The sequence below is a fragment of the Idiotropiscis lumnitzeri genome, chromosome 11, assembly GCF_059441095.1.
Source record: "Idiotropiscis lumnitzeri isolate Australia: NSW breed Sydney's pygmy pipehorse chromosome 11, RoL_Ilum_1.0, whole genome shotgun sequence".
Classification (NCBI taxonomy): Eukaryota; Metazoa; Chordata; class Actinopteri; order Syngnathiformes; family Syngnathidae; genus Idiotropiscis; species Idiotropiscis lumnitzeri.
In genome coordinates this window covers 2,839,237-2,956,132 of record NC_142401.1, presented here as the reverse complement: position 1 = coordinate 2,956,132, position 116,896 = coordinate 2,839,237, and the positions used below count along the sequence as shown (strand labels likewise).

The following is a 116,896-nucleotide window of genomic DNA, read 5'->3' as shown; positions in this document are numbered from 1 at the left end:
CACCGTGGCGGGTTGGCAACCACTGAAGCATTACGACAAGATTTGTGAGAGACTAATTTCCTTTCTTAAAAGTCAAAGGAACATTTTCAGAGTAAAACAAATCCAAAGGGGTCAAAGCGAAAATAGCGAGCGGCTCCGTTTGCGTGTGGCACCACTAATTGTACACTTTCCAAGTCCATTTCATGAGCTGAACTAGATGAACAGACATTCAATTAGCTAATTTAACGGATTTATCTTTAATCCTGCATTCCTCCTCCATTTGACCAAATTGGATTTATTTTTGCGAATCCCCGTGACCCATCAACCAAACGATGAATTCAAACAAAATCTGATTTGTTTTATTCAAACAAGTGAAATCATACAAAATCCTAAGAACCAGCTTAACAAAATCTTTTGCTATATATTACATGCTTTTCAAATTCGCAAAATGCTCTACAAACAACCAGTGTATTAACAATTAAAAAACCTGTAACATTCTCTTCAGAGAAATCAGGAGCACCAGTCCATGAGTTCCAGCATGGATGTAAAAAAGAATTTTTTTCTTTGTCCAATGTTTTTGTAGTAGTGTGGCAGTAACCTTTGTTAAGATTCTCGGGAGTAATACTGGTGTAAGACAAAAAAAAAACAAAAGATACGTGACAGACTGAATACAAATGCACATATAAAGCAGTATGGTAGTTAAAAAAAAGCATTCAGAAATTAAAGTAAATGATGCGGTGGTTGCAAAATGTTCCTTTGTCCGGTTCACTCCGAATGCGCTCCTTCATTTTTGATCGCGTTTCATCACTCCTTATCTGGTCCTTCATGGTTATGTTCACACGTGTAGGCAAGTGTCAGGAGACGACGCGGTAAAGTTGTTCAATGCGGCTCAGAATGGCCTTCGGAGAGACAAGTCTGCAAAAGTTTCTCCTCCGAGCACAACTGCGTACTTAAAAGTCTCCAAGCACAGTTACAGTGCACAAGTGCCGTCCCTGCAAGCTTCTGCGTGTGAATTCCTTCATTCTTTGGATCTCCTCGCTCGGAAAAACAGGTAAGTGCAGTCCAAGGCACAGGGACAAAGTCGTCATGCGAAAAAAAAAAAAAAAAATCACTCAATGACGGGCAGCTAAACGATTGTTCCTGGTTCTGAGTCTTCGTGCCAGTGTATCCGATCCTGCGGGTCCATGCTTGTTTGCGTTTGGTTGCTGATGTCCATTTGGTTGACGTCGATGTAGGATCTGAAATCAAAAAAATAATAAATACGAAAAAGAATCAATCTGGAGCAGCTATTTGTGCGACTGGGGAGTCTCTTCCACGTGTGCACAACAAACCGGAACATTTCTTGACATCTCATTATCATCCTCAAATGTCCCTCCCGCTCAAATGTTCCGGTCGTCGTACACTTGAGATGACTCAACTCGCGGTCAAACACTCCCAACGTAGCAAAAGAGCAAATAGCACACAGACACACACAAACATAGGAATGAAATCCAACAATGCTCAGGAGCCACATTTTCCCTTTGCCACTTGAGCGCTCCCTCGCCTCTAAAACACTCAGAAGCCTAAATGAGAAATCAGCAAAGATTAAACAAAAGGTCACCTGACCCTGAGAATCATTCGGACTAAGATCACATTATTGTCTCTCATCCTCTGTGGAGTGACTTTTATATCCGGGCATTTTTCCTGGTCAGTAGTTCTAAAGCAGGGGTGTCAAAGGTACGGCCCGCGGGCCAGATCAGGCCCACAAGATGGCTTAATCCGGCCCGCGAGAAGATTTGGTAAAGTATAAACATGAGTATGGTCCAACTGAATAAACAGCCGAGCCGCCCCAAAATTCACCAAATGACTGATGTTAGTTGGACGCAAGTGCGATACATCGGTAAATTTTATTCAATGGACTTTTACCATAAACTCAGATCATTTTGATCATCACGTAGAGTAAAATTCAATGTGGCTGTCAATCTGCATGGCTTTCGTTCAAAGTGTTATTCTTGATATTTACAAGCAATGCTCAGATGAGAAAAGCAAGTTGAACAATTAGCTTGGATGTCACTATTTAAAGCACAACATTAAGTCGTGGTTTTATTGGGGGGAAAAAAATAAATAAACCTAGCTTGACATAAATGTGTTAAATATGACACATTCAACTACTGGAAACACCAGGACAGCATTCAAATAGCGATAATCTGCGTAATATTTATTTATAGATCATGATTTTACTGGTCCGGCCCACTTGGTAATACATTTTCCTCCCTGTGGCCCCTGAGCTAAAATGAGTTTGACACCCTTCCTCTAAAGGCCTCGGAGGGCCTCCAACTCGGCCACTGAAACTGGTTGAAAATCTGCACATTTGGGCAAAAGGGTGAATGGTAGCACGTGAGCATGGGGGCGGCCTCTGCAAAAAAAAAATAAAAAAGCGCACTGCAGAGGAATGTGACCGCCGGATGACAGCACATCAATTGCATGAGGAAGCAGGGCATGTTGTGCGACAAAGCCATGCAATTGCCTCAACGCGCATGACACCGAGCAGTCAAGTTTGCCATCTCAGGTGCAAAGTTCACGTCAAAACACGGACCACAAGCTAACGATAGTCTAGAAAGCAGCAAAGGCGCAGGCTCCGGCCGTAGCTCTCGACTCTACCTTTGGCAAGGAGCGCCTTACTGAGCCTGTGCCCTGTAGAGGCCTGAACCTCGTCGGTGCTGGAGATCTGGCCGGCCGGGGGCGAAGGAAGAGGTGGGAAGGCAGGAGGGGGAATGTGAAGAGGAAGAGTTTGCCGTAGAAAAGACGACGCAGCGTCCCCGGCCGTCAGGGCTGTGCCAAGAAATAGCAAAATGCTGTCAAAGGCCACGTCGAGGTGAAAGCCAGCCCGGTGGTCTTGTAGGGGAGACGCATTTCTAAGATGTGAGCCACCATTGATGTGTGTGCGTTTTAAATAAATGGTGGAGTAAAGAAATAGCTGTTCAGTGTCACTGAAAGTATTAGGGCTGGGTTTACAAGGGGGAAAAAAAAAATCGATATTTCGATTTTCCTTTTCATAGTCGGATAAAGGGAACTCATATTTAAAATGTTGCTTTTAGGTCTTGTGTAAGGAGAATCAGAGAGCGTCTTGTGGGCCCACCAGATGCATTTTGCTTCTTACCTGCTGTGGGTGGAGCGGTTGATGGGAGCTGTGCTGTAGGTGTAAGTCTGCGGCATCTGCTTGGGCGTGTCACAAGCCACTCCACCATGACCACTGATACGGCCCTGCCAGTTTCCGTTGGAGGAGGCTGAGAACATTGGAGAATGTGGCAAGTTAATACCGCGCTGCCTGCACGTCAACGTAGGATTAGCAGATTGTCGTCTAACCTGATGAGTAGGAGAGGTTCCTGTTGTTGTGGCTGAAGGGCGCAGGCATTATTCGGTAGCTCACACTCTGCGGGGAGCCTTGGTCGTAGTCGTAACTGTATGCGGCCTGCTTGTAGGCGGCGTTGCGATGGTACCAGCCTCTCAAGTGCTCGGCCACCACGGCCTTCTGGAAGTTCCTCGAAACCTGCTCCGTACTTCGGTGAGCCGTGCGGTTTCTGGGTGGCCGGAGCGTCGCGTACACGTGCTGCGACGTGCCGTCGAGCTCGTCGTTGCCGTAGCGACTATGCATATCATGGGCGCGATAGGCCGCGTGGGTGGGATGGAACGGCGGATTGACGCTGTAGTGTCCCTCCATCTCGTTGTCGTACATGTAGACGCCGTTAGAGTAAGGCTCCGGCTCCACGTGGTTGGGATATCCCGTGATGTAGAAGGCAGTCGTGGTGGGTCGAGAGCGGGGCTGGTAAGCGTAACAGTGGGTCTCTGGCTGAGCCAAGTTGGGCATGCTGCCCGTGTTGGCGTAAATATCTTTCCTGTGGCGGCCGCGCACTCTGCGTCGGTGGTTGTGGTGACCAGGAACGGCGTACTCCACGCTGGATTGGCTGGTGTAGGAGGAGCCGTCATCGAGCACCTCGGTGCTGTTGCTGCGTCGGCTTGGGGACAAGTTGAACGCGGGCACGCGCGGTTCGGCCTCGGGTGCCACCTTCGACTGGGACTCCAGACTCCCGCTACGTTGGCGGAAAAGCTGCGGTGCGTCCTCTGATCTGGAAGTGGCAAACGCGGAAATGGGAGTCAAATCAGATTTGATCAGTGGTGGACCGTCAAGGCCTTCCTGCTGGCCTAACATAATCAAGAAATCATGATCGTGTTCTTCACATTGACGTCGTATTATAGCCTAGTGTTGAATTTTTAGTGAATGTTTTTATCCAATCAGAATTCAGCTAGCTCCTGTTGCCAGGCAGATTTCATGATACTAGTAGCACACACTAGTTGTCCGAGGCCTTCAGATACATTCATGCGGGGGCGTGTGTTCTGTGTCTCAAGGGAGGCTTCACATTTGATAGACACTTGCAATAGCCAATCAGATCATGAATTGGTTACAGTGAGCCTTCTCGCTGGCCTTACGCTGAAGGTGATGAACACGTCCCGTGATTGGATGCTCACTCGGGAGGGGGCAGCGCTATGCGGAATCGACACACCCGAAAGTCGTAACTGGTGACCGTTGGAAAATCTCAAATATATTCTTGATTTTTTCTAAACCACTATGGCCGAAGGAGGGAATTAATTGCAGATACACTTGCCCGGCCATTTTCAAGACGGACCTTTCAAGAGAAGCTAGCTCGACCAACACTGAGTACTGTGTAAGTACGTTTCTGTATATTATTTCTCCAGCCGTGGTGTCATAAATGACGGCAATATGAGGGGAATTTATTCAAGTCGGACTAAGTACGATTTCACCGAAGGCCTACGTGTGAAGTGCACAGGCCGCCGGATTTGATGAACCCCAAAAGCATCCGAAGTTGCCAGAACGTCAACTGGACAGGTTAATAATTTGAAGAAATAGAAAAAGGACATACTTGAGCTGGTTGCTGCTGTAAGCGTTGCGTGTGAGCAGCGGAGTGGGAGGCATACTGCGGGCATCACGAGGCTGTCTGGAAGCTGATTTATACGGACTGTTGTGGCTTAATAAGGCATCGTGGTGACTGTGGCGGGCTGCTTCCTGGATGTGACTGTAATTTAATCTGCAACACAGATAAGAATCATGCATCAGATCTTGATCCAAGAACAACAAAAACACGGCAGCGTCGTTCCGAATGCAGCATTCGGGTCGTCTTCCGTCGCGACCGCTTCGAATTAGTTCAGCAACTCCGAGCTCAAATTGAGACGCGACAGCGCTTTCATGTTTCGCCTCTCCTCTCTGCTACCATGTGGTGATTGTCGGTCGCTCGCTCGCTCGCAGGCGTCGACATGTTCTTTTTATTCTATTTTTAAAAAATCGTCATTTGGGCTGATAAAGGACGGGGGGGTCCTTTTCAAAAGAGGGGAGGTGCCAATTGGCAAGAATGCCGATCTGGAGCGGCTTTGCAGGTCTGGACAAGCTCTCCACACACACACGCATATCAGTCGACGTGCAAATATTAATATTCGCGTCACACGGAGGTGACGAGGCAGATCGTATCTACCTGCTGTCCGCGTGCTGGTCGTTGGCCGACGCTCGCCTCTCATTGCTGGAGTGGATGCTGAGCGTGTCGGCATGGTGCGGTCTTGGGGAGTACTGGACTGAACTCGAGCGCCTCCTCTGGGAACTGAGCTCGTCATCTGGGAGGCAAAAGAGGCTTGCTTGAACGGGATGGAGACGCCAGAAACTGGCGTACTATCGATTCAAATGGCTCGTACCTTCATCCAGTGTGAAGCTGTCCGACAGAGAGCTGAGGTCTGACGGATTGACGTCGTCTAAAAATGACGAGAGGGAAAATGAGTTTTCTGAAACGGGCAAAATGGTTTCAACGGCGTCTGTGGGTTATTTTTGCGACCTAAGACAAGTGAAGCTCTTTGGGTGGGTTTCTGTCCTTTCCTGATCCTATAGGCGTTGATCTCCCCCTCGATCTGCTCCAGCTTTCTCATGGCGTCCAGACAGTTGTTTTTTCTCTTCTTTTTCACCGTCTTGCTGAGATCCATCTCGTTGGTCAACTTGATGGCCGCTTCCACAATCTTCCGCTGCAAGGCGAATCTGCTTTCCAGATTCCTCAAATGAGGGTCCTGATGGGAAAATGTGAGTCGGTTGGAAATCTCCCTAAAACAACATTGCTTATTCACATCATCGCTGTCAGGCGGAAGGAATCGTCACACCTCCAAAACGACAACTTTTCAAAAAAAAAATAATAATAATTCAAGTTGGTACCATATTGCTATCCTATAGCATTGCACACCAACAGCAACACCCCACAAACTCTTCAAGTTGCATTTATTGGTTCCCATAGAGGAGAACAAATACATTTTGCCGCCCAGATTGCCCGGACTTAAAACTGCTTCGCCAACTACCTGTGAGGTGCCATCAAGTCGGGAAGACGCGCAGCTATGCTGGCCACTGTTTTAGCACAGCGATGCAATGTCCTGACAGCACAAATGTTACCGTGGTAAAGATCCAAGTGTGATTTTGCTCACTGCTGCTGATGCAAAGTCACCAAACACACAATCAACAAAGAAACGAACCTCGTTATATGGGAAGAGGTCGTCAAGCTTGAACTCGGTGCCAACACGTCTTCGGACTTGAGGGGTCTTCTCGCCAGTGATCAAGGGATACTCTTTAGGTAACCTGCCGGTGAGTTCCTGGAAATGAGAACAAACAAGTTTTACCTTCCGATTTGGGTGCTGTACAGCAGCGGTTTCCAACTGTTTGTTTTTTTCAAACTAAGACCTACTACTTGAGCACCGAGCAACTAACTAAAGGATGCCAAAAAATGTCTAAATGCAAACAATATTAGGACAAATTAAATTGATTTTATCTTGAAATTAAAAAAAAAAAAAATTCTAGTATGGTTTCCTTGGATAAAGAAACAGTGCATGGGAATTCAGAATTGCCATAGAATTCCTGTAACATTTAAATAAAAGATTTCAATTGAACTCAAGTGTACTCACTATCATATTCAACATTGTAAAATGAGCACTACGATATTTCAACAGTGTTTTATGTATAATAACATATAATGTGTATAATAATCATTTTTTATGATTATGCCAATTTTGTAATCACTGAGGGTAATCATCATAATCGTAATTGTACCTAAAAAAAGAAAACAAAAAGCTCAAATGATGCTTTTCGTGGCGACTCCGGTTTTAGAAAAAAATTTTTCCGACGGACTAACCGCTTCCCGCATGCAGATCTTCTTCAGTTCCTCAAGTTTCTGTTTCAGCGAGTCTTGAAGTTTTTTCTCTTTTGTTTTCAACTCGGTAATCTTCTCTTTCTTCTGCTCGTCAGCAACGTCAGAGTCAGCAGAACCTGTTGGAACACGTATAATTGACTTACAATTAAAGTGGATGAGCAGCCCGAGAGCAGTGCAGTCCAAGCTGCGACGTACCGGCAGAGATGAGGCTTCCGCTGCTCGCCATGATAAGCTGATCTTTGCTTTCGGGGCCTGGAAATTTACTGATCCGCTGGGCACTGATCTCCGTAAGATCCATGGCAATGTCTCCTGAACTTCTTGTTGTGGTCATATTTGACTAGGCGGAGAAAATAAGTATCATTAAATAGGATGCCAGGGCAACATGAAAAGAGAAATGAGAGCGTTTCATTTTAAGATAGGGCTGTCCTATTGACATGCTGGATAAATCCACAGCTCTCTCATCAATCAGGTTGGGCAATCTATTCCTGTCTCAACACGTGCACCATTCTGCCCTTTAAACGCAATACACGGTTCCAACAGTTTGGAAATTTGAAATATTTTTCCAGACCCTACATTCCAGACTCCACTTAAAAAAAAAAAAAAAAATCTCAGATTTTTAAAAAAAAAATTCTCAGCAGTTACTCAGTCATCAAAGTTGTTGAACCAACTAATATAAGATAAATAAAGTAATACGACAATTAAATAATGTAATACTCATGATTGTTTTAAATGAGCTAACTTCTGTCCTCCGAGTACCTCCTGTTTATTTACTGTCAGGTTGCTATGTTTGTTGGTATTACCTAATTACCAAGAGTGGTGTAATGATTCCCCCCCCACAAGAACTCTCTGATGTTTCTCCACTGCAAAAGGAATCAGCCCTCCTAGTGTGTGTGTTCAGCAAATGTGCTCCATGAAGCACAACCACAAAAATTACAGTGTAATTTGCATCTTGGGGTAATTGGACAGCAACTAAAACAAAAAAAAAAAAATGCAAAGCCCCTCTCTTGCATTGTCATTATCTTTGCTTCAAAGCACCAAGGTCCATCCATTCCAAGATTAACTTTTTATGTAGGGTACGCATTTTCCCTTCAAGCCTCATAACAACCAGATAATAAAAAAAAAAAAGACAATTCTACTGATTCACTGCTCAGCCAACTTAGTAGACTGAGAAATAAAATGTTCGCTCGGCACAGTAAACGGGTCTTGCGCCTCAACACTTCTAACTACCTGCACCTCCTGTTATCTAAAAAGCCTTTCTATTCCCATTAAGCGTAAGTGCAACATAAAAATAACAACATAAAAATATACAGCATGGGAGCCATTTACTTTTAGAGTACACGCTCATGTGGACAACACAGAATCCCTCGGGTAAAGAAACAGCATTAATAAAAAAAAAAAAAAAAAATTGTAATGAAAATGAACCAATAAAAATCCGACATTGCTTTTAAATTGTGGTTCAACAGAATTATTTAAAAAATAATTATTTATAAAAATTAAAAATAGGCTTGGACAAAAATGAAGATCAAACAAGAGGAAAAAATGAAGTTTGCTCATGGAGAGTGAGAGGTGCAAGTCTCACTGACAGTAAAGAAAGAAAAAAAAAAATCAGAAGATGGTTGTAAGGGCCTCAAACGGTTGTGCAACACATTATTTAATTAAGGGTGCCATAATTATTGTCCGAACCTGTTTCATGAGGTTTTTTTTTTCTGTTGAACCAAAATTCAAAGGCAATGAAGGATTTTCATTGGTTCATTTTTATTTCTGACTATTATTTTTTTCCTAACTTTTATTATTCCTTTTTTCCCCTTTCAATAACAATCTCGTCCATGTCCAAAATGAAGTTACACAAGACACACACAAATTACTAGCAGCCTTGTAAAATGAATAAAAAATAAGCAGCTGCTGAAATAATCGGATACTCACTCTACTTTGCTTTCTGTCCAGGTAGAACTGATGCTGACTGATGGCCATCACCCAGATAGTTTTAATTAGCGAATGACTGGCATACCAGGAGTGAATGACAAGGCCGGTCTGTCCAAACGTCCGCTTGCTCACTGTTCGACTGTTGAGAATGAAAAAAAACTTTTTCTCTTTTGCAGGCCAAACCACAAATGATAAATTACCCACAATGAGAACAAAGCGAACAATGACTGATTATTGCATTGGTTACTTTACACAAAAGCAATCCTAATTTTAAACGTTTGCATACGTGCAATACGTTCTGAAGAATTTGAAGGCAGCTCAGATGTTAGAAAGCAACACAAACGAAGATGAAATCAAGCGGCCCACTAAGAGCAGGAAAGCACTTGGTCAAGAGGCACCTTCGTCATTAACAACAAGCTCTAAATTGAGCACTGTCGACGGTGCAAGGCGAGGGATAAGAACATCCATGACAATAGACAGAGATGCCGCTATAAAAAAAAAAAAAAAAAGACGTGACAGCAGAGAGAATAGATCAAAGATCTGTTACGATAGGTTAACTGACCTGTGGGGGTCGTTAACTTCCACCGCAAATTTCTTCTCGCGGAAATACAAATTCTCCAACTGCTTCCACAGGAACAACTGCAGAAAAAGAGAGATTGCTCGCGATGAGATTTGTTCATGTTAAAGCAATGAGGACACACACAAACACACAATCGAAGCCAACAAAATGAAAAAAAAAAAAAAAAAAGTTGAAGAATTCAACCACAGGTGATTCAAGCGGGCGTTTCAGTTTCTGTTGAGCACCGAAGACATGTTCTCTGCTACACACACACACCCAGATTTAATTTGTTCGGTGAAGCAAGACTCGAGCTTAATGAAACAAAAAAGAAACAATATAGACAAGTGGCTTGTTTTGTTCATAGTCCACACACGTAATAGAACGGCAGATTTCTTTCAATTTGACAGGAAACCGAGGTGGCGATAACCCCTGCGAAAAAAATCATGATACTGCACAACTCTACTATTACACGGCTGCAGCATTTTGATTTTGGATTTTAGCATTTTTTTTTTTTTTTACAATCCATCAGAAGAAATTCACTTGACACTCCGATGTCTAATTCCGATGTGCACAAAGAACCATAATGAATTGCTGAAAGGTGTAAGCATTCATGTCTGCAGGCGAGAGTATGTCTCGGGTAGAAAAAAAAAAAACCACAAGCACCTCTGCACTATCAGGCGACAAACTCTTTCAAACCAAGACATTCTCAAAAACTCAACGCAAACTTTAGGACGATGATAAAAGCTTACCGGAAAGGTCAACGTTGGATTTATCCGTGCTTTTATTCCCGTTTCTTGAATTTGGAGTTTCCCACCGTGCTTGAGCTTCCTTGAACAATGCCCTTTCTTGTGTGTTCTCCGGGAACCAGATAGGTGTTGCAAGAGTTTCAGCTGAGCCACACCCCTTTAACCACCCCCGTCCTCTTGACATCACAGACACCTCACCCTCGGCTTTGCGCCGCTCTGAGCTGCTTCTCTCTCTCGCTCTCTCGCCTACATAGCTTTTCCATTTTAGTCAGACCAGACAAACGGGTTGCCGTCACAAAAATAAAAAGACGCATCAAATAAATCGATCCACAGACAGACTAAACCACAGATTAAAAAAGACACGGGACAAGGTGTGCCACAAATATTCCAGGACTGGTGTCACAAAACACTTTTGGAATACAAGCGACTCGTTTTCCCCTTCCATGTAATTGGACGGGCGACAATCTCAGCACTCTGCAGCCACTGAGCGTTCCCCCCCCCCTCGTGCTTCTTTTTATAATTCACATCCTTTTTGTTAGGTCATCACGTAACGAGCATACCAATGAGACAGGACTTGCAAAGAAGACGCATCACCGTGGATGAGTCATGCATCTACGAGTAAGAACCCAAAGATCGAACGCCAGAGCCTTCAAGTGAAAAAAGACATTGCGAAGGCCCTGCAAAGATGAAGTCAGCAGACAAAGTTCCAAGTGATTGCAAATTTTTTTTGATGTGTGTGTGTGTGTGGGGGTCGGGGGGCATTGTTCAATTTGAGTTCTTGCCAGATAGTCCACAAAGTCATCCCTGAGCATCTGGCCAAGAAGATCGCTTTGATGCAGCGGCTTCCCTACTCATCCGACCTGGTTATGTGTTACTGCATGTCCGATCAATTGCATTGCAGATGTGAAAGAAAAAAAAATAAAAGACGGGCAGAGGGACACCAACACTAAATAAGGAAAACAACTGGCATGCAGCAAATAACGTCAAAGCTATCTGCATTAAAACTTAGGAGGAGAAAGTTCACACGTGTGCGAGCACATACATAATAAAAAAAAAAAAAAAAAAAAAAAAAAAAAACACACACTCCACAGACAGCTTCTGAGGACAGTGCCAAAATATGTTTGGGATGTGACACACCTCAATCTGCGCAAAAGGCAACCAGCATGACACTACAAGTCATTTGCTTGCAGATCCCTCAACAGAACCGCCAGGAGAATACTGAATTCTTTCATGCTTATCCAGCAGGTTGGAATGATAATATTTACGTCAACATTGTTGTCATATCTCTCATGACTGTCGAGGATGCCTGTGGTTTTAGTTTGAGTCGTCTTTTCAGTCAGGATCGGTGCGGTCACGATCAATAATCGCCACAATCGGAGCACCCGGAACCACAAACAAGGCCCGCATACCTCAACGGCGTATTCAAAAAAGCTCGGTCCACTCCTCTCTTTGTCAATAGCGTTCTACTTGGATTGCTTTGCTGGCAACTTCACTTTTCCAATTAATAAACTGAGCGGCGTCATAAAAATAGAACCGCATCCTGTAAAAGTGATCGGTTCAGTTTCTTCTATTTCGGGGGCTTACTTTGTACGGAACATGATTTGGAATTCTTGCATCATTCATGAGTTGGAACCCAAAATAGACACTCTTAGAAAATGTTGCTGCTTAGTTTTTGACACAACATGATTCAGAAATATGAAGCAACGTGCATTAGTTTCCATCAAGAATCACGAAAGAAATTCAACAAATAATTTCCAAAGTAGGCAAGCACCAAGCGGCAGCCTCGAAATGATTAAGATTTGACTGCACATGCGAACGGAGCACATTTCTATATGGTGGCGTGTTGGCCAACAACAGGAAACGACTGAGTGCATGTTTTCCAACCCTTAACGCCCACAAACACAGCTGGCCGAATGCCAATCCAAGTCCCCGAGGCCTGCGGCTTCCTACAGAACACAAATGCCACACACGTCACAGACAGCTCGCTGATGTTTTGGGAACCGGTGGAACAACAGAACCTGCAGCGTCAACTTTTTCGACTTCACAATGGATAGAAAAGGACAACACGTTCAGGTTAAAATGCCCGCCTGGGTTTTTGAATGGGCTTCCCGAAAATGAATGGAGTGATCCATTTTTTTTTTTTTGTGTAACTCAGTAATACGTCTCTCAACTAACACTGTAATAAAATAATATAATTTAAAAAATTGCAATACGTCTTCCACTAACACTTCCACGTAACTTGCTGGCGCCTATCTCAGCCGTCTACAGGCAGTAGGCGGGGAACACCCTGAACTGGTTGCCAGCCAATCGCAGGGAACACAAAGACGAACAACAACTCATGCTCACAATCACACCTACGGGCAATTTCGGGTGTTCCATCAACCTACCATGCATGTTTTTATTTATTTATTTTTTTTGGGGGAGAACCTGGAGCACCCGGAGAAAACCCACGCAGGCACGGGGAGAACATGCAAACGCCACAAAGGAAGGCCGGCGCCGGAATCGAACCCTGCACCTCTGTACTGTGCTAACCGGTCGTCCACCGTGCCATTAGTCCCATCTTCCAAAGGGACAATATTATACATCCAAACACACAAACGTCACCAGAGAATCAATTCACAACAAATGACATCCATTGCAGAATTCCCATTTGTCCCACTCTCATCGTACAGCAATCCCATTTTTTTTCTTTCACCGTTTCCGTATTGATTTAACCTTGACTCTTCCCACCTACTCTCTGCTTTCTTTTGACTGACATGGGAATGGAGATGTTAATGATGCTAGTTTACACATTGAAATGATCATTAACCGTGTCGGGGCGAACAAAATACTCGTAGCAAAGGTTCATAAGGAAGAACTGTGCATGTTTTTTAATGATTAAATGCGTACGCAAAAGGGGGCGTTACCTTTCTTGGTTTGAGCTTGTCTTGTAAGTCGTACTGGCCAACGCCTTTGTAGCTGACACCGAGCCACCAGGGTATTCCTTGCTTGTCCTGCAGGAAAACAAAAAAGCAGAACCACCTGCCATCAGTTGCCCCATTAGTGACAGTGTGAGAAAAACAATTTAGCTCACTGCAGCAGAGATCATATCGAAAGGTGCGTTATTGACACCGGTTCCAAGATGATCCACGTGAGCAAGTGTAGCGCAGACACATGTACGTTCAGTTGTTTATTGAGTTGCTTTGTCCTGAGTTGACCTTTTTACTAGAGCTGTCAAAATTGAAGCGTTATAAAAGCTTCACCAAAAAAAAATCCTAGTTAAAAAAATAAATAAATGCAATTAATCGCAATTAATTACGGGATTTTTTTCGCGATTAATTACTTTAATAATGTAATTTAATTGCTTGACTTGACACAACCAGCGTATACAAATGGATTTGAATACTTTCTGTTTTCAAATGTTAATCATTAGTCAAACATCGCTGGACGTTAACGAGGGTTTGAAGTTTCCACATGTGGAGCCCGTTGCGTTTTACTGAAGCCACTGATCTTACCTTTACTGGGTAATAATGGACTCCATATGTTGGCAAGGACTCCACCAGGGTCAGATACCTTTCGAGCGAGACAGAGAGATAGAGAGGGGCAGGTTAAAAGGAATGCACTCACTTGCACTCCATCACTGCCAACCTGCGGCCTTTGTACAGCCAGCAGAGTTGAGCCTCAGTCGTGGAGAAGTCGCAGTCATTTACGGAGGGAAGCGAAATCGATGCGCTTCCCACTGAAAAAACAGCGGAAGGCCGAGCCCATTGATCAATTCAAGGGTGCAAACATCGCTATGTAAATGAGCGAGGGTTGTTCTGAGTAACAACCGTTGTGAAATACGACAACGACTGCATTCACATTCTGGCCTGGCGGCAACCGCCGCTTGTGCAGAACACACATCAAAATTCCCCGATCAAAAAGTGCATTAGAAAAGAAATCACAAGCTTACTTCACAATGGCCTGTCCTCTGGTCAGCCCCTTCAGTTTCTTGTAATGGTCAATCACTTTGTCCTCACTATGGAGACATAAAAAAGCAATCTGTAAGGACGGTGAGCTTCTTTTTGCACACTAAAGAAAAATATCAAAAATGTGCACGGATGTGATTGTGTCGAACTGTGAACATGCTGCGGCTTGAGGTGGTCAATAACTTACCAATAACTGAGAGAAGGGTGTTTCCTGAGAACTTGGGTGGGCAGAACTGGGAGATGCTTAAAGTTTGATATGGCCGTTTTAGTGCTGTAAATATAAAAAAAAAAAAAAAAAGAAGAATTACCTCATTTGCTGCCATTGATGGCTAAAGACGTCAAAGATCCATTTTTTTTTTTTAACTCGGCTGGTAGTGAATAAGCGTCCATTTCTTGTTTTGAGCTATTCTGAACGAGACATCGCGTTTCTCATCTACAATTTATATTAGCAAAGACAGACCATTAAAAAGACCCCAAAAAATTACACTTATGGTAATGAGTGTGTAATAGATGATTCAAAAATCACATTTGTGCCTCCAAGTGAATTCTTGTTCATGTTTCGATATTGATAGCAAAAATAATAACTGAGGTGATAAACCCTTACCAAAAAAAAAGTGCAGTGTCAGCAAAGTGTGTCATCTCGCTTATCTTCCGTGCAAAGATAATGAAGTACTGTGCGTTCCAAGAGTAAACTTGCGTGTAACTGATGTCTTGCCAAACTTAATACGCAGTCTATAGCACACGGGGGGGCCTTTAATCCATCGAGAGCATTTAAAGACCTTCAGAAGACATATTCAATCCAATTACCCAAGCGATTTCAAAACGCACATGCCGTTTCAGAAATATTGTTGGTTAACGACTGCCAATTGATTTGCAGCACCTTCGCTTGGTCGTCAAATCAACCATGAACGATTTTTAACAGCTAGAGTCTCATGATCGCTGCCAAAAATGTCAAGGGGCCTCCAGTCTTGTGAGGAAAAACACAGACTGGCTATGTTATCTGTTCTGCGGAGTCGATGTGTATCTTGCTACGTCATGTCCGAGATAGAAAACACTTAAGATGAAAAAGAAAAAAAAAAGCGAGCTTGGCTTGGCAGGCCAGTCCACTGAGCAGCTCAACAAAAGCTACAGAATTAAAAAATGCCTGGCATACTATATTGCATCGTTTGAAAAAAAAAAAAAAATTATATTTATATTTTAGAGCAAGACGTTTGTAGTAATTGGTTTGGAAGGCATTCTCAGAAGAAGCTGCAAAGGAAAATTGGCACTGCGTGAAATCTTTGAATCGAAAATCAATCACAGTGAATCGGGAATCGAATCGAATCGATCCCTTGAGTATCGAATCAAATCAAATTTGGAAATTTCAACCGATACCCAGCCCCGAGTTGAAAGGCGGACTGTCCAAAAGCAGCATATGGCATCTTACTCAGCACAATACTTCAAAAGGAAACTAACTAATCCAATAAGAACCTCAATAGAAAACTAAAAGGATTGTTGTTTTTTTTGCAGCTCAGCGTCCAGTTGGCCTTGAATTGACATTTCTAAATGTCCATTTAAGTTTATTTTTCTAAGAATAATTCAATTGAACAGCCGCTGACAGCGTAGGAGAGACATAATGATCCCGTTATGTGAACGAGCTTACGAATGAAAAACACGAGTGTGCTTTGAGCAAGGGTAGAGACGCTCGCCACTCCCTGTGGCTCCCTCCCCCAGGTTGACTGGGTTTTGCTGCCACGGCACTTTGCGGCGCGCTTCACGGCGTACGTTTTATGAGGAGCTGGTGCCTGATGTTGTCGGGGGTGATCTACTCCACCGCCACATTGCCCTGTCAGCAATCTGGAATTCATTACTACGTCTGTTATCTCCCCGCAGCCTGCAGCGCGAGGCTGATTCCTGCAGCCCAATCCGACACAGCCTAACCGGCGTGCTGGACATAGCACTTTGTGTATCAGCTATTCCGCACAGCTGCGACGGCGCGTCTTTGGCAGAGAGACACAAATACAATTAGGGAGGATGAGTTTGAGATTCTCTCATGTTTTTATTAGAATTATTTTCATAACAGGTATTGTTTTCACTTTTCTTAATTTTTTAATGAATTTAATTTGTAATATGAAATCTGCCTGGCAACACGAGCCATCTGAATTGTGATTGGATAAAAACTCTCAGCTAAAAATACAACACTAGGATATAATAAAACATCAATGTGAAGAATCTGATCATGATTTCTTGATTATGTTAGGCCAGCAGAGAAGGCCTTGAAGGCCTTGACCGCCCACCACTGCTAAATTGTCCCGAGGTGTGAGCGTGAGAGCAAATGGTTGTTCATCTTTGTGTGCCCTGCGATTGGCTGGCAACCAATTTGGGGTGTGAGCCGCCGACTGGCCAAAGACGGCTGGGATCGACACCAGCACGCCCGCGAGCCTCGTGAGAAGCAGCTTAGATATTGGATGGATTCCATCAGGGGAATTTAATCAAATGCCCATCCCGAGTGCAATTATATTTGAGCTGGCACTAATTTCCCTGTAGGTAAATGTTTACTTATTGCTATTGAAGCTATTTACAGAAGATAAACAACAACAAGAATGAAGTCGTACTGCAAAATGAAAGCTGACAATGAAAATGTTTTGCATTCAATTGGAGCGAAACCTAAATAGCAATGGATGTTTTCACCGGAGTACTAAAAATAATTGATGGCGTATGAATTCAACTCTCAGCAGGAGGTTGGCCCACAACTTGACTTAAATTGTCTCCCATTGGACAGTGGACGTGGCTCATCCCTCTTAAGACAGCAAACTGTTGGAGGAGGTTTCCAGCTAATCTCGCCGCTACAGGGCCCTTTGCTGATACAGCGCACAGGAGGCCCGTTTAGACTTTAGGGATTTACTGAGCCTCTTCATGAAAAGAAGCAGGAACAAAGGGCTTCATTGACGGCAAAAGAGAAATACTGTCACGTGACTGAAACAAAAAGAAAATTATAGAGATCTGATAAATATTGTTAAATATATTCAAAAACAAAACAAACGCTTTTACAACATAGCCATAAGGGGATGATTATTGAGACTTCATATAATAATAATAATTTTGAGAAACAGTTTGTGTAGCAAAAAAACAAAAACAAAACACCTCCAAGTTCAGAGTAAAACTCTCCTTGACCCCTTTCATTTGGTTCACTACCCATGCAAGCCCTTCTCTGATTGGCTAACAAGTTTCAGATAAAAATATCCACCAGCAGCCAAGTCGGCGCATCAAAATAATCGATGTTTCAAATGGTGACAATTAAAGCATCACTTAAATACTCCAAATGACAGAAGAGGACAAGAATTTGTACCACGGAAAAAAAAAGGAAGGAAAAAAAAAAAGATCAGGGCTGTGATGCAATGCGCAATCCCCCACGCCTCATTTTTTACAAAGCACAATTATTTGTGTTACCAACGACGACAGAGGCCATTTCAGAGGCAAATGATTTGGACAATACACCAGTTCTGCAGACGCTGCTGAGCACTATTTACTGGTCGCAGCCAATGAATGGCTTCCATTCCTATGCCTGGCAAAATAAAACAACATACCTTATCAGCAGGTCAAGCCTATGAGGCACACTAAGCTTATCTCCACTGGTGGACAGATTATAGAGGCAATCTCTAAACAGTCTCTCTCTCTCTCTCTCTCTCGCTGTACCTCTCGACAAAGCCAGAGTACAAATATTGTGCAATTACAACACGTACTAATTCTTTTAGATTAAAGTGGATGTTAAGTCAATTCAAGGGAATCATTAACAGAGAGAAGTCGCTAGAAATGAACCAAGCTGGTTGAACATTATCTACTGTAAAGCAGGCATTACACTTAGACCAAAAAAAACTAATAAACGCTTCCTGGTTCTGGACTTTGGACACAATGGGTGTACACTTGCCACCAGACTATTATGTGCTGTACTATCTGATGTCACTTTGCTGATATACTGTAACTCAATGGAACTTTCCCCCGAAACTTGAACTAATATATGCATAGATTACATTACATATTAAATATACATCAATGAAGTATTCATAGGGTGCATTTAGACATACACTGGAAACTCTATTAAGTTAACATATACAATCAAATGAGATCCAATACATTTTGCATTGAAGAAAATGATTTTGTATTTCATTAACAGTGACAGAGACATGATAATTTATAAATCTCGCTCTTGTGGTTCAAATTTAACAAATCAGACAGAGTAATACTTATTTTGCAACATGTTCCATAAATGCATGAGCACCTTTAAAATGATCGAAACTTTTTATTTGCTCTGCTTGAATGTAATGTGTCCCGTCAGAGCAGATTGATGTGCAAAAAAAAAATAACAGGTTACAAAATCGCGGCATTTGTGCAATTCGCATGCGTTTACAATTTCTTCCACACATGCCTTTTCTGAAGTAAAACTATCATCTTAAGTACAAAATGGTCTTACCATGTGTAATCACCGTTGACCTCCTACAAAAAGGACAAATAATCCGAGTAAGCAACAGCATGACTAGAACACGAATGGCTGCGCAAAGTCACAACAGATGGCTACTACGTTTCATACACTAGTTAGCTAAATTGCAATTGAACACATATTAGAAATGTTGTTTTTTCCAGTGTAGTGTGCATGCACTATTTCACACCAACAACACAAACAGAGTTGGGTTTTCTTGCACCATAAATAAGCGACATCTTTCAAATGTTGCTCGAGCCGCCTTGCACACTGTTAGTCAAATTAAAGGTTCACAAAAAGCAGCGGTTCCTCCTTACCTGTAATGCGAATGCAGCTAACTTGAAAACGTGCTCGCTCTCCACTTCGATGCCCTCCTGTTTTATTGTTGCAGAAAAGATGGTTAATGGTAAACGATTTCGTTTCCACGCGCGACCACAAAGTGCAGTTGAGCCAAACACTATTTTTAACGGTACCTCGGTCCTCTCGCTACCGACTGAACCACTAATCACACGGATACAACGACGTACTTAAAACTCTTTATGGACACGTATTACATGTAGCTTTATATCACACTTCATCTGGTGGTTTTATTGATAAAGTTAACACATTTGGGTTCATGGTAATTCTAGTTGAGCCGCAAGCTTGAAGACTAAACTCCCCCCTCTGAAGTGGTACAGTCCGAGCAGGTTCAACAGTCTCCGTTTCCCATGGTTACCAGTATGCTACCCCCGCCCCCGCCCCCTGGAAAACGCACCCCACCCCAATGGATTACAAAGTTTGACCGTTTGTCGCATTCATTAACTCCTTGGATTTCTCTCAACTACCCCTCCCTGGTTAAATTATGCTCACAACGTGGGAGAAATTCAGCAAAATATACTTGATGTGTACGCAGGCATGTGCAAGTGCACTGTTGCTATTTTGTAAAATAAATTGCAACCATTAAATATAGTAAGTACGGAAGTATTTCACATACTTTTAAACGTCGGTTGGCTTTAATCTTTGATAACTTAAACCCATCGTCTTGAATTTATTTAGAGTTGAGATGCAGTAGAACATTATGTTCTAATAAAACTTACATTAAACACAAGCGATTTTGCATTCAGGAAGAACAGCTCCACAGTCGTGTTTTCTTTTAAAAAGGTGATCTTCTCGATGTAAAACCTGCGAAGAGTTTACTTTGTATTATATCAAGTGAAGTTATCATTTCCACGCATTCCACACAGTTGTTGAGTTGTTGACACAGTTACATGACTGCCACCTGCTGGTCAACATCCGTCTTAAATTAGGGGGTGCTCTCACCATACCATCAAAAGTTTGAGGGGAAAAAAAGAGCTTTCTACACAAGTCTGCTCACCTCACAAGGAATTTAATTTCCAGAGGATCTGAAGTCTTGGGGAAGTCATGATCAAGGACTTTTCGATCAAGCTGAAGCCAGTTATTCTGTCCACTAAAAAGGGATTCAGAGAATAAATATTGCATCAGACACTTTTAAACAAGTACTTACAAATCTGGATTGTATTAAAAACATGATTTTGTTACTCATTATTATGCTTTGCGTTGAACAAAGTACTTACGTGTCATCTATGAAGCAGAGGCCGAAGTATTCCTTTTCCTTCAGGTTGAAATGGGATGCCACCAAATCTAGCAGGTCTCGTGATAAAAGCTTTGGCTTGCAAAAAAAGAAGTTATAAATATTTTTCATCTTATTATAAATTATAACTCATGATTCAAGATACTTCATTGTCATTTTTTGGGCTCTGAGTATCATCATCATCCTCATCATGCCTCCTCTCCCTTACTACACCTCCGTTTCTAATCTTCACAGGAATGCAGGATCATATGTCAAAAATAGAAAAAGACCCAATTCTGTACCTGGACCAGGAGCTCAAGCCTCCGACCGTCCAGTAGGTGTACCTGGCACTGTCGTCCCTCAGTCATCTGAAGGAAGAAAGAAAAGATTGGACATGGCAGCTTTTGCAACTTGACGCCTTCATTGCAAAAAAAAGGTTTCCAGCACCACCCGTGGCCACGTACAAGCCGCCACGCTTCCAATTACAGCCGGAAGTGTACTAGACTTGTTTGACTTTTGTGAGGATGAACAGAGATTCACTTGAGTGTCATGTTTGCCTTTGTTGTGAATGAATAGGTAAGTTGAACCGCTAGACACTTTCCCACATGGGAAACCTCACACCAGCAAACAAGATACAATTCCATACGAATCATATTAATTTGAGCACTGTTTCCTATACATTTACCTGTATATGGCTTTTGTGAAAGTGTCATTTAAACGAAGAGGATCTTCTACCCAGATGGTTGCGCACATTCTATTGTCATACCTACGTATCCTTCCTCTGTATCTGCACTGGTCCGATGAAATATAATTTCATGTGCTTCTTGTAAAGAAAGAAAATCAGAGGAAGATTTCTTCCTCTACCAAAGTGTAATGGAAGTCCCTGTGTAATGTTCAGGATGAATTGTTCCAAGATTAAATCTGTTGAAGTCAGCAAGACAGATGTGTGATTCTGGACAAGGTGAATCAAATTGTACTGTGAGGAAAAATCCCACTCTTAGCTCACTATAAAGTTTCTGTACAGTATTTCACATTTGTGTGCTCCGTGTAAGTTAGAGAGTACAATCTATAGTGTGCTTACATTATATAAGATGATTATTGGCCAGTGTTAAACATTTTAAGAAATGAGAGATACCGGAATAAAAACAACTCAACATTTGGAACAAGAAAATAAAGTGAATTGTAAAAATTGTGATTTTGGTACCACCTGGTGGCCGGACACATTATTGCAACAGTGCACATTTTTACACAGCATTGCAATTCATTCTGTCTGCTGTCAGTAGCTTAAATATAATCAAAATTTATGCCAAGCATTTCAGGCACTTTTAATTAAATTAGTCTATACGAGACATATTTAAGAATTTTGAATTTATGGGAAGAACTAAAAGAGAAAACGTATATCCAGTCTAAATGCATTTTTTTCAAATGTGCTTGAACCTTTACATAAATCTCCCCAATGCCTTATTTGTATTTTTTGTATTTACTCTAGATGCTTAATTTTGAAACAAGATAGTAAATAATACATAGAATAAATAATCAAGACAAGAAGTTATTGCATGTTTTAAAGTTCAAATATTCCATTTAATTCTTAAGGTTTATTGTCTTGCTGTGGCGCTTGGAAGCTGCTGGAGGGGACCTGACCTGAACAAAAGCGGTTTCTAGTGAACAGCAGCAACAAACGTTTGCATCATACTTGACAATCTTCAAAGTCTCATCATCAATGCGGTCATGAACCTCTTTTAAAGCGCTTTTCTCAGAATCCCCTAACACAGAGGTCACCTGGGGCCACCCTGCAGCCCTGACATTTTATTCAACGAAGGCAAAGTTGAAGAGGAAAATCGAGGAAACTACTGTTAAGCACATGTACACTTATTCACCGCAAAAAGAGACAGACAAGGGCACACATAAGTTGACGAACGGCAAAAAAAACCAATTCACACTAAGGCACTGAAATATCCTACCATGGCAAAATATCCACAGAACAAGTCCATCATGAACTCAAAATGCAATACCCCAACAGAAATAGGACTCCTAAAATAACTAGCAAACCAAGCAAAACATGCAGGCCACTTCTATTTTTAGCCAAAGTGCTTGATTGCACAACGTGGACACCACACAGGCAAGTGTTACGGCAATATATTTCAAAGTTCCTTTATAGCTCATTCTGCTTTGTGATGAGTGCCATGGATGTTCTGAGGAGCAGGCAGTGCCTTCACTAAAATAAACACACTTAGATAATGACTCAATAAAGCATTATTTTCCATTCGCAAAATGATGCTAAAAAGAAGCGACCAGCCCAGGTAAAATGATTTGACTTTTTGTCGTCAATATCCGTCAATGGCAGCGAATGAGTTAAAAACGATGAAGCCATAAGCCAAGAAGCCGCCATACCTGGTAGCCATGTCCAATCCTAAACCAGGCCACAATAAAGTGTTGGCATGGCAACAGCGCGCGGTCGTACCACCTCCTCAAGGTCTCATGTGCCACGCTCCAAATGAGCTGGCTGCTGGATGCCACCAGGTCCTCCATTCCTCGAATCATGCGCAGAGCCATGAGCCGCCGTGCGTCTCCGACCAATTTCTACTACCGACGGTCACGCCTGCGGATCGCTTGAGTTAGCGCAACTCCCAAGAGCTGTAATGTGATGAAAGCTACTATTCTGTGAGACAAACACACATTGTGTCCTGTGTCGGCCCAGTTGACGTCATAGCGAGCGGTCCGTATCAGGCAAAGAATGATCGTCTGAAGCACGGCTACGTTATTTTACATAAACACTTCGGGCCATCATGCAAAGTAGATCCATTTATGTGGCTTAATTAAAAACAAAAAAAATAATAAACTCCAATACTAACCCTAATTTTCAACCATTGAATTGAAATTGTTTGGCTGCGTAAGTATTTTTTTTTTCTTGAGCCACTGATGAATTTTTGCCTTCAAAATGTCTTGAGTTGCTTGTAACAAAAGGAAAAAGAAATCCATCACCACATCATGTAGAAGGTTGACCAATGCTTATCAAACTCTTTCTGGATGTGCACCGCTCAACAAAAATTTGGATGTCACCAAAAAAACGGGAACTGGCTTTGAGTCTGTCTCGGATGTGGGCGCAATTTCCTGAGGAGTCCAGACATCTCCACCCATTTCATTCTGCAGGAGCGTTAAAAAATAATTGCCTGAGGGTGCTACGACTGACACGGCACATTTGAAAGTGGAATGGTGGCGTTAAACATTTGCAAAGCTTTTTGATGGTAAACTTTTTGATATGAACGTGCTGGCGAGTCATGACCAGATGTTTTCGTGTGCACAGCTGAGCTTCATAAACAAATGTGCAAACACTGCACACCTGACTCAAATAAATAAGGCGGAAAACAAAAAAGGCTGAAGAAAAATAAAGTGAACATCTGCGAACAACGACACGGAAACAATATGATGTTGTTTGTTTCATGTGCCCAAATTTCCCAAAACCAAAAGTGTTTATACAGACGATTCGGTTTCTTCAAATGTCTGAAAACCAAAACTGTGACCTTAACAGTCATCCATTTGTATATTTTCACTCTTTTTTTCCGCCCCATTACCGTAAATGCGAGATGAACTCATTTCTTTTGTAGTCAGTTCCCAGTTGCATGTTTCGCTGCCACATTATGCAAAAAAAATATATATACACACAAAGCGAGTGCAAATTACCTCCAAATGTACTTTGTGAATAATATAACATATCAAGCATTAAATTGGCTGCAATTAGCACAAGTGAAAGGGAGAAAAAAAATGTTTTTATGGCTATTTGCCATCTTCAACCATCGTGAGATCAAGACTAGTTAAGACAAAAGCAGTCATACACAATCACAATCGGGTAAATCTCCGTATATGATGACTTGCTGGAACAAATGTTTTAACTTATAATAATATAATTTTTACTTAAATAAAACGGAGCTTTAAAATGCTATGCCGCCTGTTCCCATCGAATCTTTTTTTTAATATCCATCATCCATCCATTATCCGAGCTGCTTATCCTCACGGGGGCCGCGGGCGTGCTGGAGCCTATCCAAGCCGTCAAAAAAAAAAAGTGGGTCTTTTAATATCGGAACGCATGCTGTTCGGCCAGTCCGTGGGATTCTGTCATCGGGGAGCCGTAATCACGTGATCGGATCACTGTGACTAACCATGGGAGGAACAGGCAGGCATGAAAGGCCACAGCTGCCTCGGGTGACAGCCCACACGTAGGCTGAATACTAGCCACTGTTGATCACACACGAGTCAGTCACGTGTCAAAAATAAACGCATGTATGTACAGCTGATGATCAGATCACTCGGCAAGATCAAATCGGAAGAAATATATAGCATCGGTGTGACTGTTGTATCGCGATAGACCGATATGCTTTTATTCAGGGCCGATAGCGATACGATTATAAGTAGTCATGGAGGCCGATAACCAATATTTGAAGCCGATATTCATTGTTTGGAAAAAAAAGGGGGGAATTGTGTCAGAATTTTTAAACATTAAAACTCCAAAACTTGACTTCGTTCAAATGCCTTTAAGCGCATGTTTATTAAACAACTTTAGTGATTTACAACATGTTAAAGCTTTTTTAGATCTTAGAAAATAGAAAACTTTAAGTCTGTTGTAGGGCGTGTGACTCGAGGTGAAAAAGCAAACAGGCATCTTGCCGCTGATTGGCCGTTACCCACTGCACAAGGAACCAAGGAATAGGAATTAACCTCTTATTTTTCTTAAATGGTTTATTTTTTATTTTTTTTAAACAATGTTTTTCATGCCTTACATGTTTCATATACAAAAACGAATTTATTGCAACAATCGAAACAGCTGCTAACCAAACCTCAATGCCCCCCCCCCCACCCTCCGATCTGTAGCCTGGCACTACCATGACAAATGCAATGATGACCTAATGCCATCTGATGGCCCTCTTGGAAGCAGTCCTCGACGCAGCTCATACAAGAACAAGACCATTAAAAAGGTCGATTGTTTTCTTGCTGTTGCTTTCAGTGTACTCGGATACACCGGGATCAAGGAACTGTGGTCAAGCCCACTTAGGTACACCAGACAGAGAAATGTAGCTCCCTATTTTACAGTTTGAAAAAGAAAAGGCCAAAAAAAATGCACTCATTCACTGCCATTGACGGATATAGACGACAAATAAAAAAACACATTTATTTTACCTGGGCTGGCAGTCAATGAGTTAAGGGGCAGATAATGATTTTTTTTTAAAGGGTGTTTTCAATTTACTGTACATCTGGCTCTTCATTGTTCATTCAGTTGTGCCCTTATTTTCACTTGAGAGAGCTAGACATGAGACCTGCGCTCCTTTGTCTCGCACTCTCTTGAACTCGTTTAATAAAGGAGATCTTGGTCTGCTGAGAATACAAGCTAGGTCATGCAAGGGAGCGTTACTGTCAAGATCATCACACTTGCAGTTCCCCAAGCTCATCTCCGCATAGGACGGCAATTAGCACGTGGCGTAAGTGGCAGATTCATTGTTTTATAAGAGGGGGTTGGGAGGTGAGGGGGGCCGCCGAGTGAGTGAGGCGCAGCATGAAACAGCTGTCATCCACAGCAGCCTGCAGCTGACAAGCTGGAGCCCATAACAGCTGACAGGCTGAGTGCAAAACGTGCGCTGTATGCACGTAAACACACACGTGCAAGACGGGTAACGTGCCTCACAGGACCTCGTTTGCACCTTTTCACCAAGAACTGCTGAAAGGCTGGAGAAGCCAGCTGTCAAATATTAGGATCCTGCATAGGTGGACCATTTGTAGTCATACATAAATAAAGAAGGGATAATGAAATATGAAAGTGGGCCGGCTGTGTTCGTGCACACAGTCCACCGTTTTGTGAGTTTACGTCCCGAGTGCCTCGATCAACACAAACTATGGGCTGTATTCATGATAGCCGGGACAAGTCATGTATATCGTGAGCAGGGCAGCGATGTCAGACAAACTTTGAGCCTGGGGATTCATTGAGACCGTAAATTTAATTTTTTTTTCAAGCCAGCAAAATAATAATCTGTTGTGTCACTCGTGCTATATATCATATCCGAAAGAAAGGGGAAATGCAATGGATGCCACATTCATTCCAAATCAGTCCACAGAATTTTGTCGGGCTTATCGTTTAGCGTACTTTCACTCAACCTGAAACGCATCACAACCCGCACTAAAAATAACAAATTGTTTCCATTCAGTCATCCTGCCGTGGGCTTTCCTTGCTCCTGAAATACGTACAAATGTTAATCCTTTTCATGGTAATAGAAATGAAGAAAGAACATCTGCTTATTTATTTTTTTTTTGCCATGAGCGAAAATAAAGTCCAAGAGCCGAGCGTTTGGCTAGTCTGGAATTCCGTTCCTGATAAGCCTCCTTATACGGGAGTTTAAAAAAAATTATATCCAGTTATGATGCCGGTTTTTGGGCTCTTAACTAATTTATCACCCCAGCCTCCAGCATCAAAAAATGCTTAAACGCAGACTTTCAAATTCAGTTTATTCTTGTCGTATTTGAGCTGGGAATCTGGGCTTTTTCCACAAGTCAAAAATGAATCAAGACCAAACTTCAGCATCTTAATCAAGACTAACCTAATTTCTCTATATTGGTCAAATGTGTAAAAATAACATAAAATACGAAAATTGGACTTTTGGCTTCTGGTCTGGTACCAGCGAAATGTAGTTAATTTGGGGCAGCCCCTTTTCAAATAATGGTGCAGGCCCTCCTGGAGGGGGCAAGTGCGATGCCAGGCGGGGAACGTGTGAACCCAGGGGTCGACTCGAATAAAGTGTACTTGCACATCCACTACAGTAGGGGGCAGTGGCGCTCTCATTGTCAGCGCCAATTAGCTCTAAGGTGTTGGGTTCTTTTTGCATCGCGCTTGCACCCCCTAAAGAAGATATTCATATTTGACATGTAGAAAGGAAAGGCAGAGAGAAACTAAAAAAAACAAAACAAATTGCGATAAAGTTATTTTATGTTGTCAATTGATCTATATTTCTTTTTAGTTTTCTAGAAAGTAAATAAGGATATGGATTTGAACCCACAACCTCAAAACAGTGAGGCGGATGTGCTAAGCAGTCGGCCTCGGTGGCGCCCAATGAGTAATCAGCAAAATGATTAGCGAAGAGACCACATGTCCCTCGTTGCAGTTTGCCACCTACATAATTTGAATCAAACATCTGCGGAGGCTCATTAGGCCCGAGCGACCACACAAGATCCAGACATTTGCAGTGTGGGAAAACTGCCTGGAAAAAATAGTTGGGGTGAGGTGGCTTTAGGGACTGTGGAAAAATGTCAAATTGTCTTTACCAGTAATTTATGGGGGGGCTTGTTTGTGATATTCTATTTGCCAATTATGCGAACAAAAGCCTATAAGGACCCTGGAGCAATTCAAAACAGAACCACTGTTGGCTCACTGCGCACCTAACTCGATGTTTCAAGGTCATTACGACCACAAATAAATACAACAATAATAGAGCGATGCAGAAAGCGATAAATGTTCTTAATAGTTCAATAATAGATAGGGTTGTGTCCAGCAAATTTCTCAGTTGTGTTTATTAATCTTCCTCCACCCTGAAGCGCGACATTTCTTACGTCTTCATTTCAGCACCTGCATGAGAAGCTTTACGGTCAATTTGAACACAATTTGTGAACTTTGACCCTGGCAATGTGTCTCACTGATTATTTGCCTTATTGCTATAAAGCATTTGAGAATGTAACAAAGAATGACAAGAGCTCAAAATGTATCCCGCTATTGCTAATTTCGAAATCAAATGCTTAATTCTGTGTGTGTGTGTGTCTTTTTGTTGTTGCAGGAAACTGTCAATTCAAATCACTCTTACACATATGAACTATGAAGCTGTGTCTTTGTTAAGCAGTATTATCAGAAGGGTTCCACTAATTTCATTTTAGCCGCGCGGATCATCAGTCATCCGAAGAGTTAAACTAATTACGCTGTGATAATCACGGACGCATATGCTCAACTGGTACCCACAATGCAACCAAACATGAAGCCATAAACTAATCAAGCCACAGATTTCTCCACTGTTACATTTTCCCCAACGTCACATATTATATGCGGGGACAAAATGCAAAGTGGTGTGCGGTTTACTTTCCTGTCCTCGTCACTTGTTTAAAAAGGGAAGATGCTGCACATGATTTAGCCGTCAATGGTAGTCAATGAGTTCAAGACAAAAAATAAGCAATTTCTGTAAAAATGAAAAGAGCACTAGAAAGGTTTTGTGAGAAGTTTTTAAAAACTACTTGCCATCAAATATAATTTTATGAATTTGTGTTTGAACTCCCTCAGTCCATCTTTTCTCAATGTTGGACCCGCAAGGTGATCGGTTTCGGTTCACATATAATAATGACTTCTTCGCCCTCGCCGTTGAAGCGGTGAAGGTGACTGCGGCTAAATGATTCTTTCACGTTAAGCCGTATGGAATGTACTGTACTGTGAGCAGGTACTCATTTGTCGTGACGTTATAATTACATATTCTCAGAAAACATTGAGAATTTATTGAGTATTTAGTGTGATTTCCTCATCGTGCATTTGTGTAACAATTGAACAATAAAGTGCTCAACAACGCTGTCTCTTTTTTACAATTAATTTTGCGAAGGGGCCACATGAGAAACTGGAAGGCTTGCAAAGGGCCAAGCTAACATGGCAAGCACATTGAATGCATTTAAAAAAAGCATATTGCCTTGTTTCAATAAATTGCTAAAAAATTATTTCAAAAAAATTATTTTAAAAAAATCATTAAAATGACATCTTTATACTTTTGTGAATTTTGTGCACTAACCATTATAAGGACACAGTGACAACTAATACCGTAAATTTGTGTCCAACGTTATCAGGCCCAAACTTATTGGCCCACTTCTCTCCACCGTGCAGGAAATAAAAATGTTACTAGCCTTAGGAACACTTGTATTATTTTTTGCCCATCTCTTGATTTAAATAATAGTTGCGAGGCGGGTTGGAAAAGTTGCTAAATATCGCAAAAAGTGTACTTATCATTTTGACTTCATGGTCACGGTAAGGGCCGGTCAGAAACGGTGTCTGGGCCAGATGTGGCCCCCGTGCCATACTTTGTTCACATCTGTTTTATCGTATTAAAATGCATTACAATGACTAAAACAACAAAGCCAGTGATTTGCGTTCGTTGTGATGTGTGTGGGTGTTCGTATTCGCCATTGCAGGTGGCAACCGCTAAAGGGAGAGACTCACATGAGACTCCATGCATGAAGAATCCTTAGTACTCAGACAAACAAGCTCCACTCGCAGAGCCACCAAACGACGCCCACGCACAAACATGAAACACTGATGTAATCCAGACAAAAGCAAAAAAAATAAAAAATTCAAGTCAAGGTTGAGGGCGAAAAAAAAACAGTAGACAGGAAATAACTGGACTACACAGGCTGGAGGGCATCGGGAGTGAGAACATCCTGCTCGTCTCCAGGGTGTCTCTCCACCTTGCCTGCATCTCTTCTGGCACATAACGTGAGAAACACTCACAAGAGGCTCGAAGCTTTGAGCTGTATTGATTGCTGTTAGATCTGAGGCACTGGAATACTTCGTCGTGTTTTTTTTTTTTTTTTGTCCATTCAGAAGTAAGAACGGGAACCATAATAAAGCAGCTCCAGCCATTTTATTCCCTTTGTACCTGCGGGATGGGCTGACACAGACATGTGAGTGGGTGGATAGAGCTAAACATCAGAAGACATGCCCACCTCTTCTGTAGCGCACAACCCTCCGAGGCACGTAAGATTTTCTGTGCTGGTGTTTTCATTTCAAAGTCAATATAAAATTAAAGGCTTTTTTTTTCTGAAATGTTTTGTCACATATCAATGAGAGGTGCAACTATTAATGTATTCATTTATTTAAATCATGTGCCAATCCATTGAAAAGTATTCTTGCTAATCGTTTAGAGTAGCGGTGAACAAACTACGGCCCGGGGGCCTCATGTGGGCCCGTTAAATGTTTTAATCCGGCCCGCCGAACTTGAAAAAAATTAAATGAATAAACCGTGTTAATTTTTTTTTCCCCCAGTAATTCTTGTGTCCCCACTAGGAGGCGCACTCGTTCGTTCATTTTCATTGAGAATTGTCAAATTTTAGAACCCATTGTGGCTCACAAATCAAAAAGTTTGCCCACCCCTGGTTTAGAGCCATTGTTTCACTTAAAATTGTCCAAATCCTCGGAATTCCATTTTCTAAACAATCAATATTCTCCATGTTTTAAGTACTCCGTGAAAACAAACTGATAATCTGTGTTGAATCAAAATAAAACTTTTTCTTTTATTTTCTCTATTTTATGACATGTTACGGACCAAACCCGTAACTTCATTTGTTTGTGAAGTCATTACTCTGTCAAATGTCATGTTTTTAACAAAGAGATGTTGGGAAAAACACATTTTTTTTATCTGATTCATTGATTGACAAAAAAGATAATCTAATCCCAAAAATGTACAAAAATCAGTAGTTCCAGCCCTACAAATGCACTTTAAAGCTATTCAACCATTTAAGATGCGGCAGTAAATCACAAGTGAGCTGGAGCTCTGTAATTTGAGAGGAGCGCATCCACAAGGAGATTATTTTGATGATATTGCAAATGGCTCCCTCGAGTATAACAAATCTGTTGGAGCTAACCTCGGCCTGTTACAACGGGAACACAAACACAGAACATTATATAAGTCATTATTTACAGCAGACCAGAGCCTCTCCGAAATAAAACAAAACCACCATTAGAAAATTCGGATAATTGATATTTATCGCATCCAAGTCAATGTTGCTTATTGAGTCATCAAACGTGTGTTTGCTTGACTCTTTGTTTGACTCAGGATGTCCTGTCCTGTCTGAGAGGACAAAGCAGACACGAAACAAGGAAGAGCTGCAGGTTTGCGTCTGCACACGACTGAAGGCGCAGCAAATGGGAAAGAGTTTCCTGTTGACACAACTTTTGGTGTGAACCACATTACATATGGACAAGCACTAAGAACATTCCCGTTCACTAAACGGAGCCATGGTTTGGCTTCGACAACAGATAACTAATCTCTAAACTCATGTCTGCTTGGGAAGGTCTGAATTGATTTCTACTGCCGGGCCGATTGATAATCACTGACCCAGAAACACATGCGCCGGGAAATAAGAGCGCTCCTGCATGTGAAGTGAGCGTCCAGCAACAAAATACTGAAAGAAGAATCTTATTTTGGTAGACGTGAGTGCATTTGTGAGCCGCGCTGAGTCGACATTATTATGTGTGTTTACAGGACAATAAAGAGTGGACAGGAAAAAAGTCCCAAACGTGAATAGAGAATAACTAACACTCCCCTACTCTAGGGCTGAGTATCGATTCAAGTTTCCAAAATCAATTCAATTCGATACACCAGGGTCCGATTCGATTCGATTTCCGATTCACTTTGAATAGATGTTCGATTCAATCAAGGATTTCACGCAGTCCAAATTTTATTTTGGTTTAATTAAAAATATGAGTATTTACATTACGAATTGAAGTCATTGCACTTCCATTAAACATTCGTTTTATTTAACATGACCTGATCAGAACCATAACTTTGTCCGCTTTCATGCTTGTTGGCTGACTTTGCTAAATAAATATAAAAAACAAAAACTGTTTCATGGACAGTGAAGCTGATTTGGCTTCTTCCTCTTTTCCTGATTTCAATTACAAAGTGAAAGACATCTGTCCGAACCAGTAAGGCAAGAGTTGTACTCTTGCGGATGCATTGAATTGTACGGACAAGTTTGACAACAATATCAGATAAGTCAACTGACAAAGTCCCTCATCTCATTTAAGCGTGCATTGAGGTGATTGTGCTAAAAAAAAAAAGTGTGGGAAAGAAAAGAAAATGCTGACTTCTTGCATATAATAGGTGTATGACGAATAAGTGGGAACCTTTCCTCACTCTGTTTAGAGTGCATTGACGATAACTATAACCTCATTTACATACTGTGCATGTGTGTGTTAGACTCACAATATTAATATTTCTTTTTTTATATAGTTCTATTTTATTTGATTTCTTCTAATCGTTTTCGGGTGACAAAATATTGACATCTCATAAATAAAGACATTGTAGAAAGAAACATGATTATCCAAACATTTTAGAATTAATGGCTCAATTACAAAATATTCTAAATGTGTTTTCTTTTAGAGGCTCCACGCACTGACTGCACAATCTGGACACGCTAGTTAATGGGCCCTGATTGGCAAATACTGTATCTGCGTCTGGCCTCGCAGCCGTGCTGGAATATTCCAGGGGTTAATAGCTTTATTGAATTGGAAGCGCTGACCGCATTAAACTCAGCTGAACATCCCAGACTAAAGTTGACACAAAGCTGTGCTGCATTTGTAGTCCGTGTGCAAGAATCGCAGAGAGAAAGCACATGTTGCTTTCATGAGGAACAAACTGCACGTACAGTAAACACAAACAAACCTGAGCTTTTTTTCCTTCCTCACACCTCCTGCTTACTGGATGTCCTCCAGATAAACCACCTTTGTCACAACAAATGAAAGTTGGGAGCACCATGCCCACCATGATGAGTTCTGATCTTATCTCTCCACTTTGTAAACATCTCTGCAGCACACTATTTGTATGATTTAAAGTGACACATGACCCATACAGGATCTCACGTTCCTGCCTGCCCATTGTTTTTTCTTTTGTTTTGTCCAGGGTAACAGGATATTCACACAGTGCAAACCAGCTGACATGAGGAGCCTGAATGTGGGTTGAAAAGCAAACCAAACTCAGATTGGAACGTTCCCCTTTTCTGGCCGGTGGATATCACACCATTAACAACAACCTGCTGTCAGTGACCAAAAGCACAGATGTTGACATGTCAACAATTCCCAGCTGACAGTACAACATACCTCTTAGAATCCACCATACAGTACCACAGCAAATACACATTTGAGTTTAGTATTGGCGCTTTTTGGCAAAGCTCCAATTCAAATGCAGATACAAGTCAACAAACGTGTGTGTTAGCTCCAAATACGTTCTCAATCTATCGTCTAGCCTTTTGTTTCCCCGCAGTTAGTGTCAAAAGCTAAACCGGCAATGCCTTCTCATAATCTTACGACGAGTACAGCTCTCACCTTGAATCTTTTGTTGTGCTCGAATCGCTTCCACTTGTTATTGTTTGTGCTCACGAGGTGTCAGCCGGCGGAACCTCAACAAACTCAGCGCATGTAAAATTGTTGGAATGAACAGATGAATGAAGTTCATCGCGGATGGGGACTTTTAAAAGCCAGGGAAAAGATACCGGCCGGCTTGACGTAACAACGATAGCGGTCGCGCTCAGTCCAGACAGCCGACACCGGTCGCATCATCATCATCATCATCATCATCTTCATCATCATCATCATCTCTTCTTCGGACCGCCCGCCTCTTCTTCGCCCTCATCCAGTTGGTCGGCCAATAGAGGAGCGCTTTTCTGTTGCAATCGAAGCAAATAGCCACTAGCACGCTATCAATATCTAGTAGAAAAATATTGGATGAAAATAAGTTAGTTATTTTCGGTCATTTGGTCAATTTCCTAATTCTCCTCGAAAACAATTCGAGCTTCACTCATTTTTACTTCTGTGCAGCGGATGTACATTTTCAAATAGAGGAAATTATTCGAGATAGACTTCTCAGTAATCCAATTAATCCAGCATTTGTAATAATTAAATCGGTCAGTACGTCATTCCCCAAGGCTGCAAGCAAATAATAATTGCATTTCATTCAATAATGGTCAAATTGTTGTTGTTGTTGTTTTTTTCCTCCAATTTAAACAAGACAGCTGGATTTTGAACATACTGCTGAGTTTGCATTCACTGCATCGTAAGGGAAAGGGAAGGAAAGGAGTGTCACACTGGTGAGGTTTCAATGTTGTCGGAACAATGGGAAAGCCCAGCAACCCAATGAAACTGCACGAGCAAGGAAATGGCTGGGATGGGGAAAAAAACGCTCCACTCGAATTGCAAAACCAGCTTGAATTGAGGGGGAAAACACCTGCAGTAAAATATCATGAGTTCTAGAAATTAACTTGGATGAGCGGTTCGGATTAATGGACGGGTATAAAAAAGAACAAAAACAACACACAAAAGAGAACAGTTTAGTATTTGGTGGGGGCGAGCGCATGAGTTTGTAGTGCAAAAAGCTTTCATCAAAGCATCATGAGTCACCCCAGTGACTGTCTGCCCCTCCCCCCTTTTATGACGATTTCTGCAAACTGTGACGAGGTTTAGCTCAGTGTGCAAACGACACAAAATCTCTGCTTGCCTCCTGCTCACACTGAGATTAGCCTCCAGCTATTGTTCCGATGACACTTCGTAAAAAATATCTGCCCTTTATGATCATATAGAACATAACAACAAAAGTGATGGGGGTGGGGGGCTCGGGGAAATGATTTAGGGGAGGGGAGGGTTTTTTTCAAAGCTGTGAAGGATATTTGTGTCCGCATTCAAATCAATTGAAAACATAAAGAAACAAAGTTATATGAAGAAATGTAATCAAGCAATATCTATTTTTAAATTTATTTTGTATTGCCAATGACAATTTTGTCCACTTTTAACAAGAGTGAGGTCAATCCTCCTGAGGGTCCCCCCCCCCCTGGTTGACAGACTGTCCCGGAGTCATTGGCCCATTGTCAGTGTGCATGTTGTCTTTTGGTCTAAAGCTGCATATTACCCCACACCCCCTCCAGGGCAGATTAACTACGACCCCCCCAATATACCATCAGCCTTGACCTTGATGGACTAGTAACGTGATTTTCCTTTGTACGTTGATTGACACGAGTCTACGAAGAATCCATTCACACTCCACAGGGAATGTTGTGCCTTTATGAGCTCATACAAAAGAGGAGATGACAATATGTTGCATCAAAAATAAGTGAGCGCTGACCTTCATCCTCATCGCGAAACGCTCACCAGAACTCGAAGCAGGTCAGCTGTTGTGCCACCAGCCATTATGGGTTCCACACTTGGTCTTTTTTTGTGTGTCTAGTAGGCTACTTTGCAGGTCAGGGAAAATTGAATGGAAATATTTTTTTCAGATTGTTTTTTTTTTTTTAAAGCTGAGGGACAATGTCATAAACGCAAATTAAATATTGCTGCTGTCACGTCCAAACCTATTTTTCCCCCCCAAATTAGTATTAATACATCAAAAGTAAATAGATCGGTTGGAATAGAGCATTAGAGGCGCATCTTGATGCATGCTTGGTGAACATTATTTTTACCGACTTACTTTTGAGCAAAGTTACTCTGAAAAGCATGTTTATTGAAGGGCTTGTTTACTGACATTATCTGACTTTCACATCTTGGACTAGATCTTCTTTTGTACTTTTAACGCTTGATTCCTTCTGCCATCTAACAACAATGTTTTGGAGCAGTTTGATTGCTGAACTGTTTTTTCCAACTTCACGTCATGTATTCAACAAAAGTTCTGAGTTTAAAAATTTGAATTAGATGTTGGTATAGGCTGCATTAAGTAAATTATATTCTCGATATATTTTTGTCAATCATGTCTTAGGTCAATGAATTTTAGATTTAGAAACAAACGATTCAAACTCATTTGCTTTTCCATAGTTTTTTACTGACGCCCCCTTGTGGCCATTTTTAGCAGAGGCATTGGTCCCGAAAAATAACGAGAGCCAAACAAACAGTAGACGTGGTCTCGTTAATTAAATGACTATGTTTCAAAAGTGTAAACAGTCCAGAAACCATGTTTTTGTGGAGGCTACCGCGTTTTGGTGTATTTTGTTGTCTCAACACTAATGTCCCTCCTTTTAAAATGCAGCAAATGTCTTGCAGACACGTGCACAGAATGTACAGTGGGAGTGACTCCATGAGCCGGATATAAACTTACCATGACAACTCCCACTTCACAGCTATTCTACAATTTGGCAGGGCACCTAATCAATGTGCCATACTTTAATTCAAGCCTTACCGTAAACTACATCCAACCATTTTATTGCCTGGCTCTTCCATAAAAAAAAAAAAAAAAAAGAAAAAGAAAAAAACATTTTAATGAATGAATGACCCTGTGTTTTATCCTAATCAGGAAGTTTATTTCTTTCATCCAATTATCTTCAATTTAATCCCAATTAGTGACTGCTCTTCTGTCTCTGCAGCTCTGGTTGCCGAGGTGAATAAAATGCTGAGATCAGGCCGGAGTTCCTCAGGGCTCTGGATGTTGTGTGGCTGTCTTTGCTGAAATGAGTTTCGAAAACTTCGGAGGGAACCTTCAACTTTTAAGTTCAAAGTTTTCAATATCACTCTTAACGGTCACAACAAGAACAGTGTCTATTCTCCGTTGAACAATTTAATGGATGCCTGGAAAAAGGTCACATCTGTCTAATTGGTTCATGCATTTGTCATCTGATGGTTTCGGGACAAGAGACAGAAAAAGAAATCCTTTATCATTAATTTGAGGACTCCTTTTACCTCAATTTGCCAAAATGCTCCCATACATGCGACTAATTCTGTTCACTTCATAAGATCACAAACCATAAGTACAGCAAGGTTTCGTTTTTTTTCATCTGTGCGTCCCGCCGCAGCCCAGTCCTAAATGGCCCGGCCGCGGCATGATGTTTGGGGACCACCGTTATAAAAGATCCGAATGTGAACAATTGTAGATCACCCGCAACGCGCCCACCAGCAACGAGCTCAATCAGTTTGGGTGAGCATCCGATTTAGCAAGCGCTGTTTGGTTCTTAATAAATCAGGCGGAATGTCTCTTGGCTTGCCAGGGAATGCCTTGGGATCTCCCTGGGAGAGCTGGATGAAGGCTGGGCTTCCCGGCACAGGCTGCTGACCTTACTTCCCAATTTTGGATGAGTGGAAGATTGATGAGTGGATGTGGTGATGTATAAAAGCAAAAAAAACTCATTTTCCAAATTCTTGTGGATCCAACTTTGTGAATAATGGTAAAAGATTATGACCCGAAAAATAGTTAAAAGTTGTTTTTCCAACAATGCCACTTGTAGTTTTATTGTGGTATTTAGGATTCTGGATCAGACACACAAAAAAAGGCCGAAAACTGGCACAACATCTGTATCCAGCATTTGATCTTTTGAATAACTAATTATCGTGGCTAGGGAACACAACATGGGCCTTTGAATCGACTTCTGTGCGTAAACAAGTAGCCTTGTAACACGTTGCATCCTTGCTTATCAATCAGTAAAATGCATTTTCATGCTTCCAGTTATGGAGCAGAGAAACACAAATCGGGTTTTGGGGCGGCTGTCCTGCTTGAAGCAAAACACATTTGCCATGGCTCATCGTTTTATGCCACACAATCCGTGCTAAATGCTTTCATTTCATTGTCGAAACGTAGGAGTTTTGCATTCACCCTGCAGTTTTAATTCTAAATGAAAACCAAGTGGGTGTCAGAGTCTCTTAAAAAAAAAAAAAAAAAAAAAAAAGAAAAAATGTTGACTTGATAATTGGAAGACTTCTGCTATATTGTGAAATGAAATCTGGGCAACTCACTAATCTCTACTCACGCAATTGGAGGAAGATGATACAACGCTCTGGAAAATGAAGCACACGTTTTTAAACTTCAGCATTGAAATGGCTGAATCACAACCCATGCTTCCTGTTTTTAGAGGCAGGAATAGCACGACAAGAGTTATCATTTGGCCCAATTCAACTTTTTTGAAAGACAGCTGAAACTTGCCCTTTGCCACGTTTATTAACATGTTCCAGAGTCACAAACGATGTTTTTACATCATTAGCTCCCAAGATATAAATAGCCAAAAAGCAGTTCCTTGAATTAGAGTTCAATGAGGACACTGTGTGCAATTAGTTTCACGGCCGATTTTGTTACCACTTTAAAACGGTATGTTAGGCTCACAGACGCAGTATAGAGCCTATATACTAATTTCATGGCTTAGAGACTTTTAAAATATCTTAAATTAGCTTTGGTTGTACATGTACCGTGTTTTCTCGACCATAAGGCGCACCTTATATATTTATACATTAATATTCTCCAAAACAAACGGGGCGCCCTGCAATGCAAAGCACCTTGTGTAGAGACTGAGATCCAAAGATCTACACAAGCTATTCTTGGGCTGGCTGAGTTGTCACAAAAGCTTCTTTAGCACCTGCGAGACTGCTAATGAGTGCAAGTGCGAGCTAGCAAGCGCGAGCTAGCATGCGCGTGCTAGCAAGCGCGAGCTAGCAAGCGCGTGCTAGCAAGCGCGAGCTAGCAAGCGCGAGCTAGCAAGCGCGTGCTAGCAAGCGCGAGCTAGCAAGCGCGAGCTAGCAAGCGCGAGCCCAACAGGGAAGGTGAGCCTCACACAGCAATACACAAAGTGAAAATTTAGGCCAGGTGTCCCCAAACTTTGTCCTGTGAGGGCCACATAACTTTTCCATTCTGTAACGATCGCAGGGGTGTCTAAACATATACATTTGTTCCAGAAAGCCACACAAAAGCAAATGATAATAACACAGCAAAAAATAAGTCAATAAATAAATAATAACACTATTAATAAAATAAATAACACCGTTTGTGAAATAAATATTTGAGACAAAAACTGCTTTTTATTTGCATTGAACAAAATAATTTTGTCCATTACAGGTTAAACAACCCGCATTTTCATCTCACCATTGTTCAGATTAATTTGACATGGCGAGTCTAGGATTTTTTGCTGGGTATTTTTCCGGTGTTGCTGAAGGGGCCGGGCCAAATGTGGAGGCGGGCTGTACCTGGCCCACGGGCCATAGTTTGGGAACCCCAGATTTAGACGCTGCAATGGAAAAAACAAAAGCACAGTGCATAAAACTTGCTTGGAAAAACTAATTATAGGATGTCCTCTCTGACGGTCACTGAAGTGGAAACGCTCCCGTTGCAAAACACAAAACAAGTGGACTTCCTTCCCTAATCAACAAATAGGTGATTCAACATCGCGTCAATTTGCAAGTGATGCATGCGCGATACCGTCATAGCAACAAGTTCCAGCATGGTGACGATTTGAAAAAGGCTCTTACTCCTCAGACAGCAACAGTGGCAAAGTGGCCTGTTTGCAGCATTTTCTAACATGGAAATGAAAAGGTAAGATTTATTCCGATATTTTTTGATTTATTCTTCCATTCAGCTGAGTAATGCATCCATTTATTTATATATTTTTTCTGCATTAACCAGAGCCTTGCTTGCCATGTTCTGCTTGGCATTGCGACAATCCCACATCCTAACAATTAGCAACAGACTTGTTGTGTGTCTCCGCCAGACATGCACACTGTTTGTGTGGTTTTGACAGAGGCAACTGTGTTATCGGAGAAACAAAACAAAAACACTCACTTTTGAGAGCACGCTATTTCACAGAGCATATGACTTGATGCACATTCTCAGTAGGTCAAGCTTTTTGTCAGGAAGTGCGCTGCCATAAATCAGCGTTCCGCCTTTTCAGGGAGGGAAAAAAAAAATGAACAGTTAAACAGCGACAAAAGTCTGTTGAATTATGTTTAACTCAACACCAAGCCCATTTTTTTTCTACAGTATTTTTAATTTACTGTTTTGAAATGTGAGTACATTTCTGAACAGATGGACAAAACCCAAAAACTCATTCAAGTATTTTTATTTTATTACAATTTTTTCAAATCTCATTCAAGTATTCACGACTTAACATTTTTTAACTTAACTCATCAAACAAGCGACACTGTTAGCAGTAAAACAACAAGAAAAGTGACAACTCGTATGCTGACGCTAGAGTCCTCTCACGTCATTTGTTTAGCCTCGTCTTTCATTTGCAAAAAAAAGCCACAAAAAAAAAAAAAAAAAGTCCAAGCAGTGACAAAGTGACTCTTCACGCAAGTTCTGCTTGAGTGTTTGAATTCAGGAAATGTTCTGGAGTTTTGTAACTCGGAACTGTTTGACAACAAGCATCGTGAATGAGGCCCTTCGCTGGACCAGACTTAGCTACGGTAACGCTGAATACCGCGGTCATGGCGGCAACTTTACTGCCGTTGTTACGCCGTGCATGTTAGACAAAAAAATGAGATATTGCAAGCAGCTTTTGAATTTCATCACCCGCTGTAGCAAATCCATCCCGAAAGACGTTTAACACGGCTGCCTTAGAAGAAGGCACACATGCAGCACTGTCATTCTAAAATCTCAGCTCTTTTTATCTCAGACTTTTCAAAGCAAGCGACAAACTCTCAAAAACATGTCCAGCTGCAAGTTTCCAAAATCATTCATTCCTAATTCAAAATTAAATCGGTAGAATTCACCAAATTGAGTTGATGTGTAACGTTTTGGAAATTTAGCAAAAATAAATATTAAAAAATAGATTTAATATGTATAATAATTATATATTATTTCATGATCTCATATTTATAGTCAAATTTGACATGAACCGAGAAGGTTCATATAGAAAAAGGGTTTAAGTGTGAAATGTTTTTTTTTTTTTCCATGAATTACATTTTTTCACATTGTGATGAAAACCAATTATCTCGGATTAACGACGTGGAGTTTTTAGTCGATATAAAATTAGCCAATGAGCTCCAGCGCATATCCGTGCAAAATGTCTTGCGGGGGTTGCTGCGTAAACTGAGAAGAACAAGCAAGAGATTTGGTCTCTTTCAATGTAAATATGAATAAATAATAAATAAATAAATAAATACGGTACATACGCAAAAGCAAATCATCTCCCTGCATATTGGAACTATGAGGTCAATTTTCAGTTTTCAGTCCGCTTGCAATGTGACATCAAAAAGATAACCAGCAAACAAGAGAGCAACAGCCTGGATTTCATTTCCAAGATGATTTATTGATTCATCATTCTTTTATTGGACATCTGATGTGAAAGATTTTTTTTTTTTTAATTATTTCAGGATAAACACTCAGTACAAGTATTGGAACAGAAATAGAATAAAAGAAAACAACTGACTGGACAGAATAAAAGTTGAAATGTAATTGCAAATGCGCAACATCAAGCTTGTGGCCAATTGATTTCACTAAATTGTTTGGATTCTTAACAACAACAAAATTAATAATAATAATGAATCTGATCCAAGAAGCTCTTTTCTTTTTTTGATGATTCACTTCGAAGGCCAAAATGTTTCCGTTGAGATTGGATGCCGGAAGCAGTCATGCAAATCTAAGCCACCACATTCCCGCCACTGAGTTTCACACATGACCACTTAATGTCGCCATTGTGATGTTACAATTATAGAAAACTTTAATACAATACGTGCCATGGGTGGGCCAGAGAGAGCCCACCCACCATGACGCTGATCTCTCAAAATAAAAGAGAAATTTGACTTTTGTCACTAAGACAATCAAAATATAAAGAAACAAATATGAAATCGTATCAAATATGATCCACGTCTAATGTCTTGGCTTCTTATGACTTTTTTTTGTGCTTCTTGTGTTTTCTTGTCCATTCATGCTGGATCTCTCCGTTCATATTAATGTTGCCGCAAAAAATGATCCTTGGGGGAGGAGAGTGAAGTTTTTGATCTGTGATGTTTTCTACGAAGAAAGTTGGCATTATACTCTTGCGTACGTATTTTTGTGCTTTTTTTGGCTTTAACTTTCCACTGGCAATAAACAAAACCACAGACTTCCCAAGTTTATCGTCAAGACACTATGTTCTAAGTCCAACAAGTAGAAGCTTTGTTTTCACGCAGTATTTGAAGGCAAATTTCCCTTATCGCCCATCACCACTCCGCCCCCCCTCCCTCTCTCTCCACCATTCCCGTTATTATCTCATCCGTTCGACAGGCCGCTGAGAATGGAGCACCATCACTTTGCTGAAATATCTGCGCGATGAGCTTCTCGAAGGAGTGATGTCAAGTTATTCAGGCTCCGAGTGCATTTTGTTTGTGACTGCTCAGTTCCATCCCGCTCAGTTACGCCGTCGGTCAACGGCATTAAGTGATAGTCGTCACTCTCACCCCACAGCTCACATCCCATGGTCGGGGGACGGGGGGGGGGATTCTCGGAAATTGTTGATATATAATAATTTGTTTGATGAACTTTAACATGAAAGCAGGGAAACTTGAATCTTGAGACGAGGTCAAAATTGGCGCCGTTTACACGGAGGGGTAAGCAGTGGCACATGTTCAAATCCAGGCTCCGACCTTCCTGTGTGTTCTCCCGCATTCCAGAAACATTCATGTTAAGTTATTTGAGGACTCTGTCCCGAGCTGTAATTTTGTGCCAGACAAATGGTTGCTTGTCTCCCCACCCAGTTGATGTCATATTGATGTTGAATTGACACTAGATGCCCACGGGGTCCTTTTTGCCATGTGATTATTTGAAATTTAGCTTCGCCTCTCGCCCCATGTCACTTCGGATAGCCTCGAGCTCACCCACAACTCTAATGTGATAAGTGGTATAGAAAATAGACGGATGGATCAATTACTGTCGGTGGATGTGCATTTCTGTTTCTTTGTGATGGATCGGTGATGAGTCCGGGGACGTCCCCTTGAATGGAAACAGGCCAAAAGTGAATCTGATCATCGAACCACCGGAGGAGAGAAGCCAACCAGTTTTTATTTTGCACACATCACCGCCTTTCGATAAAACTCGGACATTCAGAATGAGGCTTGCAATGTGCTTAATTCTCTTTGGAAAATTGGGATAGACGCCAGCATTTGAGTTGCCAAGGTCTTTTTTTGCCCTCCTAACAGTTAGCAAGAGTCACCAATTGAATGGCATTTGAATTTCATGATCGGGCATAAAGCGGGTTCAGCAAATAGCAAATAGTCCAATACCATATGAGCAACATCTCTCAATTTCCAATTGCAAGGAATTTCAGGATTTTATCATTCACGGTCCATCACATCATCAAAAAATTCTGAGAATCCGGAGGAATCTCTGCAAGCGAGTAGACAGGCTGATAAATCAACAGTGAGTGCCTGTGAATTTCAATCCCACTGTGTTAAAAATTGGAAACATTGCGTGAAATATATTACCACGTGAGCTCAATAACATTGCCAGCCATCGGTAGTTATTTTATAATAATTGTCGAAGCATATCCAACTTGGCATTGGAGCGAGAGGCGATGTATACGCTGGAATGGTCACCAGCCAATTAAAGGACACAGATTTGCGAGAAAATGTTTGCAAAGTCTTTGGAATGACTGATTTTTGTAATATCTTGGTCAGAAAGTGTCACGCTCTGAAGACGCACGAAAACGATCCTGATCATTTCAATCAGGTGTGTTGCAGCAGAACAAGTTTGGAGTCCCCTGTTTGAAGAGTTTAGCAAAATTGGCTTTTGAGGTCAGCAACCACACCATTTTTTTATTTTTAAACTTGACCGTAAGATATTTTTCCTCTTTGACTTCACATATTTCACATTTTGTTTATTGATAGCAGACAAACATAATTGCTTGGTTGCACTGAATTAAATATTGGAGCATGCAGAGCAAATCATCGCCAAATTTGATGTGACACCTAAGCTATCCGTGTCCGCATGGTCTCGTGTCTCGGTGCTAAACAAAAACACGATGTTTTTTCCGAAAAGTAATACGACATTAACGTGAGATTTTTAATGAAGGCTTGAAATGAATTCTTGGACGTTGTGCCAAGACATTCTTGTGAGTTTGATTTTTAATATTATGAGGTAAGATGCTTTACTTGACAGTTTGGTGTCAATATAACGCAAGAACAACACAAGACACCATAGACTGTTTCTGTGTAAAGAATGTTTTACGCGGAATGCAAAATCACAGAAAATCATCAAAACATACCTCAGGCGGCATTCTTATTTTTTTTTCAATGCACTTCAGAACGAAACATCCTAATTCTAGATTCTCATCGCATAGTAACTAGTGGTGCAACGGATCACATGAGTCACATCAGCAAAAAAAAAAAGATCAATAGAACTTTGTCTTCCTTTATTTTATAAAACGCTTTTGCCCATTAAAAGAGAAGAAAAAAAAATATATATAGATATTATTTACTTACAATAATTTAATCAGCAAAAGTGTGTTATAAAGTTTTATTTAGCTTGTTTTTTTTTTTCATAATGAAAAATTGCACAATGTTCAGCATTGCAATTAAATATTAAAAAGAATGTCCTATCTGTGCATGTCCTCCACAACCAGTCTGTTGACTGGTGGCATTGAACGCTGAATCAAGACTCTTATTGTGAAGGTGATGAAAGAAAGATCATTGTATAGACTATAATCACATCGAATTTCTGCCCTGAGAGATGATTTACAATTTCACCAGTATTTTATGAAATCCATTAGACTAATTTATGTAGTGGATACTCATAATTACTCAGAGATTCCTTGAAATTTCATTTTTTTTTTTAAATCTGAAGGAACATGAAAAAATTGAAATAAAAGGGATTAATTTGGGGTGAAAACATTTATCTCTTGGGATAAATGTTTTCACCTTCTTGGAAAAAGGTCACATCACAGTACACACTTTTATTCATTTATGAACTTCTGGTATTTTTTTCATCAAGTTTTCTCACTGTAGTCAATACTGAACAGCCTCATGTGGTCACAACTTTCCAGTTCAGTGGTAAATTTGAGACATCCTGTAATCCACAGAGAGACCGGTGAGCTCTCAGATGGATCTGAGGCTCCAAAGACTGACTTTTCAAGGAACAGAAAAAATTCATTTTTCAGCATTTGATTGGTCAATGTGTATCAGGAATAAAAGTGCAAACATCAATGATTTCCTGAAAAAAGGTTTGGCTTTTTTTTTTTGTTTTAATGAGCAATATGTGTCACCTTTAAAAAAAAAAAAAAATTCATTACCTGACAAATACACCACATTAAAAAAAACTAAAACTAATAACTAAACTAATACTAAGCATTTTCCTAAAAACTAAAACGAATAAAAACTAACAAAACTATTCTTAAAACTAATTAAAATGAACTAAATTAGAAATAAAGTCAAAACAAAATGAAAACTAAACAAAAATTAAAAAATCCCAAACTAGAATATCCCGCCAGCTCACTCAAGTGATACCAAAAACGGATGGAAGGGTTGATTTTTAACAAAAATATCATCTTTGCTTTCATGCTGCTAGAATGTTGTAAGAATCTACGGAATTCATTTTTTCGTAAACGTCATCCTAAATCGGGATGTCGGTTTGGTACGTCCGTGAGTACGATTGCACTCAGGCGTAAGAATCTTGATGGCTTCGAAAAGACCCAACATTTACAAATATCATAACTCCACGTGCAGACATTTGCGGTTAAGCGTTGACCTTTACTTTGCACTGGAGGCTTCCTGAGAGGAAGAACGATCGCTTTGTGGACTTTGACTTTTCCATTTTGGTGAATGCTTGAAACTGAGTGAAAAGACTTTTGTTTTTGAACCCCAACAAATAATACCTGCAGCTCTTTTCTCTTGCTACTTTTTCAATGAATTTATTTTTAAACCAAAGCATGCACATACTACCAAAATGCTACACGGCTTCCTAAATTGTATTCCCGTTTAGATCTGGCTGAGCCAATCCATTCCCTTTTTTTTTTTTTTTTTTTTTTACAAAGTTTTTGACTATTCCAAAATAAATGTACCACATTTTTGTGCATAAGCCAAGTTTAAGAGTTCACAGATACAATAGCATAATATATATATATATATGTATTTTTTTTTTTATAAATATATTTTCTTTCTTACAAGTAATGACAGGAAAGACCCAAGGGAGTGAAACACTATTGTTAGTCACTTGAACAAGTGCAAGTTCACACAGAGATTGGACAGATGGGATGTGTTTTCTTCTTGGAAAAGGATATTTAATTCTTGCTAATCTTAACCACTAGCCACGGGCTAAAGAGCAAAAGACATCTCTTTGTCCAGTGCTCCTCCTCTTCAAGAAGTGGTTTGTCCCGACAATATCTGATACTGCTCTTCAGAATGGCGAAAAAGGCATTTGATAAGTCAAGTTTAGGTGAAAGTTTGTATGCTGGATCAACAGTAGACACAACACGCACTTGTTAGCAACTTTGGGCTGTTTCATGAAATTGTAAATACGTGCTGCCAAAACACGTTCCTCGCCAAATCGAAACAAGAAGCTTTGACAAAGTTATCACAATGCAGCGATAAAGTGCTCATCGATACGCTGGGTAGAGTGGAATGAGCATTATTTGTTCAGAAGCTCTTTTTGCAGACCAAAATGTTACGGACTGAAATCAATGCAACTGATTGAGTGAATTCCAATCTGTTTCCAACCCCAGAAAAGTCACGGTTTTATTGTCTTCATCAGTGTGCAGTTAAAAATAAATACGGTACTACAAGGAATGGGCAACTGTTGTACTGCACCGCACTGAGTCGCCCCTAATGCCCCTTGACATGGAAGTGGGCTGTGGGGTTGAATTTCTTTTCATTAATTGCGTTAATCGTCTTCCGCTTGACTTTCATTACATTTAAGTCTACAAAATAAGTCATCCGTCCCCCTAGTTGTGATTGATTGTAGGAGTGCTCTAACTAAAAGTATATTTGGAATTGCAAAAAAAAAATTTAAAATATGCAAACCCTATCCCATAATATTCAGGAGTTTGAGGTGGAGGCCGACCCAAACGCATGGAAGTGAGGCAGGGGTAACTTAAACGGCATTTAATTTGATAAAAAACAAAAATGCAGACAAGGGCATCAAAAAGTACTTCAATTCAAATTAACAGGAATCAAAGCAACAAACAAACAACACAAGCACAACTTGACATGATGAAAAATCCAAACGCTCCAAGGCACGGCAATGGCAGGACAACCGACAGACGACTGAAATGGACAACATCTGACAGGGACAATGAACCAGCAAGAAATCAACGCAAACAGGGAACTAAATACCAACAAATTAACGAGAAAACGTGGAACACCTGGACAAGACAAAAAGGATTGGAGGGTGCTGATTGGTTAACACTTGCGCTTGGGTAAACAAATTCAGGTGGACGCAATGAGCATGACGAGACATACCCAACACCAGGAAAAAACACGAAACTAAATACGGATCCAAAAGACAAAAAAACACAGACTGACATATAGTAAAGCACATTGTTATTCCTTTATCATGATGTCAGATTAGAGTAACTAGTTGAATTATTTTTTGTGGTTGCTGATACATATTATCTACTTCTGGACTCATTGAGCAAGCAGCTTGCAAAGGTGAAGCCGTTTCTTTCTCAGCAGCACGTCAAAACAGCAATCCATGCCTTCGTTACATCTTGACTAGATTACGGCATTGCACTTCATTTTGGAGTCAGCTAGTCTTCCCTCAAGCGCCTCCGTGGATTGGTGATGATATGCAAGACAAATATAGTACCGCAATAATATTACAATTTTCAGTGAGTTGATTCTTGTGGAGGCGAACGCGGTGGACGACTGGTTAGCACGGTTTGTGTTCTCACCGTGCTCGCGTAGGTTTTCTCCGGGTATTCCGGTTTCCTCCCGCATTCCAAAAACATGCATGGCAGGTTGATTAGACACTCGAAATTGCCCCAAGGCATGCGTGTGAGCGTGCGTAGTTGTTGGTCTTTGTGTGCCCTGCGATTGGCTGGCAACCAGTTCAGGGTGTACCCCGCCTACTGCCCGAAGACAGATGGGATAGGCTCCAGCACGGCAGCGACCCTCGTGAGGAAAACGGATCAGATAATGGATGGATGGTTGGATAATGAGTGTTATACTGTATAAACACATTTGAACAAACAAATATGCTCAACTTGTTGTTCCCGTACACAAATAAATCAAATATAATAATATATAATACGTATGGACCATTTTTACAGATTTGACCACCAAAAAGCTCCCACGGATTTACAAGCCACTTCATGCATGCAAAGGTCTGTTGTACTAATCCATTATTTATTGCTAAAATGTATTATTATTTTATCATCACTTTACGTTACGTGTCACGATAAGACACTTAAAAAATACGTCCAAAAGACTTGGGGTTGACCATCTTAATACAATTAACTCTCAGTAAATGTTTGGCAAGATAAAATGCCCCCAAGTGAGGCTTGTCGACACAGGAAGAAATTGAGTCGCTTGAACAATCGGAAATCTTTTCAGGGGTCGAGCAATGACGCTTACGCCTTGAAATGTTATTGGTCCTGAAGGCAAAGTCCAAAACGTGGACCCATGTGCTCTCTTTGAGAAGGTAATAAAACTTGTGTCTCACAAAGATTCTGTGAATAAAATGAGAGCTTGTAGGGGCTAAAAGAGATCCTTTGTTAACATTTGCCTCTGCAACCCAAAGGTTGGGCTGACGGTAAAGGAACTTAAAGGAATACTTGCTTAGGACTTTACAATGAAGGCATTCTTCGTTTTTATCAGTCACTGTTGTGCCGCGGGCCACTTCCACCGAGTTTGTATTTGTCTCCCCAGATCCAAGTCAGTTTCCAGTAATCCAAACAAAGGTGTGCTGTGTGTGTTCTAGTAGCATTACTTGAGATGACATGGCAGATCTTTTTTAATTTTTAGTTTTCATTTGATCAATTACGCGCACCGTTTATATGGTGCGCACGGTTTATGTGATGCATAACTCCGTACGAGTTGACCGACGACCCCGCTTGAGTCATTGAAATCATCAAAAGGGCTCAGGTAACAACCAATCACGGCTCATCTGGTTTCTGGCTTGGTCATGTGATGCTGGCAAGCCAAGCCCCGAGGCACTGTGATGATGTCATTTTCAGTCGACAGCTAGTGACAAAATGGCCGCCCCCTGGGTGGAATTTGATGGATAATTCATATTCCACAAATATATAATATGAATCCGAATACCGCATTTAGACAATGCATATAATATATTATGGTAAGTAAAATTTTAAACTTCACTTGAGATGTGTTTTTCTTTCAACTTCAAAGTAGTTCTTACAGCGTTATTACTTTTGTCAGAAATACTCCAAGGCAAAAATTATTGCATAATTTATGCAACCACAGTTCTTGAAATTAGCTGGTTTGTCAAGCCCTCGTCACAAACTATAAACCTCTTGGCCAATGGCAAGTCGGGCCTTTTAGCCGAACATTCGACGGCCATTACGTGCCAGTTATCAGAAGCTAACGCTGGTAGCGCCATTAGCTTGTGTTAATCTTTGCTAACACTGCCGCTAAATTTACATTTAAGATTCGACCTGGTTGTGCTTCCGTCACTGCTTCAAAGTGGCTCTTTCGCTTTTGAACGTCGGCCAGCCTAACTGCCAAGTCGCTGGCCAAGACACTTGGTGGTTATTGTGGTTGTTAAAGTCCCCCCACCGTTATGTAACAGTCGGGTGGTAGCGCAAAATGGCTCGCTCACAGAAACATTTTCAGAAATAGGAATCCATCGAGTACTCTTATCTGGTTGTACACGGAGTATAATGACAATAAAGGGCATTCTGATTATCCGAGCCGCTTATCCTCACAGTTAGCCATTCATTGAGCAGATGTCGCCATTGATTGTGCCCACAATTAGTTGCATAAACACGCTCTCCATGTTTGGCCGTTGCTAAAAGGTAATGAGCACTAATCATGATTTTTTTTTTGATTCTATTCGCACTTGCCTGAAGCTCACGGCAACTCTTTATCAACTGCGCTCCAGGAGTTTTCTTGAGCTTTATTCCACACATCACCTATTTGCAGAAGCATTTTTTAAACGTGGTGAATCAAAGACAAACGAGACATTGTATGGAATTACTCGTAAGCTCACCACTCCGTAGCGCGTCCAATTGACAACACCTAGCCTATTCAAGTGCGTTTCGCAGGGTGTTTAAAATGCTGCATTTTGCTTCCTTAGATCAACAGAGTTCAATTACACAGCAGCCTGGAGTACAAATTGCGGTGCTTAATTCAATTAAAGTGACGATTAAAATGATTAACGATGACGACACGTGACAACCTCTTTCGGCAGTGTGTCAAGCTCGACCTTCCGCAATCATACGGTTGCAACCAACATTCCTACACAGGGCGACTAAAAAGTGTTCAGCAACAAGTCTCAGAGACTTTTTATCCGATGGAAAGGTCCCACACTGCGTGCAGTCTCCTCCAAAAATATTGTCATGGCGAGGTCAGTTCCTTTGTTTGGGTTGTATACTGAAGACAAAAGTTGAGAATTTCAGCTTTTAGAACAAGTGACGTACATGAAGATGCGTTAAACAACTTAAGGACAAAGCACCTTTTGTTTGAAGGCATCTGCTTTGCAAAAGAGCAAAAGTATTGGGACAGTGATGTAACACATGATGGATGCTTTTACCGCATTTTCCGGACTATAAGGCGCACCTGCATTTAAGCAGGAGCAAGTCCTTTTGAAAAAACAAAAAAACAAAAACAACAATATAGAAGCCGCACCAGGCTATAAGCCGCAGTTTTCTATGTTTTCTGCATGGACAGAACAATTTTGTACTGTGAATGCACATAAAGGTACATGAACAGTGGCTTTTAACACGGCAACAACTTTGCTAATTAAAACACAACAGACGCCAGACAAACAAAATAAATAAATCAACATTTATTTAGCAAATTGTCTGAACTATATAGCGCCCCTCCTGGTGAAAGAAAAATCCACAGAAAAGCCACACCGTATGGTTCAAAATGTAGGAAAAAGTAGCAACTTATAGTCCCTAAAATACGGTACACAAAAATGCATCCAAAATGAAATTTGGAGACGCTTCATCATGCAACCAGACAATGACCGCGGGAATCACGGGAAGAAACTGCAAAGTCGTCGACTAGCCAAGTCAATCACCGGACCTTAACCCAATAGAGGCTACATTTTCCATGCCGAAGAGGAGATTGAAGGGAAGAACCTCCACAAACAAAACAAGAACTGAAAGAGGCTGCATTAAAGGCCTTGAAAAGCATTTCAAATGAAGAATGCAACAGTGTGGTGAGGTCAATGGCTCGCAGCCTCGATGCCGTTAACATTCCACTTTATTCACTTCCAATTCATTTCAAAATGACCGTTCCAATCCTTTTGCTCGCTACAAAAGTGGCTGGCTTCAAACAAAAGGTGCTATGTCTTGCGTTGTTGAGCACAACTACATATGAAGACCGTGACATAAAAGTTATTAGCCTGATTTTCATCGTTTGATCTGAAACTCAAAAGTCTTCAGTTTAGCCCCAAAAACGAAGGGACTGACCTGAGGGGACCGTATCTTTGTGAACCGCTCGGTAGTTGAAATCCATTTGGCCCATTAAAGCACGCTCACTCAGAAGCATTGTTGTCGTCTTTGTTCATTGTTGCGTTGGAAGAAACGGAGCGAGATATCATAGAAGATGGCTATTTGATTTGCCACTGAAAAAAACGTTTGTTTTCTTTGGTGAGAAGACCAACGCACCCCACGGGGCCTGTTTTTCCTCCACACATGCTCATTTGAACTGCAGCCTAATCGTGCACATCCACTATTGTTTCTCACACTGTGGGAGACATTTGGTGGCCAATAAATAAAACCCAGATTGGGACTATCTGTTCTGACATCTTAATTCCATTATTTATGCTGACCGACCTCGTATGATTTGATTCAGCAAATTTCCATTTCAACAGTCTTCGCGTCACCCTTTGGGATGTTGCCAATAGTTGTTTTTTTTTTTAAAAGCATAATCAATTGTTTCCCCCAAAATCCATCTATAAAATCCATTGCCGCAGATATGACGTAAAACCCCCATTAATGCTATTAATATGAACGAACATGTCCAAGCACTGCGTTGGAAAGAATGATGCCCGTGGCGAGACAAAGTCATTTATGAAATATTAAATTAAAAAAAAAATAAATAAGGAAATACTTAAGTTTAAAAACAAATCTCCACCCCCACCTTTAAACAAAATGTTAAAAAGTGAGTGCCTTTTTAAAGACGCTATACATTCGTCTTTTGGTATGTCTGGTTTGGCCGAGAACAGTAGCACTCAGTTGTTAGCCCCGATAATCAGAACAAACAATGCTCTATACTTGATGAGCAGAACTAAAGAATAAATGTTAGTTGGCCTTAAGCTAGCTTTAGTTCGCAGACTACCGGCCAAATAATAAAAAGACTTCTTTGTGAGCTGAAAGTGGTGACGTCAAACGGGACTCCATAAAGACATAAATTCATCGTTTAGCAAGGACAACACACCAGTGGGAGGATTAGTTTCTGTGTCCTCCTCCATTTCTTAACTTGCATAACTAATGAGCCTTAAATCCTTGATAACTTCGCCAAGAAGGCTGACTGCTCCCACATTTACACATGCTAGGCTAACAGGATAACGGGACCGCCAAGTGAATGTAGCCAAGGTGTCTTTTTGAAAGAGTTCCGAACAAATATCATGTTGGAGATGCTTGAGTACAGCCACTACCAGGTAAGATGGCGGATTTTCTTTGGGAGTATTTCAACGCTTGAGGAGGGCGGGGGGGTGGGGGGGGTTGTTTTTCTTGTTTCAATTGTGTCGTAGATTATTTGCAGATCAGCTGCTGGAAAAAATAATTACAGGGCTATTCTGAATCGTGGGCATTTATTTATGGATTCATTTATTTTACATAGCTTTTTTTTTTTTTTAAACTTGGGAGTTCTTTGCAACCACCAACTAGTCAGTGATCATGTGACACAGTTTCCCCTCGATGGGGATTTCTCATAGCTACATTCAGAGTCCACACAGACAAAGTTCGCTTTAATTTTGAAGAATCCAATACTGACTTATGCCCAATTTATATATTTTCATGAACACGTTTTCGCCAGGACTTGAATTCAAAAGCGCCAACCTTCAGACTGCATCACCTTGACGCCACTGAAAGACATTTACATTCAAATTGTTAAGTCCATAAAAATTCATAATGACAAACTGTATTTAATTCTGACTGTATATTAATATGAGTGGTTGGCGCTTCCGTCTCACAGTTTTGCGGTTGCGGGTTCAAATCCGGGCTTCTTTTTGCATTTGTATGTTCTCCCCAGACTTGCGTGGATTTTCTCCTCCAACATTGTGAAAACATTCAAGTTGTGTTCAGTTAAGACTATAAATAGGAGTGAAAAGGACGGAATTGGAGTTTGAGTCTATCAATGGGACGAGTCCCGGGTGCTTTCTGCTTCTTGCCCAAAGTCAGCTGGGATAAACTTTGTACCGCTAACTTAGTTAAGGGAGCTAAAGTAAATTATTCTCATTACCTCACAAGGTTCTACTGCTTTACAATCAATAAAGAAAATGACATTTATTGACCTGAAAAGTTCTTCCTACTAAAAAAAAAAAAAAAAAAAACGGTCGAGAGTTGTTTTTTTTTTATTTGCTGCAACTTTGATCTTGTCGCTAATGGTTAGCACTGTTAGTGCTTTAGCTCGCTTCCCATTCCTTGCTTCTGTTTCATTTCCCGAATCTAAAAGCTGCAAAGCATGATTGCGATTTATAGATGATTGCACAAAGAATTCAAGCAAAATCTCTCCTATTCCGGCTCACGTAGGTGCAATCCCATCTCGAAAATCCCAGCAAGTACCACATCCAGCAGAACCAAAGGCAGCAGGTGAGACAGTATCTGTCCACCACATTGGGAGGCAAAGCTGGCGGCCAGTGCCCCAGCCAGCCACCGGAACACGGCATGCCACCCGGGCCTGGCAGCAGTGCCCCCAACAGCCCCATGGCTCATCTCACCCTCGCCTCTAACTGTGAGAAAGAGGTACGCGTAACAAAGGTCATTATTTCATTACATTTGGGTCACTGGATGCTGTTTATCTCAATTTCTCCTTTTTTTGTTTCATGAAATATTTTTTTATGTCATCTAGATGGATGAAGTTATTGATGATATCATCAGCATGGAGTCAAGTTACAATGAAGATGTTCTTGGACTTATGGATCAAGGCCTTCAACTAAACACCACAGTAATGATCACCTCATTTTCTTACTTAACCCGATTTTGATCATGACATATATTTTCGCATATCTAAAATCACATTCTAAAGAATGTTTGAAACTATTTTTTCTTATAATTTTGCGGGTTTTCTCCGAAGCTACCCGTGTCTGGTAATCTTCTGGAAGTATACGGCAATCAAGGACTTCCCCACCCAGGCCTCGCCATCGGCAACTCGTGCCCAACAAACATCAAAAGGGAATACACAGGTAAAACTGATCGTAACAATGAAAACCATAATCACGAATCGGAATGCATTACTGTTTTTGATGATGATGATCGCAATTGCTATTGTGCGCAATGATGAAATGCACAAGATCCAAATACGTAATTTGCCAAATAATGACTCTAGCTCCTGGCATGAAGCAAGTACTGGGCAAACCTGGAGCCTGCGGCCGGTACGAAAACTATCAAAGATCAGATGGCTTTCCAGTAGGTAAGCAACAGAAAACAAATGCTGAAACTTGTTGCTCATTTGGATTTCAGAAAAAGTGTTCAGTATTTTGTGAATTCCAAAATGGCACACAATATTTGTTAAATTTGACCTTTTAGCTTTGATATAAGCAAGCATATTTCAATGTTTTTACATGTGAACGTAAACAATATGTAGATAACTGCTCCAAGAAAATAAATGTGACATTTGATTATTTTATAGGCTTTGAGTTACCCGTTTAATAGCATAAATCTCACATTTGTCTTTGCTTCAAAGGGGCTGAGGTTCGTGCGCTGGCTAAAGAACGACAGAAAAAGGACAATCACAACTTGAGTGAGTTTTTCACATCATGCTTTTGTTGCAAAAACTATTTGGTTCATTTTATATATTTTTTTTTTTTTTAAAGCAAAATGAAAACGTGTGCTCCAAAAGTTCTGACACATTTAATTTGTACCCAACTCATAGTTGAACGAAGACGAAGATTCAATATCAACGATCGTATAAAAGAACTTGGAACCTTAATACCAAAGTCAAATGATCCGTAAGTATGATTTGAACTCCTCATTGACAGACACACACGTGTTTGTTTGTTTTTTTCATCTTCACATAGCCTAGATCCCTTTAAGTGTAGTGATTTATTGATTTTTTTTTTGCTCTGAAAGGCCATGAAGAATTCTCTGTTGTTCCGGTCAGCTGCTCAGCTGACTCTGACTTTAGACCTTTTGTCTCCTGTCTACCCCAGAGATATGCGCTGGAATAAGGGTACCATTCTAAAAGCTTCCGTGGACTATATCAGGAAACTCCAGCGGGAGCAGCAGAGGACCAAAGAGCTTGAGTGCAGACAGCGGAAGCTGGAGCATACAAATCGTCACCTGATGCTTCGGATCCAGGTGTTTTTCCACTTGCAAATTTAAACATTTCAAAATATTTGGAATCACGTTAAGTTTTATTGCAGAGTACTTCCTTTTTTTCAAGCACGCATACTTGGGTGAAAAGCCTTTGCAGACAAGGAAAATCATTTGAATATATTCACTGGCCTGATCTCAACGCAATAGATCATGCATTTCATTATCAACTCATTTTAGTCCAAGTAATTAAAATTATTGTCAATGTTTAAAACTATGAGACCTTTCCCAAAGTTTCTAAACCTGACGGGGGATTAAGATTACAGTATTTTCCGGACTATAAGCAGCACCTGTATATAAACCACAGCAACTCTTTTTGGAAGGAAAAAAAATATATATATATATATACACATGCCGCACCAGGCCATAAGCCGTACTTTTCTATGTTGATGATAACATAAAGAGCTGTGCATAACTTGTAAACAATGTAAAATGGAGTTCATATCTTACTATAATGTTACTGACACTCAGAATGCCAGCAATAAACTAAACATGTATATAACATCAAATGCCACACAAAGGCAAGCCTCACATGAAAAAGAAAGGCAAATTCGACTCACAAGCGATGCTTTTTTTCGGCACAAACAGCGAGAGGAAATTGTGAGAACACGGGCCGTGAATGGCTGTAAACACGTAATGCTAATGCTGCTTAGCTTAGCAAACTATGGCGCACTATCAACTGGAGGTGTCATGTGAATGTGCCAATAAGAAGACAAGTTCGAAATATCGGGGGAAATAGTTAGTTACGCTAAAGCGCCTTTAGAGGGAGACAAAGCAACATAAATACAGGTCAGCTATAACAAGTCATGATACTCCAACCGGTGAAAGAAAAATCATCAAAAAACCCGCACCGTTTCTAGGAAAAAAGGTGCGGATTATAGTTTGTAAAATACAGTACTCATATTATTGAATATTTGCTGTGGTTTCCAAATGAATGTTGCTGAATTACAATAAAGGCATGCAAATGGTGTAATTTGTGGCATACTAGTCTTCAATTGTGTTAAAAGAACACGACTAGCCTCTAAAGGTCATGGATAACAAATCCATCGTAGCTGTAATACGTAACCTCCATAAAAACAAAATGACCATTTTATGTTCCGCTCAAAGCAGTGACCTGATTGAAGTCGACACGCATATTTTGCCACTGGGCTTTGGCGCAGTTCTGACTGAGTCCTTTTCCGACATTCTCACAGGAGTTGGAGATCCAAGTCCGCGCTCACGGTCTCACCATTGTATCATCCCCGTCGGTCTGCACGTCCGAAATGATGGGCCGGGTCATTAAACAAGAACCTATCCTTGATGACTGCACTTCGGAGGGCTACCATCACGCCTCGGCCCCCGACATGTCCCCCCCAACCACGCTGGACCTCAACAATGGCACCATTACCTTTGACCCCATTCCCACTGATCCTGGGGATTCTGGCCCATACGCAAACCCCAGGACCTGTAAAATGAAAGAATTGGTCAGGGATAATACATTGTCACCAATTTCCCCAAGCGACCCATTACTATCATCAATGTCTCCTGACGGCTCGGTTAATATCCACCACACTTCTAGTTCTAGAATGGAGGACAAGGAGTGTCCATGTTAGTTTGGCTTGACGCTCACTGAATTTGCATTTGTAGCATCTCAGGAATGAGAGACACATTTTCATTAGCAATTGGAATGATCTTTTTCTGTTGTAGATACTGCGGTTCCGTTTTGAGCATGGGTGGCCAAGTCCGGTCCTCGAGTGTCTCTATCCGGCGACGTCTCCCTCCTCCGACACACCTGATTCAAATGATCAGGATCGTAATCATTTGACACAGGTGTGTTGGAGCAAGGCGACATCTAAAACAGGCTGGAAAAGGGCCCCTAAGGACCGGATTCAGATTTAGAGCAGCAGAATGGTACACAGGTTTTAAACTGCCCATAAGACGTATAAATACGTTTTCAAAATTGTAGTCCCCGCCTCCCAAAGACGTATTTATACGTTCTTTTTTTTTTTTTTGCGTCATAGCTCCATGTTTTTATATCTTTAGAACACAATATCCAATATATAGGCCTCGCAAAATGAGTCAATTTTGATTAAGGTGTTTCCTCTTATAAAAACGGCTGGGATGAAATTAGTTCATTGTCCGCGTCTATGCATGGTTGTCAACGTGTCAGGCCTTGCCAATCAGTCCCTGTCTTGCCTCTTACCAGAGCTGGGCACTTGAACATTTTTTTGCCGGGGTGGACCCCCGCACCCCCGCACTTAATAACAAACTTCGGACCGATTGTGCGTCTCGACTCTGTTAATAAAATGCTTTGTTATTCAATTGAACTTCAAGACAGAACACGGTGAAGGGCGTTTTGATTGTAATAAATCATGTTTGATGTTTTCTTTTTTGTTAAATTATGTTTGGATGTATATTTTTTTTGTGTGTATATGTGCGAATGGTTAACATTTAGTAAGTCTTGTTCCACATTTTATATTTGGGTGTTCAACTGAAAAAGTTTGCTCGTTTGCCCACACTGTGTAAATGTACAAATTCACCCAAAATATTATGGCTAAGAATGCAATCAGCATATTTATTGTAATATGCATTCGTGAATTGAAATGGCAAGTTATTGTTTCTGTGTTTTATTGATACTTTTTTTTTATTTATTACAAAAAACAAGTGGGAGAATTTTCTTTTCATTCTGTATTTGAAGTTGCATACATTTTATTCGTGATACTGTAATAATGATACCTCCAATACCACATCCTTGTGCTCCAAAATCAATTCTGGAATCAAAATATTGATCATTTTGATACTTCAGTCATTTGAGCTGGAATTTAAATTACGTCATTAAAAGCAACAATGTGGGAAGTAACTTAACTATTGTGATCTTGTTTAATACTTGGGTGGGAAATGTGTCGAACTTTTCTGGCACACTTTTCACTTTTTTTGTTTTGAAATCAAAATTTAGTGAAAATAGTTTGCTCAGCTATTGCTCACATTATCTAAAAAGGGATTCGGTAATTCAATTTAATTTAAATGATATTTATTTGGTGCCAAATCATAACAGAACTTGTCTCAATGCCCTTAAAAATGCTTGCAATATCTCAACGTTATTTATGCCAAAGACAATTTGCATTTATTTTTATAAAGTATGGACATAATTTGCCATTATCGGCCACATAAAATAATTTGGCAGTTGCGTAGATAATCAGACCAGTTGATGTCTGTAGTCTAATTTGCTGTACTTCTAGCTAAAAAAAAAAATATATATAATAATTAAGTAACCACTTTTGCATGCGCATGTTTTTTGCGATCATAAATTTGGGAACCAAAGGAGGCCTCCGGTGCACTCTTCTAGGTGTAAGTCGCGCTGTGAGCCAGCAGATGGCAGCCTATTAAAGGTTACATTCTTAAAGGCCAAACGTTTATCCTCCCATTATTCAGTTGAGTGATGAAAATCGGAGGGAGGGGACATTCTTCTGTAACATTTGTGTTTTCATCTGTTTAAAACGAACAACCTTTGTTAAAAAATATTATTATACTGTGAATATGCAAAGATGTTCAATTATGTTCAAATTTGTAGGTGGCGTGAATCCTAAATAATGAAATTCACTACTATAGTTTTAAGACAGGTATCTTTTTATTTCCTTTGTTGCTGATATCAGGAAATGTCTCGTCAGGTGACGCCCACCGGATGCTGGATATCGTCGTGTCCAAATGGGTGACGTCACTCGCAATCACGGTGCAAACGCAACACGTGATGACGTCAGGATTGTGCACCACTTTGTACTTTGACTGTGCGCTCTCAGGTCACGCAAAACGTGACTTTTTTTTTTTAATTAAACATTTACAAAAAACTCTATAGCGGCAAGTATTTCCTTTTTTTCCCATCTCATAAGAATATGTTCTAATTACAAAAAAAATGCCAACATCTTTGGTTTCTTAGTATTTGCAATTATTGTCCGAGTTATAAATCGGTCAAGTGTATCACTGTAATAATAATGCATTAAATGTGCTTCTTTCTCTTCAATCCCCGCCTTAGGCAGCAGGCAGCGTGATGTTGAACCAAGGATACGGAAAGATTATCGACATGGCCGGTCTAATAGGTGAGTGATGATTCTATTCTCCAAACATCCCTTTGGAGCGTGGCCATGTCTCCTTTTAATCCCTCCATTTGGCGTCAAGTGTTGGGAGAGAAGGTGAGAAAGGAGGAGGCGGACAAAGTTTAATTTTTTTTTGTGCAAGCTGTTTGTAAAAAGATTTTTAACATCAGTTCAGGTGACGACAATAACTTTCTGTGTCCTGCGGTCTTGCTGTTGATTACAAAAACGTTCAAAGGGATTAGCCCTCTTTTCTCCTTTGCAATTGTATCTCATTTAAACTCTCTGTGCACTACGAACACATCCAGGTCTTCTTACAGCAGCAAAGTGTTGTGATTGCATCTTGCCAAGGCAAGTTTGCATCATAATAAACATCCCCTCATTGCTGAGCTGTCTGGAGGATGTGGAAGCCAACCCGAGGTCCAACTTGCGAAGGGAGGCTTCCTGTGCAACGGCAAGAGCCCGGCCTGTGCCAGCAGCCTTGTTTGAACAGCGGAAGACATTTTTGGATTTTAGTAAGCGCTCTTAAAAGCCAGCTCAGTGTAAAAAAAAAAAAAAATGTCCCTCCTCCAACAGGTTTCCTCCAGAGGAACAGCAACACTTCATCAGCAGTTTAGTCAAATTGCCAGTAAACTGCTGTGCCATATGGGCCCCACTCCTGACTACGGGGGCAATCTGTTTAACAGGAGCATGCTGGTAAATAGAGGCCAGCACGGGAGGAAAAAAAATGATCAATTACTCACATTACGCACAGTCCTTCAGGAATTTACTTTATTGGTCTGGACATCTGTTTTAATATTGTCATAATGTATAATCAGATGGGGCCTGTTCCAGCCAAGTGGATGCCCAAAAATCCAGCCATAAATGTCCAATTAAAATGCACAATGACAGCTTTAGGTCCATCTGCTAAAATACAACGTGTGTGTGTGTGTGTGTGTCCGTGTGTCGTCTCTACAACATCAAGCTTTTTTTTTTTTTCCTGAATGAAGGCCAGAATGTTGAAAGGACACCAAGGTAAGAACGATCTAGGATGACATGGCTGCAGATGAACTTAAATGGTGATTAGCGGCGCTATCGCACGCAGACACGCACCTGCAGACGGATGCGGCACGTTCCCAGAGATTTCGACACGAGAAGCCTTCTGTGGAAAAGTATGCATCTTTTTCAAGTCCTTATCTCCTCCAAGGTAAAAGGCGCGCCTCGTGAAGTGTGTGTGCGCCCCCCCTGTCCCCCCGCCCCAACTTGAAATGGGCAATAAGAAACCGGGTGAATGTTAAGGAGAGCTTTAGAGAATGCTCTCTTTCTGCCTTCTCCGAGGATTACTGCTCTTTAAGGCAGCAAAAACATCAATGCAGGTTTATTTAAAGGATGAAGGCATTTTCTCAATGGTATTTTGAGGTTGTATCATCAGGTCTTGAGTGAGGATTAGCGCTGTTAGGCCTTTTTGAGCTGCGTTTCCTGTCCTGATAAGTCGGATTTCACCTTCAATCTGCGTGTAAGCCCTGGGCTCCGCTCCTCCTCGCCTGCTCCTCTGAGGTCCAACCTTGATCCAGCACAGCCCGACCGGGCCTTCCTCGGCTATCTTGCAGATCCCCCCCCCCAAACGCCCGCGACCCCATCTCACGCTCAGATACGATTTTACATCTCAGTTATTTTCCAGTGTTTTTTTTTTCTTTTTTTTTTCCGCTGTCGCTGCCCGACGCAAGTATGGGATGATGTGTCCCCAGGCCTCTCTGCACTTGGCTGGTATTCATCATCTCAGTCTCAGCCCAAAGTCACTTGGCAGTCACATCGACGGGTGACGGGGTTAACTACCAAAGTTGTATGCAACTTGGAGCTTTCCGTGCGATGATTAATAAAGCGGCAGAAAATGAGCCCCTGTCCCGGCATCTCATGCAGTGCGCGGCATCTGTGATGGTCAAAGCAAACAAATGACTCCCTGATTTTGTTGCGGAGTGCAAAGCTGGACTCCAACTGGACTCTACAAGCAATTCATGTTACATGGTCTTGTCTTTGAGTCCGTGCAGTATATACGTACAATTCTGGAATGTCATTAAGAGACCACTGCAGAATTAGAAGTTTCACAGATTTTTTTATTTTTATTAAATGACATGATTAGGTCTTTCCATGTCAGACATTATTAATTTTTTTTTTTTTAAAAGAGGGAAACTATTGAGTGGCAATCAATTTGGAGCATTGCAACTGACCTTTCAAGGCTCACTTGTGTTTTATTTATTTTTATTTTTTATTTATTTTTTCAGGAATCACCAGTGAAACGTGGGCTGCTTTCACCCAAATCAAGTATATTGGACAAAGAAAGAGTTTTTTTGAACAGATATATTTTATGCACAACAATAGCTTTAATGCAAATAATTTAAGATTTTAAGATTTTTAAGAATTTTATTCTATAAAATGACCACAATGAAAAATAGTCTTTGATGATAAAAAAAATAACTTACAAAAAAATCACCAGTGTAACGATTTTACTATTTGACAAACTTAAACTTGAAATATTTGCACGCCATTTAGTAGTAGTAGTAACCAGTAGTGTGTACGTATGTGCGTGCATCATCCCACGTTTGTATGGGTGTGTGTGTGTGTGTATATTACTTAATCGCTTCTGCTTCAACAGTAAATTGAGATCATCTCTGTCATCTTTTGTCATTTTTGTGGTGCTCTTTGTCGAAGATTTAACATGACGCCATCCCCATGTATCAGCGTTTATGCTGTCTGTCCTCAGTCACATTTGTATACATTTGTGCCAAAACACATTAGTTGACAACGAGACGAAGATTAGCGTGTTTGCGTTCACACGAGGAGGCTCATTTGAGCAGGACGATTCAAGTCATCAAATAATGTTAACTGCGCTTAATTGGATGACATCTTGAGGGATGAATCAACCAAACATTTGCTCTAATTGTTCTTTTCAATTAGGGAGTCCAATTTGCAACCTCGCAAGTGTCGCTGCAACAATAGCGCTTTGTTTTTTTGTGTGCGTGTGTGTGTGTGTGTGCATTAATTAATTGGAGCATTCCTTTGCCTCCGCTATCATTACGCCGAGCAACATCCTCCCAAATGTATCGGTCAAGCCAGGCCCAGTCACATTCAAGAACCCCCCCCCCCCCCCCCCCCCATGTGCAACTCCGCTTTATTTATCTGCAGCTTGTTTGCTAATTTTGATTTGCCGAGAAGCAATTGTCACTTCCCACTCTCGCCGGGCGTCCCCATAGACAGCGTGGACAGCTGATTTCTTTGAAGTGACATTTTGTAAATATGCATTAACGGGGACACAATTAGTGCTGATGAGGTTGACTGGAGCCTCATTCCATTGGCAACTTTAGTCGCACGGCGAGATAAGCGGCATTATCTAGAAAATTGGCTGAGGGAAAACAGAACCTCTGATTGCCAGGAAAGGTTCCAGATAAGAGCACAGATGAAGAGAAATATAATTGAGGTGGAATATGTTAACCAAGGTGTCATGAGCTCATTGGAAGTCATTGAGCCAAATGTTGGCGTTACGTTGAGCAACGTTTAGGCGTTACAGACATTAATCACCATGACAAATACTGTCTCTCATTAAAGTTCATAAATTATTTTTAGGCACAGTATTCATTTATTTATCATTTTTGGAGTTTTGGGCTATCGAATGAGTCGATAAGAATTTTTTATAATCGATTAATCGTTTAGAATCCTTATTAGAATAAAAATGATCCAAATTTGCAGACAATATTTCCCGATTTCTGTAGTCCTCCATTTTGACAAAACCAGTAACTGCATCATAATTCATTTATGTTTGGGCATCTTCTGTCTTGTTATTTGGAAATAGTCCTTTTTTTGGAAAAATATATTAAAACATACTTAAATAAAATTGTCATTCATCCATTAAAATAATCAACCGATAAATCAGCCATTAAAATAACCACTAGTCGCAACCCTAATTTTTAATTTTTATTTTTATTTATTTTCTAGGGCACATTTTTAAAGTCAATTTAAATTACATCCATGAGTAGGTAAGCTTATTTCTCACCATCTTCACATAGATGATAAGCATCATGATTAAAATTGTTTTTTTTTTAAATCCCTGTTAAAATGTGTATGTTCACATGTAGTGCATCCGTGAAGAAAAGTCCGATTTTATTCGTGCCTTTCAAAGTGGCGGCTCTGAAACACTCCTGTCATTGTTCGTCTGAACTATATGATGCCTTCTTATTTCATCATGCTTTTTTATTCTTCACCCCCTCGTCTTTCTCGCTCACATCGCTCCTTTTGGGAGAATTATTGACAGTTCTCTCATCCACTTGCAGAGTCTGAGACCGCTGGTGCAGCGCTGGCTGTCAGATATTCCTGCTGGTAGACGTGCTCAAGTGACAGACCTGCAAGTTGCTGTGGTCGACTTGACATATGATGGCTCCAACTCCACGGCAGGGCATAACTTGGTCATAGAGGCTGAGCAAAGTCTGTGGCAGAATGAGGGCTTGAGCTTGTGCGGACTTTCCATCTCTACTTCTCCTCGGGGTCGTTACTGCATCTGTTTTCAGGCCGAAAGCTCCTACGTCATAATTTGGTCAATGTAAACATTTTCAGTCCATATGTGTGGGTGATGAGAATGACTTGCGCTCTTTGACAATGCAAAGTTAATGTTTGAACAAACATGGCATTTTTGGGGGTCTCCTGAAAAGTAATGATTTTGGACGTATGAGGATTCACATGTGACGTTTTATGGTCGGTAGGCAGGTTTGCGCCGAGAGATTTGGAAGGCGTGGGTAAACCTTCAAACCAATTGCCGGTTGCAGTACCGTCAGTGTCCTGTGAGAGGCAGCATGTTGCCACTTAAATCCAGATTTACATAAAATATAAAACAAGAAAGAGTAGGAGAAGAAAAAGTAGAGGAGGCTGCGCTATTCTGCTAGTTTATCTGATAACTACATTGTTATGATGACACGGGAAACGCGTTATACAAAACTGTTGATCCTCAATTTTTATCCGGCAACAGCTCAAGCGTCTGGTCACTTCCGTACTCCCGATTCATGTCACACAGGTATGAATTTCTCATTTTACTTATTAAAAAATGTTTGACGATTGTCGACCGGGCATTTTCCAAGAAGAAGGAGGGGGGGGGACAACAGCGGACACAGTATGAACTTGGAAGAAACAAAAACTCAGCAAACAGTCATACATAAATACACGACACAGAACATGGAGAGGTGGAAAATCACTCAAAACACACATCACAGCACAGGATAATCATCCAGGATCATTTTTTTGAGTCATCGGACATTCGGGCCTTTGCTGACTTTGACTTGAAAATTCTCCAATCAATTTAGCACGCCAACATGTCACAATATATGCTCACGAGTACCATGTCCAGCATGCCGCTCCTCCTCTCTTCATCTCTGCCCGTGCCAAATGCCCCCCCCCCCAAGTGGTTCTTGTGCCCCCCATCTTAATTGCTCCATTAACTGTTTGTGTGCTGAAAAACAATACTTAAGAGAGGTTAGATGAAGACGTGACCTCATCCGCTGCAATTATATGAAAAGTAGTGACCAATTAGCACTCGGTGCAATGTGACACTGTTGCTGTTTATGTGAGCAACTTCAACTTGTCCCTGCGAGTGACCGTTCTCTGATTTACATAATTGGGGGATTGGCCATTAATGGGAATGGCGCGTGAGAGGATCCCATTAAGATATGGAGTGAGATCTGATCATCTCGGCTGCTTTTTCGCCCATTTATCTCCATGTGCATTGACATAGCACAAACCATGGTGATTCTTATCATCACATACATTTTATGATGAAATATCAAACTTTTCTTCTATTTCTGCCCTCCCTGTTTGGTGGACGCACTGTTTAGGAAAAAGCAGCATGTCAGTTGCAGGTCATGACACCTTTTCGCCACTGAGGGGCAGTATGTAGAAAGGGAGCAATTGTAGTCACACCAGTCCATATTTCAAACAATATGTAATGTATGTTAAAAAAATGAAATATAAATAATGATTAGAACAATTCTGGGTTTCAATCTTCCTCGATGGTGTTTGCATGTTGTTCCTTTGCGCTCGTGGGTTTTCTCTCGGCCCTCTGGCCTCCTCCCACATTTCAAAATCATGCATGTCGGCTTAATTGAAGACTTGCCCAAATTCATTTGGGATCGGCTCCAGCTCACTTGGAACCCGATGGGGGACTGGAAATAAATGGATGGATAAAAATAATAATGCTAATATTATTGCGACCATCACACTCGGGATTGTGACGCTGCCGTGACGGTTTTGTCGAAAAAAGGCACCTGTACCCGCACACAAGTTCACATCTCATTTGATGAATGCTGCAGTCTGTCACAAGATGCACAACCTTTCAATGCAGTTGCCGTTCACATGAACGTCAGACTCTCAGCCGAATTAGGCACTGTGTGTTGCCTGCCGAGAGGCCCGTAAGGTTTATGGATGACATTTTAACATCTGACATTGTCAATAGACTTTTATTGATGGACAACGCTCGCTTGTTTCACGTTTGGTGAACTGCAAATGCAATGTTATAGCTGTGCAACCGCATCAATTTGCTACTCCTGCCACTCGCCGCTTTCATTGACTGACAGTGGCTAACTTCCATGACCTGCCCGGTCTGTCCCTCTGCTATACTGCATTTTCCAATTAATATCCATAACAATATAAATAACCAGAGAAGTATTTTATTAAGCTCCCACGCAGCACGGAACCGCCATTATGACCACGCTTCTGAAAACGACGACATTGACTTTGTCCTCTGTGAAAAGCAGCAAATATGAGATTGTTGCAATAAACTTGTTTTTGTGAATTATTCTGCCTCCCGGTGGCCAAGTCACACACACCAGAAGGAGTAGTACACCGCCGCCGTTAAATTATAAGAATGTAATAATGATGTTATTACTTTGTTTCCATTTTTTGCAATATTTAATCCAGTATTTTTCTTATTTCAAGTCATGTTCCCTGAATTTATTTGGGGGTTGCTAAAAAGGATTAGTTGCACTTTTGCACTCATTTCCTTTGGGCGCAATGTTGAGATTGGAGTGTTCGGACTTTCAAACGTGGTCGCGGAAAGAATTCAATTTGTCAAGGTACAGCAGTCTGTAACCAACAACTGTTGCAGCGTTGCACTTTGCTTGAGGTCACGGCGATTGTAATCGTGTGAATTCATGAGAAGTAAACCCTCAAGTTAGTTGCCGTCATACTTGGACGCTTAATCGATTCTCTAAAACTTCCTGTGCTTTTGTTGTGTTCATTTCTAAAGTGCTGTCGCCAAAACACCATTTTGCATAATTAAATGAAATATTTTGGAACCAATTCCAACACACCTGACGTGTTGTTCTTTCATAATCATTTGTTGTGAATGCAATAACAGACGTGTCCTTGCTTCTGGCAGGAATGAATTAGCCGGATGTGTTTTTAGTTTTTTCAGGTTTGATGCTAATGCATTGACTAAACATGATTAGGTTTTTTTTTTTTTTTTTAATTCATTTTGTTATCCGAAGAGGCCTCCAGCGACATCTCAGGAGGTGTCGAAAAACAATTCAGACATTCACATCCCGCATCAGTCAGGCTTTTATTCAACATTAATAGCAAGCAAGTGAAACATTGCACTCTTGAGTTCTCAAATTACAATGCGGCTAATGTATTATTTCCACCCCATGTGGGATTACGTTCATCTTCCCCATTAAGATGCACATTTTGTTTGGATACTCAAATTACCAAGCCCATATTAAATCTGGCTGTGCAAAAGGCATTGATCATAGCCCCGAATGCCACAATCCAACTTTGATTTAATTTGCACTCCCATTAATATCTATGAGACGTCCGATTGTCATCTTGGGCATATTGATGGCATTGTAAGCCGTGCCTTCATATAATGTTCCCCAGCGGCAATGAACAAATGTTGGAGAGAATTATGCCGCCAAGCAGGTTTCAGTCGAACTGGCACTGTACTCAGAAATTCATTAATAAATAGAAGGGTGAACGAAAATTTAAATTTTAAGAGAAGTGTTTTCTGTCTCCAAAAAAAAAAAACGCACACAAAAAGGGGAGTGTGACCTTGGAGATGACTGCTGGCTGCTTCTCTTTGTTGCGGCACCCAAGAGTCTTCTCGGAGGCCTGAGGAGTCTTAAAATGTGCTCGTCTGAGTCGCTGACCGTCCTTTAGAAAGGCTTACGTCTACTGATTGAAGCATTTGGTTAAAGCAACGATTGAAAAATGAATTCCGTTGTACTGTAGACGGGCGAGTGTCACGCGTAGACGTGCTGATTTGATTTCATATGTTGATTAATGACGTGCCTAGTGAGTTCGAGCCTGTACCCCTCGCTCAAGTTTTCTGTGGAGGAAAAAGAGTTGTGCGATAATTAATGCAATTGTAATGATGAAAAAAAAAAAAAAAAAAAAAGCTGTTGACGCAACAAGAAACTGACAATGAGAAGGATGCAAAAAATGAGGGGGCAAGCGAATGGTCGTCAGAGACAACGCACCTAACAATCAGGACGCCATTTCCTTAAGCGTTTCAGAATATAAAAACAAATAAGTCATTTTTAGAGCACCCACAAATTTGAGGGATTTATAGCCTCATCACTAAAACAATGTCATAAATACATAAATTAAGAAATTAATTATAAATAAATACAAAAATAAACTAAATTGTCCGTTGTGGAGAATGTTGCCGGATGAACTTGATGAGGATATCATGTGAAAAAAAAAAAATCAAAGATGACTTTAAACTTGATAGTTCTAAATTCTCTCCTAAATTGAATCGTGGAAATGTAAAGATGACCATATTGGATCTCCTCATTTCGTTGTCATGGGCATTTAACGTAAATTCTTGTTTTTGTTTTGCAAATGATAATAGCGCTTGAATAAATATGGTATGTAATGTATTGCAAAACGTTTGCTGTAATTGATGTCATTTGATGTAATTGTCGATCAAATGGGAGGCCACAATTTGAGAAAATATATTTTCTTGCTATTATTCAAAATGAACATTTTTATCGTATTCTTACACTAAAAACTAACATCCAAGAAGAGATTGCGTTCGGGTTCGCATGCCACCATTTTTATTGGATATCCATTAGAAAAATAAGAAATGTCTTTATTGTCTTTATATCCGGTACAAAGAAAGTGAAAAATTCCCATTATGAGAATTCTTTCCCGCAAGTGATCATCCATATGAATAAAAACATTTCATCTCCAAATCATCTGCAATCGACACTTTTCAGTGGATGCTCCAATTTCTCTTTTGTTGACCAAATTGGGGAGCGCCAGAATGATTCATTTGCAGGTCATTAAAACACTCGTCTTGTGGCTGCGCTGCTCAGGTGGCAAAGCCCTGCCAGGCAGTCGCATCGTAAATAAAAGCAGCTCCATTTTCCAATGCCATAAATAGGGGACACCTAAGGACCTTGCATGATTGCAGACATCGAATCATTTAATTTATGCGTGTCCAAAGGAGCCCTCATTAACATTCAAGTAGCACTCATATTCTGAAGGCTGCATCACTTAAAAAGGGGGAATGTATCTATTTGGGCAACACAGCGTGGTCACGCACTCAGCAAGAACCTTCTCGCGTTTCTCCGTCAATGTCACGAGAGACGCCGCATGTAACGCTCGTACTGTCGCGCGTGCGTGATTTGTGATCCAGTCATTGTGTTGACGGTTAATGCGGAGAAACCTTTGACAAAGTTAAAGTCGTATTCTGGAGGTCGCAGTGGCTCCGGTGTGACAAACCATTGACCATTTGTAAGAACAAAACCAAAAATAAAATGCTGCATCTGCAAATGGTCATTATATCCGAAGAGCGCCGTCTTTTTGGTTGGTCGTAATAACATCGGACACCTCTGTGTCTGCACAAGAGATGTACGCATGACAGAAACTCAATAACAATGTGGCGAAGGTTGTTGACAGCTTCTTTGTTCTCTGGTCAGGTTTTTGATTTAACACATCAAAGAGACGAGACATTTCAGCCCATGTACGACTACAGTATAACGGCAAGTCTGACACATTATCAAATAGAACGGCGCGCGCACAAAAATGGTTTGATATTTCTCTCCCATAAATGAACCCCAATCAGCCGGTGCTTTATGCTCACAATATAATCTTAAGATCATATACGGGCTTTGTATTTCATTTCCGCCTTTGTGAAGATAATATTGCGGTTTGGGAAGATTGAGTTTGCCGAAGAAAAATAAAGCTAAACATTTCACACCATGTGCATGAGAACCTGCAAGGGAAACCTTTTTGACTCCACTCAGCATTTTTTCTAGCTGATCGGTGAGTAGAAAATACGTGTGAAGGCAATTGTGAGAGATGGGCCATGAAACGGGGAGATATAGAAATAAACGGCGGGCGCTGATGTCATCTCCGAGATAATTTCAAGAAATTGAGGGTATCGTAAAAAGCAATGCAACAAGAATCGCATTGATTGCGATAAAAGTTTCAAGGCGAGGGTATTTCTTGGAGTCGGGTCAATGAGGAGATGAGTGAGTACGTCGACGCAAGAGAGTTTAAAGAAAAGAAAAAAAATGATTGGCGTGTTACGCAAACCAAATGTATTTTTGCATTTTCATTTGACATCTTGCAAAGTTACAATGGTTACCGAACTGTTTTTTCTTCCGTCAGCCAATCTGCATCCATAATTCCCCAATGGGAAAACAAATCTTCCGGGATGGGCTTGGGACGGAATTGTTTTTTCGTATCCGTACTTTCGATTGACTTCCTCTTCTTCAATGTAAAGGGCAGTAATCGAAGCCGTTTCTCAGTTTGCATTCTTCTCTGTTCTTACATCCTCGTGATCTCGTGAAACGACATCAGTCGCGACCCAAGTCGCGTTCCAATTGAAAGTACGAATAAACCAAGAACGCACAAAATAGACGACGCTGCTCTCGTCAGATAGCTTAAATCGTCGCATTGGCGAGGAAAATATTCCAAGATGAGAAATACATCAGAACCGGAGACGTTAACAAGCTCAGCCACTCCGGTTGAAAAAGACACCTAGGAGGATCGTACTTGGTGAGCTGACAAGACCGTACTTTGCGTTCTTCATATTGTTTTGTTGTTCTCTGTTCATTTGCCAACACTAGCATTGCAACCACTGAAAGAAAAATATTGAAAGACAAACCCTGCCCTAAATATATCTACAACGCGATAATGATCCTGAGCCTCCGCCATCTGTGCTGCCGGTAAGAAGCATTAACTCATTTATTACCAGCTCTGGTAAAATGAACATACTTTTTTGACGTCAATATCCGTCAATGGCAATGAAGGAGTTAATAACTCAAAGTTAGACTGTTTAACCAAACTGGTCCGAGGGTTCTTGTTCTGTGCTATAGGCGCTATCCAGAAGCATTTCGATGTCTCTAACTAAAACACAATAAATTGTTCCTCATTATTCAGTAATTAACTGGAATGTGCCGGGTCCCCCATCCCCCCCCCCCTGTGAACCACTCTAAATCACCACCCTCCTCCTCTCTTCTCCTTCTCTACGCAGCTCTTTAATTTCCTTTATGCAGTGGGGGGTGAGGGTAAATGAGCAGTCGGGGAGGGGGGGGGCAGGGCGGGGGGATCACAGCTTGATGCACTCCATCATCCCTTTGCCACCCTCTTGTCACCTCCTCGCCCCGTCTGAGCCACTCCCTTCTCCTTCCGCTCTCTTGTCCTCATGCCAGCGCCTCAACAATAGCCTCCATATTGTGCGAACAAAAGATTTGCTTCCAAATGTGGTAGAACATTCAAATAGATATTTGTCAATGGGATTTTGAAATGCGGCAAAGCGTAAGGAGTGTTGTGTGTCTTAAGCATACTTTGATTTTTTTTATTATTAACGGGAAATGAAACTTCACGATGACGCTACGTGGCCACGTGTGAAAAATGTTTTCTGAGAAAGAAAGTGCTTGATTTCAAGATTTGGAGAGCATGCACGGAGAAGTTCTTGGGACTCCGGCGACACAAGTGGCTTGCTGCTTACGAGTGGCTTTTCAACAACTGCTCTTTTAATTCCTCCATGATCTGTTTTTTTTTTTTTTTGTTTTTATTTAAATTGCATTTTGGGTTTGTCTCTTGTCATCTTGCTTGCTTGCTGTTCATGTTAGTTTTGGTTAGTTCCCAGGCCACTTGTGCTCATCATCCCGGTCTCTTATGTCTCCCAATCCGCCCCTCAGCCAGGTGCTCCTCATTGTCTCGTCAGCTTGCGTGTATTTAGTTCCCTGGTTCTCTTTCTGTCTTTGTTGGTTCATTGTGTTAGTTGCTTTTTTTTTTTTTTGGGGTGTTCCTGTCAGTTGTTTTTAGCAGCACATGTCTTGTCTTTTTGCTTTTTTTTTTTAAATTTATTTATTTATGTTTTATTTCCTTTTGTGTCCACATGCCTTGTTTGCCTTTTTGTTTTATATTTGGAAAATAACATTTTGTTTTGAGTCCCTCAGCACATATGCTTTTTCTTCTTGCTTGTGCACACTTAACTTTTTGCCAGCACCACAACCTGCAATCTGTGACAAATATAATAATTTGGCCTGACACAAACATTCCTGATTGTTTTGATGGGAACAAACTTGAGTGGCTAGTGTTTTGGAAGTACGCAGATTTTTCTTTTTTTTTTTCTTTGGATTGTATAATTTGAATTAATAAAAATGAATAATTTATAGAAATTGAAGGTATTCATTCCAACATCACTTTTTATTTATTTTCTAAGCCGGCTAGTAAACAGCTACCTTGCAAAATTGTGAGTGGCGCGCTCTCTGCTTCCGACTGCAAATGAGGACGACAAAACATCGGCTAATAACGACGGAAACGTCTTTGTTAAAGATTTGTCTTCAAACCGTTTACATTTACCAGAATCCCACATCACATTTTAGCCACGGGTTCCATCATTTTGGTTTAATGCACCTTTTAAATTGTTGTTGTTGTGCAGAGCGAAAGTTAGATGTCATGACTACTTCAGAGGGAAGTGCTTTGTCGTCGTCTTTAAAGAAATGATAAGAAGATCGATTTTGAAGCAAAATAACACTTTGTGGACAGGAACGAGTGTAAAACGAGAGAAATCAAATCAATAAAATCCTTTGTATTGACACGACTCAACCGTGTACATCGGCCGCACAAAATTGACGACATCCCAGAATGCCTCACGACTCAGGAGACTTATTTTGAAACGCATTATCGTCAACACGAGACTATTGCTCATGTTTGCGTGGCTTGTCGCATACAAATCATAGTTACGAAGCAGTGCAATCGTGTCAAGTTGACAATTTTTACATGACAGTAGAAGACTTGGCCAATCATTAAAACTTTTATCCCGTCACTCCCTCCGCAACTCCTCCCACCCCTCCAGGCATCGTGCGTGTGCCTTTGATGGGGCTTTCTTTACCTCCTCTGCTCTTAATTGTTTAATTGAGGTCGTATGTAGGCTGAGTCGAATCACCTGTCATTTCAGCAGGGAATCATCGGTGATTGAAAGGTATGATAAAAACCTGCCCAAGGCCTCGTTCTGCACTGCCTGCTGGGAATTCCCTTTTGTGCCTTGACAATCTCTGCCGATGGGCACAAGTGGGTAGTCTTGGGTGACACACATCCACGCGTTTGGCCCAAATATAGATTCAAGAGAGTCAGTTGTGTCAGATCCAATTCCTAGAGGATGTTGTTCTTCTTCCGATGTACCGTCAACGCCCCTGACCTAATTGAAGAAGATGCTCGCACGCATCGCAGTCCAACATGAGAGTGAGGTCAGGTTCATTTGAGGGGTAATTGTAAAATCGGGATATAAACTAGGACAATAGAAATAGGCTCAATTTTTAATTTAGACATTCTTTCAAAGTCATGTAATATTCAAATAAATATACAGTGTTTTCTGTTTTGTTGTGTCTCATGAGAAACCCGAAACATCAAAGTGACATCAGCTTGAATACACCCACAAATATTTCTAGCATGCGGCATGCAAGACAGAGAGTGTTTGTGCTTGCGTATATAAGCGTTCCATAGTTGACGCAGCACAAAAAGCAGCTGATGGAAGTTTTGTCTGCGGAGTGGTTTTGGCGGCGGCGGTTCGATCGATTGATCGCAGGCATTTGGGCCGGAACGTCATGAGTCACATTTTGGTGAGACTATTGTTCAGTCCAGACGTATTACGTATTTTTTTAATCATTATTATTATTATTATTATTATTATTAGTAGTAGTAGTATTGGTATTATTATTATTTAATTTTATTTATTGTATTTAATTTTTTCTTTCTTTTTTATTTTTTTATTTATTTTAATTTGTTTTTTTTTACAATTTATTAACCAATTTACTGTTGAAAATGCTTTTGTTCAAGATGCAATGCCAATGCTTGAGACAATTTTTGGGGTCTCCTGATTTGTGCCGATTTCGACATCCGAGGAATCCACCAGATCGCAGCCAAAGTCGTTCACCTGCAACTGCACGGGTCAATTCCTACGGAAAATCTAATTCTGAGGGCGCCAGACGACGCAAGACTTTGTGATGCTATTTCCCATCTGGATTTAAGCACGAGGAATGCCGCGACATAAGAAGCTGACTTACAAAAAAAAAAAAAAACTCTAAACACATGGCATTAATAATTAATGGTGCTGCTTCCCCGTGAGACCACTCTAAGTTGGAGCACTGCGTCTAAAGGGAGGTTGTATTAGCACTGTGTACTCTGGAGGAAGCGCCGTCTCACACTAATGAAGCGATCAAGGCCTGAACTTTGAGAAAGCCTCATATCCGATTAGCGGGCTGAGATGCATGTAAACATGGCAAAGCAGCCTGAGATGACACCACTCGACTCAAGACAACACCAGGGAGGCTTGCAACCTTCTGGAATGTTTTCTCTGTTTTCTCTTGACCTTGCGCAAAAAGTGTGGTTGTGAGCAAACTAATACCGTAGACGAACGGGATTAACGCACGTGTGTATTGTTAAACAGTGACAGCCACATGACCTTGTCCATATCGTTTTTTTTTTCGTTTTTTTTTGCTGGGATGGAAGAGCGTTTGAACCAAGCTAGTAAAGGACAGGACATTCGGATGTTATGAGAAAACATTTGCATTCGGCAGCCCCATGTTAGTCCCAAAGCCATCAGGTAATTTGAACGAGACTCAGTGAATTTAAGATGTGCAGATGTTTTGGCTTTAAAACTGGCATCTGTTTATGCAGACACACTTTATGTTCGTAAAACCACCAAGGACCTCCCATAGGTTTTATGGAGCAGTAGCAGCTAGAGCACTCAGCTTTGTAATTGTGCCGCACCAGGTAATGAGAAAATTGGTGACAAGCAGCGCTCCCTGTAGATGTAACCCACAACACGGCATTTGAACAGCATGTGCTTTATCTAGATTTCTGCTTTCACGAGGTCAATCATGGTCACAGTTTAGAGCTCAATTCATACCAGAGGACTCATTTCCTTCAAATGTAAAACGACTGAGAAAATGCTTTGCCCTACAATCCATGCCATGCCAAAATAAATCTTTGCTTCTTAAATGAATTTTGTTCAAACCGCATTTCAAAAGAAATTTCATTGTTTTTTCTCATTCATTGTTACTTTTGTCAGATTCAAGTTATTTCTGTGACCAGTGTTCATTAACATTGTCCATGAGTTTAATTTAAGAGTTCATTTTTTAAAAAAGACAATAGATGCTCATTGATACGTTACCGTATTTTCCGGACTATAAGGCTGCATATAAGCCGCAGCAACTCGTCACAAAACAAGCCCAAAAATAAATAAATAAAATAAAATAAAATAAAATGTAAAAAAAAATAAAAAAAATATACAAGCCGCACCAGGCTATAAGCCGCAGTTTTCTATGTTGAAAAAATTTTTTTGTTTACAGAACGATTTTGTACTGTGAATGCACATCAAGCTACATAAACAGATTGTTAAACAGTGCCTTTTGACACGGCAACAACTTTGCTAATTATAACAGAACATACCCAAGAGAAAAAAAAAAAATCAAGATTTATTTAGCGCATTTTCTTAACTATAGAGCGCCCCCTACTGGCGAAAGATAAATCCACTGAAAAGCCGCACCGTTGTATTAGCTGCAAGGTTCAAAATAGAGGAAAAAATTAGCAGCTTACAGTCCGGAAAATACGGTAATTTAAAAAAACATGTAGAGCTGCACTAGTAACATTTGCAAGGTATATCCTAGGACATATACTGTGTTTTTTTTTTTTTTTAACTAGCACATGTGCAAGCCAATACCCCGTGACATTATTTGAATTAATAAAGAAAAAGATAGCCTTTATTAATCCCACAATGGGGAAATTTGCAATACATTTGTAGCATCTAAGTACGTTCAAAAGTTCTTGAAGTATGTACGAACGTACTTTTGAGTACGTTGAAACGTTTTTGCCAGTCAAAAAACCCACGCTTCCGTAGTATAACATGACCGTGGTCCGAAATATCGCAGCATGATGGCGGTGCTTCTGACAACTTGACACCATTTGTTATGATATCGAGCTCACTCTTGATCTCGATATATAACGGCAGAAAACAAATGTTTGGTAATTGAGAATAATTTGGCAAGTCTGTGTTGTTTGCGATCACATTCACGCTGACCTCTCTGCGAAACGATGTTGTCATGTGTACAGTCGCAAACTGACATGGGCGCTACGCTCCAGTGTTCATTTCCCATTATGTGACGGGGACACATTTCAGACTGAAGTGATCCAAACAGTGATCTGCCACTTGAGAGAACTGTCTTTGAGAAGAGGGGTTGAGGGGCGCGACAAGGACGAGGGTCCTACAAATGACATATCCAACGGCTCCTGTGTTTCCAGTGGCACTTCAGCTCAAATAGGCGCTCATCAGGGGGAAAGGCTTCAAGATTTTTTTTTTTCCTCATACTTCAGAAAGACGATCCCGTCAATGCCTGAGCTTGTTGGTTTGTTTCTTGTTAGCGCTGCACTGGAATTCGCAGGCATCAAGGGCTGCTTGTTTGGTGATGACACTGCTGCCATCGCTCGCGGTGATTCGGGGGTAGACGATTCAAGTTCACTTGAGTCAGTCATTCAGAGCTCAAGTACATTTGTGACAACTCGATTGGTATCAAAACAATGAGAAATAGTTCACAAGTAGATTCAACTGTTCCAACGACTTTACATCAGGATGTGTAGATCAGTTATATACCAGGAAAAAACGGCTTTTTTTTTTTAATCACATGGAATACACGAGTGCATGTGTGGATTTTGCTGGCTTTGATCGTCCCTCCAAACTCCACCTTAATGACGTCATGACAGTATCTGGTCCAAAATGTTTTCTTTTAATCAGGCGTGTTTTGTAGTCCGAAAATTACGATGAGAGGATGTGAATAGAAAATTGGCCAGCTATGAGTTCTAAATGATGTTTATGAATTATGAAATTTCTGCCAGTAGCCTCTTGTCATGCACAGATGTTTTTTTTTTTTTTGGCCAAGCGGGACGGGCTGTTGAAATGCAAGGACGGAAGCGCATTAAAAGGAGGACAGACGGGGATGCATGGCGATTGTTTTATGTATCAAGACATAGGGATGATGACGAAAGGGTGCCCAAGTCGCAGCCGGAAGCCAGACCGGCAAAATCGGGTAAAGTGCCCGTCTCTGATTACGACCAACTTGAATTCTGATTCCAACCGTTTATGCGTCAACAGGGCTGCTAATGTTTTTATCGAGTTTTTTTGGTTTTATGTGGTTCCACAACTGTATCTTGTCCTTTGTACATACACAACTCGGTCCCAATTATAACGTCATTTTGTTTTCTTTTTCTTTTAACGGTAGCATAACGTTGATATCTCCATCGCCAACTCCAGGCAGTCCGTGACATCATCACAGCAGCCCATCAGACCCCAGTCCATTTCTGTAAATTCGTCACCATCACTGCCCGCTGTCGAATCCATTGCCGTGCCTGTGCGTTTGTCGTAAGGGCAGCGTTGGCTGGCAGACGGCTTGCAGTAATCAGGAAGTATTCGGATCAGGTCGTGGAAGTGGCAGAAGAGACAGCTGAGGATGATATCCGCACAGTCATCTAAAAGAGAAACATTCAATGGATTAAGTTCGGTTTGTGTGGCTTGACCCGGATTGGAAGTGATGTTCACGGAGGCGTCAAAAGAGGGCGCTAGCTGCAGTTCGTGGCTCTGGCTTTTAGCTCAGCCGGCGCACTTAACTCTCAAGCAGTTGTTTGACCAACAGATGGATGCCTCCTTTCAAAGCTTGATTTCCTTTCTTTGCACACGCAAAATGAAGGAAACGGCAAAGGCGTTGTTCCTATACGGTAAGCCGAGCAAGCGGGCCATTCGGAGACCTAATCAATTAAGAAAAGTATAGACTGTCCTCTGAGAGGAGCAATTTCAAGTGAAGCAATGTGTGATGACTCTTCCCGGCAGCCGTTGCCAAATGGTGGTCCCGCGGGTGCTGTGAAGCATGAGATCATCAAATGAAACTGACCGGGCAGCGCTGACATATTCAACATCGACACATGAAGAGTGTCCTTTTCGGTTTAGGATTCAAACAATCAGGAAAGATTTTCCAGCCTCGTTTAATTCTTTATATTGGTTTTTCCATCTGGGGCTGCACACATAGAATAAACCGCCCGCTTAGAGAATTTTTTTTTTTAATTGTTAAAATAGGATGTGCCGGTGCTGTTATTCGACTGCGAGGTGAAAAGTTCAGAATCAAAGAGTGCCTTTCAGATGACAACCAGCTCCAACAGTTCCGCTAGTTTTCTGATTCATTTGTACTTTTTCGTCCATTTTTTACCTCATTTAAAGTTCATTTTGCATCATGGAAATCTGTTGCCGGTCTTTGGCGCTTGTTGTTTCGTTGGCCAAGTTACACTCGTCTGGTTGTCTACTGAATTAGGAATGGAAACAGAAAATCACACGATTGACAAATGAGAGCTGTAAACATCCTGTTGGTGTTTCAAGATCGCCTTCTCAGAGTTTTTTCCGATTCGAGGATTGTTTTGAATCCGAACGCAAAGTCTGACAGCGTTGCATGACCGTGAAACCACAAAAAAAAAATGTTCATTTCGAATTTCCTTCAACGTATGCATTTGCATTCCGTTTCAAAGTGAACTCACGTCAGTATCATGAAAGCCCACATTAGCAAGAAGTCCCCCGCACAAGAATACGTGAGTTATTAATACATACCGTCTCGTTCCCATGCAGGCTTCTCCTCAGCGGGGTTTCTTTCTTCATCTTGAACAACGGCTCTTAGACTCATTTCACCTACCTCCAGTCTGTTGCATCATCGACAAATAAAACAAATCACAAACCCCCGCCACAAATACCAAACTTCATCCAACAAAAGCCCAGCGCCGAACAATGCTTTACTCTGGTCTCACCGTGGCTTTGTATCTTCGTACATTAAGCGGCTTTTTTTCGACAAGTTCCTCACGTAGCGGAGGCGACTGTTCAAGCTCAGCCAAGCAAAGAACGTCCAGGACAAAGTATCCTTCACGCCGCACAGGGTCCATTTGGCCCAGTGCCTGCTCTTAGCTTCTTCTCTGTTCCAATGACGTTGGCAAAATATCCACTCCTATCAAAACATTACAGAGACAAAGTCAGCAACATTTTATTACCTTGAGTAGTTTCCTCCATGAAGTGATAATGAAGCCAAAGGCCAAATGCTGAGCATCACGCAACGAAAGGCCATAAAATGGACCATGTTCAAGACGCACGTATGCCGGTTCACCGTGTGGCAAACTCTTTCGTCCGTATTTTATTTTATTTTTTATTTAATATTGAGAATCAAAAGCATACGCGCACACACGCTGAGATCGTGAAGGCTGTTGAACATATGCATGAGGCAGCAAGTGGCCGTTTGTTTATGACGGGGTGAAACACGGGTAGGGAGCCGCATTCCAATTTCTGCGTATACAAGCCAACCAATTTCCTCTAATTAGGCTCAACACTCGAGTTGCATTTTAATAGATGTCCTGCTGAGTGTGCATATGTTTAGAGAACAAGAGCCATGCTAATTGAAAAATTAAGATGTGAGAGTATTTGTCTGCCGGGATCCCACTAGGTTGCACTCGGTGGAACTGTAATTCCCGAAGAGAGCTGTCACCGACAGTTTTCAATGTCCTGTTTCCCGTCTTTCAATATAGTCTTGTTTCGATGACGTTAAAAAATGTCCGTTGCGTTACGGCAGTGCTTCTCAATTATTTTCTGTTATGACCCCGCCCAGCAAGAAGAAAACAAATCACACCCCGCACCCTACCGTTTACTCTCCGCGGCAACTACCGTATTCTCTAGACTATAAACCGCTACTTTTTCCCGAGATTTTAAACCAAGCGGCTAATACAACGGTGCAGCTTTTATGTGGATTTTTCTTTCACCAGTAGGGGGCGCTCTATAGTTCAGAAAATACGCTAAATCTCGTTTTGTTTTTTGTTTTTCTCTTGGGTCTGTTCTATTTTAATGAGCAAAGTTGTTGCCGTGTTAAAAGGCACTGTTTTAACAATCTGTTGATACCTTTATGTGCATTCTCAGTGCAAAATCGTTCTGTACATGCATCATTTATTTCAACATAGAAAACTGCGGCTTATAGCCTGCTGCGGCTTGTATACAACTTTTTAAGAGTTGCTGCGGCTTATATGCAGGTACGCCTTATAGTCCGGAAAATACGGTATTAATCATTTGTAGTCGGGGTGAAGCCTAGCGCTATATATGCTTCGTCATATTTTTATTTTGCGTCATTGCTTTCGGGTAAAAATTTCTTCATGTTATCTAAGGGTTTGTTTCCTGCAATTCACATCGCCTGCAAACCTACACCGTAGCGTTACTACTCGCAAACAATGGGCAATGAGAGCGCCACTGCCAACTGCTGGAGTGGAAGTGCAATTGCACTTTATCGTAGTACGGCTGAAAAAAAATCATGTTCTCCAGGGTCCCACGCGCCCCCCTCAGCATCACACCGGGCCCATTCAGATCTCTTTTGCATCTTTATCTTTGGGGAAAATATGAATTAAAATGCAGTTTAAGTCTTCAGACGGAAATGATAAAATTCCACGAGCCGCCGTTTTAGCCCATCGGTATGAAGACATCATTTGTAAACCCAGCTCACCTTGAAAGCACAAATTAACATTTAAACAATGCAAGTGCGAGCATAAGTTTCACAGTGTCTAAAAGATTTTTTTCTTCCTTCCCTTTCTTAGTTAAATGTTAGTTTGCTGATCATGCTGCTGGTGCAGGGACCCCTTCTGCCCTTTAATTAGCTCCACGGAGAATACGTGTCATCGTTAGCTGCGGTAATGAGCGCACACTCCCATGTCACCTTGAGCCTCGCCAAGACAAAGGCAAGGATGACACTTGATGTCACACCGAGTCTCCCCTTTTTCAAATATTTAAACCTTCTTCTCGAAGCAGATGCCGTCCCCCTCATATCGATTCAAATGTTAGTCATAAAAGCCTTCAGTTGTTTAGCCCACCTTCATGCCGAGTTCAACAGCTCGCCGCACGAGATTTGCGCCGGGCAGGGAAATACTGCCGCGTGCGTCTCCTGACACTGTCATAAATGTTAAAAAAAAAAAAAAAGCTCAAATAAAAACGTGTGGACCAAAATGTGTTTAGTTTTTATACTTTTGACCCACCACGCAAGGTGTTACCTTTTAGTCAGTACGAAATAAATAATTTCATTTTGCGGCTGATGCCCTCCCTGACACGACCCACACGTTTTTTTTTTTATTATTATTATTTTTTTTTTAATCCAGCCTTTGGATTAAAGGTCCAAAATGACTAATACTTGGCTTTAAAAGCAAAAAGATTGTTTTGGAATTTACCCAAGCAGACGCCCCTCAATATGTTTACCATCGCAAATAGCAATTGTCTCATTAACGAATTAATTAAACAAATAAAATTATTCATATGCAGTGTATTTGTTTTAAAAACAAATATTTATAAGGACCCCAGCCCCAAAACATCTCACTTATCACTGAGGCAAGAAATTCAGTTTCCAAATGAAGACTGTAAAAAAACAAAGTATGGAAATGAAAGAATTGTATTAATGGGGAAAATTGGATTCGATGTCATCCAACATTGTCTGACTTAAACCAGCTGGGACTTTTTGAAGCAAGTCACTTTCCTAAGGCAACGATCCCACGTGGGATCTCATGAAGATCCATCGGGTCTTCTTAAAGGCCTTCAGGTTATTCAACTCACTAAAAGATGAAATAGATTTTTTTTTCTATTAACAGTTTGACTCTCCTGCTCTCTTTTCTTCACTTTAATATATTTTCAACAATAATTTAAATGATAAAAAATGGTCTTTAAGGGCTTTGCAGGATTTTAGAAGCTCGTTTTATTTTGTGAAATAATAATTGTGACGTCATGTATTTCTTGCTTTTTGTGTTTCCTGCTGAATTTTTTTTGCTGGTGCAAAGGAAGCTGGAGGTTAAAAAAAAAATCAATTGAGAAATAAAAATCGTGTCTCTGCAGTTGGCACATTTCTAGAAGCATCTTTGTGGTTTCATGACAAATGGCCGTTATTACAGAGCATTTTTCTCATTGGTACAAGCAATGTTGGTGCTCGCCAAAGCCTTGCTCCAAAGGCGAAATGTTTGAATTGATCATGGGCCCTTCCTCACCAATAAGCATTTTCAGATGACTAATTAGGCGGTGCTCGGACTTGCCTGCAGGCCTTTTGCTATTAGCGTAATGATGATTTGACACCTGTGAAGCATTGTCTTGTTGTTATTGGCCGAGACGGATGATGATTGCGTTGAGTTGGTGCACGTTACAAAATGTTCCCTAAGTAGCATTCATAAAGCAAAAGCTTCTTGCTGTGTCAGAGTGATAATAACGGCGGTGATTCATACTTTTACGGGGAGTGTGTTTTTTTTTTTTTTTTGTCCTTGCTGTTGGCAATCATGGATCTTGCGCTTCTTCGTCTTCGTCCCCTACATTCATTAAAGTGAGAGCGACGTTTGGCACGCCACCGCGAGTCATTGATATGCTTGCTCTGTTTTTTTGCACATTGTCTTTTTTATCTTGCTCATTACTGTCATTACTACGGGCTCAGATACATCTCATTACAAGGGTAATTGGGACAAACATAAAAATCCATGCGCCCACTCTTTAAGTTGGATATCTTTCAAAAAGCTCAAAGTCAATAACCGCCCTGGAAGGTCTACAACAGATGGCAGCACTTGAGGATGATATTGCTTCATTCGCAGTGATTATCGCCTTGCCTTTTTTTGGGGGATTTCATTCATTTGGAGAATGGATGCAATTTGCAGGTGGATTTACTTTCGTGAGCCACAGACGCAATCTTTGACTCCCAAGTTTTCATGATCAGGTGGAAAACACACCAGAAAGTCGTCACTGGCGACGGTTCGATAATCTGAAATATATTCTTGATTTTATTTTTTTTGAAACGTGGATTTAATTGCAGATCCACTTGCGAGGCCATTTTCAAGACGTATCTTTCAAGAGAAGCTAGGTCGTCCAACACTCAGTAGTTTGTTATTTCTCCGGTTGTGGTGTCATAAATGATGGCAATATGAGGGAGATTGATTGAAGTCGGACCAAGTATGAAATGCTCGGCCCGGCCCTTCATTAATCAATATTTTATTTAACATGACCTGATCCAAACTCTAAATCTGCTTTCATGCTTGTTGGCGCCGACTTGACTGCTTCCGCCATTTTGTTTTGATACGCTACTTTCAAAAGAACATTCTTCAAAGTATCGATCTACGGTTTTATGAATCGATATCAGGCTATGAAAAGGAAAATCGATTCAAACCCAGCCCTCGCCCTAAATCAAATGCTCATGAAGCCTTTTCCACCGACAACTTCCTTCACCAAATATTGACTTTGAGATGTGATTATGAGGCAGTTTCCACAAAACTTGAAATGACTATTCTGAACAATTATTTTAAAGATGTTACAAGACCCGACAGACGTTAACCCCCCTCCCCCCCCCACCATCCTCCCCGAGGTCTTGAAACCGATTATGCAAAAAGATAATTGCTATGAAGATTTAAAGAGAAGGAAATTGCTTTGGCGAACCTATATGTTGTTAACTACTGCTCAGCGCAAAAAGAATACATTTGCTGACACGGCCACAAAGAGCCCGTGAAGAGGAGGTTTTTCCCTCGTGCCCAGGTGGGCGGGAGGTAGTGCTCTCTTTATTATCGCCGCTAATGGCGTTCCAGATCTGTCCTCAATTATACAGGATGGGGCTGAGCTATTAATTAATAATCCTTCTGATGGATAAATAGTGCCGCGTTCAGCAGATGAGAGGTGACACCGATTGAGGCTCGTGACCATTGAGGACTTCAATTTTTATTTCACTGTATATATGTGAGCTTCATCTCCGCTTGACACGTTGTTATGTTCCGTGGCCCGCCGGCCCTTTTTAACTGCCCCTCATACCATCAGCACGCGTCCGTGTTGTCCTGATTTACTACGTGCGACGCCAATGTTGCATAATTTGTGTTTTAAGAAAACATAATAATCCTTTGACATGCAGCAAAAAAAAAAAAGGTTATTCCCGCCGTCCCGCTCTTCCCCGCACGTCTCCTCACAGGTTAAACGTACACCGGCTGAAAAATGACACATCCTCAAAGGACTTTGGCTGACTTGTATAATTTTCTCATAAGCTTGGAGCGTTTAAGTGTAGAACGGAGGAATTATATGGCTATGAATGGCTTCCTTAATAGTGATAAGACTTCCTCGAAACAAAAGACGGCGCTTCGGCGCGGCCAGAGAGGAGCGACTCCCGCTCGATTGACCGTTTGCGTTGGGGTCAGGCGCTGGGCCTCGCCGCATGAGAGTGCATGAGTGACAACGCGGCCAAGACGAATGGAGCACTCTCCCCGCGCACCTCGTTAACTCTGGAAAAAAAAAAAAAATAATAGTTATTAAATTAATTGCAGTCGTGTAAATTATGTGTCCCCAAAAAATTATATGTGGTTCGATTAACTCATAACATGAGTGTCAAATGTGTCATAAAAATCCCGATCAATACCACAATAAGCATGTTGTTAAAAGCAGTCACTGAAAAGTGTTTCTGGCTGCGGGGTGAGCAACCCTTTTAAGATCAACGCATTTCATCTCGCCAACGTGTCACCTCAATCACGCCGATGTTTGTGTATACAATTAAAATAAGATGATAAATTCTGCCAATGGATGGATTACCAACACTCCCGGCGACCCCGTACGTCAGCGGCTCGGAAAACGCATGTCTAACAATCTGTTGATTACAAAGCGGAGGCAGCGTCTCGGGACGATGAAACATTATCGTAACATATTGTTATGTCTAAATCGATAAGTTTTAAACGGGTGCTAATGACCGCTCTTAATTCAACTTGCCCGATCTTTTTATTGTAAAAGTTAGCACTTGTGCGCGTGATTTAACGACTATTTTATGATTTCATTTCTTTGGCCCTGCTTGACCATTCTGCTCAAGCGACTGCGCCTTCATTTTGAGAAGCAATGAGGCAAAGCGAAGTTTATATTTGCCGTTTTCACACAATTATAACGTGTCGGCTGAAGGGCATATTTGTGTTTTATTTTATTTTCAAGCTTCGGAGTGACATCTTGATAGCCTGGCTAATTTGATTTTATTTAGCACTTTTTTTTTTTTTGCTCTTAATGTGTTTATATGAAATCATTCCAATGGGGATGTCAATTTGGAAATGAGATTGTCTGTTCAAGGGAATCAGTCATGATTGCAAATAAACGGTGTGGCAATTAAAAGTTGGGAGTGACATTATTTGGTAACTATTATGATAATTATAACGATATTGATAATGGCGCTAAGCTGGAGGTGTGAAGCTCACAAATGAAAGAGGCTAATAAGATGAGCGTCTTCCTGCCCGTTAGAACGTTGCTTCTCCTAATTGAGTAATGCCACAAAAAACAAAAAAAAAATCAAAATAAAAAAAAACAAAACAAGAAACAGGTTCTCGGTGGAAGTGTGTTATTCCATCCGAGCGCACGGATAAACGGCCTTTTTGTGATGTTGCTGCAGGAGTCTGCCATCGATGGAAAGTGTCGTACATTGTGTCGCCGTAATGAAGCGCTTTATCAGTTCATGTTGAGAGTCGCTATAGGCTAAGTACGGATGAGAGTGACAATTACCAACAGACACAACACGCTGTTTGTCTGCTTTTGATTAATGCGCTGGATCCACGTGGGATGCTGCGTGGAGAAAAAAAAAAAGAGAAGGGTGATGGAAGATTCCATAGAGAGGTTGGGTGATTTTTTTTTTTTTTTTTTTTTTCTCCCTCACACACTGTTATCAGCCAAATTGGATGATCGGTGGGGGGATTCTCGCAGCTCGCTGAGGTCTTCACAGCCGTTTGTAGATTTTGCCTTCAGGTTTAAAATTCACGCACACTGCAGAAGTTCTTTATCCAGCGGCTGTTTTTTTCTTCTTTTTTTCAATTGAGCATAAGTCGTAGTCCAGATTGTGGGGAAGGGGATGAGTGTGGCGTTTTTGCCTGTTTTCACTCAAGGAAAAAGATTCACTTTGCGACTTGTTGTCCCCTGCTGGCTTGAACAAAGCAAACGCGGTGGAGACTAATTTTGGATCTTCATCATCTGATCAAGCAGAATGTAAAATGTATCCTCCATTTATTGGACCGATAATGGTCTCCAGTCAGACCAGTTACCGTATAATGACCAGATTGAATGTGAACTGTTTTGAAAAGCTGTAAATAATACTATATATGCAGGATATAAGTCTGTGCTCGTCTTCGTGGCACAATAATTGATCAATAGGAAATTAAAAAAACTTAAAAACTAACCTGGCCCGAAGACTTTTGCGCAATACACCAAAGAGTAAAGTAAGAATTAAAATAATCTTTCCTTCTTTTGGAATTTTCATAGACATGCGCAGTGAGAAACGGGCGTTTGCGCTTGGTGGGTGTGAACACAGTCGACTTGATTCCCACACCTGCACTAGTCTCAACTCAGCATTCTAATTAATATTGCATGAAATTTCTTCCACCCCAGAAGTCGGCCATTTTGCCACTTTTTGTGAAGTGAAACTTACATCACAGTGCTTAAAGGCTGATGTAACGACCGAACACCGTTCGCCCGTTTTCTGGCTTCGGGAATGTGACATTCTCAAGTTGAGTCAGTCTACCTTCCCCAACGTCAAATCCATCAAAATCGGACGACACCACCTGCACCACAACTTAGACCTGATTTCACCCGGTCTAAAGTCTAGTTTACGTTCTATCACCAAATTGTTCTGTAATAGAAAACACCCCTTGCCATCCCCATCCTGCCAAATTCCCATCCTCGGTAAACGAAAAATTGTGACGGAAGGAGTGTTTGAATTCATCGAACGCAGGAAGCCGAGCTCAACCGCCGGAACACGAGGATGAGGATCCCCCATCAACTCTTGAGCAGATTGGATGGTCACTTTTTGAATGAGTGAATCTTATTGTCCAACGACCCACATAATCTGTGGCTGCCCGTCTCATTAAAGGCTGAGCAGGATGTCCAACAATTAGAAAGATTTGCAGCATGAGCATTCAATGACGACGTTTTCGCCTGATGTCGGAGCTCCTCCTCTGAATCTGCAACTTTCTTGCATGTGCGGCAGCAACCCGTGCGAGTCCACTTAATATGTCGGCCGCAATAACGGGTCCGCCCAAGGAAATCGGCCTCGATATTTCATTTTGCGGCTTTTTCAAAGTCATCTTTTTTTTTTTTTCAAAATCACTTTCATTATTAAAAAAAAAAACAAGATTGAGTTATATTATTAAGTCAGTGTGCCAAAGTGACCTGTAAACACCCGCAGGTGAGAAATAAATTGGTGCTTGGCAGGCAGTACAGCACCTCTGGTTGGAATGCCCTCGTCGCCATTAAGCTTTGGAGTGCTTGGAGAAATACAACCTCTTCCCACCCCTCCGTTGGCGACGTAAAGTACATCTTTAATGAGTCCGATCTCGATGAATAACATCAGGGCAATTTAGTGGCGATCGCATGTCATCGCGTGATGTGGTGCTCCGTTCTCCGTCCACGTTGACAGCGAAGCAGAAATGACAGAAAACTACATTTTTATCATTCACGTAGAAATAACTGTCATTGTGTGTTTGTTGATTTTGGTTTGGTATTTTGTTTCATTGTTTTTCCTTGCGGTGCTTTGATGTGTCTCGCGTTGAAGCTTATCGTGTCCACCTGTGCTTGTCGAGCGCTCCCGAGAGTTGACCAATCGGCTCTCTCCAACTCTTTGTCTTGTCCAGGTGTTGCCGGTTGTCTCGTCAGTTTGTTTGCATTTAGTTCCCTGGTTGCTTTTAGTCTTGTTGGTTCGTTGTCAATGTCAGTTGTCTATTTGAGTTGTCCTCCTCCCTGTTTCACATTTTCTCAAGTCGAGTTATTTTGTACTTTTATGTATTTCAAGTTCCAAGAATTTCCATGTGTAAAAAAATAAGTCCGTGTTTCCTGGTCCGAGATATGAGGAAATTTTTATTTTATTTTTTTTACTTTTTATGCCATTATTTGTCCACATGCACTCAAAATGTCATTGATGGCGCAAACGTCACACATTCTGAAAAATATAATGCGAGGAAAAACCTGTCCTAACCACACGTATTACAAAGATTCAGTTTCCTGAGTTAACTCCGAAAAAAAAAAAAAAATACTGACCAACGTGTTCCTACTCATGATGAAATAAAACCCCAAACTGGTGTTCCAGCATATCAATGATGGGATGGCATTAATATCCGTATCTCCGCCAGATCGAATGTGATTAACGTCGGACCGTGAGCAGGATCTCGGACTAAAGCCGCTTTCAAGGCCTCTTAACTTTTCAAAGAACTGAGGTGTCTCAATGTTGAGCCGCTCAGGCCAAGGATTTTGCGTAACCTCTTTAAAAAAAACAAAAAAAAAAAACTGGACCGCGGGGTGAATTCATAAAAGAGCAGTCTGTTGGCCAATTTGTCTTTTGACAGGAGGGAACATTGGAAGCCACCAGAGGGTGGTCAGCGGTGAGTGGCACAGGTGTGCCTGGGGCGGTACCTGCAGAAAGTTCTTCCTCATGATTTGTCCTGGATGAGGAGGGAAAGGAGCAGCAGTGCGGGCCACCATCTGTCCCCGGCCAGGGAATTGGGTTTGTTAGGCATGGATGGCGTGTGTGCGCGTTGTGTCAACTCGCGAACAGATGTTCTATGGTGTGTCCGCTCTCGCACGACTCAGGAGGGAAAGACGTGTCTATCCGTCGTTGGAGGATTTCAAGGGGGAAGCCCGTTGTGACCTTGAGGCCGCATGTCATTCCCTGCCTGCAAAAGCCTTTGGAGACTTCCAAAAATGTCCCTAATTGGTTATCAAAAAGATTTTAATCATGCTGCGCCAACACAATGCATGCATTGACACAAAATGCACTAAAGGCGATCCAGCTGTCGGCCTTGATTTTCATTCTTTCCGATTTGACATTCACAATTAATTCTGATTTAATGAATATCCTTGGGTTTTTTTGCCACCTTATTTGCTGCACATGGAAAAAAAAAAGTGAAAAGTACTTGTTGGCACTGATGGGAATTTGAAGCTTCAAATTTTGCTTTATGAACCAGTTGTTATATTTTTGACTCAATGCTGTAAGAAATGGCAATCAGTGCGCTTTCACCTCAATGTTGAATCGAGAGTGCTAAAATGTCACTTTTGTCCTGCTTAGATTGCGGCAAGTGCTCTGCCATTTAAGTCTTGATATCAGATATTCAATTTGAAAAAAATAAATAAATTAAAAATACATTTCCGTGTCATCCTCCATGCATTTGGATGAGGCTACAAAGAGGGCGTCCGTACAAGCTAAACCGTGAGGGGCCTAAAATTGATTCCTGCGGCACACCACATGTTACTTGATGAACCTTTGAATAGCATGAAGCTATGCTTAACATAAATGTTTAGTGAGTGAGGTAGGACTATTTTGTTTACAGCAAAGAGGACAATCGGCTGTTTTATTTTATCTAAAAAAAAAAAAAAGAAATGGTGAAAAGTGGTGGGAAAATCCAGCCGAACCAACTCTGCTAATTTATCATTCTCAAGATTACATCTTCAATCATTCAGAACGCAGTCTCAGTACTGTGTGTGGTTCACCCTGAAACACGTTTCAAGTATGTACAAAAAGTCACTGAATTGAAGAAGAAATATAATTTGTCCAAAAGTTGCCTGCTTGGTATTTGTTGCAATCGTTAAAATCTGTACACAGAGTGTGCTGAGAATAAAGTTGGTTCCCATTCAAATTCTGATTTTGATATCAATTCTATCCCTTAGCACTAAAGCAAAAAAAAAAAAAAATTTTTTTTCCTCCAAATTTCTGTATAATGCGCTGCATCATGAAGTGGGGAACTGTGTAAAATGCAAGCGTATCATATCCTCTGCCCATCCAGACCTCAGCAATCAATAAGCGTTTAATCAGTCAATTATATAGCGCTAATTTAACAGCCTGCAGGTAGAGCCATCTCGCAGCACTTCCCCGTGAAAATGCAAGCCATAGGAAATTTATCTTTTGGAAAATGTCACAGAGGGAAATGAGGTATTCAATGGAGGGATGAGGAAGTCCGCAGCATGTGGTTCATGTTGGGAGATAGCAGGAGAGCCGCACTTTGAGGAACCGGCACAAAAGAGATTACGACGTTGTGAGCGGGCAAGACTGCTGCATAATCAAAATTAGGGAGGGAATGTGGTCAAATAACTGTACTTTCGAAACTTGAATTAAAATAAAATTACATTTTAAAACTGCAGAAGGTGGCAAGAAATGTCAATTGTTGGTTAAATTGATGTTTCGATAAAGCAAAAAAAATGTATCCAAATTATAAATGTGGTCGATTCCACATGTAATCGAGTATCAAATGAATCGATAAATACTTTTGATAATCGAGTAATTTAGAGGCCTTATGTTAAAAATTGTCTGACTTCAAATGTTTACTTTCTTTGTAAAACAATCATCAAAAATGTTCACATTTCTTTGAAATGTGAGAAAAAAATTACAGTAATCAATTTATGTTTATTTTATGTTTTTGAATTAAAGGATTAAAACGTGCTTTTTTTTTTCAATTCATCGACATATAATCGTAAAATTAAAAGAATTCTCAGTTACAGGCTTAAATATGACGTAAAGTCAAATTGGGTACAACACAAGAAGGGCAACTGAGCAGCCGATTTGGCCAGCAACCTGGCTCGTGTCAATATTTAAATTGTTACGGGAAGTGTTATGGACACAGGCTGTTGTTGGGAGTTCACTTTGGCCCCTCACCTATTAAAAACAGCATCTGTCGGAGCATAAATTAAGATTAAAAATAACTGTACAGAGATCAGCGGGTAAAGTACAGTCAACCAGATGTCATTTTAAAAGTGCCAGATGGAACAATGAAAGTGGCTTTGGAAATGAGGAAAAAAAAAAAAAAGTGCTGTGAAAGGTCAGATCAATTAAGAGCGTGGCGCTGGATGCCATATGACAATTAAGGCGAGCGCGAGGCACTTGAGCCAGCAGGGCAGTGGAGTGAGCGGCCATCACCGGCAGCAACTTCTTGGGGGCATTGAAACGTGCGCACGCGGGACGTGGCGCTTCCTGCGCTCAAGTGCTTTTTGCACCAGGTCAAGGTTAATGACCCGCGCAGATAAACCCGATAGAATGCCTCACAGCACCGCGCGTGACCTTTGCCCGTCAGTATTAAGGAGCCAATAAATTACAGGCGTGACTTTAAGTGACATTGAAATGTACTCGGCTCTAATGAGACGCCGAGAGAAAGCGTGGATGGATGGCGAGTGCGACGGCATGCCGGTTAAATGCAACTTTTACTTACTTTATTTCCAAAGCGCATTTTTTTTTTTAAATCCCGAGAATTTGCTCTCCCCCCACCACCCCATTGCCTCCCACATGTCGCCACAACGGCAATTTCCATGGCTCTGCCGTCTCATTTGAAAGCATTCCATCCCTGAAATAACATTTTGCAGCAGGTAACAGGCCTGACAGCTTCCTTCCTTCAGCACCCATGAGTGCACAAGGAACCACCAGGGGGCAATATTTGCATTGTTTGACGGCATCCTCCACTCGCATGCAAGCACATTTGCATGCAAGTTTTTTTTTGTTTTTTTTTTACATTTGCACATTTGAATCAACTTGAGTTTGGTTGTTCATTTACATGAGACAAACAATTGACAAACAGGACCGGCGTATTACAGTTAACAGATGCAAATTCTAAAATTCTTTATTTGTGCATCTACTGACCCGTTTTTTTTTTTTGTTGCGTCAACAAATGTTTTTTTTTTTTTTTTTCAAACCGACGCAGGGGAAGCATGAAAGCACAAAACACTCCTAAATGGGGCCATTTAAGAAATTTTTCCACAATTGTTGCACTTGATTATTACATTTGAACTGTAAGCACTTTTTGCAGTGTACAAACAGAATTATTCATGGCGTTAATCCGAACATAAATGCAGCGATGACAGAATTTAATCGTGCCCGTGTCGATGACTTTATTTACTCATGAAAAAGAATACAGCTCCTTTTTATGAAGCGGGGTGTCTGTAAAAGATCCATGTTCTCAGCACAATGAAAAGGATATATTTGGTATACGTTGGGTCGGCTAAATCCTCTTTTTTTTTTTTTTTTTGCATGCCCTTAAAATACAGTTTTAATTATAGATAAGCCGCAACTGAGATAAAAGCCCCTTTACAGTTTCTGCAGATGACTTACAGTGGATTCCTACAGTTGGATTTCTACATATTTTTTTTTTCTCTTCCTTGCATCGGCAACATAAATGTTCCTTTGGACTTTGGTCCGTCGGTTTTGGCTTCATTGATTGCCGTTTGCAACGTGAGAATTAATTAGACAATTTGTGTCATCGACTGAGACTCATGAAGACATTTGGGGCTCGCCAGAGTGGCGGCGTCCCGTGGTCCCCGTTGTCCTTGAGGTACTCTCATCCAGATGTTCAAACGGACTGGACGATGACCTCTCACCTGCTCCTAATTATCATGTGAATGACAACATGGCCCAGATCAATAGTTCTCCGTCTCCGTGTGGAGATTCCAGATAAGGAGCCGCAAAGAGAGAAAAATGCTAATGTAATTAATGTTGACTAATCCTCTGGCACGTGGATATTAATGCTTGACCCAAAAACCTTCTGAACAAACATTTGGAGACATTGTCACAGAATTCTTGATACGGAGTGCTCTGTGTTGAAATCGGTTGGTCGGTGGTGCAGATGCACAAGTGGAACTCCATTTGTCGTGGAAAAAGTTTACGCTTGATGACTTTAGGCTCTGCAAAAAATAATTAAAAATAAAATAAATAAAAATACATTTTTTGGGGGGGGTGTAGGCTGTGTGTTGTTGAAGTACGTTCGATTTTATATAAGCGCCGAATGGCAAATGTTTGCAAATCAGTCTGTCTGTTGTGTAGTTGACGTTTTGTGTCGAGCTGAAGTAATAACTGCGTTATTCACTGCTGATCGATTTCAAACTTAATAAGTGGCGCTCCTGGTTTTTTTTTCTTTTTTTTGGAGGGAGGGGCAGAATGTGTCATTTCCGTCGTGCCAAGATTCATGGAGCCAAATTATGCAGATATTTATTAAAAAAAAAAAAAATAGACGTCATTTTCAAGATCAGATACCTTTGACGGTTTTCATTTCTGGATTCAGACTCTGGAAAAAAAAGTTGGGTGACTTCAACATTTCAAGGCAACAAACCTTGATAAGGTGGGCAATTTGATTTTTGCTGTTGTGAAAATTTACTTTTACACATCCATTTTTTAAAAATTGTTTGACTTCAATTGAGCCAGAAACAATATTTTCTGCTACGATTAAAAAAAAAAAAAAAAAAGCAGCTTTTTCGGCAAAGGTCCGATTGTTGTCATTTTTCTGCTCGTTATGTTCTGCTTTAATGTGCTAGTGATTTGGCGCTTCACTCTTCTCACTCAGTGACACCGTTTGTCACCGTAGGTTCAATAATAGAACTTGAATATGTGACTTTTGCTTGGGAAAAAAAAAAATTCTGGTCGTCTCTGACGCTCCCTTGAAGTCACAAGTGGCTGATTTCATGATTGCATTTCCTTGTGTCTGCTAACACCCTGCGCACCACATTGCTTCCCACTGTGACAATTGCAAATTCCAACGAGAAACTTCATTCCTCCTGATGCCAAATCATAAACCCAGCATGTGCCTATGCCGATCCTTTCTTTTGTTATTTGTACAAACAGGTTGCGAGCAAACGGAGATGCTCCATTAATGAAATGGCGCATTGGATCTCATTGGAATTTTTTATTTTTTTTTGGCTTATACAAGACAGTTCCATTCAAGCTTAAATGATCTTTATGAGCTTCCAGGAAAAAAAAAAAAAAAAGGTGTGTTTCTCTGCGCTGGTGGGGGGGTGTTCAACTGCAAGATGGAGAGAGATGGCGCAATACAATTTATTCCTTAAGTGAGGCAAAGGCCATATTGCCGACCATTAACAGAGCAGAACGTAGGCACTGGCTGATAATTAAGTAATCCATGAGAGCATGAGCAATATAGGACAATCACTAACACCCTCAGCTGCTTTGCTACATCAAGCCACTTGCGCCCCCCGCCCCTCATAACCCCCTCCAACATTATTTTCCATTACGCCGGAAAATATGACTGCATCGTGTTTGTTGCGGCCGAATGTTCTGCTTGTGGCTCCAAATAAACCACAGCAGTACGCTGAATTTGTTTTAGCGCCCGTTACTTGTTTTAACTGCTCATGCGTTATGGATAATATTTATCATGTCGGCTTATTAACGTGCCTTCCGAGACAGTGCGGTGACCCTGTTTCCAAATATCTGAAATGGACTTCTCGGCACCAAAAATAAGCGTGATTATATTTCCAAATTTAAAAACAAAAAGTAGTCGTGAATATTAGTTTGAGGGTTTTTCATGTCAGCACGAGTTGAGTCTTTTTTTTTTTTTTTAATGCAAATGTTAAACGACTTGTCGACATACAGTAGAACCGGCGGCATTGCATCATGTTGGTTCCGTCGCGACTGAAATATTTCCACAATTCATACGAACCATCCGTCTCCCTCACGTCCGAATGTATTTTCTTTGCTGCTTAAAAGGTGATAAATCGTGGGAGTTTCCCCCACTGCCTCTTAACAAATGGTCACATTTTAATTCTCGCGTTCATCCCTCAAGACGGCAAACACAATTTCATGATCACCTCGCTACCAGAGTCATGTTTAATAATTCCCAATTATGCAGCAGGCACCTCGTCCGCAGCGTGAGCGCCTCGGTGCCGCCTGAGCAGCATCTGGCCTGCTGCTCTGTGTGTGTTCACTCACCTTGATCTCATCCATGAGCATGTTCCCCATCTTAGCAGGTTACTGCTGTATTAATAATACAGCACGCAATTGTCCAGGAGGGAGTTGACTGTGTGTCTTTGGCTTCTGACATTTTTTTTTTTTTCTCCCGACAATTTGTTACGCAGTTTAGCCAAACGTGCAGCGTGGAGCTTATCACGCCTGCATGTTTTGAAGGCGCTGGCACAGAGGGACGACATGCGCTTATTGTGTGCGAAAAATGTACTCCCTAATGGGGTAAAAAAAAAAAAAGACCACGATGAAAGATGCTGAATTAATGAATCGCAAATGTTTTGTCATGTTGGACAAAGATGCGACGATGAAAGTGGTTTTTTTTTTGTTGTTGTTTTATTTACGTTAATTTCGCAGCCTTTATGTGACTTATTTAATGCCGAGACAATTTTGATTCATCTTTTTTTCACAGTATGAAGCCTAATATTGTATTTTAGCAGGCTTCCTATTTTTGCTTGCAAAATATTTGCTGATAAAAAGCAAATAAGAGCATAGAAATCCAAAATGGATGCATACATGAGAATCGGTCCATCACCGTTAGCAACAGACAAATAACCTCCCGGCAGTAATGAAATGAGTTGAACTTTGCCGGCAGCTCAACTCATTAACTGGCTCCGTTAAAAGTAAAGATGTGTGAAATTTCTATTTTTGATCCTTTTTTTTTTCCAGGTCTTTTTTGTTTTGCTTTTTGTGATTGTTTTTTTTTTTTTTTTTTGTGTCTTGTGCATTTCCTTCCTGAGCTTTGTTCCTGCTCTAAAGCGGTCTTTAAGTCACACTGGGTGTCGCAACGGGATAGACTTCCCCCCCCCCAGCGATGCTTTATGCCAGACACAGCCTGTGATGTGCTATGCTACATTATTTGATCAAAATGTTTTTTTTTTTGTGTGGCTGCACACAACACAAATTTTATGAGCGTGTCTTACTTGCTGCACATGAATTTGTCTGCGCAACTTTTTGGACTTGAAATGTATATTTTCGTGTTAATTCTTTTTTTTTTTTTTTGCAATTATGAGTCATTTCAGGAATTCTTGACATTTCTGACAGCCGCACAACAAAGCGAGCAAGTAGTTTGTTCCTGAGCAGTTGTTTTTACGAATATCTTCAAGTTTGGGCACATGACAAGGAGTAATTAGTTGTGCCACCTCTTTTTTCTTTGTTAAATAAAGCGGCAATTTTCACACCAACAAAACTTGGAAATGTTTAGTGGAATCGCCCTATTTGAATTTTTAATCAGGTTTTTAGTTCACTGATTGTTTTTTTTTTTTTTTTTTTTTACAGTTCGCCTTTTAAAGCCGAGGACCCCAACCAGCGCCGCGGCTGGGTTGGCATGGAGCATTTTGGCAACTTGAGGTGAAACGAGTCCTCAAATTAATGAGGGATCATTTTTTTTTTTCTGTCTTTTGGAAGCTGCAATGGCTAACTTCCAAATAAAGCTTAAAAAAAAATAATACATTGAGTCATTGATACCATTGCCATAGCCTTAGTAGACTTTTACTTTGAAGTTGCCCCTCGTGGTGGCGTAACGGCTACCTTGGCTTCCATTTTCGACCTCTCGGCTTGATTTTTTTTCAGTTGTAATTGACATGACGTAGTTGCCAGCAACGTCGACACAACGCCACCCCGAAATCATTCAGTGGCTAATTTGGGACGCTAACAAAGCGCTAATTAATTACACCGTCATTCTATGACGCTCTCCGGCATTTAGTGGCTACTAGCGATGAGAAAATGAAGCTTCAAATTTGCTTCATGAACCAGTTGTTGTATTTTTTTTTTGTATTCCTGCAGATGGCACCGTTGGTTTAAAGAAACTTTGGAAATCGCAAATCGGTGTGCTTTCAGCCGTTTGTTGAACAAAGAATGCCATCGAGCAGGCTCTACAAACACACCAGCCTCATTTTCCCATCAGTAACGCCGACTGCTGGCTAGCAGCTAGCTGTGCTAGCATTAGCAATAACTGCCAGCTCAGCACCAGTCACCGTTCCGCAAAAGTTCTGAACTTGTATGAACCGGTCCGAGGCGGAAAAAAAGGTTGAGGGGGGTAGGGGGGGGGGCGTATTCTGTTTTAAAGTACATGAAAGTGTTCAGCATTGGAAATATCTCAACATAAGCGGCTACGTCACCTTCAACGCAGCACGCTGACTCCATCTGGAAGTCAACTCCGAGTTAGTGATTGCAGGTTATCCAGAGGTTAAAAGTCTGATCCGAACCATGTGTTCCATACACAAAGTGTGGCATTTACACGTCAGCCCTTATAGAAATCACTCGGTACCATTTCCCACCCATGTACTAAAAGTTTAGGAGCTCAGCATTCACCGGTATAACCCAAAAAGAAATGTTTATTCATACATGGGAAAATATTGTGACAACGACACACCTGTTGAGGGCGCCAAAGTCCGAAACTGCTTCGGGTCAACTTTGGAGAAGTCGTATGTCATATAAAATATCTGCTCATCCAAATGTCAAGGTCTCATTTTAAATGGAAGGCTTTGACCACATTTTTTGATTTATGATGTCATTTCCTCACCGCGTGAGTCTTTTGGCAGGAAAGAAGAAAAAACGCTCTGGTACAGTCTTGCAAGCGCGCAAGGTCAAACGTGCGCTTTTCCCGAACATGTGTGCGGTGCGTTGCGCTGCGCTCAACGGTGCGCCGGGCCTCCTCGAAGAAAGCTGTCGCCGGGCTGAGCGGGGGTCAACTCGCGGATTGTCCGGCCGCCCCATTGTGCGTTCACGCAGCCTGCCGAGAGAGCCCGCCGCTTTCGGGGCATCGCTGCCATCCCCTAATATGGCAAATGAATGCATGAGCGAATACGAGGGGTGTGGAGCTGAAGCAAGAAGCAAGAGCATTTACATAATTGCACGTGGGCTATGCATTTTCCAACGTTTGAACAGCTATTTGCATATTTGCAGCTCTATAGAAATTATTCAGTCAATAGTGAGGATCCATCATGTAAATACATCTCCTTTGAAGGGAGGAGAAAAAAAAAAAGGAGCTCGGGAGATAGTCAAACAATAATAATGGTAATGACGTTTCGTGTCCCCGGCGGGGGGGGGGAGATCGCAAGCCAGGATCCTGAGCAAAAAGTCGTCCAAAGCAGACGTGTCATATCAGAGTTTAGTTATGACATGTTTACGTAGCAAGTGAATGTCAGACGACACTTTCCTTTTGTTGTTTCCTTTTGTCCTCCTTTCCTCTTTTTTTTTTTTTTTTCTCGCCAGCCGCATTGATCTGCGCGTGAACAAACCGCCCATTTCATCTCTTTCAAACGTCAAGGGGCTCCTCTTTCACACGTGTGATCACAGTTTGCCGAGACTCGCCGTCAACGGTGCCCACTGTCTTGTTGCATCGTTTCAAGCGCTATTTTCCTCGGTGTCAGCCCTCTTTGTGATCAAAACAGACGCCGACACCTTTTGAAGTATTCCCGAGCACCGCCATCGCTCGGCGTGACTTTTTGTTGATGTTTAAGGTGAGATGGGAGGCAAGCGGTGTTCAAATGAAAGCGACTTGGTCACAAAAGAGCTTTTGCGTATGTCGACCCTCCCTACCCTTCAGTTTTCGTCTCACTCTGTGCAAACCGCTGCGAGTAGCGCAGGCGGGATGTGTGAAAAGCCAAGCCGCCCCGGCCCGCAGGATGGATCCCTGACCGGAGCTTCCACCACGTGGCACGAAAAAGCCAACACACACTTTGTCCACCATAAAGCACACATTTCTTTCCAAAATCTAATCGGGACAAATGCTCCACAAACGCACTCCAGTTGGGAGGGCTACTTTTAATAAATGTTCAAGATGAGAACAATAATAATAATAATCATGCTCTCAATACATTTTCAATTTCTTTGCTGGGTGCTGATGTCAGATTTATGCATAAAATTTGTCGATTTGATCTAATAAAATCTACCGGCGCCGCAACTTAGACCCGGTTTCCCCTAGTCTAAAGGCGAGTCTGTTCTGTCACCAAGTGGTCGGGTTGCAGTTAAATTTGAGGAAGAAAATGTATGACAGAGACGATGAGCGTAATTTGGAATTTCGACTGGAGTACTTTTGTTAAGCAGAACATGCCGTTCGTTCTTAAAATCCAGTGGTGTAAATGTCAACACCAATGAAATCTTAAGTTTTCTGTGATTTTATTGTCCTTCCAATAAAGCAAAGTCCCAAATCAACTTTTGCTTTTAGTTGAAACTGGTTGAAAATGGTCAAGAATAAAAGGCAACTGAGATTGGACATTTAAGAGTCTCTTGTTTTCCGACCGTAATTGAGCCGGTAATGAATTAGTCATGAGAATCATCCCATTTTCGCTTCGAGGTTTTTAACCTGGGCGGAAATTCACCTTTGCTGATTTGGCAGCGGCAGACGCACTCAAACGTTGAATGTCGGCGGCGAGCAGGACACGTGGAACCTTACATGGTTGTTGAGAATTGGCACTGCCCGCAATCGGCCGAGGGGGGGGGGGGGGGGGGGCTACGATGATCGGTGTCCCGCACATTAAGCACCACTCGTGCCAACCCACTCGCATACAATCATGTCATCATCTGCCGAGCCAGAGCTTTCCATTTTGAAAACAACAACATATTGGACACACCTTCCAAAAATATGGATGGCATCATTCTGATATTTATTCACTGACGACTGATTTTGATTCGTAGGCCATCTTCATTTGTATGGCGCAAGTTGAAAACAAAATAACTAAAGACATAAAGAGACAAAAATCATCTCATTAAAATCACCGAAAAAATGTGAACTGCAAGAAAAAGATTTTGAAAAATGTTTTTTTTTTCTTTTTGGGAGAAATGATCTCAATCCATAAAATATGGACGGGGTTGGGTGCATTTTTTTTTTAACATTGATTTAACAGCCTTCACACTTGAGGCTGATTTCACTTTTATTGTCAGTTTATTCCATTTGCATGCAACATAACAGCAGAATGCTGCTTCACCATGTTTACTTGAAACTCGGGCCTTCAATAATCATGAATATATATCTTTCAACTTCACTTGTCGTTTGCGAAACATGAGGCAGTCACTAGACCATAGCCTGTTCTCCCAAAAATGTTATCATAACATTACAACTTTCTCAATATAAAAAAAAAACAAACAATTTAATTGGCTGTGGGATTATGAGTGGAGTGGTTGGAAAAAAGTCATGCTGCTTCAGCAAACCGTCCAAATAAATATGTATCGTACACTAAAAAATAAAAAAAATGTAAACACTTCTCAGAATATGACCGCTGATAAAAACAGAGCATTGTCAGCATAACTGACTTTCCAAACTGTGAGCTGGCAGGCACTCATTTGAATCGAAACGATTGTGGCACAGTCTGTGCATGAAACATCCCATAATAATCCGACGACACGCGTCTAAACTCTTTGGCTGTTTAACCCGTCCACTCAGCAAACAGGAGCGGCGGAGCTTATTTACTGCCGTTGCCGCTTGTGCCGCAGTTAACACATTTGTACTCCCCGAATGCTTCATTTAATAAACGGTGTCGGCGCAATTTGTACACTGAGCGCCACGCCCGCTTATTTGTTCCTTTACGTGACACGGTGGAGCTTCCTGTCAGGAGTCTTTGGGTTTCCTCTTTGGACGCTTGCAGCATTCAAAATGTGCTGAACACACAAGAGCGCAGCCAGGCGGGAGAGGAACAGGAGGGAAGGAGAGAAAGCAGACAGGGGTAAACAACACTTTAGCTCTTTAAATAAAACATTTGTTTGTGATTGAGGCTCCATGATGTGAGCAGCATGACCTGTTTTACTGCCAGTCTCCAAACAGCCAGTGTGTCGCCCTCGCAGAAACAGATCCCATCTCTCTACCCGCAGACTCGGGGCCCATTTATATTGCATGAGAACAAATTTTTTTGACAACTTGAGTGATAGATTTGTACAAGGCCCAACTGTTTTCTTTCGCTGCCGAGGCCCCGTGTGAGTGACATAAATTGCTATTAATAAAAATTTTAACAATACATGGCAAATGAGTTTTTTCTGTTAACATGGCATGAGCGGGAGCAAATGTGCATGTCGAGGGCATCTGGGGAATAAGAGCGCAGTCGGAGTCAACACTGGAGCCCGTGGTGCTTTTCTGACTGTGGAGTAAAAGTGACAGAAACACACGCACACTGAATTAGACTTCACTCGTTCGTTTTCACTAAGTAAGAAAACGCTACAACGGACTCGTTTTTATTGAGCTCAGAAGTTAATTTTTACACGGTAAACGTAGGGCAGCGCCGATTAATCGGCTGTCCGATTAATCGGTTGAAATTTGTCTTCTTATTATGATGCATCTTTTGACCGATTCATTTGTGTGACACTCAGAAGAAGGCGAAAGACTCGCCGAAACATTTTTTACTTCCTGAGTCCACGCGTGTGTCTCAATTGAACAGCATTCGGCAAGCAACCCCCATCTCTCCTGTCACGTCAGATAGTTTGTAGCCATTGGAAGCAATATTAAACTACGTGCTTGTCTGAAGGTGGGATTAGTGGCCTAATTGTGGCAAGTGTTGCCATGGAAACTATCTGTGAATCATCAGATGGCAGAATCTGACTCAAATGGAGCTTTGTGAAGATGTCAAATGGATCTATCATGCCAACCCGATTAGATTTGAAAGGAAGATCAATATTTAGCATACTCGTGATTGACGGCTTATTTAGATAAACACCACTTTGGATGTAACCTGCTGTGATGATTGTTTCCTTACTTGGAGCATTTAATAATTGTTGGGTTTCACGTTAAAAAATTCAAACTCAAAGCGCCCTACTGAGGTAGACTGGCACCGCTTCCGGAAGTATGGCAAATCGATTCCCATATTGGTTTTCTATTCATCCATGTTTGTTGATTGAACCCATAATCGACCTCACCCTCATTAGGTACGCGAACCACAAACTCAACAACACTCGGCTTTCAGTTGTTTTGACGGGAAGTGCCAAGTTTGTGACTGGCTGACGGATCGCAGCATTGGCGGGAGTTAAAAAGAGCAACAAAAACAGTTGCAGCTCCTTCAGAACGCTGCAGTTTGGATTCTGGCAAGAACAGAGAGATCAGAACATATTTCGCCCGTCGGTCAAGGCTTGACACTGGCAACCAAAAGGATGTAGAATACATTTTAAAATGGTCTATAAATCTCTGAATGTTCTCGAATATCTTGAAGAAATGCTGATTGAATATTCAGTTATATATCGGTAATAAGTTAGTGGAGCCCAAAGTTCAAAGTAAACATGGTGAAGCTGCATTTAGCCGTTATGCTGCACACAAATGGAAGTTTCCAACAGAAGTGAAATCAGTGTAAATGCTTTTAAATCCAGATTAAAATCTTTGCCTCTCCACCCCATGACTTTGTTTAAGGTACTGTGAACAATTTGAAATATTTTATATTTTTTGAGTTATTTTAGAAACCAGTTCATGACTTTAAAATGTACTCAAGTTTTCAGTTAATATGTTTCAAAAGTCAATGTATGTTGTATGTTTTTTTTAATAATTTTTGTAAGCTTCTTTTTGTCTCTGCTTTGCTTTTGAGCGTCATTAAGTGTTGTGTTTGTAAATGCTTGCCACTGTTGTGTGTTTGCTTGTGTGAAATTGTGTATGAACCGTGCCTCGCCACGCCTTCGGCAAACTTCAAAACGCCGCCTGAAAAGCTGACGCAATCCAAACTACTCTAATCGCGTGGTTAAATGAAACCGTGCTGACGATGACGACGACTGAAATTCTTCACCTTTTGTTCAATTGACTCCCAGCCCAAAACTAATTTCACGTCATTTGCATATGACATGTTTCAAGGGTGGAAACGCAAGCCGACATGGAATGCCGAGCCACCTGCTACTGTAACGTGCGCACGTCTAATTAACAGCCGCGGGTCGCTTCTGTTAACTTTACTTGGCTGTCACTGAGCCGCGCTGCTTTACAATCCAAAAGGCCCTCATTGACTGACGGCAAACTTTACATTCATCACAGACAGACTTATTTTCTGAGCTGTATGTGTGATGAACTGATTCGCGAAATGGGCAAATGACAAAATTTGCCGTCAAAGGTGCGGCTAGCAACTGTTTGTGTTTAAGAGACGTGAGGCAGCAGCGTGCGTTCGAGCGCGCCTATATTTCCTTATTCTGACGTCTCGTAACCTGCGCCACCCGTCTGCGTCCGGGGCATACCATTAGAAGAAGGGGTGGGGGGGGGGCAATACCACAAGCCCGGTACACACCAACAGTGCGTACTTGCATTGGGCTCGTTTGTGGAGAAGAAGAAGGAGACAAATAAGACCATAATCATTTAGCAAATTAGCCAGCTAATGATGTTTAAATAAACCTCGGCCATTAGCATTAGCATTAGCATTTTTTTATTTTATTTTTTTGGTGGGACGTGGGCCGACAATTTTTATGAATAAGGCCAGTGGTTCGAGGCTGGAGTGGTACAGAGATTACGGCCGGAGGGCGGGGGACTGACCATCAAAAAAAAGGGTCAAATGCCCAGCTCTGTTAATCATTTACACTGACTGACACTACCGTATCTTTTTTGTCACCTAAACATCATATTTGTGAGTTTTTTTTTTTTTGTATGGAAAAAAAGATTTGTGTTTCAACTCAAAGCTGTCGGTAAAAAAGTTGATCTCTGTAAGCGTCTGCTATTTTTCTCAAATATTGACCGAATCGACAGGGCAATGAGTTAAAACAGACACTTTATCTCTACCGTAGATATCCAGTCGCTTATCCTGTATGTTCAAACATTCCTAATTGCAAACAAGGAAAGCGTAAGAAGAGGAAGTCCGAAGTTGAGGTATGCACCTCGGGGTGCGCATTAGCGTAGCTGTAACGCGTCAGATGTGTCCAAATATTTTGAGTTAAAAGCGGGAAACTAATCTCTACATTTTGCATTCAATATTGACCAAATCTTCAAAGCAAAGTGTTGTTAAACTCAAAGACAATCGGCCGCTCCCAACAATGAGTCATCGTCTATGAGACGCTTGAACTGTTGTTTACATTGTGAACATATTCAGCGCCTGAAAACCACAAATATGTTCAGTTAACTGTCGTGAGAAGAAAAAAAAAAAATCCTTCAACAGGAAGTGAGTCGTGGTTGCTTACTCCTCAGGGCGCACTTCGCCATTGTCGCGAGCCAGGTCAATGGACTTCAAAAAGGGTTTTGAATTTATAGCCTAGCGCACAATCGTGACGCGAGGAGCGGCGGCAGACAGACGAGGCGAATCGACTTTGGCATCGGGAGGTGATGACCAAGTGACAGTCGCAAGAAATAGGTGGAGAATATTATGTGGGCACACACGGCTGTGGCTGCTCGGCCCTTGGACGTTTATGGTGCGTGCTGGTGGTATCGTGAAATCTGCCTGGCAACACGAGCTAGATGAATGCTGATTGGATCAAAACTCTCACCTAAAAATTCAAGGCTAGGATATAATATGACATGAATGTGAAGAATATGATCATGATTTCTTGATTATGTTAGGCCAGCAGAGAAGGCCTTGAAGGCCTTGACCGCCCACCACTGCCGTAATAATTCATCCAAACTGGTTGCAGCAAGCAATTAACGGTTCTTTTGTTAATGGTTCTTTCAAATGGGTGTGTGGCGCTTGGACGCCTCTCAAAAGACTTTGGAAGCATTTGTTGTATGAAGATGTCCAAAAATAAATGTTGAACTGTATCTATTAAAAACAACCCTTTCGACAGTTGTTTTAGACCGTGTTATTTCTCATCTAGTACGATTAAAAAAATCTATTCGGGTACGTAAGTATTCTATCGCTTCGTCTTTACCGAATACATGAAGAAACCTGGAGAGCCCACGGGGGCCAATTGCGAACACTCGAGCGCCAGGACCCGAGTCCAGGAGGGAGCTTTTAGTCCGTCCCGTCCCGTCCCGTCCCGTCCGGCTCTCCGGGCAGTATTGTTGCTCATCAATTTTGCAAAAGACGAAAGTAGGCTAGTGATGACGGACACGGTTGCTGTGTGAGGCCTAATCAAGCGTCACGGTGCTCAGGACAAAGACAATAACATGAATATAGATTTACAGATTCACTTGGCCGCGCTCGTTTAATAAATGATGAGCAAATATGTGCTTTGCGCTTACGAAAGAAACTGGATTGGTGCCTTGTAGATGCCGGCAAGAGAGTTTTTAAAATCGGAGAAGGTTCTTTATATATTATATTATATTATATTATATTGTATTATATATGAATTTGTCTTTTCTCAAGTTTCTCCAAAGCCCAAACATTTGAAGATCTCGTTCGGCAACCTGCAGCCGCCACCGCCATCCGCCTTCGTCCACGAGACAAATGCAGGATGCCGCCTCTTGGAATTATGGAGCGAGACGAGCTCTTAACACTTCTTGTCGCTCCATGTTTACAAACCTGGTTCACATTAGGTCTGCAAGAGTTATCGTTGTCTTTGGTTCTTCACATGTGTTCGTATGTTCATTTTTTTTTTTTTTTTTTTCACTGCATTCACGCTGACTTCATATGGAGTCTAAATAATATTTGAGACGTCCAACTTGGTGTGGTTGCTGCGTAAATCTTGGAGCACTGCATGTGGACAGTCGACCTGTGCCAAAGAACTGCTTGGGGATTGTCTTTAATCTTCTTTCACTTTTGCTGCCATACATTTTTTAACTCATTCACTGCCATTGACGGGTATACACGTCAAAAATTCAATTGATTTTACCTATGCTGGCAGTGAATGAGTTCACTCCTTTGGGAGTTCCTATAATGCACTTCTTTCTTTGACTCTCCACTGACAGTTTATCGTATCCATTTAGTCATACGTTACTAACTTTACAAACTTAATTTTCTCCGTCACTTCCAGCGCATATATAACCCGCTACGTTTTCCCTCCATTTTGAACCATGCGGCTAATACAGCGGTGCGTCTTTTCTGTGGATTTTTCTTTCACCACTGGGGGCGCTCTATAGCTCAGAAAATACGCTAAACAAATCCAGAAATTAGGTTGTGCACATTCTGTCATCTATTAGAAGAGCATTTGATTGTTCTGCCTGGTTGACAAATGAACAAAAGCCGTTTTCTTCAATTATGGCTGGCCGGTTGGTGAGATGGAGTTGAAAGGACTGACTTGTCCTGTGCTGCGGCGCGTTAAGGCGCAGTAACGAGCCGTCGGGGGCGACCGAGCTGCTCTGTTCCCATTCGTCGGACGACGGGGCTGCTCACCAATCTGAATACTTTCTAATATTAAACCAAAGCGCTTTCACCATCGGGCTTGCCAAGCGTCGTTCAGACGTTGAAAAGTTCCTGCTGTTTCGAATGTTTTTTTGTTCTGACAAAATCGATGGCACAGGAAAGCCTCGAAGTTCTGAGCACACATGAAAATATGAGTTCATTTTTAAATACCTGTGTTTCAGTGATGAAAAACCGTCGGAACAGTAAGCCACTGGTGTTGTTGGCAGGGAGAACGGTGAAGGGAAGACATTAGTAAACTTCTTCTAAAGGCCTTGGCTGCATCCGCTGCACTCCAGCTGGGGCACGGCTTTGGCCGCAATCACAGACGGGAGACGTGGGGAGGGCAAGTCGTACATTTGTATTAGTTTAGGATTTCAAACATCATTAGTGATTGGACTCGCTACACAGACTCTGCTTCACGCTGCCGAGATGAGGAGGCCCCTTGTCGGGTTGCCAGTTACAAGTCACCAATTGTAATCTCTCACTCGCTTCTTGTTAGAACGTCCCCGATCTAAGAAGGGAAATGTTCAAACCGCAAATGTAAATAAATCAACAGCTCCGTGCCTTCAATCCATTTACATGTGAACACACTGCAGCAGCTAATTATAGCCTGAAGTCAAGCTCTTTGATGCAATACCCCCCCCTGCCCCCCCCCAGCAGGAATCCCTGGCTTTTCTTTTCCTGGAAGTGCTTCTCCGTCTGTCCCGAGGTAAACTGCCTAATGGCACGCAGCAGGCTCGCATCACTCCGCTGTCCGTACTGCCGTCATCCGTGTGTGTTCATAGGCACCGAAACAGGAGAGCGTCTGACTTCATGTCATAAGCACAAATGCCGGATCATTGACTTTAAGGTTCGGAAAAGGCAACCGAATGTGTGTCCGCGGCTAGAATAATACCCTCTCTGGACTCTCGGTGCCGTGGCGCAGCGGGCCTAACATTGGCGAAGACCTTTGCATGTGTGCAGCACAAGCCCAAGATCAACAGTGAAGGAGACAACCACCCAGAGTGTTGACAGACGCTCTGCCGTGAAGACCGTCGCTTGCACGGAGGCTGCTGCCGTTACCCTCAAACACATTCCGCGGTTAATCGCCTGAAATCCAGGCTACACCTTGATATCTGTCTAGCGATCGATATCTCTAGGAAAGTTTCCGGGCTATAAGACGCACATGTATATCAGACACAGTAACTCTTTTTTTACGTTATTTATTTTTGTATTTTTCTAAAAATATTAGGGCTGTCAAAATTTAAGCGTTAACTCAGGTGATTAATCCAATTTTTTTTTAAACTCAGTTAATTATTTTAACTTAATGAACTCAGTTTGATTGACTTAAAAAATAATTTGCATACTTGGCAAATATTGCGCCATATTAGCTGGACATCTTTAGCGAGTCTCAGAACAAAACACGGTGTTCAAGTTACACCAACACGGCTGGAGTGTTGCGCTTGTGGGCCGTTTTGAGAAATGTTTCGGAGTATTCAAGAATCAAAGAAAGCTATTAGAACAGTCCTTGAATTAAATATACTTCATATTTGGTGATTTTGCATCAATTCCAGGATATTATTCAAGTAAATATCTGTTACAAGCTTTGCAAAAAAAATTGTAGTTTAAAAAACGGGATTAATTGCGATTAATCATGGAATTTTTTTGTGATTAATTAATTAAAAATAAGAATCACCTGACAGCACAAAAAAATATATACGAGTGGCACCTGGCTATTAGCCGTAGTTGGAAAAAAACCAATTGTTTACTGCATTTACGGAACGATTATGTACTGTGAATGCACATCAAGGTACATAAACCGATTGTTGAAACGGTGCCTTTTAACACGGCAACAACTTTGCTGATTTAAACAGAACATACCCAAGAGAAAAAAAAAAATCAAGATTTAGTTTGCATATTTTCTGAACTATAGAGCGCCCCTACTGGTGAAAGAAAAATCCACAGAGAAGCCGCACCGTTGTATAAGCCGCTTGGTTCAAAATCAAGGAAAAAAATAGCGGCTTATAGTCCGGAAAATATGATATATATTTTTTCCTCGGCATAGAAAAACTGCGGCTTATAGTCTGACTCATATATTGTTCTTTTTTCGTTTTGCTATTTCCCCCGAAAAAGAGTCGCTGCGGCTTATATGCAGGCGCATCTTACATTCCAGAAAATACTGAATCTATTTATCTGATAGCAAGGTTGTTAAATTTGAATCCCTGATGGTCATCCTTCCCCCTCGTCGAGTCAAGACAAGGTAACATGTTCCAACCAGACATGCGATGAATAATTGTTTTCCCGACGCTCTGTGACCATGCCTCATCCCCACGGACCGCACTCATGTGTTTCCCATCAGCCAAGTCTGTGGTTACCTTCCTGATTTTGCTGGACTGGAAAAACATTGCTAATATGGTGTGAGCTGGAAAAAGCTTTGAAGCCGGGGCTTTACAAATGAACCCTCTGAATGCCAGATGGTTTGCATTCGCGTACTAATTTCTTGCTGAACAGTCGGCTGTGACCAACATGTAAGAAGACTTGGAACACATGAGGACAGCGAGAGCGGTTTATGGCAACGGACATGCAACCTCTGCAAGTGAAGATGCAAATAAGTAGATAGTCCTGTAGAGATCAATTTAAAAGGGAGGATATGTACCGGCTGCCGTTGGCTGCTCGAGACAGTGGCAGAGAATCAGTCCCAAGAACGGAACGAATATTTTGTCCGTCCCAGATGGTCGCCCATTTTATGGACGGCGGACAATATGGTTTTTAGAAAGGATTGAAGTAGGTTTTCATGAATGGCCAAAAACACGGGAATGATCCACGTAGCTGTGTGAAGAAGCAGTTGAGAGCCAAAATAAGCATCATAAATTGCGTTTAATTTGAGGAAAGTCCGAGCTCATCTGTCGTGTGACAAGAGTCTGAGAAAGGTACGCTGTGTAAGTATAGGTGCGTTCGGCGTTGTTTGGGGGCTAATAGGCTTCTCCAGGTGTTTATCATATAGATAGCGCCCCATTTAATAACCTGGAGACCCGAGGCTTTTTTAGAAATAAGTAGATAAGCCAAGATGTGAAATGTCTCCAAATCCATTTATACTGATATGCTGTGCCGGACATCTCAAGTTTCCATTTTCCAGTCTCTGGGCCGTGTATCCTCTGTTGGACCTCGAGTGGGTTGTAGCCTATTTCAGCTGACTTTGAGCGAGAGACACCCAAAAATGCTCGCCAGCCAATCGCAGGGCGCATATAGATAAATGAACATTTCGAGACTTTCCGATTAAGATTATTTTGGAATGTGGGAGGAACCAGGAGTACAACAAGGAGGGTACACAGAACCAGGCCAGAACCTGGATTTGACCTCTTGACCTCTAAACTGTGAGGCGGACGTGCTAACCACATTCATCCACTTTGACCCCCTTACACGTACCTTTTAAAAGTCAAAAATGCGTAATACACACTTTTAAAAAAATTTTATTTGTTGTTTATTTCCTTTTTTCGATCTAGTTGCGTGATGCTGCACGAGCCCCCCCATTTGTCACCATTGTACACTGAGTAGATCATTTTAATTTTAACCCGCATATGTAAAGTTTCAGAGCTGCAGTAAACACAATAGAGGCATTTTCCACATTTTGACCTTTTAATCACTTGCAGCTGTGCCGTATAAAAGCTTCCAGGAAGTGGCCCGCGTGTCGCACCTTTATTTTCCGCCGGCTAACGTCGGAGACATGCAGCCAGCGGCGAGGCGCTTGCTTAACATAATTGTTTGTCAATCCCCCAAATTATCGGCACGTCTGTAAATAGTGGGTGTGTGTGCTCGTAACATGTGACATACCATCGGTAGGAAACTTTCACCTGGGACATTTTCAGCGCATGCAAGGCCCTTGGCAGAGTCACAATAGCGAGTACATAAAAAGCAAACGGCTATTAGAGGATGCGCGAGTCCGGGCGGAATATTCATGTGAATCTCTCCAGGTTCCAGCAAATGCATTTTAGCCGGACATCGTTGAGTTCTGTATTTACTTTGAGCCGGATAAGAGGCGGAGAGGCTATAATCACTGATTGAAATGTAAATGTGAGCAAGCTAGCTGAAGTATTAGCGGCGGTGAGCACTCAGAGTGGAGCTATGAATTACAATCCAGCGCGCAAATTTTTCTCATCGGCCATTATGTAAATGGAAGTCTAAGTGAGCGGTTGTATTTGAAACAAAAATCAATGCAGGAGGTGAGAAGTGAGAGTGGCCGGCAGAGTGGTTGTAGATGTTTTAAATTCAGGGATGATAATTTGATCATGCAAAGTATATTCATTACATAAAGGTCCCTGCATGCTAATAGAGGAAGTTAATGTTTACCATAGTTGAGTTGGGTCAGATTGTATTTTTTTTTTGTGTGCTTTAGGAACTAAGAACTGAAATGAAAATGCATACATGGATTTATTGATTTATTTATGTTTTTTTTTTTTGGGACAATATGTTGCTAGGCTGCATAACTTTTATTTTTGTTATCATTTATGTTTCCTGTTTCAAAAAAAAAAAATTCTTTCACTGACAATGGCAATAAAATGGATTCCGATTTTGATCGTTTCGCATGACTTCATGCGTTTCAAAGTGAAATTTTTGTCTGATTTCCGCTGCATTTTTACTGTGAAATTTGGTCACATTCTGCCTTGAATAATTTCTTTGCCGTTTGATTTTCGAGCTGGTCATTTCTTCTGTTTTAGAAATGTTGTCTCATTCAACAACACTGATCTATTGAAGTTGAATTTCATCTTTTATTTTTGGGTAAAACAGTAGCTCGTAAAATTAGTTTTTGTATTGTGAATGCACACAAAGGTACATAAACAGGTTGTTAAAACACAGCAAAAACTTTGTCAATTAAAACAGAACAAACCCAAGAGGAAAAAAAAAATCAAGATTTATTTCGTGTATTTTCTGAACTATAGAGCGCCCCTAGTGGTGAAAGAAAAATCCATGAAAAGCCGCACCGTTGTATTAGCCGCATGGTTCAAAATCTAGGAAAAAAGTAGTGGCTTATAGTCCGGAAAATACGGTATATGGAATTCGATTTTGGCTTTTTTTTTTCCTTTCAGCCCTATTATACACAAATTTGTTTGAATCTTCTACTACACACAGACACTCAGACAAGAATTCATCTCTAACTGTTGAGTTCGCTTTTTCCAACTTGAGGCTTTCATCACCTTTTTTTGTGGACTCAACATACTGTGTCGGAGAAAGTATTGGAAAGATGCCGACCTGAAATAACATCAAAGTGGACTCCAGGTTGACACTTTTATCGTTACTTTTTCCTCCCCTGTTTAGAAAGGCAGTGGCCTTGACAAAAGAAGTGTGTGTGTGTGTGTGTGTGCATTGGAGGTGGGTGTGGCCGGGGGGTGTTTGGTATGGCAGTGCTAATCGGTCTGGACTGGACCAGCGTGCACCCAGCCCAGTTCTCCGTGTGTAAACAATAGGGGTGTGGATTAGTTTGGAAACAATGTGTTTATTTAAAAAGGCCACTTCCTGTATGCACTCAGCAAGTCTGCCATTAATTCTATTGGCGACAGCTCCGGTTTTTGAAAAATCATTGTTTAGAAGGGGGGAAAAAAAAATAAAAAATTCAAAACACACCAGGCAAAAAAGGGACAATTTGCATCCGGGCTCAGTTCCTGTGTGATAGCGCGTTGGCGCTAATGGAAGTGGTCGCAGTTATCTGTAACTTTTTCTTTTTTAATCACCGGCAGGGATCTTAGATTGAGAGCGACAACAACAAATGTTGTTGTTGTTGTTGCTGGAGCGGCTTTCATCGACGCTTTCTGTTGCATACTCGCGAACTCTTTGTTTAAAAAAAAAAAAGATTTTGTGCTTAGTGGAAAGCGCCACAAGCAGTCTGCGCGACGTGCCTTGAGGGGCCGACTTTGACTACGTGTAGCCGCCAGCCATGCCCGCCATCCACCCTCACCCTCTGCCACATCCTGTTCAAAAGAAAAAGATTTGCACTTTTTTTTTTTTTTGTTGTTTTCTTTTCTTCACGAGAAACAAATGCATTCAATCGAATCTCAATTACCCATAAAGCACTGCTGCGCTCTCTCTTGGTCCCAATCTCCCAAACACATAAACTAGCCGCTGATCTGATGTCAGCTCTGGCACAAAAAAAAAAAAAAAGTCTTCACTTCAGGAAGCAAACAAAACTCCTCCCGGGCCGTCAAGCCAAAGCAATTTTGCCATCCCGAGCTGCCTCGTGGACTTTCCGAGTTCATTTCTAAGAGTGACAGATATGAGGAGGGATGAAAAGGCATTAAGCGTAAGCGCTGCAACCTTGGCCCGTGCCGACGTGTGCCGCCGGGCCAGAGAGTAACAGGTAAACTCGGTGGGGGGGGCGCTTAAGCCCTCGTTAGGCATGTAAATCCCACCCTTTACAGCCGACGCGCCCCCCACAAGATCCCTGTCAATTTCCTGCCGCTGCGCTCGGATGGATTTACATGAATACCTCCCGTATTATACATTGACTCACTTTTGGGGAGGCTTATGAAACGACTTTTGTCGGAGTTCGCATTCTCGCCCCGGCGTAGGGTAGGAAAGGTGTTATTTACAAAGCTGCTCTTTTGTGCGTCAACTCCTCGGGCGTTGTCCCACACAAGAAGGTTAGCGGGCCGCGTGGCGATAAGCCTATCGAAAGCCGCGCGAGGAGATAGCGCTCGCCGTTTCTGTCAGGCTTTATCATCAGCCCGAGTGAAACTAAACCGCCGCTAAGCGAGAGTAGAGGGACCATTTGCCGGGATTACAGGCGTCAACTTTAATTTCAAAGACCAGTGGTGTATCCAGGGAAGGTGCAGGCTTCGCTTGGCACAGATTGGCAGTCGTCCTGTGATAAGCGCCCCGCCAGCGCTGTTTGCATTCACCGCGGGGGCCGATTGATGCTCTTTGCCTGCTTGTTCATTTCTTCAAACACAATGCGAAGAGCGGCACGGAGGCAGATGCCGGCTGCCGGCTGAGCAAGATGCAGGCAGAGGAAACCCAAAAAGTTTTTGGTTTTTTTTCACGAGGCCATCATGTAAAAATGCAATTACATGAGGCTGAGGTCGTGGGTCGTTTACCCGTCAGCAGCTGTTAGGAACTCAAATTGGGTGCTGGGACATATAAGCCACGGGAACGTCTTCAGGTTAACCAAAAAGAAAACACTTTTGATGACTGTTAAATGAATTAAATTCGAAAGACTTACCTTGGAATGTTAGTCGGTACTGCAAAAGCTTGGCTGTCTGTATCACGTCATTTACAGACTATAAGCACACCCGCATATAAGCCGCAGTAGCAAAAAAAATAAATTAAAAATGACAAGCCGCACCAGAGTATAAGTCGCAGTTTTCTATGTTATAAAAAATACAGAACGATTTTGTACTGTGAATGCACATCAAGGTAAATAAAAACAGCGCCTTTTAACACGGCATCAACTTTGCGCATTAAAAACAGAACAGTCCCAAGAGAAAAAAAAAATAGAGATTTTCGGAACTATAGAGCGCCCCTAGTGGTGAAAAAAAAAATCCACAGAAAAGCCGCACCGTTGTATTAGCCGCACGGTTCAAAATCTAAGAGAAAAGTAGCGGCTTATAGTCGGGACATTTTGCCAAACGTCTGACAGCAGCAAACAATCCAGCTCCCGCATTTTGTTTTCAAAGCATTTGCGAGATTTTCTGCCACATCATCGTAAGATGACGGTGTTATTATTTGCAAAAGCATTTCAAAGAGGGGCTTTCACATGGGAACAAATATCATTTACAAACCACTAATGACTTGCAAACAGTCTTCTAGCCGCTGGTGCCAAAATGACGCCTTCTCCCAGCGTGTTCTCCGCTCGCCTCTCGACGGGGACGAGCTGTGGGACGCTCGGCGCTTCACAATCAAACAGAATAAACAGCCTTTTGTTTTTTGTTTTTTTATTTTCCGTCTTTTTTTTCTTCTTTCAACTCTGTCTGTATCATGAATTCTTTAAAGAAATCAAATAAAATCATTCCATTTAAACCTGTCCGAATGTTTTGGAGGTGTTGGTAAAAATTCAAATGAGACGCTAAAATATGTACATATTGTCTGCCGAGATGGGTTAGATTTGGGGTATTAATAATAAAGCAGGTTTTAATATTATGACACTTTGGCGTCTTCTGAGTGGATCACACTGCTGGACTACTAATAATGAATCATCAATAAAACATTCTCCTAATGTTACAAAGACACTCGAGGAGCCGTGTGCTCTAATTGTACACAGGCCCAATTCGCCATTCCTCTCGCTGTGTGTCTCACAAACACACACACACACGCTCACACACGCGTGTACGGGAGATTTAAAGAGGTAGCCTGATGTGGCCTGACAGCCGGTGCGTCAAGCGGCCGCTTCATTAATGTTAATCATCAGGCAATTTCCAATCGGCCAATCAGCATTTTTAATTTTATATGTATATATATATTTTTTTTTTCTGAAATATAAATATGATATTTTTTTCTAAAATATATATATATATATATATATATATATATTTTTTTTTTTTAATTTTTTTTTTTTTTTTCATGAAATGTTCTGTTTCCAGCACTTTCTTTAGCCTTGGACTTCACACACGTGCTTCTGTCATTGAATTGGCGAAAAGTCAGCAAGAGCGGAAAATTGCATTAAACTCTTGTTAAATAACTAAGTGTCAAAGTTTTCTTCCTCAACTCAGATGTTTTTTTTGTTTTTTTTAATCTCACAGGGCTGTAATGAGAAACTGAACCGATCCTTTATTGCAATCCACATGGAATCAGTTAATGCAAATTGTAACTAGTTAAGCGCCGCCAAAATAATATGATACCATTGTCTGCGTCAGATTGCTCTTATAATGTTAGCATGAGCAAATAATCGTATTTCCTCGGTGATACAATTACATTATTTGTTCGGGTTGTATCATACACCAATAAAAGCAAACATCATATTAGGATTCATGGCACTTTCCACATTATCGTATCAATATGTGGGAATAATTGTCTGCGGAGCGATTAAATTACATTATTGTGTATCTTTTTTCATGCCTAATAAATAATGATGGATGGCTCTTATTTTCATCAGCACCTGCAACCATTTTGTCTTCTTCCCGCCACAAGTTAACACGGAGAAGATAAATACAAGAAATAAAGTGATGGAGTGGAAAAGCTTGAGCGATGCCATGACCGCGGGTTCTTCTCGCAAAAACTTTCAGTGGCTGATCACAGCCGAGAAAAGTGCAAACACGCGTGCCAGACAGACGCCCAGAAAGTCAACACGCGATATTTATCCGTCGACGAGCACAAACAGTGAGATGAAAAATAAGTGGCGGGCTTGCTGACAAAGCCTGGAGGGCTTGTTGTGTGTGCCGGCATGTTGTCAAGCACAATACGCAAAAGTAAATACGGGTGTTTAAATCTTCAAGCTCGTCGGAAACGTGCGTTCGTGGAAGTTCACTGTAAAAGTTGCATTTGTTTGTCTCGATATGTCGATCCTGTTTCAGCCGACCCTTCGTCTGCTACTGGCGCAGGATCCACATTTTCTATGAGCAGGAAAAGCGAAATGGGCATTAAATGGAAGTCCAAAATCTTTTGATAAAGGGTAAAAAAGGAGAAGTACTAATTCAATTTTTGGACTGAAGTAAAAATAAGAAAGGACATACACTGAAAGAAAATTTATTACAAAAGTGAAAAGTAAATCGTCTTCCCATGCTACTTTCCAATTTGGTTATTGTGGTTTTAATTTGTGACCATATCGCAGTTTTTGCATTATTTTGCAAGCTGTCTTGATATTTTTTCTACCTTCCAAGTCGGAGCAGCCAAAAAAAGGTCATGCTGAAGCAAATGTTTTTAAATTTGTCAAAATTAAATTAAAAATCTCTCAGTATTTGTGTGACGTCCTTTGGAAACTTTAACAATTAAAAAAAACAAAAAACACGCACAATCAAAAAAACTTATCCCACAAATGTTGGCCGGAGCGAGTCGATGAATGCCTCATCTTTGACTCCGACAGTTTTTTTTTTAGTTTTTTTTTGTGCCTTTGTCACCAACGATATGAAGTTCCCGTCGCATGTGACGCATTTGTTGGTGTTCCGTTAGTTGATCAAACAAAGGTAAGCGCTTTCCACAATCCCACCCGGCCTCAGTTAATTGACATCCCAAAGAGAAATGCTGTTGGAAGTTCATAACTCTGCAAGTCATGCCTTGTGCACAGCTCGCCGTACAGCCTTGTAAAAAAAATTTACATTTTAATGAAATATTTGAATAAGCTCTTGAAATTCACTCTAGCAGGCCTCCCCGTACTAAAACCAACATTTCGTGTTTGTGTTTTGAATGGCAGCGTCAGAGAAATTAGCATGCCAATCATTTAGATTAGGAGGGCATCAGTGTAAAGGCATAAGCTTCCTTAATCAAGCTTCACTGCAGGTAAACACTGCTCAGGACAGGCTGCAAAGATAGCTCCTCTTTTTTTCTCTGCAAAAGAAAAAAAATATATTATTTAAGTCAAAGGGGAAGGAAAAAGAACTCACTTGGGATTGAGAGAATGAAATGTAGGCAATCAAAGATGCTTATTTTTTTACCTTTCAATATGTCATATATATATATATTGATGCTGTGAAGCATTTAAATTTAAAAATTTTTTAACTAATTAATCGCAAAAAAATTCTGAGATTAATCACGATTAATCGCATTTTTTTCAACTATGTTTTTGGGAAGCGTCCAATAGGTGCCTACTTGTATAATATCTTATATAAAATCTATAAGAAAAAAATCTTTATTTATATTAATTCTAATTATAAAAATCTTTTAATATCTATCTAATTAAAATCACCCAATATGAAGTGTATTTGAAATCGAATACACTTCTCATAGCTTTCTTTGATCATTCAATATGATCTTAAACGGAGTCATCCTTGGCTTTGCAAGCTACGAAAATACATTTTTGAAGTAAATATAATTGAGTTAA

The 116,896-nt window shown here is 41.2% G+C and overlaps 2 protein-coding genes and 1 long non-coding RNA gene across 6 annotated transcripts; 1 reads left to right on the top strand and 2 right to left on the bottom strand.

The window, feature by feature from the left end:
* Positions 1–316: 316 nt before the first annotated feature.
* On the bottom strand, positions 317–33,750 carry frmd4ba (FERM domain containing 4Ba). Of its 3 annotated transcripts, none has more exons than XM_088308991.1 (24): positions 33,509–33,750; positions 20,709–20,774; positions 20,411–20,505; positions 20,191–20,283; positions 19,913–19,997; positions 19,154–19,210; positions 18,831–18,853; positions 14,568–14,651; positions 14,365–14,430; positions 13,928–13,985; positions 13,340–13,426; positions 9,691–9,767; positions 9,129–9,267; positions 7,401–7,542; positions 7,188–7,321; positions 6,535–6,651; positions 5,856–6,081; positions 5,719–5,775; positions 5,505–5,640; positions 4,899–5,063; positions 3,325–4,085; positions 3,119–3,245; positions 2,620–2,790; positions 317–1,217 (listed from the first exon to the last, which is right to left on the bottom strand). In XM_088308991.1, the coding sequence occupies exons 2-23, from the start codon at positions 20,772–20,774 to the stop codon at positions 2,637–2,639; spliced, it is 2,949 nt and encodes a 982-aa protein (XP_088165117.1). In that variant the 5' UTR covers positions 33,509–33,750; the 3' UTR covers positions 317–1,217; positions 2,620–2,636. The 3 variants fall into 3 exon arrangements, with proteins under 3 accessions (XP_088165117.1, XP_088165114.1, XP_088165116.1); XM_088308988.1 differs by lacking the exon at positions 33,509–33,750 and adding an exon at positions 22,798–22,996; XM_088308990.1 differs by lacking the exons at positions 2,620–2,790; positions 33,509–33,750 and adding an exon at positions 22,798–22,994.
* Positions 33,751–38,940: 5,190 nt separating this feature from the next.
* Positions 38,941–56,154, bottom strand: LOC148326743 (uncharacterized). Its single transcript, XR_015845763.1, has 3 exons — positions 56,046–56,154; positions 39,696–39,796; positions 38,941–39,144 (listed from the first exon to the last, which is right to left on the bottom strand). It is a non-coding gene; the product is annotated as an uncharacterized LOC148326743 (long non-coding RNA).
* mitfa (melanocyte inducing transcription factor a) lies at positions 52,474–57,808 on the top strand. Of its 2 annotated transcripts, none has more exons than XM_088308323.1 (9): positions 52,474–52,610; positions 53,704–53,916; positions 54,023–54,118; positions 54,248–54,356; positions 54,500–54,583; positions 54,857–54,913; positions 55,046–55,121; positions 55,323–55,470; positions 56,679–57,808. In XM_088308323.1, exons 1-9 carry the CDS (start codon positions 52,578–52,580, stop codon positions 57,075–57,077), a joined length of 1,215 nt encoding a protein of 404 aa, XP_088164449.1. In that variant the 5' UTR covers positions 52,474–52,577; the 3' UTR covers positions 57,078–57,808. The 2 variants fall into 2 exon arrangements, with proteins under 2 accessions (XP_088164449.1, XP_088164448.1); XM_088308322.1 differs by having other exon boundaries at positions 53,704–53,931.
* The last annotated feature ends 59,088 nt before the right edge of the window (positions 57,809–116,896 follow it).

Coding starts and splice junctions, on each gene's coding strand:
- mitfa (XM_088308322.1), top strand. CDS start 52,578: ATGTTGGAGATGCTTGAGTACAGCCACTACCAG. Junction 54,119..54,247: donor GCCTTCAACTAAACACCACA/GTAATGATCACC, acceptor TTTTCTCCGAAG/CTACCCGTGTCTGGTAATCT. Junction 55,122..55,322: donor ATACCAAAGTCAAATGATCC/GTAAGTATGATT, acceptor TGTCTACCCCAG/AGATATGCGCTGGAATAAGG.
- frmd4ba (XM_088308988.1), bottom strand. CDS start 22,959: ATGGCTCTGCGCATGATTCGAGGAATGGAGGACCTGGTGGCATCCAGC. Junction 7,543..9,128: donor TGGACAGAAAGCAAAGTAGA/GTGAGTATCCGA, acceptor TTCTCCGCCTAG/TCAAATATGACCACAACAAG. Junction 5,776..5,855: donor AAGAGCTTCACTTGTCTTAG/GTCGCAAAAATA, acceptor CGTCATTTTTAG/ACGACGTCAATCCGTCAGAC.